The sequence below is a fragment of the Hakea prostrata genome, chromosome 8 (assembly GCF_041222555.1).
Source record: "Hakea prostrata isolate BN-2017 chromosome 8, UWA_Hpros_2, whole genome shotgun sequence".
Classification (NCBI taxonomy): domain Eukaryota; kingdom Viridiplantae; phylum Streptophyta; class Magnoliopsida; order Proteales; family Proteaceae; genus Hakea; species Hakea prostrata.
This window is the reverse complement of record NC_142607.1, coordinates 7,965,746-8,099,778: the sequence shown is the minus strand read 5'-3', so window position 1 is coordinate 8,099,778 and position 134,033 is coordinate 7,965,746. Positions and strand designations below refer to the sequence as shown.

The window sequence follows — 134,033 nt, the reverse complement described above, 5'->3', positions numbered from 1 at the left end:
AAAGCTGGCCGAGTACCTTGGGGGTATTTTGGTTACTTTTCAAGCCCCCCTTTTGAGGTTAAATATGGGTCTTGATAGAATTTTCTTGATCCAAGGGTTAGGGGTCTATATTTATCCTTCTATTTGAGTCAGTAGTTTAAGAGTTACAGTCCATTCTAGCTAGGCTTGAGTTGTTAGGATAGGGCTCCTTAATTTTAGGAACCTCATCTTAAAGTAGTTTTATTTTAGTTGAGTCCATGTTTCGTTTAAATTAGCAAGATTTTAATTTAAGTAAGAGTCTATTTAAGGTGGTAGTATCCTAAACTATAAGGGAGACCCACCCTAAGTCCAATTCCCTATTAGTTAGAGTCCAAGTTCAATAGTTAGTAGATAGTGGGATCCTTATCACTTAAGAAATCCTAAGTTGAGTCAAAGAGTCTTGTATTCAAGCTATAAATACAACAACAACAACAACAACAACAACAAGCCTTGTCCCAACTAAATGGGGTCGGCTACATGGATTCTTGCTCTCCAATCATTTCTGTTCGAGGCCATGCTAGATACAAGGCCTAAGCTATACATATCCTTTCTCACCACTTCTCCTAAGGTTATCTTAGGTTTACCCGTAGCTCTTCTAGTTCCTTCAATATGGATAATATCACTTCTCCGTACAGGGGCATTTATAGGTCTCCATTGAACATGGCCGAGCCACCTCAAACGACTTTCTCGAAGCTTATCACTTATGGGAGCAACTCCCAGTCCAACTCTAATATGATAATTTCTTATCTTATCTATCCTAGTTTTGCCACTCATCCATCTTAGCATTCTCATTTCTGCTACACTGAGTTTATCTATATGATTTTTTTTAACAGCCCAACACTCTGCACTGTATATCATAGTTGGTTAAACAACGGTCCTATAAAATTTTCCTTTAAGCTTTAATGGAATACGTCGATCACATAAGACCCCGGACGCACCTCTCCACTTCATCCACCCTATTTTAATTCTTTGGGAAACCTCATCCTCTAAATCACCTCTTTTACTTATGATTGAACCTAGGTACCTAAAACAATCACTCTGAGGAATCTCTTTATCGTCAAGTATCACCACCTCATCATCTGTCCGATTATGACCAAAGTTACAAACTAGATATTCTGTCTTCTATCTACTAAGTTTAAAGCCTTTTGATTCGAAACGATGAAATGATACCATGATCTCACCCTCAATATTATGAAGTAACTATTAGGAATAAGTTACTGAATGCAACTCATTTACTCCTTACAACTCTTTTAGACTCTATATCCACACTCCCCTCGTTGGTATATTTTCCTTGCTTGGAATCTCTTTCTTTTTGACTTTTTGGTCGTTTGGTGTCTTGTTCTTTTTGCCTTTGTGTTGTTTTTCGGTTTTTTTGTTTTTTCTGGTTTGTTGTTTTTCCTTTCTGTGTTGTCTCTTTTTGTTGTCTGTGTTTTTTTTTGTTGTTCTGGTTGTTCTTTTTCTTTGTTTCTTTTTTCGTGGTTTTTTTTTGTTTTTGTTTCTTTGTTTGGTTTTTTTTTTTCTTTGGTTTTTTTTGGTTTTTTTGTGGTTTTTTTTTTTTGTTTTCTTTGTTCTGTTTTTTTGTTTCTTTTTCTTTGGGTGTTCTTTTTTGTGCTTTGTCGTTTGTCTTTTTTCTTGGTTTTTTTTGTTTCTTTCTTCTGTGTGTTTTTTTGGTGTGTGTTGTGTTCGTGTGTTGTGTTGCTTTGTTGTTGTTTCCTTCTCCTCTTTTTTTCCTTTTTTTTGTTTTTTTTTTTCTTTGGTTGCTGGTTTTATGTTGGTGTGGATGGTTGGTTTGTGTTCGTGTGTTCTGGTTTGTTTGTCTTGCTTTGGTGTGGTTGTTCTCTTCTCTTCTTCTTTCTCTTTTTCTTGTTCTTGGTGTTTTCGTTGTGGTGTTTTCTTTTGTTTGGTGTTGGGGGTTTGTGTCTCGTGTTGCAAAAATCTGATGGTTGTGGTTCTGTTGTTGGGGGCTTGGTTTCGTTTTCTCGTGGTTGCTTCTTTGGGTTTTGGTGCAAAGAAAGAGAAAATCTGCAAAAATCTCCATGGGTTTTGCGAAGGAAAAATTCTTCAATCGAACTTAGGCTCGATGCCATGTAGAAAGAAACGATTGTAGTAGAATGGCTTATTGATCCATGATCTCAAGCCCTCTATTTATAATTAAGTGGAAAGTAGACTATTACAAGGAATAGAAGTTTACATGAATGCAAACTCTAATTTAACTCCTATACAAACTCTTATTAGACTCCTAAGAGAATCCACCAGATTCCAAAGCTACTCTCCATGATTTTAATTTGGTATTAATCCCCAATTGGGTCTCATCAATCAACACAATATCATCCGCAAAAAGCATACACCAGGGGACCTCATCTTGATTGTCTTTGGTTAATTCATCCATTACTAGTGCAAATAGATATGGACTTAAAGTTTACCCTTGATGTAGCCCAACTGTTATCTGGAATTCATTACTTTGTCCCCCGACTGTTTTAACACTAGTCACCGAACCACCATACATATCCTTAACTATATCCACATATTTACTTGCAACACTTCTTTTCTCTAGTACTGGCCAAATTAACGCTCTAGGGACTCTATCATAAGCTTTTTCTAGGTCAATAAATACCATATGAAGGTCTTTCCTACATTCTCTATACCTTTCCATAAGTCTCCTAATTAGGTAAATAGCCTCCGTTGTAGATATTCCTGGCATAAACCCAAATTAGTTCTCCGTAACTAGAGTTAAGTGTCTCAAACGGGTTTCAATTATTCTCTCCCATAATTTCATCATATGGCTCATCAATTTAATGCCTTTATAGTTATTACAACTTTGAATATCTCCTTTGTTTTTGTAGATTGGAACCACGACGCTTATCCTCCATTCATCTGGCATTTTCCCTATGCTCATAATCTTATTAAACAACTTAGTCAACTAAACTAGTCCATGGGTTCCTAAGCTCTTCCATACTTCAATTTGGATTTCATCAGGACCTTGTGTCTTGCCGAGTTTCATCCTCCTTAAAGCTTCTTTTACTTCGGACATCGAAATTCACGTGTATATAAATTCGGACATTGGTGCCTTGGTGAAAGGTTGTCATAAGTGCTTGAAGAATGCTCATTTAGTAAAATAGAGAAATAGGCTTCCCATCTTTTCTTAATGTCCTTCTCACAAACTACAACTTTACCATCTCCATTTTTAATACATCTAACATGGTCAAGATCTCTACGCTTCCTATCCCTCATCTTAGCTATCTTATAAATAGATTTTTCCCCTTCTTTTGTGCCCAACTTATTGTATAACTTTCATGCTTCTTTTCCCTTGCTTTTCTCGCAATTTTCTTAGCTTCATTTTTATCCAACATATACCTTTGAAGATCCTCAACATCCTTAGTTCTTTGCCATGTCTTAAAACTAGCTTTTTTATTCCTAATGGCAGTTTGAACCTCACTATCCCACCACCATGTCTCTCTATTAGAATGGAGCTTTCCTTTTGATTCACCTAGGACATCTTTAGCCACCTTCTTAATACACATAGCCATCTCATTCCACATTGCATTGGTATCCCCTTTAAAATCCCATTTTCCTTGTTTGACTACTTCATTAACGAAGGATTTCGAGCACTCTCCTTTCAAATTCCACCATCTTATTCTGTGATAGTTTACCTTGGACCTTTTATGTGTTCTTGGGACTAAGCACATATCCAAGGCCACAAGTCTATGTTGTGTAGTTAAGTTTTCCCCCGGTATCACCTTGCAATCCTTGCACAACAATTTATCAATCCTTCTAGTTATAAAGAAATCTATTTGGCTTCTATGCTTGTCCACTTTTGAAAGTAATTAAATGCTCATCTCTCTTTTTGAAGTAAGTATTTATAATAGATAGATCAAAAGCAATAGCAAAATCTAAAATTGAAATCCCCTCCTCATTCCTTTCTCCAAAACCATATCCTCCATGTACACTCTCATATCCTCTTTGATCTTTTTCAATATGTCCATTTAAATCACCTCTTATGATAATATTTTCTCCTTTACGAATTCCTTGCATTAATCCATCCATATTTTCCCAAAATTCTAGCTTTAGACTTTCATCTAATCCTACTTAAGGTGCATATGCACAAATTATATTTACGAACTCTTTCTCCATTACAAGCTTGATAGCAATTATCCTATCACCCACTCTTTTAACATCCACCACATCATTTTTAAAATCTTTATCCACTATTATACCCACTCCATTTTTATTTATTTTATCCCCAGTATACCAAAGTTTAAAGTCATCTAACTCTTTGGCTTTTTTACCCTTCCATCCAGTCTTTTGAATGCAAGCTACATTAATCCTTCTTCTCCTCATAACCTTCTTCTCCTCATAACATCTGTCAATTCTAAGCTCTTACTAGTTAAAGATCCTATGTTCCAAGATGCCAATCTAATCCTACGTTTATGGACTAGCTTCTTTACCCGCACTAGTCCACGATGCGGGAACCTTTGCCTTCTTATCACCGCATCCGGGCGCCAATGCGACGCGTCACTTACAGGGGACGCCCTAGCTAACCCTTACCCACTTATCACTACACCCGGGACATAGTGTAGCGCATCGCTTCTTTTGTCGGAGAACGCCCTAGCATAGCTTTTATCATATAAGGTCGAATCCATGAAAAAAGGTTTGGCTAGATTTTTTCCGGTGCTGGCTGCCGACCTGATGCACCAACCCTCCTTTACCTAGGCTTGGGACCGGCAGCAAAACACTAGCGGAGTTTATTCAGGCTATAAATAACCTTGTAATTTTGAATAAAGCAGATTGGTTGATTCAAGTTAAATAGAGGCTTCGCCGTGGGGAAGGACAACCTCACGGCTTGAGCTGGAAGGTAAATCTCAAGTTCAGTAATTCTAGCAGTATTCTCATCTTCTTCAAGGCATTCCAGCAGCATTAATTCAAGCATCTTCAAGGTTACATTGGAAGATTCCAGCAAAGCACCCACTCACAAGTAAGTCCAAGACATCACCAACTCTTTCAAGCATCTGTAGCCCCTTTTCCCAAACCCTAGAAGCCCTTCCCCTTCCCTTCTTCTTCCCCACGTCCTCAGTCATAACCCTAATAGAGAAGTCCCATTCCCAGCCCAAATTTAACCCCTTTTGCTTTTCCTTGGAGTCACCCTTGAGCCTAGAACAGAGTCATAACATTATTTTAAGCAAATCTGCCCTGTTTTCTGGAATTTGAAACTCTGCAACTCATCTTCTTCGTGAAGAAGTTGCAGAATTTCTGAGATTTCCAGAATTCTTAGGACTCAAACTCAGCCCCTAAACCTTTGGAATAGCTTCTGAAACTCCAGAACAGAGGTGTTTCAAGTTTTGCCCTCACTTACAGCCAACTCCAGCCCCTTCCCAGCCTTGACCAAAACCCTAACTCCTGTCCTACGTGGTCTAGGATTTGATTTTTCAAGTCTGAAATTTAACTCCTTTATAAATTCAGATCTGGGACTTCAATTTCAGCATACCTGGGCAGTGTTTGAACCTATAAAAACCCTAACCATAACACCTAGAAACCCTAACCAGTGCTGGTTCTTATTAAAGAGGGTCCTGGAAGTCAACATCAAATGTTTTCAAGGAAATGTCAGATGGATGCTTTGTGAGGACAATGATGGTTCCAACCTCCTTTCTCCATTTGCATAAGCAAAGGTTGGCCTCTTATAACTCCACTTAGGAGATTGTTTAAGTAACAAATAACCTGCAACTGCATCAATGACTCGAGAAAGTTTTGAATGTTATCTGACATCAGGGTTTTGTTATCCAGCAGAATTCATTCTATCTTGCATTAGCACTGAAAAATCCTTTTAAAATCCTATTACTTAAGCAATAATTACAATCTTTCTGGGGGTGCAGGAGGAAGCCGACAACCGGAATTGCCCTTCCATGTCTAGAGTTTGTTTTTCTTCTCCTCATATTAGATCTCTTCTTGTGTTTGGGATCCTGCTGAGTTATTTTATTTAATGTAAGTGGTTTTATGTTCATCTTTTGGATTGTTTGAGTAATTTCATTTGTGTTGAACTTCTTATGTTAGAATCGGGACTCTTTGTTTCAGTTTAAGATTTACATTGAGAAAAACATTAAGGTTTGCACTGAGGAACACCTTCATGGTAATGACTCGATGAAGAAAATAATTATATCCTTATTGCTAGCTTATGGAAATTAGACCATGAGAATATCTTGTCCACCGTGATTAGGAACAGGATGGGTTTACTTAAGAGGTAAATCTAGAGATCAACCACGGGTTATTGGAGTTGAGTTGTCAACAATTTGGCTATGAGTCTCTTCAGTGTTGCAAAATTCCATTCAATAAATTTTGTTTCGCTTCAACAGTGTCATTCTCATGTAGGTGTTCTCCAAGTCTAAAAGTTCATTTGGGGTTTTAGGCACTACCTTACTGAGTCTTTTGTTTAGAATAGATACTGCAGTCCTTGAGACTTACTCCATGCATTGCAGGGAGATCGAATGGAACTAGATGTCATGCTTCTAACATTATCTGTCGTAGTAATATTCTTCCTCTACGCCACAACATTTTTCTGAGGTGTGCCAGGTGCAATGTATAAAGCTACGATTCCATCTTTCTCAGGTTGGAACCCATTTGCAGCTTCACTCCTTTCCTAAGGTACGGATATCCATATCGAGTTTAATCAAGAGTGGAAGTGATAAAATATTTGCAACCACCTGTTGAAGGACAGGTACAGGCACCACACTGTTTGGATGATTTCAACGAACCTTGCACTTCCTGAGGTACTTTCTTTGTTGGTTTTAACGAATTTTCCTTCTGCACAATCAACCCATGTGAGAGCTGAGTAGAATCAAGAATCTTTAATATCTTTCCATTGGTTGAGGTTGATGGAATTGAAAGAAAGGAATGGACTATAGAGCAAGATTTGTTGCTGAAGGCATAACAAGGATGAGTGGATTGTCCTAAAGTTTGATGTGACAATTATAAAAAGGGCATAAACTCATACTCTTAACAGTGACTGCTAACTATTCCCTCCTAAGTGGAAAGGATATATAAAACAAATGGATTTGGCATCTAGGGCAAGGGGACTCACACACCCATTAAGATTGAGGAACTTGCAGGTTTCATGGTTAGAGAAATGGATTGAGAGCTCTCTTGTTGTTCCTCTGTACCCAGGCCCCAATCCCTCATATTTGATTTATTGTTCTGCTACTATGATATGCTTTAGCATTGGAATATCTTCCCCCAGGTCACCATGCTATGCAGGTATGCTCGTCTCAGCTGTATCTTTAATGCCATACTAACTTTGCATACTTCATAGTTGGCATCTGATTGTCCTATAAAGATTTATCATAAGCTTCAAAGGATATGTCAATCTACAATTTATAAAGTTAAGACTCTTTTTGTAGCGCCTCCATTTAAGTGGGCCTATAATTCCTGACTATCCATTTAAGTGGGTTAAATTTCACAGCACCCACTTTGCACTTTTTGTAAAATTGCTAAGTACCAATGGTTAACTTTTCTGTTAGTTTGAAACTAAAATGACCAATTTGCTTATAATGTGTTGGTAAATGTAATTTTTGTCTTTTATATTTGAGGATTTTAAGTTTCTATATTTACAAAAAGAAGCCTTGACTCCTACTCAATTTCAAAGGTTAGAATTTATCCCCTCTCATTTCCTCCTAACTCTGTGTTAGTTGCTTTCCCGATTCGCTTTCTCATTCTCTTGTTGTTCAATCCATTTCGAAATTTTTGTTCTTTGATTCTCAGTTATAAATTTCGCCCTTTATATTTCTGTGATTTTATTCTTGGAATGAAATTTCATTTATTTCCACCTCTACCTTTGCTTTTCCCCCCATATATAGTATTATGTGTTGAGTTGAATCCTCTTTATACTCTGGATGTTTCAGATGATCTCTTGTTTTTCAATTTAGATAATAATCTTGTGCAATTTTGATTGATATTAACATATCTTGGACAGCTCTGTAATTAGTGAAGCATTTAGCCATGAATCGAACCCATGTTTACAGGAAAATAAATTATTTGAATTTCACTTAAGGGTTTTTCATGTCAACCGATGGTCAGAATAATTGGTTATTTTAAATGTTTTCACTTTTGTATTTATCAAAAGGCCGGCACCTTCTGCAACGGACCAAAACTGGAGCTGGAGTCAGGGCTTATTTTATAAATTCAGAAGCTTAAACTCTTTAAGAGCAAATTGCATTGGCATTTCAAAATGGAGGTCTTAAAGCAATGGCATTTCACTTTATATTTGAAAAACAGAGATACTTCGAAAATTAGATCTTCATTGAACACATTAGTCTAATTTGTCATTGAAAACCGTTAAATCACTGTTTATTTTCTTTCAAAAAATATCCCAATCAAAATATGAAAGAAAAAAAAATTTCAGTATTTTAATGATTTTCAGTGACAAATTAGACTAATGTGCCTAATAAAAATTTAATTTTAAGGGGCTGTGTATTTCAAACATAAAGTGGGGTGTCACTACTTTAAGACTTTCATTTTAGGGTATCAGTGCAATTTGCTTAATCCTTAATATAGAAGAAAAAAAATTATATTTACCAAAACATCACGGGCAAAAGGGTTATTTTAGTTTCAAACTAACAGAAAAGTTAACCGAACCGTGGGTAACTTACAATTTTACAAAAAATGCAAAAGTAGGCACCGTGATTTAGTCCACTTAAATAGGCAATTAAAAATTATAAACCCATTTAAATGGGTGTTCAGCAAAAAAAAAAAAACCTTTAAAATTAACCTATCATCCAGGAGACGTAAGACTTAAAAATAAGAAAGTTCCTAGAATTGTCCCTATCGCAAAAGAGAACGCTGGGTGGTAAAGAGATGTTATCAAACGAATTGACACCCTAACAGCAAAACTAGCCTTATACTCCCTACCATTTCTTAAGTTCAAATCAAGTTCCTAATTAAGTGATGACCTACTTCAGATTTCAGACTTCCTAATTCGGATTTCAGAGTAAGAACTGAGTCAGGTTGAGGGCCCAGCAACTTCCCATGAGTGCCTTCATCAACCAAAAAGGATCCAGAAATGTACAGTGGATATCATCTTCAGTTTTAGAATTTTTGGTTGTCTAGTCACCATGGGTTCATTCACCGAGTTAGGGATACCGAGTTGTCACCCAAAAAAACTAAAGTATCTGTGTATCTCCTTGAAAGTGGGGTGGTCATTTCACACTTATGTTGAGATGTGCTGTTACAAAACAGCCAAGAAATATCGTTTGATTAGTTCATTTGGTTTGAATAATTGAATCTCAATGAATAATTAATTATGCAAACAAAAACTGGATGAAATTTTTATACCACTTGGAGTTCTTTTATACATATTTCAATTGTATTCTCAAGAAAAATATTTTATATATAATAAGGTTTTACCTCTAGTCTCAAAAATATTTCAACTTTTAACCTCAATATTATGAGACTTTGATATTTAGTTAATTTTTTTTTTTCAAATTTATTTGTCTATTAGTAATATGATATAGGAAAAGAAGGTGGAATTGTTTGCGTCAGCTATTTTGGATGTTCATTAGTAAAGCTAAAATATCATATACAATTCTAAGCTACCTATTGGTGGACTTTTTGTCTTTTTTTTTGGAATTTCTGTCTTCATAAAGGTGTAAAAGTCATTAACCATGTGAAGATATGGATATAATTCCCTAATGAAATGAAATTGATCATTCCTATTGTACATTGCATGGAAAAAACCTTTGGAACAAAAGAGAATAAATATTACTTATTAAATGCTTTGTAATTAATTTTTATCCAAATTTATTCATGGTTTGTCCATTAACATTTTATGTTAGGAAGTCAAATTAATATCAACACCAATGCCAAATAAATAGGATTTAGATATTAATGTTAATTAAACAAATTAGATATGAGATAGATTAAAGAGGTCCCACAAAAATCAACGGGGTTGGTCCAAGTGGTAAGCTCAAGGTCCGCTTAAGCAAGGTTCCGGTATCGAAACTCTTGTGGATGCAAAAAATCCCCGTTGAGAGACTCACCCACCACAACCAGGTGTGCAACCCGGGTCGAACACCGGATTAGTCAGGGTAACCCCTTAGAAACCGGGGTTGGCAAAAAAAAGAAGTCTCACAAAAGAAGGTGTGGAGAAATAAAAGTTTAAATTTAAGATCTCTTTGGTCATACTTTCTTTAAATATGAGGATACCACCGTCTCTATACTAAAAACACATCAAAAAAAGGAAAAGATATTTAGATTAGCGTAAATAAATTAAATGAAAAGTTGAATGAGGCTTCAATCATGAATTGACCCATGGTCACTAACTCTAATGTCTAATCCATGCTCTTTCTTATTTAATGGTGGCTTTATACATCATCTATGTATAAATCTTTATAACATATTAGGTGACCACCTCATGGAAATTTCCCTGGATGGATCAACTACAGGAAACTAATTAATACATAAAAATAATAGCAAAAACTAGAGGTTCATTTGTGTTAAAATGCTTCTAGTTCACCTTCAATGCTACCCTCAAAATAAATAATTTGGAATATTACTAATCCACTTGAGCTGTTTTGAAGTCAAGTCACTTGTTTGTTGGCCAAATCCATCAAACTAAATACACCAACGACCAACCTAGAACCCCACCCCACCACCACCTGAGAAAAAACAGTTGCATTTTAAAAAAACTGCCTGTTTTATCTAAAAGAAAAATACCCAAGTAGAAATATAGATAATAATAGCCTCCTTCATTTCATCATCAGCTCTTTTCTCCATTCCAAAGGAAGAGAAGCCATCAGTACCCATGGAGAAAACCTGCAAGATCATCAGGAGATCAGTTCATACCTTCCTCAAGAACTACCAGTACTTCACATCAACAGCAGCAGTTATTGTATTCCCTGCCTCTGCTTCAATTCTCCTCTCTCAATCACTTGGACCACTGTTGTTGCCTCTTTTTACAGTCATTCATGTTCGTCTTCAATCACTCTTTGATGCTGTTGGGTTCTCACCCTCATCACAGTTCATCTCCTTTCTCAATTTAAAGGTATCTCAAACCCTTTCTTCCTCAATTTTATCCATCCCTTTCACCCTCTCATTCCTTCTACTAGCAAAAGCCTCTGTAATTGATTCTCTTCGCCATCACCACCACAAGCCTTCCTTTTCTTCTTTTCTAACCCTTTATGTTCCTCTCTTCATCACCCACCTATGCAACTCCTTTCTTATCCTCTCTGCAAACGCAGCCTCCTTCTCTCTGTTTTTCCTTGTCATCAATACCCTTGATGCTTTTGGCTTCTCTTCACCTGATACCCTTCTTATGGTCTCAGTGGCTGCTGCCGTGTTCCTTTTTGTCATCCTTGCTAACACTGTAACTGTCTGCAATCTTTCCTTGGTTGTAGCAGGGATGGAGAATTGTAGTGGGTTTCTGGCAATTTGCAAGGCTTGGATGCTGATAAGAGGAAGGGCTTCAACTGCAATTTCTGTTGCTCTCCCAGTTAACCTGGGACTGGCTTTTGTAGAGGCCTTATTTCAGTTCCGGATTGTGAAAGTATATAAACATTCTGATGGGCTCAGTCCCTCAATACTGTTGGAGGGTATGTTCATTGCATATTTGTATTCCCTCTTCATTCTCCTGGAGACCATAGCTAACTGCATGCTATTCAAGAGTTTTCTGTCAAGTTCTTGTGTGGACAATGAGTGCAGATATGTTTATGCCAACGAGAGACTGAGGGATGAAGACTATATCACCATCACATACTCCAAAAACTTGCATGAACTGCCCTAATATTCAAACTGCTCCAAGGGATTCTCATTTTATTTCTTTGTTATCCTTGTGGATGTGGTTCTCAATATTAGAGGATTTTGGTTCTTTGGTTGATTTTAAATCCTGTGTAATGAATCGCATCCCTGGCGCAAAGTTTAGCCACTGAAAGGAACTCAATTACTAAAATGTACTTATGACACAATTGTAATCATGTAATGAAGTTTTCCTAACACTTGATATCACCTGTCTTAGTTTTTTCATACAGATCCAGGCTTATTAACTGAAGATTTGAATTTTCCTATTCGTGCAGCTCAAAAAAGAAACCCACTAAAGCAATTTAGTAATCGTACAACAGTCGTGTTCAATTCTAGTCTTACTAGCATAGATGGCAAACGCATACAGCAATAGAGTTCAAACAACTCAACCCATTTTCCATGAATCCAAAGCATACTGATTCATTTTCTGTCATCTCATTTCTCTTCATTGAAAGCAGTTGTGAGTGAAACAGTCAACTCCCACTGATCATTTCCAGCAGGCAGTGAGAAGAAAAGTTGATTTATTTCCCCAGACAAATTTAACACTTTGGTCATGATTATAAAGAATATCAAGCTTCATGCTACCCAACGGAACATGGCAGACCGAAAAGGCATCTTAAGTTCATTAGTCTTATAATCTTCTGCTATTTGCTTGACTTGATGAAGATGATGCATTCTATTTAACTGTCCTATCTTCATGCCTGGAGCTGATGGAGACATTACTCCAGTTTGTTGTGCTGTGGACCGTGCTGGAGGGAACCTGGTCACTATCTTCACCCCCTGATGCTTCATACCCATCACTAGAATACCTTGATGGTGGGAAGTTCTGCTGGGAAGCAGAGTGAGCAACAGGATTAGCAGTAAACCCCCGTCTCTCTTCTGCTCTCAATGAGGACACATGGAATGGGTGGTGACCTGGTGAATCTAGACTACTATCAGGAGAAGCAATAATGGGAACCAAGGTTGACATAGCTCGGCTTGCTAGAAAAGCACTCCGTGCCTCAAGCTGTAAAGGAGCTAAACTGGTGGATGTCTCTCCCATAGGATCATCACCATTGCTGCTCATATCCTCTGGTGATATCCTTGCTAGTGGTTCAAAACGAAGGTCTGCAGGCAGGTGGACCTGCTTAGTAGCTCGTCTCCGATTATCAGGCCTTTGGACCATCTGCCGACTGTTGCTTCCAAAGCTATTATCTGTTTTCAAACCTAATGGCTCTTCCCTTCTCGTTACAGGATGCAAGATTGTGGACTTCTTCCTTGCCTGTGCAGCAACCTTTGATACTTCTTCTGGATTTAATCGTGCCAATGTCCAAGGACTGATCCTTACAGTCCCCGAATTCTTTTTCCTGAATGATTCATTAGCCCTCTTCCCCGATGAGCTAACAGATGTGCCAGTCTCTGGAGGAACAACGTCAAACTGGAAGAACCAAAAGTGGCAGCATCAACCCACACAAACATATGCCTAACCAACTGGTAAAGGAATAAATAAACAATTTGAACTTCTTTAAAAAAAAAACTTCTCCTTTTACCAGATGACCTTTAGCAGAGAGCATCAGAAAACTATTACATTCTGCTGAAGAATTCCACAAAAATACCCCTCCCCAGACCCCAGAGAAGGAAAAAGAAATCTTCATGGCAAAAGTGGAACAAGCTACTAAGTTTGTTTGTTTTGTTTTCTTTCCCCCCTTGACGTCCAGCTAAAGGAAAACAAGACTCTTATGTTGGTGCTAGTGAGCTACAGGCTACCAGACTTCTAAACATTTCCTGGGCACCAATCCAACGTAAGCATCATTCTTTCGAATGTTCATAAGGTATAGATATGCAGGTACTACCATAAAAACCCTTAGACGAGGTCCACCTAATCACTAGGTCCCATACCTAACCATTGCACACAAGGCAAATAATAAGGGCTCAATCCAGTACAGTTGTCCAGGAATCCACAGTATTTGGAACTGATGTATTGATGACTTCTTCAACATATTGGTTTGGGAGAGGGTACTCTGAGCAAGCAGCATAAAGGAGCACACCAATAAGACATAACATAAAAAGAATTTTACATTTGGTGAGATGAGGAGAGAGAGAAAGAGAGAGATGATAGTGCACCCTGCCCAGCCACTGAGAGAACCTTTCCCCATTGGTTATTACCTTAAATTTGTACTGAAATTCCCACATGTAAAATGCTTTGGAGCCTACCTGATCTTCAAGAAAGAGGCGTGGAGGAGTACACCATGCACCTCGGTGAAACGTATTGAAGGAGCTTGCACTACTTAACCCAGTAAGGGAGCTTGCTAAGAGACATTTGTGGGCTCTGCTGACCACCACCTTGTTGATCTTGCTCCCTCAAGGAAATGATATAATCATAGGTGCTGATTCCCTGTGACAGAGAACAAATATATACATGCTTGAAGCACATTATTGGTGGCTTGAAAAATGATAGGAGTGGGGAGGGGGTGGAACTGACATCCATACTAGAGGTGGACAACCAACTTCACAACATGGAAAAAAGTGCATTATCCTTGGGGTGACAATATACCAATCTTACAATGGAAACTAAGTTGCAATCCTGACATAACCTTTTTGATGAGGAGAACATGAAAGATTAAAAGTTGAGCCAGTGGTAGAGTAGCAATCATAGCCAAAATGGTGCACAAAGCCTGTTGATGCAAGTTTTAACATCCATCAGTCATAGAACAATGCAATTAAAAAAAATTGGAATCAACACAGAAAAGAAATAATAAATAATTCGTTTGGGGATGAAAATGATCACCCACTCACCACCACAAGAAGAAAGGGAACCAAGGAGAAACTGCTCCCCAACTTGGAGGTGATTTCCACTGAGAATTTCTTGCGCTCAAGAAAGCAACATATCATCACAACTATTCCTATCGACCATTGTAGAATAAGCTACAAAATCAATTCCAAAGTGCACAAACCACTTTAAATGTCAATTGTTGGCCAAAATGAAAAACCAATTCAAAACAAAATTGCTTACTCTGTTTCAGGTGATTGGGATGTGTCATGTTATTCTGGGATCAGGATAGTCTCTTAAGGCCAAAAGAAGTTGGAATTGAGATTGGGTGTTGAGAAGATCAATCTCAAGGTTGTGAAGAGCACAAGGACTGAATGCACCCGAGGGATCAAATAAGGCACAGAGAAAATTTGTAGGATTCAGGTATGACATTTTCTAAGATTGTAAGGTGAAAACACAGGGGAGCATGCTTACCAAGAGAAGGGCAGTAATCATGAGGATGAAAAACTGCCGGTAATTTTTTTGGCCTACACAATTGTTGAGCCACTACAAAACCAACAATGAAGAAGTCATTAGATGTCTTTCAAGAGATTAGGAGAACTCCCAGCTAAACAATGCTTACCCTGCAGTGATGATCGAAGCGGCCAACGCACTTATCACAAACTCTACAGTGCTTGCTGTACTTGAAAACCTGTGGTACAGCTCAAGCAAGTTGATAAACATCTAATATCAAATCCACAATATAATGAAAACCAATTCAATGAGCCACCCCAGAGCCAGCACTCTGAAATAACTTGGGGCACAATATTTTGCATCCACCCAGCGTGGTGTATTTTTTAGCACAATATCACCGAATAAAGCTTAAATATCATATTTCAGACATCATGTTTTTACTTCGTCCCCTAGTTTTTTTACTTCAGGAACAAAGTATAATACAAGGACATAATTATTAACACGGCAACATGACCATGGCTAGGTGATGCCATGGGCACCCAAGGTAATTAAGGAATCTGGATTCCATGGTTTTGCCTTGATAACTATGATATGGAAACAAAGTGGTCATCTTTGTCTTCCCAGAATTGATAGGATACAAGATTTTTCGAACAATTAGAAAACTTTCCAGCTTGCAATTAGAAGTAACACTGTTACAGATAGATTATGAAACCTGAAGGAAATAGACAATTCACAACTCAGAATTAAGGGCCTGTTTCAGCATGACCCACACAGGGAGGCCTTCCCAGCTGGTCCAGTAGCTACCATTTGGCAGCTCCATTGGACCTAACTAATGGATAGGAAGACCCAAGTTTCGCTGCTCAAATACCAAATTTCATTCCCAAAGAAGTCTGCCAAGAGGAAAGATAGAGATTCAAAAGAGGACCACGGGATAGTGCAAAATACTTGTTGGATTATAATAGATAGATTAAATATAGAAGGGGGAAAAAGGGTGTTTAAAATGCATTTAAACTAACTATGATCAGGACCAAAATCCAATCTATCAAATGGTCAGAATAACCGCATCAACTGTCTAAATGTGGGACACATAGGAAGGTCTTCTGAGGCATGATCCTTAAAGATCATCTTTTTCTTCAAAATGGCCCTTCATACAAGGTCCAAGTTTAAGGCAACATTTAGGACACTGACAATAGACAATGCGAGCAGTTGAGCCATACAGGACAGATATAGGAAGACATATCCATTGAGTGCAAAAAATTGACAAGATAGTCCCTTCTAATTTTTCAGTTCTTTAGAACATATAAAAGATAAATACTTTAGTTGATCTTGTAGAATATCTACTTTGTGGTATACATAAGATGGCAAGTTTGAAACTTATATTTGTGAAAATACAGAGAAATCAATCAACAATCCTAAGATCCAAAGAACATTGTCCTCAAATTCCCCAATATAATGATATGCTACAGAGCATCCCAGTGCACAATGTTTCTGCTACTCCAGGGTCTGGGAGGGACAAATGTACAGAGATTTACCCCTGTTTTGTGGAGAAGTTGTTTCCATGTTTTGAAACCACAACCTGATGGTTGCAATCATAATTTAACCGTTTCACAGTGGCTCACCCACTAAATATTTACAAACAAAATCAGAACTTTTCAAAAAATCTAAGAATCATTGTTGGTGTCAGTGGTTCAACATACCTCCACCTCACACAAACTGCAAAAGTACATGCCATCTTCGTTTGTTTCTTGCTCAGAAAATTTTTCTTGTTGACTGCAGGAATTATACATAAAAGCACATATGCAGAACCCCAACACAACCATCCAACAGGACTCCCTATAAAACGATAATTTTGTTTCAGTTTCACCAATGGTATCCTCCCCAGTGTAATCCATGTCCATCACAGCCTCATCCAAGTGCTTCACTCCAACCATTCCACATTTATGTGATGAAGAAGTTGATTCTCCTCCAATAGCAGATTCCTTGTGCTGATTGTGCTTTCCACCATCTGCAACGTGAACATATTTCTTGGACCTGAAGACTCCAGGGTCTGCAGGATCAGCTGCCACACACCAAATGTATAGACCAAAGGCATATGTGATCTGGCAGTGTGTTTAACAACAATGAGAATAAAGGAAGGACCAGATTTGTAACTGAAATTCATTCTGGTTTTTAAAAAAAAATCTAAGAGACTAAACAGTTAACAGAAACACAATTCAGATTACCAACAACATGCAGCAACACAGTTGTACACACGTTGAAAGAGGTTATACATTACAAAACTCCAAAAATCCTCGAATTCATCAGTTCAAATCCCTATTTAAGCCATTTATTGAAAAAAATCAGGCACATAGGTCTTCTACTGAAGAAAGGACCTTCTAAACCCTTCATGAATTGGCAACCAGGTCCCAAATTAGTTTTTATTTTGGAACAGAGGTTCTATATCAGCTTTGATCCTATGTGTGAGAACAATTGTTTTCATTAAGTGTAAATCTTGAGTACACCAAAGTGTTTATAGACAGTACACAAGGGTCATAGGATACAGTACATGACAGTGTATAATATACTAGTCTAAGACTACAGGAGTTCCTCAATACTATGTAGTGCACGCTTCCCCACCATGCTAGTTCTGAGATTTTAAAAAAATAATAATAATGATAATTCCAATAATATCCATCAGGAAAGGACCTTCTCTTTTGGTTCGGTGACTAGGGATTTTGTTTGCTACTATGTGGCTATCTCCCTTACGGCCCTCAGATCACGACATGTAGCATTTTATAAATCTAACAGCTGTAATCTTACCCCACCCTTCTAATCACAACCATTGGATTTCTAAAAGGCCGTCTGTTTCAATTTGAGGGCCACACAGGAGATACCCACATTGCAGTAAACAAAGGTTCGGGTGGCCAGATACTTTTTCTTTTCAGGTGAGGGTTGGAAGCATCAGTAAGGTTAGTTTCTTGTACATTAACGTAAAATATAGAATGAACAGGTGAAAGCATTTGAAAACCAGTTTGGTTCCCAATACCAAAATTCCCAATTGGAAAAACCGAAAAGACAACCTGTAATGGAAGCAGAAAACAGATTCCCTGTCAAACAAGCAGAGCACAAGCGAGTTTAAAAGCCCACTGCATTGCCTTCCTAAGAGATGACCAAAGGTCAAATGTTAACCAGAAATCTCATACTTCAGGACATATTAACTTTTACATTTCAAATGAGCAGTTTGATTTCCAGTTGTAGAGTGTTATGCAGATTGAGAACTTTGGCAAGAAAAGAGCACCAATATAAGACATTGCCAAAACCAATCCAACAAGCTCTGGTAGTATTCTGCAGAGTCTTTTCAGTCAAATAACTACTCCAAAAATGGACAATTCCTATCCCAACAAGTTTCTCAAGTGATGGGATGAGTGTGATAACTAACTGCAGCAAAGAAACCATCATTGAAAACCGGATTGGTCTGAAACCAGTTCCTAGAAAGGTGATCACATCCAAGTTTCTCAGAAGAAATCCACAGCAAGCAACAACAAACGAACAACTGAAACAACTAGAGGCTGAAGTCACCGAGTTTAGGACAAGCCTCCAACGATGAAATCATTGAAGACTTCTTCAGTATGACCTCCATGGTCCACCTCCTCACAGACAGTCCTTTCGCTCAAGTACCCTCAGTTGAAGAACTCCCTTCTCCAAAAACACAAATTCCCAAAAGTGAACTTAAAAGTTTTCTTGGACTTTTAAGGTAGGTCCCAAGAAAAATTGAATATTTTTTTAAAATCTTTTGGCAGGATTGGAGAAGAAAACCATTATCCAATCTAAAGTTACAAGCTCGCGCAAACCTAGAGATCAATCAGGAAAACATAATAAGAAATTCGAAAAGGGCAGCTAGGAGAGAAAGAAAAAACACAAAACCATCAAGAAGGCATATTAAAAGGATCAGGCAAGACACTAACCAATCAAAAGCAGCTACGAACATTACAAGCAATGACTGATGAAAAGCCAACAGAAGGAAACATAAATAAACAACAAAATGCGGAGGGGAAAAATATGTTAATGGCTTACTAGGGCAGTGTAAATCCCCATCACAGCGTACTGAAACACCTTCCAGCCTATGAATGGAACGAAGAAAACATAAAACGCAAACCCCAGTGCCAGAAATACAGCCACTGCAACCACCTACAGAGTACAGATTTGAGTGAGGAATCAGAATCCCGGAATGAAATAAGACGGGAAAGGAAGGAAGTTAAATTAGTAAAATAAAAAGCCACTATATAAAACCAGATACCTGTAGAGGATGGTAGGGAAGCTGCCATCCATGCTTCCTCATTTCCTGCTCAAATGTTGCAGAGAATGCAAGACTGAAAAATGGTTACAAATTAAACAAAGTCAGATTGAACCCAGAGTACAGTGCAACTAACAAGGCTAGAATGAGAGATTTTGATCCCTAAAATATATTTTCTCTGCTACTTCTGCTAAGGGACAAATGAGATGAAGTATATAAGCAACCAAAAGGATTACATAGCTGGTGCATTCGCCATTCCACCCTTCTTACCGAGAGAAAGAAAGGAAGTGAATGGCAGTAACGGAAGATGAATGGGCGAGAATGCAACAGACAGTGCTTCTTCTGGTTTACTTCATCTCTCTCCTGTAAATGGAAGAAATTGAAAGATGAAAGAGAAGAAATCTGCGTAAGGCACCACGTGAACCTCTGTTGGGTCTGGCCGTCTGGGTCCTGGGGTGATAGAGACAAAACCAAGCCACCATGTTATTATTTTTTAATCCTGACTGTCAGCGGCCAGACAAACAGAAAAGGACAAGCTAGAAACAAGAAAAAAAGAGGTTTTTCTTCTTTTCGGTCGAGAAAAGGGTAAGGAGGTTGGAAGTTGGAACCTAAAACTTGGAACTTTGAGGAGTAATTATAGGCACTGGAAGAAAAAAAATCGTCTCCCCATCTCTCTCCGAGTAACTGTGAATCAAAAACCAAAGTCAAAACTTAGCTGTTTTTTTTTTTTCTTTCTTCTTTGGTAAACAGCTTTGCTTTATTTAATCAAGCAGCAAAAGCCATGGAAATGCTTAAAAACGACGAGGCCTTCCGGTAGGGGATCCACTACGACGTTAAGCTCTCTAGGAATACAAGAAAAAGAGTAAGATACAAGACACTTTTGAGGTACTGAATATAAGCTACAATAGTAGAAACATTAATACGGTTGGAGCAGGAGGTCATGGTAGTACCGACCATAGTGGCAAGAGTATTTGGCTAACATATTTAGAGAACCTAACTGAGGTAAACTCCTATCATCTATCAAGTACAGAAGAAGTTAAACTAGGTAAAGAATTCTTTATAGAGTTACTTTCCCAAAACAACTCTTCTTAGAGTCATATCCCAAATCTAACTCCGTCATCGCACACTATATAAACACCTCAGGTAAACATAAAGGGGTAAGCATTTATATTCTGGGTGATCAATTACTTGAATTCTCTATTGAGTAGTTGAGATCATATCATTGGTACTGACTTGCTCGTCAGAGATGTACCTCGACCACCCAAGGTCGAGCACATGTTTTGCAGGAACGTGACAGGGAAGGACGAGCGAGATTCCGTATCAACAGTATTTAATTTGAAGACACCTTGAAGTGGGGATAACCACATATGAGCATTACTATTTCGGACTTGGGTGGATCTCATCAATGACTCAAAATGGGCTTGGCTTGGGCTGTGTGTTGCACTTTGGACTATGCTTCCCATAATTCTCCAAATGCACTCCATGCAATTTGGGCAACTCTGTTTGAATAGGGTTGCATTCTTGCTCAACCATATATGCCAACATAGGAAAAAAAACAGACGTTGATGAACTTCCTCTTCTCCATCTTCGAAGAAAATGGAATTGATTGAATATGTTATAGCCATTCTTGTAAAGTTGATTGAGGAGATGACGGAGGAATATAGCTCCTTGGCATAAGTACAACCTAGAAGAATATAGCTCCTTAACAAAGTATCTTTTCTTGCATGGGATAACAGTTTTACCTTCCAAGTCTCGAGCTTTGATGTCACCCAATCCTTCACATAAGAGAAAGTGTTTACCTTTGATGCTCCTATCTCCGGAGGAAGGCCTAAATACTTAGTCGGCTCCTTGGTGTTAGATACTTTGAAAATCTTAGGGCCTGTTTGGTTACATGAGTCTGGAGATTTCAAATATCTAGAGATTTCAAATCTATAAATTTCAAATCTATGGAGTTATAATTTATAAAATTAGATGTTTGGTTGTGGAATGAAATCTTTGGACTCATCCTAAAAAACTATTTGATCGACATGAGTTTTGTGAATGTGCAAATGTATAGCTTTTATGAAATCTCTGGATTTCACCCCTTACCCATAAATCTCCAGATTCATGATTTTAGTGTAAAAATGTGAATCTTTAGATTTCATGAATCTAGAGATTTTTACAACCAAACGGGTATAATTCTGAGATTCATGAATCTAGAGATTTGAAATCTCTGGATTCATGTAACCAAACAGGCCCTTAGACATCCACCTTTTGAATTTTTGTTGGGTGTTAGGGCTGAATACCAAGCATGATTTCTTCTTAAGATTGACTTGTTGTCCGCTACTCTCACAGTATAGCTCCAATGCTGCCTTGAGATTCCAAATAGCCCCTAGAGGGAGTTCTATTTTTAACTTTAATACCCTTAATTAAACCTTGGCATTATGCTTCCTTCAAAACTGAACGTAGTCTTCGAGCACATAAGATGAATAAAGCAGGAGAAAGTGGATCCCTTTGCCTAATTCCTCTTGTTGGTTTGATTTCATTTGAGACATTATCATTGACCAATAATTTGTATGAGGTAGAAGATACATAATGCATAATCATATCAACCCACTACTTACAAAAGCCTAGCTTCAACAATATGATCTCTAAATATATCCATTCTACCATATAATATGTTTTTTTCATATCCAGCTTGAGTCCAAGTAACCTCTTACCTCCTTTTTTGCACCTCTTGATGTAGTGAAAAAGCTCATTGCCAAAAAGACGTTGTCTGCGATAAGCCTAGATGGTATGAAAACAGACTGTGTGGGTGATGCAATTTGATGCAAGATAAACTGGAGCCTACTAGCGATCACCTTGGATGCCACTCTGCATCCCCCTTTTTCCTACCAAGAGGAAAAAAAAAAAAAAAAAAACCAACAACAACAACAAGAAAGCCTATCTTTGCTTCCAGTGTTTCTTGTCCTGGTAGGGGTGTCAATAAAACTTTGTTTGATCTAGCCCAAACCCGTCCTAAGTCCAGTTTGACTTCAACATGATTTTTTCAACCCAAAGGACAGGCTTGGTATAAATTAATCAGCCCTGACAAAGTCGGGTCAGGTTTGGGTTTAACCTTTGGCCAACCCTACCCTGTATTAGTATAATTTAATTACAATTAAATTTAAATTGCCTTAGCAATTGAGTATTCCACTAGCCCTATTAATACTTCATATAAGAAAATGATAAAAATTAAGGTCAAAGTCAAGATAAATCAAGGCCACTCGACTCTATCAAAATTAATCAAGACCAATTTGCCTTTACCCAATCTATCAAGATAAATCAGCACAAGCTCGCCTTAGAGAAACCCTGATGGGGTTAGGTTCGGGTTAGGGATTTTAAAACCCTGATAGGGTTGGGTAGGGCTTAGATTTCAATTTTAGTCTCCAAGTTAAGATTAGGGTTCAAAGCTAGTCCAACTCGGCCCATGGACACCCCTAGTTTGGAATATATTGACTTCTTACCAAACAAAAAGTCAAAATCATAAATTCCATTACAAGTATATTTCTTGTGTGGTTTGGATTTTTTTAACTGTGCTAATGTACCATCTACAAAACAAGCAATGGGCTGGGATTGATGCTTATACTCTTGTAATATTAGTATTATAAACTGTGAATTTCTCAAAAAAAGGAAATTATACTGTGGACGTGCTTTTCATACATTAATGGCAGCCTTTATGGCTTTATGTGAATTTTGGTACTTTGCGAGATGTATACATGTCCTTCTCAATGAATTTACGATTAGTCTATGTTTAAGGATGATAAAATGTTTTTTATATCTAAAAGTGATCATCAGCAATGCCTTCACGGGCCGGGTTGGGTTGGACTTTTTTTTTCTTTTCTTCCTTTTTTTTTTTTTTTTTTTTTGTCAATTCCGGTTTTCAAGGCTTTGCTCTAACTAATTCGGTGTTTGACTCGGGTCACACACCTGACTGTGGTGGGTGAGTTTCCCAGCAGAGATTTTTTACATCCACAAGATTTTCGATACTGAAGAACTTTTTCTCTTCTATAATTAATTTACCACGGTCAATTCTTTCATCTATAAGGTACCTAATTTTTCAAGTAAGGTAGAATTGCTAACAGAAAATCCAATATTTAATGAATCATGGTGGTTTCTTTGGGTATAAACTCATGGTTGGTTAAATTTCTTATCATATGTGAGTTAATAAGCGAAATGGTTTTGGATTGGTTTGGTCCACCCGTTAGTGGCCCATTAGACCCAAAAATTAGCCAAGCCGTTGTCTAAACTGAACCATTATAATCCGTTATAATTATGCTAGCTCATTAACTATGTTAAAATGATAATTTTTTATGCTTCTACATTGATATCTCATGTCAATTTTTTTAATTATTTTACAAGATAAATAAATTGATTTGTTTGGACCTTATGCCCAAGAGGCACAGACCCAATATTCATATAATTTTTAATTTAAAATGGGCTATGGTGGTTAGGTAACAGGTTTATAATTGTTTGAATACGAATTCAAGACGAATGAATTCGTATTCAAACAATTTGTCAACTTGAATCAAATGGCACCAAACTAAAACCAAACAAAAACCATTTGTCAGGTTTTTTATTAAAATCTATATTATCTATATTAAATTTCAAAATTAGCTTTTGCATTTCTTTATTTAATTGTTTTGTTGGGGTGGTAATACGGCACCATGAGTAAAGGAGGTCCTTCATGAACTTGGTTATGAGGCTCTTCATGACATTGGTCATAGGTCTTAAAGGTCTTGATCAAAGTGATGAGGTGGGCTTATTTGAAGAGTGGAACTTACTCAAATTCTAACTATTGACATTCATTTCTCATTTCAATTTCATGATCATTCATGACATTTACCATGAGTGGGGTTAAGGTATTTGAATTAATTAAACCCAATTCATTCTAAAGAAATAAATATGAGAATTACTTCTCAAAGTAGTAGGGATGTTAGGTCAAGGAAGTTTATTCATATTAGTGGAGGACGGACAAGCCCATTGATTCTCCCCTTTGTGAGGAGGTGAGTCATTGTCATTCAATGACCCAATTCATTGCCTTAAGAATCCTAAAGGGTGTAAGGTGTGGTTCGGGACTTATATAAACTCAACACTTTCTTCTTGCATGTAGTGTGTAATAGAGACACTCTTCTCACTCACATTATTTGTTTTACAAAGTTCATTTCTTTTTTTGAGTTGTCTAAGTGTTATACTCTAGCTTTTGGCTCATTGAAGGGACTAGAAGAACGACCTCATATTCTAGTTGGAGGTTGTTTTATCTTGGAGGTGGTGGTGTAAAGAACCTTTGGTAATAAGGTGCATCAATTATCTTAAAGACAGCACTCAAGGTATGACTCAACCTCATTATTCGGTGGTTCGTTCAATTGCAACATAAACCTCTCCGAATTGGCTAAAGATCTTCATATTTCAATTGTATTGCAATCTCATTTTTTGTGTTCAGTAGAATTTGTAATACAATTACCCCAACACTACTACTTTATAAAGAACCCGTGTTTTGGACTTTTAATATTTTTAATAAAAAATCCATTAAGCTTAAACCCAAACCACTCCAAACCGAATCATTAACAACCATCCAATATGCACTTCTATCTTTTATGGGGTGGCGAGAGCTCGGAGCTGGAATGAGAGCTGGATTGCCTTGATGATCATCATTGGAAATGCTTAGTTTTAACATTAAATAGCAACGAGATTATCATCATTTTATTCATAATATTTGATTTTATTTATGTTTTAAAAAAATACAAATAAGCTATCTTTCAATTTTATCAAGTGGGAATTTCTATATCACTCCACTAAGAGTGTCAAAATTTAATCGGAACCGTTAAAATTGAATCAAACTAGCCCCTTATAGCCTGAACCGAAGCTTAAGCTATGTTTGGGCTGAACAACCTCCGCATTGGTTCGGGCTGGTCCGGGCCAGCCCATGTGTGGCCACTAGCCCGAACCGTTTGGCCCGATCTCGAACCAGCCCGTTAAACCAGTTAAAAATAAATAAATTTAATTTAATTTAAATATAAAAGACAGGAAAACTCCCAAGTATCCATTTGTTTTTCTTAATTATTTTGCTTTGGGATATGCAAACAACAAGCATGTCAAAGCCTTCACCATTTGGAAGACGAGCTTAGTAAATATTTAGCAAGTGTATTATCATTTGAAAATATTTTAATGCTTTATTTTAGTCCATTTTTACAAGTGTCAAGAAGGAGGAGTAGAATAAACAGAGACAACCCACTAAAATTCATTAAGATGTCAATTTTCTTTTGTGTGTTAGTTTTATAATTTTTACTTTGTAAAAAAAAAAATTGGTTTTGAACACCTAACACAAGAGACTTGAAGAGAACGAGAACTTAATGTTTATATGTGTTTACATGTTCTTAATAAATTCCACATATCAACATGATACTCAAAATATACCGCTATTATACCCGAACCCAAACCCAAATCCAAACCGTTAGTAAACTCAATTCTAAGCCGTTAGCCCAAACCCAAACCGCACCGGTCCAAAATCGGTCCAAAACTGTTTTCTTAATAGGCCGTGTTTGGGCTCAGTGTTTTTTAGCCCGAAATTAGCCCAACCCGAACCGTTAACACCCCTACACCCCAACATGCATTCTTTATTTGCTCTTGCTTTTCTCTTGAAAATTTCACTTTTAATTTCCCCAAAAAAAATTATTACCTCTTATTTTCCCCTTAAATTTTTTTTTTACCAATAATTCTCTAAAAAATGAATTATTACCTCTCTCTATCTCTCTAATAAATAAGCAAAGATAGAATTAGTTTTCTCACAAAAATAGGGGAAATTTTCAACTCGCCCCTGTTTATTCAGTTTATCCAGCAGAACCCCCAATACTAATAGTATTAGCCTTAATTAGTTTTTACTTGATTCAAATTCAATATTACTCTTCCATCCTAAGTTTAAAAACACAATCCATGACACATGAAACATATCGTCAAAACTTTCTGAGAATTTATGATTAAGAGAAGAAAAAGTAGTGGATGATAGAGGAACATGAGAAGAAGAGAGAGTCAGTTTTACATTTAAGGTTATTCTTGTCCATTTGAAATATTTAACTTGCTTATATAAATATTTAACTGTAATTTTCTAATAGCAGGATTGTGTTGATTTGATCAATGCGGTTAATGACCGGTGACAAACTTTCGATTTTGAATGATATTTACTATCTAAAATTTAAATTTATCAATTGTAAAGCCCAACACATTTATAGGGAAATCAATTCGTGTGTAGACATCCTATCCTGGAAGGCACTATCTTTGGTGAGCGAGATAGTCTGGCTTATTTACTCTACTTGGATTCTCTCTAAGATTGAGTTGGACTCCTCGGTTGTAGTTCGATTCTCTCTTGGTTGAAATAAGTTTGTTATCCAAAAATAAAAGGATTGTGTTTGATAATATTTGATCTAGGGGGGTTTTATTGATAAATTGAATAATTTTTATAGGGAATAGTTTATGGGTGGCGTTGAAAATTTTCCAAAAAAACCAGAAAAAGCAAGTAGTAGTATAAAATGGTAACAAGAAGTTAATCCGACGTGGAAGCTCGGTCTGATCTGTCTGTTTCCGCTAAGTATTGTGGCTTTGGCTGTTGTATCCATTACTCTAGTTGGCGCTGATTCCTCTTCTCGTTATTGTTTCCGTTTTCCACCTCCGTTGTTGCAGAAGAGAGAAGAAGATATAAGGTCGACCGATCCCTTCTGCAATAACAGCTTTCTTCTTTTTCTTCTCCTTCTCCTTATCCTTCTTCTTCAAGATATCGATGCTGAACTTCTCGGCATCTCTAATCAGGTTCGATGGTCACCTTGTATTTTGAAAATGCTAATTTTGTTTGTTTGTTTGTTTGTTTGTTTTTGCATCTCTTACTCTGAATTTTCATCTTCTTATCAATGATTTCGTTGTCAGATGTCTCAAGTAGTTTGATCACATTTCCTGCATTTTATTTTGGTCCATTTGTCTTAGCCCCTAAACCTTCCTTTCTTTGTATTTCGTTTTCTCAGATTCTTTGAACTGGTTTTTTAAAATTTGTACTCTTTGTCCACTTTGCTTTCACAGTTTTCCTTAGTTTGTTTAAGGAGCAATTGCCGTCTTTTCTTACTTCCCCTTCACATGTTTCAGTTAATTATTGGTTATTTCCAATAACCATTTATGATCTTGTAATGATGGTTCTGAAAATAAAAAGATGAATTAGTTTCCTTTAAAAAGAATAGTTACAGTTGGATTCCCCCCGTGTATCTCTTTTGAATTTCTGAAGATCCGCTGTTTCCTTGTTACCTGTTATTCTGCACTAGCAGGGGTTTTAGGTTACAGTCGCAAATTATACTTGAACCTTAAATTTCCTCCTCTCATCTAGAGGATTGACGTGCGCAGCTATGCAGGTTTATCTCTATTATATATTTCTTAGACTTCTCCCAGCGGTTTGCAGCAATGAGTATTCGGTAACGCATGCTTGCGCTTGGATTAAAAAATTGGAATGCCTACTATTTCTCTGAGATACTTCTATTGACGACGGTAATTTTATTGTTTAATTGCTTTCATAAATTATCTTCTCAACTACATCCGGGAGGTTTGCTTTCCATTTAAATTATTGATCTATGCACTATCATTTCATACAGAGCTCTAAGTTCAATCCTTAGCTCCTCGGCAGAGCACTTCTCTGGATATTATTTGTGATAATACTTGTGGGATCTGTTTCCATCTTGGTTTTATCTCTTCTTCAGTAATCTGAGCATAGATAGCTCCTCAGGATCGACGACCTTCCTGGAAGAAACTCTGTTCTCTAATCTCTAGGACAAACTGAATATAACAACCAAATATTCTTCATGAAAGAAAGAAAGAAAGAAAGAAAGAAAGAAAGAAAGAAAGAAGAAGGCAATTTTTCACCATTAGTAATGTAGTAGCACCTTACAGTAGTGAACTTAATGACTCGTCATCTTGTAGCACCACTAACACTGAATAAGCTAATGATTCATCATGCTAATTTGAATGCAAGTGCATTTGTCTGCTTTTGTACACTAGCAAGTAGCACCAAACTTTACATGGAACAAGAAAAGGGTTTCCCTAATCTTGGAAGACTTTCCAAGTGTAACTTAGACTTTCATATTTCCAGACTTTATATGTTGTTTGAACATCATCCTGGTTTGGTGAGGACTTTGATTTTATTCCCTCCTTACTCTATGGTTATGAAAACATTTTGGTTGTCGGTGGCTGCAAATGCCTTCAGCACATATGGTGAAAATAACAGTGTAGAGAGCTTGATATTGAGTGGTTCTACCTTTGACAATCAGTTAGCTCAGAAGTAAACCCACATGGATGGACATTTATAAGATTGGTCTGCCACAGATTCTTCTGGCTAATTACAAGAATTTTGTATATGGTCTCACAGATTCTTTAATTTTGGTGGTTGATTCCATGAGACTCCCCTTTCCAACTGGTGGAAAGAGAGTTATGCATCCTTCATATTTTAGGAGCAATTTAGTTATAGTCCTAAGTCCAATCTTTCATTGGCATAACTTGATCTGCTATTTGGACGATGAATTTTACACAATTGAGTCGGTTGGCACCAATAACCATCATATTTTCCACGATCTTCTTATGATTTTTTGTCCTCAACAAAATCATAGATGAGTGTGGGCTTTGGTTCAAGGTAAGGTTCCTCTATTGTGATCCAAGTGGTAAGGCTGAGTACATTATGATCATCCAAGGGCCCAGGCCTGGCAATGGTGGGAGTCAGGTGCATTGGTACACCTTTGAAGACAGAAAATTACAGCTCATTCTCATGATGTCCTTCCTAAGGCATTTTGTTTCGATGTATTTTGCAGATTGAAGGCTGCTCTGTGTTTAAATTATTTCATCCTGATATTCTTTTCAGCTAATACATGTTAGCTTCTTTTTCTTTTTCTTTTTTCCTGATTTTAAATGCTTTGTGTTGGATCTAGGGAAGTTGGCATCTCATGAAGACGATATCCCTTGTTTTAGAGACTCAGTATTCATAATGGGTGGCTGTGTATCAACACCAAGAAAAAGAATTGGACCCCGGAAGAAGTACTTTCACCGGTCCAGCAAGTGCCATGGAAAATTTTCTGCTTCTGTCCCTCAGGCAGCCAATAAAAGGGCTAGTGATGCAGGAAATCATGTGACAGATATTTCTGTCAGCGAATTTTTGCATGTGGATTTTGACAAGGGTGAAACAACTGCATGCCGAAGATCCGAGGTTTCTAATTCAAATTTCCATCTCACCCAATTACAGTGGCTCCACAGTCAAATTGATGCAACTGGTATTTGCTCTCCCATGGTGAATTTTACTTTTCATGATTCACAAATCGTTTTCTTTTTTGTGTGTTTGTTCGTATAGTCATATACATTTCTATGAAAGACTAAGTTGCACTGTCTTAAAATGTTGGATGGGTCACATTCAAACCATCTCCTGGGTTGTGGGCAAGTCCATCCATAACAAAGTTTATATAATGTTATCCATAACAATTTTGAGAAGCATGGTTGCATATCGTAGTTCCTCCTGTCTTTTGCTATTAATTTCACATCTCAAGTAGAAAAAATATATATCAAATGCTTCTAGTATTATTTACATGTTCATGGTAGATTCATCTTCTTTTCCCAGGTTCCCTCCTCTAGACACTTGAGGACTGACTTTAGAGGTATATGTGTTTGCAGTGATATGCCAGGAAGAAGCATGGTATGATTCTGTCAGTATTTTTGAATCAGACTCTGATGATGACTTCATCAGTGTGCATGGAGGAGGTAAAGCAAATCAATCTGTCTCCTTATCAACTGTACGGGAAGAGATTCTGGATACCCATCCCAGAAGACCATAAAGATATTCCACCAGTGACATTGCAAGACTTTCGTGTGGTTGGAAATAGGGACTCGTCTGTTGCTGTGGTGTAATTGAGGGACCTATGCACCCTAAAGATTGCATGTAGGACACCAAAAGAACTGAAAACTACTGCTTTGGATGATCATATTATCCTAATCACCTCATATTTTGCATTTTGTGAACTTCCGAAAAAAATATACTGGTTAGTTCACAAAAGGAATGTCTTTTGTGGTTGTGATATAGAGTTCACTGTAGTTGCTTTCTAACCAGTCGCCATACTAACACTCTTAATAGTATTGTTTAGTCTTAACATGCCTTGCTGCTCAAGAGGCGTGCATGAGACTTACTGATTTTATGAGGTACTAGGGCTTAGATTCACCGCTTCCCAACAAGATACCTGACTGTAACCTGACGAGGACAGTAGTATGTACTAATCACAAGGGGCAGGGCAGGGCCGTAGCTTAATCCACCCTATTACCATCATAGAATTTACTCACATGTTGTTGTGAAGTTCTAACTAGTTACATAAAATTCCAAAGAAAGTAGGTTCCAACCTTCTGAGTGCACGTGTTCTTAATAACAGATGTTTCTTTTCCCTCCTTTTTCTGCAGATGGTTTTCCCTCTGGAGGAAATGTAATTGGGAACACCCAGATGCTTCAGTACGAGTCTGCATCATGTTATGTTGATACAAGCTCTAAATATGAGGGATTCTATGAAAGTTATCTAAAGATAGATGGAGATAAAGCTGTGCACAAAGAGGAATGCAATGAAGCAGGTCGATTTTCAGTTGCAAATGCCCAAGGTTATGAGCTTTCTTACATGGGGATGGTTAATGACGTCTATGCAAAGAAGAACAAAGTTCTAGATGTTCCTTATGAAAGTATTGATGGTCTAAAGGAGGATAAACAAGATTCTAAAAAAAATTCTCAAGAAAGTACCTTGAAGTATTGTTTGCCTCGTTTGATTCCTGCTGTTAGTCTCAATGACAAGAATCTACCTCTTGCCAGTCCAGGTGCCCGATCTCAAAAGAGGAAGTCAACAGTTATCAGGGTCTCTTTTAAGAGGAGATCTTGTGATGGAGATGAAACAACTGAATTTTGTAAGTACTATTTATTACCAGTAAGTGCCCGAAAATAAGCGACTTTTTTTCCCCTCATTAAATGATTAACAACTGTAGGCATGACATAAAAGGACTAAAACCAAGTAATCAGTTTCCGAAGCTCTTTTTGGTTGGACTGTGACTCTGATTTCAAGTTTGGAGTTCTATGTATATGTAATTTTGGTTTTGAAATGTGCATTTGGTGTTTGCAGGTTCTTCACAGAAATTCTTATATCGTCCCAGAACAGGCCAATTGATTCCCCCTTCAACAGGAGAAAAGCCAACTCCAGGACATTGGTCTTCTGTCTCACCTTCAGTCTTTAAGCTTCGGGGAGAAAACTATTTCAGGTTTGTTACTTGGTCTGCATCATCTGATCAAATGGAAAGCATCCATAATTCCGCAACTAAATGCTGGTACTTCTGTTTTGATTTTGATCACCTGCAAATGTAATGCAGAGATAAGCTGAAATGCCCAGCTCGTAACTACAGTCCTTATACCCCATTTGGTGTAGACTTATTTATGTGCTCAAGAAAGATAGATCACATTGCCCAGCATCTTGAGCTTCCCACTGTGAAAATACATGAGAAAGTACCTGCACTCCTCATAATTAATATTCAGGTATCTTCTGATTGTCATTCAATCTGTTCTCTAATTCTATTTCATCTGCTTGGTTGCTGTGCCAATGTAACGGTAGATAAACATAGTAATCTTGTCGTACATCCTTAGGATTTTATGTCATATATCCTGGTTTCTTGTCACAGCTACCGACTTATCCAGCTGCCATGTTCCTTGGTGACAGCGATGGGGAAGGGATGAGCCTTGTGTTATATTTCAAAGTCTCAGAGAATTTTGACAAAGAAACATCACCTCACTTTAAGGATTGCATAAGGGTAATTTTCCTGTCCCTCTTGTGGTTTAATAGTAAATCTACGTCCTACTGTCCAAATCAAGCTCTCAGACTTCGAAAAGGAATTTAGCTTGTATTCTGTGGTAAATAGCCTGTGCTTGCGTAATTCATTCTGTTTGAGTTTATAGGAGTTATCATAACTCTCAGGACGATTTTAAGCATTAGTGCCTTTTAAGGCTTTGTACAGTCCTTACATGCATTTATTGCTTTCTGTTATTCTATTTGGTCTTACCTTAATTGTCATTCTTTGCAACTGATTGATAATATCTTTTATGCTCCAGAGATTTGTCGATGATGAAATGGAAAAGGTTAAAGGGTTTCCAAAGGACACAGTGGTTCCTTTCAGGGAACGACTTAAAATCTTGGCTGGTATGGTTAACCCAGAGGATCTTCACTTGAGCTCAACAGAAAAGAAGCTCATAAATGCATACAATGAAAAGCCAGTACTGTCACGTCCTCAACACAATTTCTACAGGGTAACCAATAAATGTTCTTTTCTTCCTCATTCTACTATCAAGATGATGAATTTATTTGACCAAATTGAATTAAAGGAACAAAATAAATAAAATCGGTCTTGATAATTAGATTAATGTGAATGATAAATAAGTTGCTTTTTAATCTCCATCACAAAATGCTAAGCAAATTCTCATATTTGTGTCATGAAAACTAGGGACAGAAAATACTTAATTCTAATTCATTTTTTTTGGATCCAACCAAAATAGGATAGGATTTGTTAGAAAGGTTTTATTTGTTAGAACTTGTTTATTAGTGCTCTATATGGTCTATTCATATATCGAACGGAAGTTTGTAAAACCAAAACTTTGTTGTGGTCAAGAATTGAGTTTGCTTTATTGGAGGCCAGGGCCTGGGGTTTAGTATGTATGTTACTTTGGTTGATGCTTTCCATGGTTTTAACAGATAAAATTAACCCTTATATTTGATGCAGGGTTCCAATTACTTTGAGATAGACCTGGATATACACCGCTTCAGCTACATATCAAGGAAGGGACTTGAAGCATTTAGAGAGCGCTTGAAGAATGGGGTAGTTGATCTGGGTTTAACCATTCAGGTACAGGTCCCACTTATGAAGCTAGCCCATTTTTGTGAAACTGCTTCATTATTTAAGCTGAAATGATGGTAATGTACTTATTTTCCAGTCGTTATGCATCGCTTCCTAACTTGGGTGGCTTAGATGGGTTCAAATCTAATTTGTCATTTTGGCCGTCTTTGATCTTCTGAATTCTGACACTTGCCTGTTGCTTGTTCTTTCCTAATTCCTATTGATTTTTTAAAGAATGAGTTCATTGCCCTTCATGTAACAATATCCCTAGCTTTTCCTTTTAAATTCTTAGCATATTCCAAAACTAGAAAACATATTGATTCTTTAGGCACTTAATTAGGGCTTCTGATTGTGGCTAAGAACTAACCCCAATACACTGTTACAGGCCCAGAAACAAGAGGAACTTCCGGAACAAGTCCTGTGCTGTGTGAGATTGAACAAAATTGATTTTATCAATCACGGTCAAATACCCACAATTATGACAATTAATGATGATTGATTTTGTCGGGCATTGCATTAGAAGCCAACCAGTCAGCGTTGGGAGAGAGAGGCTAAAGAAGTCCATCTATGTAAACAATTCTTCCACAGCAATCTGGCTTGAATTGAAAGGATAGGGGAAAAGGAGAAGAAAAAAAATTTATGGAAGAAATTCACTGCACAGTGAAGCTTGAAATACTGATGATTATAATCAATATGTAATCTTTTATAAAAAGAAAAAAGAGTCTTATCATGTATCTGCTTTATTATTATGATTGTGATCTCCAGCTATTAATACAAACTACTGTTAATGAATGTTATTATTATGAAGAGGAAGAACACCGGACCAATGGTACAGTGTTTCTCCACATCTTTCCTTTTTTTCTTTGTGGAAGAATATAGTGACAGGTTAAGAACAGTATTCCTTTGATCATTTCTAAATATCATAAGATGTCATAGAGAATTCTAGCCATACCTAGATTGATACATGTTGGTATATTTTGTTGACCAGAGTTTGTGTACAGACTCTGTCTAGACTCTGAGGTCTAGTTAATTTGGGGTACAAGTTTGGCCTAATGGTTAGAATTCACCTTGATGCACCTCGAGCTCGAATAGAGTTTGGGCTTTGAAGTTTTCGTTTTGAGGGTGAGTCAGGGTGCTCTTAGATTCAAGTCATGATATATAAGCACTTTCCCTCCCCCTCCAGCCCTCGCAATTGAAGAATTTTCTGTACTGTAGAGACAACGAAAAGAAATGTTATTGTCAGTAATTAGCCTTTAAAGTAATGGACAAATTCATAGAAACCAAGGCTTATAATTGACCACTACTAAGGCCAAAGAAGGGAAGAAGAATTTTGTAATCATCATTCACCTTTTTTTTGCTATGTTAAATCATATTCCACCTTTGCTTACCACCACCTCGAGGATAATTTTGATAAATTTGATAATGATATGAAATAATGGATATTTTTATTATTTTGTGGTTAGGTTCAAGGTTAGAGTCAAGATCAATGTTAATTATTTGATTTAGCCTGACTAAACATGGCAGGACCAAGGTGTTCATTGTAAGTTGCAAGTTTTAAAAATCCTAGACCAACGGAGCTCTATCGCAGGGTCCAGATCCTCTACCCATCAAATAGAGGTTTTTGAAAATGTTTACTTTCTCATACTTTTGAATCACACATTAAGAGACTTTGAGGGATATCTTTTGGAGGGAGTTACCCTGAATTCACCGGTCCACCTGAGAGTCTCTATTAGATTATGACAATAGCTGGAGAGACTTAATTGCGTAGCGGAAACCCTAATCGTGCTGAGAGGAAACCCCAAACCCCGACGCGTTTGAGGCGGAGAGACTCGCCTCTGTCGGCTCTTTGCCTCTAGTTTCTTCATCCTCTTTTTTTTTTTTTTTTTTTTTTTCGTCTTCTTCTGGTTTGAAAAACAGATCTGAAGTTTTTTTTTTGTTTCGATCTGTTTTTCTTCTTGTCGGTTTCTCTCATCACCTCTCTTCTTGTTTACTCTTACCTTTCTCTCCATCTCTTCGTCTCCCATTTCTCTCTTCTCCATCTGTATTTATTTGTTTTTCTACTCTTTCGATTTCCACAAAAAAAAAAAAAAAAAAAAAACCCTAAAAAAACCCTCAGGTTGAAGCGTGCTTTGGTGCCTCTTGTGGAAAACTCAAAATCTGAATGGGCAAGTTCTACTGTGGCGAGCTTTACAAGTACGCATTTATGGGAGTGACGGATGGCAGGTCAGAACCTTCTTCGCAATACTGGTGCTACCACCGCAACAACCAAATTTCTGCTCTTGTGGTGTGTATGTCTCCGCCTTTGTGGCGTGTCTCCTCCTCTGGGGTGTTGGTGCTTAACTGTTGATGTGTCTGTCACAGCTCTTGTTCTAAGGGTTTATTGGGCTTGACCCATTCCTTAGTTTGGATGACCCTATCTATTGCATGCATGATAGTTTGATCAATTTTCGCTCATTGGTTCGGACCAAATCTTGTGTTTTCATGCATTTATGTTTTGTAATTTTCCTTTCTTTTGTGTGTTTGTATTTTTTTAGTTTATGAATGAAATGTTTAATTTCTTACAAAAAAAAAAATCACACATTAAGAGAAGAACTCACCTCTGTTATATCTTGTAAAAATTCAGAATGTGTTACTTCTAAATCTGTGGATGAGAGATATAAGGGGAGGCATAGAATCCCTACCTTGACAGTTGACACTCGAGGCAGACGACTGAGAAAACCTGGAGGCCGATGGATCCGGATCTGCATCCCAACCCCTGGAGGCCGATGGATCCGAAAGTCCCGCCAAAAGCATCAACGGCAATATTGGGGATGCGATTGTCAATTAGAAGAAAGGATGGTGGTAAAGTCGGGCTGAGAAGTATTAGGTAGGGTTTTCATTTTTGTTGCAGAATAGGTATAAATAGAGCAAAGTCGATCGAGCAGAAGATGAGTCGCCTTAGGCCGAGCGCTTCCCCCGTGAAAGAAGGGGTGGCGTGGTATTCCACGAGGAAGGTTTTAAAAATTCGTGGCGTACGATTATCGTGCGATAGGCGAAAAGCACCAATCTGGGTCTTCAATGGTCGCTTTGCTGCTCTAGATTTGCAGGCATGGTGATTGAGTGACCCGACATTTTTCTTTTACTTCTTCTCTCTATAATAATTTCACATGCTTTCTGTTTATCTCTTTTTCGAATGATCTTATCAACGTTTCTAAGTTTCATCTTCCAGACTGTTTTCGATTGGCTAGGGTTTAATTTCTTAACCATTTTGGTGGAGCAAGTAAACTTATTTTGGGGAATCTTCTTTATTTTTCACAAGGGAAGCCATGATCTTCTTTTAAAAGAAGAGGGATTTGCGGTCATTTCTTTCGCTTATCACAATCATGTTAGGGCTTGGCTACTCATTAGCTCCAAAGGCTAGTTGCCGAAGACTTTTCTCCTTCCGTTCGTTTCCAACTTTCAACAGGTTATTAATTTTCTCAGCCCTAGACGTCCCCTGCTGGTTTTTCTGCTCGTTTCTTTTTTTTTTTTTTTTGGTTTTGTTTTTTTCCCCCTTTTCGTTTTGGGGGTTTGTGTGTTCCGGCTCTTGCCTGAGGGATTGAAACATAGATTTTTATTCGTTGCGCACCCAAGGGTCAATATTGATCCCCATACCTAGAGCCCTGGTTACAGCTCCATTTGTTTCCTATTTGGTGGAAAATAATCATGATTCGGTTAAAAAGAGTGGCAAAGCATGGTGGGCGTTGCAGCAAGGAAACTTTCTTATGATCAGTTTTGGCTAGTGTTCAACAGGTCTTGAATTAAGAATGGGTTTAGAAAGGAAGAAGATGGGTGCACTGAAGGTGAAATTTCTGTGCTTAATTTTGAAAATAGAAAGGGTTACTGTGGTCATTTTAATCCTATGGGGGTAATATGAATATATGATCATATAAAAAAATTAACCTAAATTTAAACAGTGAATGATGTACAGTCAATAATGATGTACAGTAAGATTTTGATTTTCAGGGAACTTGCCTTGTTTCTAAAAAATGTAGAGGGGGTTCATTAAGAAATTCTAAAAATAATATTGGAATGGTTACATTATCTCCTGAAGCCTGAAGGGATGAAAACCTATTACTAAAATATTTTTAAAATAATCATATTATCCTTGAAGTGATGATTCATCATTTTGGTGGGAAAGAAACAAGAGAAGATTAGTATATCAGAGCTGAGAATTTATCATTTCAAAGATCAACATCAGACTTCCATTAATTGATTGAGCATTTGATGCATACATGTAGATTTCATGATCTAAGCCATGAACCTTTCTATAAAACTTTCCACTCAAAATAAGAAGAAAAGGACTCTGTCCGAGAGTGTAGCTCTTCCACTAAAACTCAATCCCTGCACAATGACTTGACCTTGTCCCGATGAAAAATGAGAAACCCACCTCTATTAATGCGCTCTCACTCATTGGTTGCCATGCTAGTGCAGGAGCCACACTCCCGGACAGAGCCTTTCTTGCAAACTTCAACCTGCAATTTAGCAGAATCCAACAGGTCTGGTACAGCATTAGTTGAAGGTGAGGAAAACATATACACAGTTGTATATACATAGTTTTATCCAAGCAAATCATGGACTCATCATGTCCATTTTCTTCCAGCACCAACTGAGTATTATCTGAAATGCTACTGTGCTTGCAATACACCATCAAATGAAGCACCATGAGTTGCAAAATTGGAGATTTGAAGAATAAATTGAGTAGAAGAGGAACCAGAAAGTTTTAGGATGGTTATGTTACACTAATGGATAGGAAATATGAGAGACAAGGGGAGTCTGGAACTCTAGTTTTCATTAATAGCATTATAAAGATTTTGAATCATTTTTCATGGATATACACACCTACTACCTCACCTTCTACTGAAAGCTGTGAGTTCGAACATTGGTTCCCGCCACCTTCACTGCATCTTGACACTTTATGCAGCTATGATTTATCGCTTGCCCATCTCCTTAGATACCATACCCAGTGGAGGCATCATGGTCTTGACATTCTTTTTGCTACAAAAATGAGACAACAGCTTCTCGGGATATGTTTGAAGACATAATCTCAGAGCTATTTCCCTTGTTTCTTCCCTGCCACTGGAAACTAATTATCATCAGTTCACAATCCTTTTGGGGGGTTACCAATCAATACACATAATTGGCACTAACACATTTGTCAATGAAGTTGATCATGCTCAATGTTGAAGCCTAAGGTGAATCCCTTCACTGTACTGAACAAAATATCTTTGGCATGTAAGTTTCATAGACTGGGAAATAGTTGAGAACCTCTTAAAAAGAGCGGAGCAGTGGACAGAAACCCACAGGAAGTATGTTAACTGGGCAATCTAGATTATCCATCTGTGAGAATTGTAGCATAATTCTTCCATGAGACAGATGTACAGATATGCCCAGAAACCAATTTTCCTTGGCTGTTGCCAACCACTGAAGCCTTACCAAAATAGTAAAGTTCCTTTTTCGGACAAACCTCTGATACTATCAAAGTCCAAACATTAAAAAGAAGCGTAGATTTTGCAAATCAAGCCTCTGTGTCTTTGTTGCTTCATCAGAAATAAAACTGAGAGAAAATAAAGGGAGGCACCCGAATCATGGATGGGAAGTTCTTGGGCATCTACATCAATTCTACTGATTATTTGGTTATGTTGCAGCTAATCCTAGGCCCCTATGGGATTTCACCCAATGGGTCCACATCTACCTTAACGGCATCCGAAAAGCAGATGGACAGGGTCATTTTGATGCAGGTAAGTCACTGAAAGGGTTTATCTGATTGAAAATAAGCTTTGGATTGTTTTGTAATCGGCCAACTTAATGAGCCTAAAATATAGGTAGAAAATCAGAAAATAGAATTTACTCATTGTTTAGTTGGAGACCTGACTTGAGTTTGTTAGTTTCATTATTTTAATATCCTAGCAGTTAATGTTACCCAATTATCTAAAGATCATGATGCACATAAGTTTTCTTTTGTTTTCTCCATAGTAGTTTCTTTTTACCCATTTATTTCTTATTATGGATTAAAGGGAGTCTCATGAAGAAGTTAGAGACTAGGTTGTTAAGGGAGCAATTTTTACAAGGGGAGATTCCTTAGGAATCAGTTACAGGAAAAAAAAATAGGAGTCCACAAATTAGGAGTGGATCATGCATTCAGGATTATTGAATATTTTGAAGTACAAGCTTTGGCTCTTTGGCTATAGTAAGTTCATTTATCCTTGAAGTCAACAATTTGGAGGCCATACCCTCTTGAAGTGGGTTTCTTCTATCCCTTCTCTATTTTCCTTTTTTATTAACAAATTGAGTTCGTCAAAGATTATGCTCTACTTTCCCCTTTTAAGTGTTTTGAGTCTGTTTTTGAGAGATGGGATTACACCCTTGACCACAAAAATTTGATCAATAAGATTGAGAAAAAATTAAATTAAAAGAAAAAGGAAGAAAAAACATAGCTTTGTGCTTTGTTTATGAGGAGATGCCATTGATGGGAGGCAATGGGTGACGGACCAGGAGACAGTGGCATACTCGATCCAATCCTATCATTCTTTCTGCTTTCTTGTTTGTTTCTATTTCAATCAATTGAATTGTGTGATCTACTACAAGTTCTTCAATATTTGCCTGGTACTTTAAAGATCAAATCAGAACATTATTCAAGAAGAGCCTCCCGGGTTATGTCCTTCCTAACACTTTGTTGGCTTAGAAGTAGAGTAGCGCCTTCAAGGGCTGCCATTAGGAAATATGTTGTGTAGATTATATTAACTCCGATATTAAGCAGTGGATGTTTCAAATGAAATCAGTCTGCAGTAAAGTGGACCTCAAAATCAAAGTACAAATGGAACCTAGAAAAGAGCCTGAGAACTGCTTCATGGTTAAAACGAGCATATAGAAAATCAAGAACCATATAAAGAAGTTTAGTCTTACCTTTTTGGAACCAAGACCTCCTGACAGCTTTACGGATGTGGCGGTCATGCTGTTCTAAGAGTTCTTCAACTCCGTGTGTTTGAGACAACAAGGGGCCAGAGAACTCTACTCTGACAGCTCGATCCTGAATGTGCTGAAATTTCAATAAGAAAAGATTGAACATTTAAACCAGGAGTAGCAGATAAAGAGAAGCTTCTCTAACCAGTCAAAATGATTTATCATTGAACTCACCAGATTGTTTTTCTTAGTTTCCGATTCCCCCTTTGGGAAAAGTGATGCTGATAGTTCCTGAGAGAAATAGACATGAGATGCATCAAAAGAACCTGGACACTCAAACTGGCTCCACTGTTTCTGCAATGGACGCCTGGACATATCATGTGAATTTTTTACTTTAGAATCTCTGTGATTCCCATGTAAAACATTCCCATTTTCTTGCCTTCTTGGATCTAGAGTATCTTTCAGGCCCTTTGATGATTCTGATGCATTTAGAATTTGACCTTTTGAACTAGGTCTATTTTTTGATTTTGTTGCTTCTGCATTGTCCTTCCGCTTTGTTGCCCAAACAAAGCTACTTGATGCCGATGTCCCTGAGAAAGGAAGGTCACCTTGAGATGCATTCTTTATGTGGTAGGGTTCTTGCACCCTATTTGTTGATGGTCTTGATTGGTCTGTACATAATCTAGCGTCTCTAGGTAGAGGGCCAGAGAAAGGAACATCCCCTTGAGATGGATATTTTATGTGGGAAGGCTCTTTCATGGAATGAATTGGTGGCTTTGAGAGATTTGTCCACAATCTAGCATCTTTGTCTCCCTTACGAATACGTGCAAGATATTTATTATTTTCATGGGCCCCTACAGAATTTTCCTGCTGCTCCTGTGAAGAGAGAAAATAAACCAATCCATGAGAAGCAGGTTCATGGCCCCATGAGAGAATGAAATAGAAGACAATTCTAGAGACCTGTACGGGTGCCAATTTACAAACATTTGTTTCTTGCACAGCTTTGTACATTCTTGATGGTCTTCTCTTTGATTCAGAATCACGTCCTCTTCCACCAGCCTTTTTCCTGAAAAGACAACCATTGCTCAAAAAGATAGTTCAGTATTTTCTTCCTTCTTTTTTTTTTTTTTTTTTTTTTGGGGGGGGGGGGGGGGGGTTGACATATAAATTAATAAGATTGAGCAGAACCAAATGAAGTTTTTCTTGCACTCATTTACTGGGAAAGCATGTTAATGAACTTGAACTTCAACTCAAGTAATAACCTGTTCATCAATTTTCTAAGACAGTTAGTGCCTTTTTAGTCTTCTCGACATAGAAATGAACAAGCATGGAATGAACAAGCATGGTAGCTGACAGAGCAAAGGTGAAGTTTCTGGGACAATGGACCACAGGCAACTGAACTGAAACTGTCTATTTTTATTTTAGATTTAAGATAATCAATGCCAGGTACCCAGATCAACTCAGTTCATGGCTTCATGCTTGTTAACATTTTCAGCTTGGCTACAGACTCTAGTCACCTATATTCAATTCAGCAGTGTTTGTTAAGTTTTAAATGTCAAGTCTCTCAGTTTATAAAGCAAATTTGTTACTTTCAGTAATCTGGGACATCCACAAGTGAATCTAATTAGGTGAGTACGTCAGCTTTATCCATGCCAAAGACAAAGCTTGTCTCTTTGTACGCCTAGCATATTACATTTCGATTTGCTTAATTCCTGAATTCAAGGAGTCAACCTAGAGTGAATTCAGGTAAACTGATTTCTAGTTCATTGGTTAGTGTGGTAAATCGAAGGTTGGGCCATGGTGCAACCATAAGGTTGCTTCATTGTGCTGGAACCAGCCTCTGTAAAAGAAGGTATAAGGCCATGGACATTGTGACCCTTCCCAGATACAGCAGTGGTAGGAGCCTCATGCTCTGGCAATATAACGATGAGACAACATGGACAAGTATATCTCAAGATGTACACAATACATACAAACTGATATCACAGAGGAAAGTCTTCTATTTTTGCAATAGTACTAACTACCTAGTCTTGAGCTTTGACTCAAACCACTGAGAGATAGCTCGCCAATTTTTTGTCCAGTGTTCTAAGCCGCATGGATAATAATTTATTAGGATACAACTCATTACCAAAAGGGAACCACAAAGAAAGGGCATACCTACGCGCCTCCTCACGAATTTTGGCATCAATCTCTTTGTTTGGTGGGTATTTTGGCAAGCTTGATGGATCGCATGCATAAGGCTTTGTTGTGAAATACTGAGGATAGTAAAAGGCATTTGATTAGAAAGAGCCAGCTTCCTGTGGTAGTTATACCTTAAAAACAGAATCATTTCTAGAGGCTATAAGGAAGAAAGGTAGATGGTCCAAAATGGAGGGTTAGAACAGTTATACACACAATTTGCCACATAATGAATGTTGCACTTTCTGTTCGCTTGATTTAACCTCTAAGGTGGTCCAGTGGACCATTGCAAATTATATATACAACTTTAAGCATTAGTTACCTCAGATACAAGAGCAGAGGAGGCAGTACAACGTTTATATGGTTCAACAGCAAGAAGAGTTTCTATCAGATTCACAGCAGTTTTCGGGAATTCTCTCAGGGTCTCCTGGAGACAACTTTCATAAGGATGCTGGGGTTTAAATATGGTTGCATGGGGAAGTTTAGACTTCTTCCAATACTCATCAGGCGGAGAACCACAGAGCTTGAATATTTTGTGCAATTGTTCAACCTGGAGATAGGGCAAATCCTTCCATTAGAACTTCAATTAGCAAAGAAATAAAATCATAAAAGACAGACAAAAATGTTGAAAATTTTCCTTTTTCCTTCTTACATGATTAAAAGTTATCCTTTACACCACTTAAATACATATGTAGGTGTTCAGCTGGATATGCCATAATATGGCTTTATATATTTCTCATGGGTATTCCTCCTCCACTGAAGAGTAATTACACACCTTTTCAAGTAAGTAAGCTACTTCTACCCATCCAAATGCACTATAATTAGCGAAGCACTCAATGATGAGAATAAGATAATGAGCTTATACCAAGACAAAGAAAATCTTCAGAGTCAAATTCAAAATCAAATGATATTTAAAGTACCATAGAATAGTAGCATCAGATCATAAAAGAATAGTAGCGTCAGATCACAATCCATGCTCTATTACATTTTCCACTTGCAAGTTTGAACTACCGAAATTTCTTATGGTAACTAATAAGAAATAATGAAGCCTAGAAACTGTCTTATTTCCACTGATAAAAGCATTTGATTGCGTTTTATATCTGATGAGCCTTTGCCTTTGGTCCAATGGTATTCATTGTAGTAAGCCACTTTAGTGGGTCTAAAATATGAGTATGAAGTAAGGATACAGGATTTTAAACTTATTAATTTAGTGTTTATTTGGATAATTTTCCTCTATTATTCTAGTTTCCTAATTAGTGTATGTTACATTATTAATACAGGACTATTCTAGACATTTCTTGTTTTGAGTTTTGAGTTTTGAGTCTGTTTACACTCTTTTAAATAAATCTGAAAGTAGTTATGACCCCAGACATGAATTTTGAATAAAAATAAGGCTTTAAGCTCGTTTGTGTATAAATTTCAGGCAGTCTTAGTGGTTTGTTGCATTTGTGGATTCAGAACCACTTCTCACTGTGGTGTCAGAAAGGCAATCCCTTGGATTCCTGATTTATATTTCCTACATTTAATTCCAAACAACTGATCAGGTCAGAACCTTGTTTTCTTTCTTTGTTCCCTTTTTTAATCTTATTCTGGATATAATTTTCTCCATCAATACTCCATAATTTCAAACCTGATCATACATACAGTAACAGCATGACATGCTTTACCAATCGGCTATTTCAAATTTCAATCTGGTGGGTGCTTTCTTAGAATCCTACTTCAGGTTGGATTCTCAGTTTCAGCCTATTTAAAGGTCAGATTTTGTCTATTGTTTCAAACTTCAATATATGGTTTCTATTCTTATCCTTCTAAAATTAAAACTTAATTGCTGTGCAGGAAATCTAAATTCAAGAATCCTATTGTCAATAGGATAATCACTAACTACAGATCTTACAACCAGATCTCGGACAGATTTGGAAGAGTTATTCCAACCTATCGGAGTGCCCTTCAACCAGGTTTCTATCCAGAACAACACCTTCATTTGCATTTGATTATTTCCTCCTGAGTTCTGGTTCTTTACTACACAGCGGTTTCTGGATATTTTGATCTGAAACCTATCCATCAACTAAACAATGAGAATTTTTCTGTGCCAAAGTCAAGATCAAATTATTTCAATTGGCGCATTAAAGTGCGCATTATATTGATCTGAACCATATGCCAAAACCAAGGATCCATAGCTAACCATCAGATTTCCACCACATTTGTGGTTTATCTTGACAAACAAGCTGTCGATAAGACCGAGCACAAGGACAATTTCATATGAATGGAGAAGAAGCATTATGGCTCTGATTAATAAAAATAGAGATTATATTCAGAGCTACAATAATTATAGAGGCATAAAATCAATGAGTCATACGACGTACAGGAGAGGGTTATTGAAATCCACTTGAGACAAGAAACTACTATTATGGAGAAAATTTTGGTTTTATGCCAAGAAGATCCATAAAAGAAGTTACATACTTAGGATACTTGTAGAAAATTTTAGAGAATACAAGAAAGATGTACATAGGTTTTTATTGACCTAGAAAAATCTTATAAGAGTTCTTAGGGAGTAATCGGCAGTACTAAAGAAGGGAAGTGTTTCAAGTAAATATGTGGACATACTTAAAAGGCATATATGACTTCATTTGCAGCTATCATGGATGAGTTAACCAGAGACATCCAGGATGAAGTTCCTTGGTGTATGTTTTTTGCTTATGGTATTGATCTCGTGGACTAGACAATGATAGTGATTAATGTCAAATTTATGGAGACCAACATTGGAATAAAAGGTTTTAAGATAAGTAAACGAAGATTGAGTAACTTCAGCTACATTAGGATGGATATTGGATGATGACGAGATAAAATTTGATGAGAGGGAGATTTTGCAAGGTGACTATTTTAGGAATCTAGGCTTGATTTTTTTGGGTAGAAATCTAGGCTCGATCATAAAGAAAGAAAGTGACATAGAGGGTGATCTTTACCCAAAAAAACACAGGTTGGAGAAGTGGAAAGGAGTGTCTGCAGTGTTGACGTGTGCCTCTGAGGAAAATCTTTAAGATGGTCATATGAACAGCTATAATGTATGCGCAGGATGTTGGGCAGTTGAAAAGCATCACATAGATAAAACCAATGTATCAAAAATGAGGATGTTGAGATGGGTATGTGACAAAACTATAAAGGGAAAAAATAAGAAATTATCATATTTGAACTGATCAGGGAGTTGCTCCAGCCTCTAACACAAGATAAGCTTTGAGAGAGTTATTTGAGGTGGCATGGCCATGTCCAATGAAGCCCTTTGGATGCTCCAGTATAGAAGACTGATTTGGTTCAGATTGAAGAAACTGAAAGAGCCAGGGTAGACCTAAAATGACCACAGGAAAAGCAGTGAGGAAGGCAAATATAGCTTAAACGTTGTATCAAGCATGGTGTCTAATAGAGGTAGAACAGGGTTCCATATGTCTGACCCTATTTAATTAGGAAAAGGCTGAGTTGGACCCTATTTAATTGGGAGAAGGCTGAGTTGTCATATTCCTACCTATTAGAGGGACCTTTTACCAGAAAGGAATCTCTGCATGCCATTAATTTCCTCCTGAATCCCAGATCTTCACTGCAATTCTGGGTATCTATGGATTTCTGAAACCTATCCATCAACCACACAATTAAAGTTCAATGAGCCCAAATCATGACCAAAGTATTATGATAACACTTTCGAAGTAGCCATGATATAGTGGATCTAAACCATGCCGTACCTGCAACTTTGTCATGCCAAATAGAAAAAGGTTTCCATAATAAAGATGAAAAAGGAAACCAAGTGTTTCTTAAAGAAATCCTACTTTAATGGGCCAGACAGAAATCCTGTTCTAATGCAAAAGTTATATTAAAAATGTTCTTTTCATAGCATAGGAATCCAAATGTTTCTTAAAGGATTATAAGGAAGCTAGACCGAAGGCATGAAGCACAACTGGAGCAGAAGTAAGAGATCAATGTTTGAACTGAGCTTGTCTCACCTAAAATACCTAAGTCCAACCTAGTCTGGGATTTCTGGTAAATTACTTGTTTGGAACAGCTGAAAAGAATAATTTATTAACAAGTTAAGAAGATCTTCAACTCCAAGTTAATCTCTGCCTTCCATGCAATTTCCTGAATGAGCCCAATTTGCCAATAAATGATGAAATTTTGACATGTCAACAAAGTGATTTCTTGTTAACCTACCTGCTTCTTCATGGAAAAGAAATTCTCTCAAATGGGAAAATGGAGATCTGTTAGAATATGTTTACCTCAGTCCTCCCTTGAAGGATAGGCTTCCCCATGAGAAGTTCTGCAAGAACACAACCAACACTCCACTGATCCACTGATGCTCCATAATCAGTGGATCCAAGTAAGAGTTCCGGAGGGCGGTACCACAAGGTCACAACTCGGCTGGTTAGTGGTTGTCTCTGCCTTGGGCTGTATAAATTTGCAAGGCCAAAATCAGCAATCTTCACAATTCCTTCATTATTAACAAGCAAGTTAGATCCTTTGATGTCCCGATGCATAATACCACGCGAATGGCAGTGTTCCAGTCCAGACAAAACCTGGCGTATATAGCATTTCACCTATGGAATATAGACAAATCAAATTTTAATACAAACTAATAAATAATAGAGAGAAATGAGATATTAAGAAAAAAAATTAGATTATCATGTTTCAGAATATAGTATCAGTCAACCGAAAATGTCAAATAAGGTTAAGTCTTAGGGAAATTTTGATTTTGTTGACATTAAAACCACATTGGATGGTAAAGGACATCAACAAAGTATGAACTCTAATCCAAGACTGAACCATTGATTTGATGGTCGAGATCTATGAGCTTGTATAACAACTATGTGCCAGAAACACAAAAGGCTTTAGTATCTTGATCCAAAGCCACCTAACTGTTTAAGACCCAATCTTTGTATGTTTCAATAAAGCCAATGTACAGTACCAGTACAAACAAACCTGAGACTCGCTGAAGTTGATATCTGGATTAGATGACAGTCCAGCCAGATCATGTTCCATATAGTCAAATACAAGGTATATACTGCATGATAGTCGGGATGTAATCAATCCTTCCAATTTCATGATGTTTGGATGATCTAGTCTTCGAAGAATTAGTATTTCTCGTGCCATAAACCTAACACTCTCAGGCTCGAAATTGTCAAATCGCACCTTCTTCAGAGCAACCATCTTCCCAGTGTCTAGGTTACGTGCTCGGAACACACTGCTGTATGTACCTTGCCCAACCTACAAAGAAGATGTTTAAACTAGTCATATCGTATGAATGGAGACTCAATGTATATGTAAATAGGACTAATTAATCTTTCTAAACCCAAAAAAAGAAAAAAATTATGGTAAAAAATAAAAAAAAGGTTAACAGACAAAGACCAAAAGCATAATATTTATGGAACAGTGTATCTGGTATTAAAAAAAAAAAATTTGAAAAGAAAGAACAAGCCCAACTCCAATTAAATTGGGAAATTCCCTATGTAAAAGAAGAACAGCTAAGCCGAACAATAACTACATTATAGAAACATTGTAGCCTTCCGTAGTCCAATAACTACTGCACGAAGACTGGAGCTATGCAATAAGCATTTCTATCAATACCAGATGATTGCTTGGCAACAGATGAAATATTTAAGGACATTTTTACAGAAAAACTAATAAATAAACGGGTGAACCATAAGATCATGCATTACCACTTACCTGAATATCTCTACCCAAGCAGAAGCATTACCTTATCATAATTTTGTAAGAAAACAACGAAATTGAAAGGAATAAAGCAAAGTCAAGATATTCCACAAACTAAATCTCAGAAGAATGTAAACTCCATATAAATTTTTGTTATTAATAAAAACTGGAATCTACATTGAACTCAAAGCTACCTTCTCCAGCTTTTCAAAAGAATCTGCTCTGAGAGGTATCCAGCCTTTAATGGCTTCCCCAGCAACGGCACTAAGCCAAGGAGGCCACCCAGCTGCAACTTGCTCTCCCTCCACATATTTGTTCAAATTCCCCAACCTTGAGCTGATGGACAATTCCAAGCGTTTTGAGTTTACTCTCTTTAACCTTCCTAAATCGCCACCGCCATCCCTGTTGTCAACCTTCTTCTCGAATTCTGCCGCAGCTCGATTTCGCCGAGAAGGAGCCAAATTCTTAGACCCATTACCCCGCAACGATCCCGAGGATTCGATAGCAGGCGTAATCGTCACTGCCTGCTTCGAAGAAAGGCACCCCATCAAGGATGAACAGTCGGGACCATTTGATCGAATTGGATTAAACCAGAACGACCCAGATCGGGAAATGGGTCGCAGAAGAACTTCAGCTATAATTAGACGCAAACGAGAGTTGCAGAGCCCCGAAGCAGAGGCAACGGAGAAAAGGGAGAAGGAAAAGGAAAAGGGTGAAGAAAGAAGTAAAAAAAAAAAAAAAAAAAAAAAATTCAGATGAGGCTGCCAAGTGTCTATTTACTATTCTCTCTTTCTGCCTCTGTGTCTTCTCTCTCGTTAGCGAAACTTGCGGAGGAATGTAGCAGAGGAGATTTTAATGATTCGTAACAAATATGCCGAAATCAACGCCAGAGAAAGCCGTGGGGTCCGAATCCCTCCACCATTGAAAAACGGAGAGTGAGAGAGAGAAAGTGAAAATGTAGCAGGTCTGAGTTGTTTTTCCTTAATTTTTGTCAGCGAATTTCCATTAATTTGCTAAGAACAGAAGCAGTGTACAATTGTCTCTCTTTGGTTGACAATTCACAAATGGGTTTTGCTTCCTGTGTTTTATGCAGGAAAGACGATTACTCAGTTTCTGGAAAGGACAGATAGTTAGGATAAGGAAGACCAATAATGGGACCAGAGCAGACATGATCGACCGACTGAAAGTACACAGTCAAAAACAAACGAAAAACAGAAATTTGAATTCTACTGGTAATGAAACTGAAAGCAGGAAATTAGGGGAAAACATTCAAACTGTCTGCAAATTTTGTACTGTAGAAGTCTCTTATTCTAGGCATAGATTTTTCTACCAAAACCAGAAGCAACTAAAATAGATTCAATACATAATTATGATATTACTACCAAAAAAAAAATATACATAATTATGATATGATCTCTGTATATCATTCGGTTTAATATTAACTAAATTTAAACTGAATTGTCATACTAGGCATTCATAGAATGGTGATTCTTGAATCAAATCCATGGTAGTTTATAAAAAAAAATTGCAATATTTATTTCGAGGTTTTTCAATTGGAATAATTACTGTTGTCTCGTCTGTTATGGCTTAATTACTATTTTTTCTCCAATAATTTTTAAAATTGTTAATTCAATTTGAGAAATTACCTATAATTATTGTTGTCTCCTACCGTTTAGTTCGGTAATAACCATGAAACAACTTTCGAATTTGGTCGTTTCGGTTAAAAGCGAACCAAAACATAAGTCAAAATTTAAAATTACAAAATATGGCCGTATCAACTGATATATTGGCAAAATCTCATTTTTTGCGATATTTTTGCAATATTTTTGCTACTTTTAGGCGATTTCTCTCACGATTCTATAGCAAAACCTTTTGGGTCCATGGACAATCTTACCAATTATGTCCCAATGATTCAAGACTCAAAATGTAATGTGTCAAATGTGGTTATGGAGGAGAATTTAGAATAATTTTTAGAAATAATTCAAATTAGGAAGACATTTTATAGCAAAATCTTCAAAATTAATGAACAATTTTACCAATTATATTCCAGTGATTTAGACCTCAAAAGTCAATGTGTCAAATGTGATTAAGGAAGAGTATATACATGACAGAATTTATGGGAACAATTTAAATTATGAAGGGATTTTATAAAAGATTATTCAAGGTCAACGGGTAATTTTTCCAATTATATTCGAATGATTTAGGCCTCAGAAGGTAACATGTTAAATATGGATAGAAAGGAGAATTTACATGGAAGAATTTATAGAAAATAATTCAAATTTACCAAATATTGACATCAAATTAAGGTAAACACCAAATTTAGGCCCAATTTTAAAATGACAAAAATACCCCCAAAACAGGGGGTCGAAATCTGCCGAAACAAGGGCAAAATCTTGCCGAAATTTTGGCTAGATTTCGCCGGTTCGCTAAATAGTGAACAAGTGTTATCTACCGAAATTTTGTACCTTGGTAAATGACATGGTAATTTTTATTTATTTAAAAATTCTAAAATAATCTTCAAGATTTTATTTTACTTATTTATATTTTATATTAAATTACATTATTACCTTAGTAATTAAGAAAAAATTAATCCTAATTTAGTAGTTACTTATTTTTTTAGCTTTTTGCATTAACTTCTCAATTTGGTATTACTTTTTAGTTTTTATTATTTACTTTTTAATTTGATGTTCTCAATTTTAGAAAGTTCCTATCTCCATTAGATTTTCATTTGTTTGTTATCTAATTTGACGTTACTAATTTTAAGAAGTTCTTTTTATTTAATTCAAAATGATAAGAATACAAGCACAAAATTGGTACTTAATATGATTTTTTCTAAATAAAGATAGTATTGTATTTTGACTTCTTAATTCTAAAAGGACAAAATAGACATAAACATTTAAATGTAATGGTCTCTTAACATTGTTAAAATTGAGGGGGCAATAGTAATTCCAAAAAGAACAAGGTTGTTTTAGTAATTAAGGTATAATATAGGGTACAACAATAATTATCTCTTTTTAATTTGCTTCTATTTCTTTTCTTTTGTTGGGTAAGTGTTATTGCAATATTCTTGCCCAGAAAAAAGTGTTACGGCAATGTTGTCCGACCATTAGTCTAGCCGACGAATCGGTATGGATCCTCATAACTGGCTGACTCAACCCGGTTCAAGATTGATTGGACCATGAGTTGCATGATGGGTAGGCTATGACATCTAAGGTTATCAAAATAGCTTTATTTGATTTGGACAATTGAACTGCGATAAGCGATGCTGACTAGGTCATGTCTAAAGAAGGTTGATACAGTAACCTAAACCCTAAACCTTAAACCCTAATCATGAGCAAAAACATCTAGGTTTAAGGCCAAACAATGTATGCACTTCATACCCTCACATTTTCTCATTGCTCACTATGATTCTACATTTTTCAGGTGTTGTTCATTACCTGATTCTACATTTGAAGGCTCTTACAGTAAAAGAAAATCCTGAACGAACAAAGGCTTCAGGATATTCATGAGGAGCCTAGGCAATTTTGTAGCAAAAATATTGAAACTTCAATTTTATTGAAGTAACTATTTGATCCTATTTTGGATTTTATTCGTTATAAACCACATTTGAAACTACAGCTTGAGTGGTAATCCACAAAGAAACTGATTGTTCTTTCTTTGAAGTAAAATCCACAACCTGTTTTAGCTTTTCAGCCTCTACCATGGTGGCAAAAGCTATCTGAGATGCTCTTATGGCTTAAAGCTTACCAGTTTACTCACTGGTTATAGCTTTACATTGTTTGCCAGGTTTTCATACCTTTTATTGTCTGGTGTCGTTTTATTGTGATTCAAGAATTCGAATTCTTGAATCCAATTTTGAAGATGAATTCAAACTGATATTTTGGTGGACAGCCCGAATAACCTGATTTGAGAGATATCTGATGGAAGCAGAGGGTTTGATTATCTGAGTAGCATCTGCTCAGATCTGCTCACGATTACTGAAGGAAGCAATAGGATTAGGTACTTTATGAATGTTGTATAAAATGAATCATAGTGATGTTACTTATACAACAAACATAGAACACAACTAGCCTTAGCTTGTTGTGGATCTTTGTTAACATTTATCCTCAAGCTAAATAGTCATAGTTCAAAGGATTTCTTTTTCCGGAAAAAAAAGTTTTAAAGGATTTAGTGATTAGAAGTGTGGTTTGCCTTGATGGTTCAAACCCATCCTGGCTTGTCCTGATCTTGCTCAAAATTTTGAAGACCAAACTAAGAAGTCAAGGGTAGATGTGGTTACTCATTCCCAAATGGGAGACAATATAGAACATCACTTCTGAATTCCCATGTACAAAAGAATGTACAGAAGAAGAAAGTTGCAAAAGATACCTACAATGTATATAATCAAATCATCACTCGTTGAATACAACAATGCATAACAACTAGTTTACATGCTGAAATAATCAGGCATCCAATCAAGGCTTCCCACCAGCTTTCAGTTGATTCTTACCCTCATCACATCCTCTGCTTCTCCTTTTGATGTACAGAAACCTGAGAATGACCTGAAGTTCCCTACACAAAATCCCAAAAGAAACTTTCAATGACCCCCACCTGCTAGACTGTAAGTAAATTTTCTCTGCCCATTCTGTGCTATACTTCTGGTCTTGTTAAAAGATTCAAAAAGAAGTATTTTGCTACTCTTATAACCGTAGAACTGCTACAGGCTTTTGTTCATTGTTTCCAATATCTGCTCTAAGCAAGGAATGTTTCTCAGCTACTCCAGTTGGCGGTCTCAACTGCGGCAAGTTACTATTGGTTGTGTTGTGACTGCTGCTTTTAGCTGCTGGAACATTGTGATTATGTTTTCCTTCGTATGTCGTTATGACAGCTTTTGGATCAGTTGAAGCCCTCTCCACATGCTTACGGACATTACATCCTGCATTTGTACATTTATAGTAACTCCTGGAGAGAACAATATATGTATCAGGAATGTGCGCTGCCAATTCTCATTTAGTGTTATATTGTAATTTTAAACTCAACACACCACCACAAGATCAGTAAGAAATGAATAGAAAACATGCTTACCAATAAATAACATTCAATGAAGTGAAAACTACTAACTTAAACAAAGTATAGGCAGAAGCAATAATAGTTTCATGGCAAAACCCAAAAAGGCCAGGTATAACTTCTTAAAGATAATCATCTCAGGTAATTCAGGCAACAAAGGGTCTCTTTTTGAGCATACAACAGTACAGTCACAGTAAACTGACATCCCATCACAAACTAGTTTCTCTGTAAGAGAGAAGTTTCAAATTCAAAAACGTTACTCATTTTGGAAACCTTTCAGATGACCAATTAATTACAAAAATCAACTCAGACTCACAAAAGCTTGCTTTTCTTGAAAGGTACAGAATATCCTTTCAAATGGCCATCAAGCAAAGCCAGCAAGTTTTGGCCCCAGAAAAATCAGCCTAAGGTAGTAAATAGAATAATCTCCACAGTGAATCCAAGTTTCTGAAATAAGACAAAGAAAACTCAGACTAAGAACATAACCTAAAGTTAAGTACCCAAAATTAATTCGAATTTGTTGATTAAGTATGAAAAAAAAGAAACATTCATCTGATTGAAGATTCAATAAGATTTGGCATGATTTAATGACCACCACCAATATGGCATGGTAAAAATTAGCCAATGCTTGGGGGGGGGGGTCTCTGCTTGTGTTGAAGCCCTTCGGCAGCAGGGTCACCCTTTCTTATGGAAGTATTATAAAAAAAGGGCGTACCCAGTGCCGAAGCTCCCACACTGTGGGGTCTGGGGAAGGGACTTTCTAGGCAGCCTTACCCCTGCTTTTTGCAGAGAGGCTGATTCGAAACCGCGACCTCTAGCGCACAATGGAGAGACTCCACCATTGCACCAGGCCCGCCCTTCTCTTATGGAAGTATTATAAGATAACTAAATAACAAACTTGAAAGATCAGTACAGAAACCACTGGCATTTAATGGACATAAAGTAACTGACAACCCAACTCCACTCACTAAGGCCTAAGCCATATCCTAATTTGGGGTTTCCCAAACAAATCATTATCCCCCATACAAACAATCAAAATGGGGTGTTTTCAAAAGCCAAGCTATAAAATTTGTGTAATGCTTTTTCAAAATTGAGGACTGCCAACCTGACATGTCCACCATCTTTTGTCCTGGCTCAAGACCAGCAGGGCAAAAGCGTTAGCAGATTTTGTGATGGCTATAATAAAAATCTGATAAGCAGAGAGTTCTCCAGACATATGTTTCAAGAGAAGCTATCATCTTCAACTTAGATACTGAAAAGAACCCTAAAAGAATTGAACAGCTTCAACATTACTGTTCAACAATCAGCCTTAAGGAACCAACTATGTCCTTCCAGTTCCCACACAAAAGAGAAGAAGAGTCCCTCACATAAATTCCAAAGAACTCAATGAAAAAGAAAACTGGAAGTGCTAAATAATAACTGAGACAACCTTTCAGGCTATTTAATCAAACACCCTAATTTTCTAGCATGGAGCGCCAATAAAAAAAAATAAAACACATTTCAAGCAGAACTTTACAAACTGTGAGATAAAAGCTCTGTCCTTCACAAAACTGAGTGATAAATGCACTTTCTGTGCACCCCATGTTTACTTAGTCATTATTTACAACCTAAAGTAGAGATATATGGTACCACATTATACCATTGTAATCATTCAAGTGCAACTCATTTTGGCCAAATTAATACTCTCTAGAAATTAATTGACATTCAAATTTTCTTCCCCCTTAGGGTTTCCAGATCTCTAATCATGGTCTACCTCTGTTGTATAAGGAATATAAAGGAACCAAGAGGAAGCCACCCCCACAAAAAAAAAAAAAAAAAAAAAAAAAAAAAGAAGAAGAAAAAGAAGAGAGGAACACTTCCCACCTGCTCACATAAATAGAAGATAGGAGAAATCTGGAAATTTTCCTTTTAACCCCAATTATGATTTATAAAATTTAAAGTGAAATATAAAGGTCCCCATCTAGAGATTTTGTTGAAGTTGTGATCCATGTTGGCACTTTTACTGTCTATCTAAAGCTATTGACTTAATGGTTTGTATCAATTTACTCTTCATATTGCAGGCCTTGCTTGGTTTATATCACACACACACAAAAAAAAAAAAAAAAAACTGTGTCCTTTCTAGTCAAATAATTTAACTGTAATGCTTGCTTATTGCAAACAACCAATTTGAAAAAACAAAATCTTTACCATGGTCAATGGCGGTTTGTTAATTTTCTGGGAACAGGATATTATAATTTAACACTTGCAGTCTCTTCCATTTCTATTTTGAATCATAGAGAGAATATAAGCCATAAGGAAACAAATTCTTCAATCCATTTGAAAGATATCATTACTGAAAATAAAGACTTGACAAGATATAGAATAGGCCAAATTTTAGTATATAATATGGCAGAAACAAATTCCTACTTCCCATAGTTATCCAGAAAGAGACAAGATTACAACCTCGGGTGAGGATTCCCCTTGACCACTTTCTGGCCATACTTTCGCCACCGATAGCCATCATCCAAAAGATCTACTTCACTGGTTGTCTGCACAATAATCCTAGGTTCTGAAACTGTCCTCTGTGAAGAAGGCGGCTCTGAAACCCGTACCTCTGTGTGCCTAACCAAAAATAACAAGGTTTTGTTAGAATGCAATAAAACTACAGCGTTTGAAGTACACAAAGTGTCTTCAAAATAAAATTTACCGTCTCTTAGGATCAGGTTCAATCTCATCCCCTTCATCAGCTCTTGTCTCAGCATCACCCGTTTCTTCCCCATCACTTGAGACACATTGCTCTTGTGTGGCTTGGCTAGATTCCTGATCTCTTTTAGAGAGTGAAGAAGTTCGTAAAGTCTCATTTGATCTGCTTAAACCCCCGGATTGAAACTGAGAACCAACTTCAGGATTGCCCTGAAAGGGTAAGTTTCCATTTTGATTTCCACTTTCTTTCCCCCGCTTGTTGGATTGAGGTCGCTGATGGTTGTGCTGGCCCTTGTAGATAATCTCAGTTACTTGGCCATCAAGAGATCGCTCCACCTTTTTCTTAACAGGACAATTGGGGGAAGTACATTTATAGTAACTCCGAGGATATTCACTGCCCTTCACTTGCTTCTGCCCATATTTCCGCCAATTATAGCCATCATCAGCAGGCTTATCAACAGTAACAGGTTGGGATATCTGATCAGAATGAGACAGGTCTGATGATTCCATTATGTTGCTGTTGGCATCTGAAGACAAAGGTGCACGCTCATGTGTAGTTGCATTGGAAGGAAAGGAAGAATGCTGTGCCATTGAAGCTGCAGGAGCTGCTGATTGAGAAGATGCATATTCAACTTGCGCATCTGAGATTGGGATTGAGCAGCCTGAGCTGTGACGTGCGCCAAGGCCTGTTGGTGGGAGATTCCAAATGGCCCCTAAAGACCAAAAAAACAAAAAACAAATAAATTCCTGATACCATTTTCAAGCTTTGGTTTCTGCAATTTACTGTGGTACTATAAAATGGTGAATAATGAACATACCCATGTAAATAAATATTGGAGATAAGTAATTATTAATAATTCTTTTTGACAAGTAATAATCATTAAATAACTGATACAGCATTCAATATTTGGTCCATTTACAGATTCAGAAATGAAGGCCCAAGTAATCACAGTGGAGCCCCAAATTATACCTTTTTTATGCTACATGAACAGGATATAACCTTTAAAATTCCCAATTACACAAGCATCAGACAAGATACAACAACACACATATCACGAATTACAGGGTATATTCAAGAAATAGCCGCTTACAGAATGCTAATAACATCTACTATCTAGTTGAATCTCACTGCAGTACAATTTGAGAAATGACAGAGCTCCAGACATAAATGAATGGAGGTTACCATGAGAAAGTCTCCAGTTCAAAGTTCAAACAAAGCAGATTCCATAGAAGATTCAGAGCCTGCCTGAACTGTCAAGCATCAATCAATTTTCCATCTAACATGTCACATGGGACCTATAGTTCGATATAATTAAAGTCCAATCCCAAACAAAATCATTCGAAGAGTTTTATCTTTAATCAAAGCCGTTAACCCCCTCCAAAAGTATATATGCGACTTCTAATTCAAAACATCAAAGCAATAGCAATGAAATCTCTTTCCCTATGGGACAGGAAAGCTAACAGAGTCGAACCCAGAATAGTAGAAACAGAGATAACAAATGGGTAGCACTTTAAAACTTTCAGTTATTACCTGAACAGGAGAGAAGAACCTAGGTGAATCAAGCAAGCAAGCTGGGCTTAAACCAGGTGGAACCGTAAAAAAAGGCGATGGAGCCAGCAGCATACTTAAAGGATTACTCTGCTTAAGTCGAGAATCTCTTTCAGCTCCCTCACCCATCTCCCTTTCCTTGGAAGAAGAATTCTCCGTCAACAAGGTCGGTCGGAACCCAGTAACCGCCACCGGAGAACCCATAGCCCCAGCTAAAAGCTGAGAAAACGACCGAACATCCGACTCAGGATCATTATCAGAGAAGAAATTAGAGACAAGCGTCATAGGACCTGGGCTAACACCAGCTCCTCCAAGGAAGAGATTCTCAAAGGTAGAACGTGGTGGAAGGGCAATCGTTGGACGACGCGGCGCAGTTGTTCCCGAAGTTCCTTCCTTTTGAGCCATTTCTGATGATTGTCTGCTTGTCTTAATTCCTATACCGCCATGGGTTTTTCTACTGACCCAGAAATGCTTTTTTCCCCTCTTTCTTGTTCTCTCTAAAGACTTGTAGAAAAAGAAAATCTTCCTGGGTTTTCCCTCTCTGGTCTTTTTCTCTTCTTCGTTTGCTTCTGCAGATCTGGAAATAAGTGACAGCACAAAAAAGTCCACGACTCCAAAGCCTCCAAGGCGCGTAAAATACCAAACTGCTAATAATAAATTTTTTTGTTGAATTTTATATAATTTTTGGTTAAAAATGACAAATCTTAAATAAATTTCATTTTCAAATTAAAACTCAAATGAAATGCAACCACGATCAGAGATTCAGAGATAATCCCACACAAAGTCTTTCATTGACTCTCACTGCCTCTCCAAATGACCAGATGAAAATAGTTTTACGTGATGGATGGATCTATAGTCTATTCATCCTTGCCTGCTTAGAAGTTAGAACTTTTAAATGATTTCATCATGGCAAGAAGTGGGTTTGCTTATTAAGGACAAACAACAGCTATTGATTGATTTGGGTAACGTTTGGATTGTACAGATGAACCTGAATATGGTCCCATCATTGGAGAAGGTAGGAGCATATTAATGGTGCACCCACTTTGGAGATAATCTCACAATGAATTCCAATCTTGTATGGGGTCCTTGAATGGAGGTTCGTGTGGAAAAGACAAATCAAGACTTATCATCTCATAATAGAATCAAGTTGAAGTTTTGGAGCCCCCACCAAATTGGATTGATATTTCAATATCATGCACAGAGAGGTTTAAAGGATTCAATTACAAGGAATTCGATTTCTCTAGCTTGATGGGTAAAAAGATTACATTTTTTTTTTTTTTTTTTAATTTTTTTACTATACATTAGGAAAAAGACCCATTGACTGAATTTGTTAAGTATAACTCATGCTTTACATTGTGTTGTCGACAGACACGAGAGTCCCGCTCTCGGGTGATAGCCGAGACTTGGCTTTACTCCTTTTCGTCTTTTTTTCTTGTTTTATTAAAAGGCTTCCAACCGTAGCAAGGCTATTCTTAATTCCAATTTTCACAAACAACACTAGGATGAACTGAAAAAATGAAACAACATATCAAAAGATTCCTATTAAACCTTAGCTCATGTAGAATAAAGAGTGAAAAATCAACAGCTGGCCATAGGAAGAATGGGGTGAGCGGGAAGGGGTCCAAAGAGGTTGCCTTTGCAGGGGTGTGGGGGCAGTGCCTCCGGAGTTTGTAGAGGATCCATGTTTCTTGAGGCCTCGAAGTCTCTTTACAGTTTAAGCTTAGACACATGAATAGCTATGGCTTTGAATTTCTAAGTACATATACATATATTCTCTTATAATAGAACATCTGTAATAGTTGCTTGAGAATAATATAGTAAAACCCTAATGCTGGCGGAGATAGTTTTACATTGACGAGAACTCATTTACAATGGATTGAGAGCCTTGGTTCTCAAATTATTGTGTGCAAAAACCCTTGGCATTTGTTTGGCCACGTTTTGGATATTCTTGTGCTTCTCAAAGCTAGCAAATGCTTCTCATGCTTGAGTTTTCTTTCCACTTGTCCTCCCTTGATTGCTATTTCAATCATTTTGTGAACACAAGGATAATGCTAGACTTACTCCAGGAAAAAGTAAAAACGACCATGCTTTTGCACATGATATTCTTAAAAAGACCAGTTTCCTTTTGGGGAGTTTAAAATAGATATTTATGTTGGCAAGTGAAGATAGATTTGAACCATTCATAGAACATGGTTTTCATATTCTAAAGTCATGAACCTTATGCCGTACAGGGTAGATCCTATACCCTAGCCCTCAAGGAAGCTGTTGTCCCCTTCTATACCCATGTGGGGTTTTCACGTTCTTAGTGTGGGGAGAATCTTTAAAGATGGAAGCAAAGTGAGGTGACATTAAAGGGGTGACAAGTAATATTGGATTTTAAAAAAAATTTGTCCACGTCACCTCTCACATCTTTTGAGTTATCTAATTTATAAATTTTAGATCTCTTTGTCGGAAAAAAAAATATTAGTGACATCCCTCATTATCATTATTAAGAAATCAAAGTTAAATGTTGATATAAGTAAATTAAACTTTTCAAGAAAATAATAATACATTTGAATAAAAATTAAAGAAAAATCTTTACTTGGCTCATTGCACTTTTCTCTTGCCTTTTCCTGATTTCTATCCTTGCATGAATTCTTTTTGTTATTTTTTCCCCTTAGAATGTGAAAGTAATATTGAAAATAGACAATAATAACAAATTAAGACTTAATGGTGTTAAATAAGGAATTTGATTGACAAACTTGAAAAGTGGGGTTGAATTTCACTGTTGTGCATTTTGCTGCCAACGGTTGACAGACGACAGCCCATTTTGGTTTTCAAAGCCTTCAAAATTGACGGTTGAGATAAAAAATTGAAATGAACGGTTGAGATTTGATCGTCGGCAGCACATGTTGCGCATTAAATGCATAACATTCACTTTTACTCGTGAAAGTTGACATTAATATCAGGGGTAAGTCAGGAGCTCGCATAGAAAATTTCCCAATTTAAAAATATCAATGAAGAGAGTGAAGTGGAAGTCTGGATTTGGAAAGGGTTTTTTTCTTGTGGTAAATTGGATTTGTAAAGGATGATGTATAGGATTCACAAACCCTTTCTAGGGTTCATAAGTCTGTAGGTGTTCACCGGCAGTAGCCGGTGACAATAGACAAACGACAGCTGACCCCACGCGCTGATACTCCACGCGCCGAGGCCCCACGGCGGCGTTCTTATAATGAGTTTAGTTGTCGTGGAGGCTTGATGATGATCTTCCAGAACGCCAACCCAACCCAACCCAACCCAACCTTCCTTCCACTTCACCCACTGCATACATTTCTTCTTATCTGCATTTGGTATTCAAAATATTATAAAATTAGTGTTTTGGGCCTTTGGTTGATGACTACTTGTTTCGTGCAGCGCACCTAGCCAACTTTCCAAAATGAAAGAAAAATTAAAATAAGTATAAACTAAAGCGAGGGTTTTGACTTTGAGCTTCAAATGGCGTGTGCTGAACAGGACCCAATAGAAAATAAATAAATCCATTTTAAGTTTTGACAGGGAAAGCTAGAAAGGTGAAGGAGAATACATAATTCAATCCCAGTTTTTTGTTATTCTATCTTATGTTCTTGCATCTGAAGATTCTGCGCCTAGACTTTCAGTTCTGCACGATTTCTAGAAGCTGTGTTTTTCTTCTTTTACCTTTATTTATGAATATCATATGATGAGATGATTTTTGGGCTATCAACAAGAAACATTTTTGTCATTTTCTCTACTTCTTTAATATTAATTTGTAAAGGATATATTCTTTACTATATTAGGATATAAGTGATAAGATGATAAGATGATGTCTCTCAAAATCACTTAATTGATACAATTACTTCAAATCTTACTTTGAAAACTTACATGTCATTAATCTATGTTGCGTGAGGACAACAAACTGAGCCGGATCCTCCATTGATACACAATGAAACAAATTTAATCCTACCCACACCACCCATCTCCTCTAAGCCTTCCTGGCCTTCACCCAAAACTGACTGAGGCAGAAACTCTTCCCAGGCTAGGAGGCCAGCCCAATCCAGGAGCAATGGCTCGGTTTGGGTCAACTAAAACAAAGAAGATCATGTTTACTCAACAACTGCCTCTGGGTTTGTGAGGTCTCGATACAGTACATTCTCAGACCTCAAGAACATGGACCTGAACATCAACAAACACAATTAAATCCACAACACAATCATTAAAACATTATTGTCACCCAAACAAGAGATATGCTGAATGAACCTCCTATTACTTTTTGAGGCTTTGGGAGAGCAATAAAATGGTTGATCCCCTCAAAATTAAGGTGCTGGTATCAATAATATACTGCAGTTGTGGATCCAATTTAATGTACAACACAAGATACCAGATGGAATATCAGAGGAGCCATGGAAGCAATGATGATGAAGAAACTTGTCTAGGCTCTTTTGAAGTCACCAGACTCTGTAATTCAGCCTTCAGTGCTACAAAGTCTCATCTTATGGAAGTTTGCAAGCAGCAATGTTACGGTCTTTTGACTTGAACTGACCAAGCATTTCAGCAACGGATCTGCAACGGCACTGGTTCCCTGGTCGAACCACATCTCCATAGACAGCCATCTCAATAACATCAAGCTCCTTGTCTACAATATTGTGAGTCATTGAATCAGTAACTCAATATAGTCAAATCAACAAAAATGAAGCAAACAAGTTATTCACTGAATCTGGGAAGTCCAACAGAATTGGCAACAGAACAAAATTCAATAAAGCAGAAAATCTGACATTATGTTCAGGCCTCGCAGTCAAACCAACCAAATGATATCACTGTCAATCTAGGCTTTGCAGTCAAACAAACCAAATGATATCACCGTCAATTTAGGCCTCGCAGTCAAACAAACCAAATGAAATCACCGTCAATCTAGGCCTCACCTGGTGAATGGTGACCCTCAAAAGCACAAGCCATACATAACATCAAGTTCACATTCACTCCACATAAGCATAATCCTAAAGATTGAAGGAGAACAACTTAATCTGATGCAACATATTCCAAATCCAATTGCCATGGGCCACAAGATCAACAATTTACTCATTCTGAGTTGCAACTTTTGTAAATGTATTTAAACCAGAGGGAAAGCTATCTTGGAGATCTGGATAGACTACTGCTGAAGTTAGAATTACTTATAAATGGATAAGAATAATGATAAAATGAGAAACCAAGGACGCTCAACTTGTAAAATAAAAGAAGAGGGGCTTCTGCTACCTTTGATTACAATAGGAAACAAATGGAAGTTTGATGATAGCTTATGGCCAAAAGAAATCCCATGTACGAGTTCCAATAGAATTAGATTTCAGGAGTTTTCCTTCTCCCAATCCTACTGAAGCTGACCCATACGACGACGACATGTTTCATAATCAGCAGAACAAAGTGAGCAAAATTTTTGAAACCAAGTACTGCGGAGGTCTCAGAAACAGATTTGATTGTTGATGTAATAGTTTTCACAATCCACACTAGTACCAATCACAAGATGTTACAGGGAAGGTTGCCCTAAGCTAAATAGCATCACATCAAATGAATCATGAACAACCAGGGATAGAGAGATGGATTAAATTCTGTCTGTCCCATTGGCTTGGTAGTAGCAGCAAAAAAAGATGAGCAAAGAAGAAAGAGATTCAGAAATGTTCACTCAAAAGGAGGGGAATCAAATGATAGACATTGCAATAAAAGAGGGAAAGCAGGTCAGCACACTCGCAGCTCACTGAGATGAGAGAGAAGGGGAGCTCATATGGCCAGCAGCCACCTTTAAATCCAAAAAACTCAATTCTCTCCAGTCTGCTACTCTGCTGATGAAGACGTCGAAGATCCTGAGATTTCTGCTCCTGCGATCGCTGCTGCTGCTCCTCCTGGAGCTTCAGACTGGTCCTTTGAGGTATTTGGTACTCACCCCATTGAATACATGTTGTTATCTTTCCCAAATGGTGATATATCAGCATTGAACCCCCAAAACCTTTGCTGCCCAGAGACCTCTGCAAGCTCCCAAACCCTCATCCGAAAACCCTTAACCCACCTTCACACGCTACCTCAAATCCAATTTTACCCACTCCCTCTCTCCTCCAGCTGGAACCCAACACAAGTATCCCTAACAGACATCAACTTCCCAACTCATTTAGCAAGCACTTAACGTCCTCCCTCCCAGGGCCCAAGGTGCCAATAAGAAGCCATTTCCCCTCCACTTGGGCCTTCGGCTATCCTTATGTCAGGGCCCACATGTTTCAATAGCTTGAAATCTCAGCCCATTACCCCTAAATGCAACTTATCCTCTCTGTCCTTGGTCCATTCTAAAAGCAAGGCTCCTAGCCCACCACAACCCTTAAACCACTCGGCCCAATCTGGGTTTATCTCCTTGACCCACCACTCCACAGAACCTACAACTCCCAATTCAGTTTCATCTATTGACCCAAACATCTTTGAAATCCCCATCCCCATGGGACTCCCCCTTGTGTGAGACTACTTCTCCCTGCCTGCCCCAACAAAATGCCCCTATTGACCCCAATATTAGTTGCTAGTTGCTGCCCCCCCCCTTTTCTAATTTATTATGTCTGAATTTACTGTTTGGAATGTTAGAGGCCTTAATTCTATTACAAAACAAGGGGATGTTAGGAAATTCCTTATGGACTCTAAAGCTCCCCTTTGTGCTCTCCTTGAGACTCATGTCCAATTTGAAAATTCCCATCGAATTGCCCAATCCTTAGCCCCCTCTTGGTCTTTCCTCTCCAATTATTCCCATTGCCCAAATGGCCAATCTGGGTTCTTTGGGATCCTTCTGCCTTCAATATCTCTCTTATTGATTCTTCCCCCCCCCCCCCCCCCCCAATTCATGCATCTCTTGATCTCCCCTTCCAATGCCTCTACCAATTTCTTTCTCACTATTGTCTATGGTTTTAATAGGGCCTCTGAGCATGCCCCTTTGTGGGACTCCCTTCATTCTATCTCCTCCTCTTGTGAAAAGGCCAACCCTGGGGTGGGGGGGGGGGTGGGGGACTTTAATATTGTCTGCTATTCCCATGAGAGAGTTGGTGGATTCTCCCCTAGTCCTATTGCAATTGAGGACTCCAATTCCTATATCGATGACTCTAGTCTCATTGATCTTCATTGGTCAGGCCACCTTCTTTTGTGGCACATCCGTCGTATTGGTGAGGCTAGAATTGCCTCAAAACTCGACTGATTCCTTGTCAATCACTCTTGGCTCTCTCTCTCTTTTCGGTCTCCCATGTCTCTTTCTCTCCTGCTAGCCTCTCTGATCACTCTCCCTGCCTTATCCATCTTTCCTCCCTTCTTCCTTCAGCCCTAAGCCCTTCAAGTTCTTTGATATATGGGCCTCAAACCCCTCCTTCCACTCCACTGTCAAAGAAGCTTGGAAGAAGTTTGTCCATTGCCATTCCCTTCCTCTCATTGTGTTTGCTAGTCGGCTTAGGAACACTAAGGAAGTTCTCTATCTCTGGAACTCTTCCACTTTCGGGAACATTTCCTCTAGGGTCTCTGAAAGCTGCTCAAACCTCCTAAAAATCCAAGCCCTTCTCCAAAATGATCCCCTCAATCCTTTGTTTGCGGAAAGTGAAAAGGGCCTTTCCTCTGAGCTCTCTTCTCTAATCTTTCTTGAAGAAAGTTTCTTCCGCCAAAAAGCTAGAATCAAATGGCTCCAGCTTGGGGACTCCAACACCGCTTTCTTTCACCGGTCCCTTAAAGCTCGCCATAATCACAATTCCATTCATGTTCTTCTCTCTAGTAATGGCACTTGGATCTCTAACCCATCTAGAATCAAAGCTGAAGTTGTTTCTTACTTCTCTAATCTTCACCCTCCCTTCTTCTCTCCTGATTCGGCCCCCTCTCCCTCCTAGTCTCATCAATAAATTCATCGACCCCAATCTCTCACCCCTGTCTATGCTATCCCTTCCCATGAAGAGATCCTTCAGGCCATTCATTCCCATAAATCCAACCATGCTCCTGGCCCAGCTCTTCTCTAGTGCCGGGATCTTATTGAGGATGATCTTGATCTTGTTCGTGTTGTTTGTAGTTTCTTCCTTAATCCTTCCTAGCTCTCTTCTATCAACCAAACTTTTTTGTCTCATTCCCAAAAAGGTTGGCGCCTCCTCCCTTTCCGATTTCCGTCCCATCTCCCTTTGTAACCTCCTCTACAAGTTCATCTCCAAAATCCTTGTGTATTGGATACAAAAATTTGTGCCAACCAAACTACTTTGATCTCGAGTCCGAGTATTATGGATAATATTCTTCTCTGTGCAGAAATTGTTAGGGGGTTTGAGAGATTTTCTCACTCCCCTGTTGCTCTCCTCAAAGTTGATCTCCACAAACCTTTCAACTCATTCCGCAGGGATTTTATAAGTGATGTTCTTTCTACCATGAGGTTCCCTCCTTCCTTCATTCACTCCATTAAATTATGTACCTCCTCTCCTTTGTTCTCCATTATCACTAATGGCTCCCTGATTGGTTTCTTCCCCTCTCGTGTAGGAATTCGTCAAGGTTATCCCCTCTCCCCTTATCTCCTCTCTGGCTCTAGAGGTTCTCTCCCGCCTCCTCCAATCCAAGATGGATCAGCTCCTGATTTCTCCCATTCCCAAATGCAAATCCCTCAATCTCACCCATCTCGCCTTTGCTGATGACCTCATGATTTTCTCCAAAGCTAATCATAGCTCCATCTCCTCCATCATTTTTGCCTTTTCCTTCTTCGAGTCCATCTCTAGTCTTAAGGTCAATCTTGACAAATCTACTATTTTCCTTTTTGGGGTGTTTGAGCCTTTGTGCTCTAATCTCCTAAATCTCTTTGGGTTCAAGCCTGGATCCTTCCTTGTTGTCTACCTTGGTCTTCCTCTTATCCCTGGTAAGCTCTCTCGCCATCATTGTTCCCCCATGTTGGATCACATTCGTAAGAGTCTTCACTTGTGGAAAAGCCGGCTTCTCTCCTTCGCTGGTATGGGTGGAGCTCATTCATTTGTCCTCCAATCCTCCTACCTTTATTGGTGTGGCATTTTCCCGATGCCTAAGTCTATCTTGTCAACAATGGAATCTCTCTTCTATGCCTTTCTTTAGAAGGGCCAAGAATTCTAGCGATTCCTTCACCCCATCAGTTGGTCTACCATCTGTCGGCCTAAATCTAAGGGGGGCCTAGGAATTCGACGGATCCAAGAGGTCAATTCCGTTGTTTTGCTCATTCTCATCTAGAAAATTGTTTCTAAACAAGATTCCATTTGGGTCAATTGGATCTACTCTTACCTTCTCAAATTTGACTCTCTTTGGATTGTCCCTATCCCTTCTAACCCTTCCTGAATTTGGATGAAACTTCTTCTCCTCCAACCTTGAGCCATCCTTACCATTACCACCCAAATTTCTTCCAATTCCTCTACTTCCTTCTGGCTAGATCCATGCATCCGATGGGCATTCTCCTTACCCTCTCCCCCCGTCTATGAAACCCGCATTCCCAAATCTACCAATCTCTCAGCTTTCATCACTAATGGTTCCTGGGACCCTCTTCCCCAACATAGTCTCACACAAATTTGGAACTCTCTCCCTCCTATTCTTATCCTCCTCCCATGATACACTAGTTTGGCTCCCTTCCACCACCAAATCCTTCACCATGTCTTTTGCTTGGAACCTGTTTTGCTCCCCTTCCCCCTTGCCACCCCCCTGGTTTGGTTCAAATGTCACATTCCCCGTCACTCCCTTGTCCTTTGGAGAGCCCTAAACTTAGCTCTTCCCACTTGGGCTTTCCTTATCACCCGCCACATCCCTGCAAACCCCAACTGTATCCTTTGTTGGAATGGTACTAAGGACATCGAGCATTTGTTCTTTTCTGGTCCTTTCTCTAGTTCTCTCTGGAGGAAAGACCTTGCTTCCATTTGGCCCCACTGTTGTCACTCATTTGGGTTTGATTGTGACTGGTCTTGGATATTGAGTAACTTTTCAGGTACCTCTATTTGTGACTGGATTGGGAGGCTTGTCTTTAGTGCCATGGTTCACCATCCATGGTGGGAGTGTAATCTCAGGCATTGGGACTTCCAAATCCTGCTCTTTTAACTCGATTTGGAATGCTATTTACTTTGATGTATCCTCTAGGATTATATCTATTCCCCATCTCCCGGTTGTTGATTCCCCAATGAGCAGGCTCATTGTTGTTTCTTGGGGGCTCAACTCCCAATTCCATCCTTTCTCTGATCTTCCCTAGTTTGGATCTCTCTTGTAGTTCGGTGTTTCATTGCTTTTAATTTAATTATTTATTCATCCAAAAAAAAAATGGAGCATGTTAAAAACTACCAAAAAAAAGAACTCAACGAGAAGCTATCTTTTGCATTAGAATCGCTAAACAAAATACCAAAAAAAGTAATAATAACAATAAAAAATAAAAAATAAATTTACTCCAAATAACAAAATGTCACTATCAGCCTTTCCTGGATCAAAACCCCAGGTTAGACCAGCTTAGTTAGGGTTTTCACTAGCTCTGACTACAATAGGAAACTTGTACATGGAAAATATTCTTGCAGCACCAGACTTATAACTCACAAACCTTGTGAGTTGTCTAAACTGGCCAAAGAACAGCACAACTTTGTTGCTACTATTGCTGTCAATACGACTGCCTTCACTGGGCGGTAGGCTCATGCTATGCATCAAGACCCTGCTGCTCTTCCGCAGCAAGATGTATCAAAGAAATTAACCAATTAAAAGGTTGGGACACAAAGCAAGAACAAGCCTGTATCCCTTGCACATGAAGCATTAAGAATAACCTTTGATGCCAAAAGGTCTGTCAGAAGAATCAGAACCACAACCTCTAGATGGAAAATTAGAGAGGTATCCTGTGAAGATGAAACCCCTAACCCATGGTTTGCTGAAGGACTTCTCTGGTGGAAGGGGTTGCTTGCTTCTACTATCACCCTTCAGAGAAAGTACCAAGGAAGCTCTTCCTATAGTAAGGCCTCTTCATATTCTCTTCCACCACTTTGATATGACACCTGTACGCAATCCCACAGTTGTCAATGCAATGCCATGTAGGCATCCAGCTGGTTTTCTCTCTTGCTTTGCTTTCTGGAATCACCTTGGTTGTCTATTCAACACCTTATTGCCTTGATTTCTCCCACCATGACAGTTATGCATTGTCATTTGTCATAGGAAGCCAATTAGAAGTCAATGCAAGATGCGAACCACTCCATCGTTGTACCACCAAGATCTCTTTGTCGCACTCCAAATCAGACTGCAAGACTCAGGAGTAAAGTTCTGCCACATGTTCTTCAATGGCCATGCTATCCTACCTTAGCTTAGCAAGTATAAGGTGGCCATGCTTTTTTATAATTGCTCAACATATTTGTCAACACATAGCCTAGGTGGCACACGTAGGCAGACTCCTTGCTGACAGAATTGGCATCACCTTGTAGTTTAACCATTTCCAGAGCCTTGGTTCACCTAGGCGCTGGATAACTATGGTTGTAGGCAACAATTATCTGTTCATGGACTGTCACACTTCATCCCAAATTTCTACCAATCCAATGCCTTGAATCTGATTCTACTATTGATGCTTAATCCACCAGACATGAGCCAGGCCCCTTTAGCTTCTGCAAATGAAATTGTCTTTGGCCTCAGTCAACCCGTCCCATCAAAATAATGTCTCCAAGCTCTCAATCCAGTCCAAGTATTTCTCTGGATTAATATTCCCGTAGAAATCAAAGATATCATAAAGAGAATCATTAAAAGGACACCCAGCCCATATTTGGTAATGGTGGAGAAACATGAGATAAGCCTCATAGGAAAGAATTGTTATAATCCTCAAATTGAATGAGACTTGTTAGAAAGACTACCAAGAAATGACAAATAGAGACCAAACCAAGTCAAAGATGACACATTGATTCAATGTGGTTCAGGCACCAATGCAATGTGCTATGTTCATGGGTGAAGCTGAAGAGGTTTTCAATATGGAAAGGAAAAAGATTACAATGGAGATCTCTCAGAAGCACCCACGATAGGCATAATAAACTTTGGGAGCTAGTTGTAAACTGTAGATTTTCTATCTCTTTGGGTTGGAAACCCATTGGTCCATTCAGCAATTAAAGGTCTAAATGCATGGTTGGTTTCAATTTATATCATAAGGTGTGAACCAAAATTAACCCATTTATCTAAAGTTAGAGATCTAGAAACATTTAATAAAAACTTAATAAGTTTTGACAATTATGGTCTCTAATAGGTTTTAACCACTTGTATGAATCAAAGCATATAAAAAAGGGTGAACCCAGTTCCAAAGGCTCCTGCACGAGCAAAGTCTGGTGAGGTAGTTTCCTAAGCAGCCTGACTGCAGCAAATTTTGCTGAACTGCTGAGAGGCTGTTTTGGTATCTTGACCTCAGGCTAAAGTATACTAACAAATCCAAATGATCAAGACCACATCAAAATCTGCATAACAATTTCCACTATTTTTATTGTAATTAGAGCAATAAAATGAGAGAAAGACTTTTTTGTTTAACCAAAAAGGCTAAATCAAACATATTAAATAGTCACAAATTTGTCCATTAGATATATTGGGCAAATTTTTTGCAACAGCCACTCCCTTTAAGACTGTTGACACCTTGTACAGTGCAATATAGGCCATGTCAATCAGCCTCTAAATGAAGCAATCCTAACAAGCCCTTCTAGTTATTGCACATGCTTACTAGGATGTCCTGATAGACTCATGTTAGTCAACAATGACAAGATCATAAGAGTATTTCTCAAACACTAAAAATTTGATGAAAAACAAAGAGTAGTGAGAATTTGAACGGAAGTGCGAGAATAAGAAAGAGTATATAACACCATTTTTCTGGTAAATAATATATAACACTTCTAATAAGGATTCAAGCTGCAAAAGTTTACATCATGGCCATAGACAAGTTTAAATATATTATATCTGATCCTCCTGCTTTTAATGATAATGTATGTATTGAGCGGACAAAGGAGAATGCTACTACTCTCATATGGTTGTGGAATAGCATGAAGCCTGATATTGCTGCCAACATCATGTTCCATACCACTGCTAAAGAAGTTTGAGATGATCTCGAGGATACATACTCTCAAGGGAAGGACATCAATCATGTTTGAGACCTATATAAGATAAGTCATGTGACCAAATGATGTATGGTGTATGGTGTTGGGCAGTTAGAAAATCATCATGCAACTGAACTCAATGTAGCAAAGGATGTTGAGTGGTCGAGTGGCAAAAACTAGGAAGGATAAAGAAAGGAATGATTATATTCTAGCTGATCTAGGAGTAACTCTAATATTGACAAGCTACAAGAAAGTCATATGAGGTGGCATAACCATGGTTAGTGGATGCCTTTGGATGCTCCGGTATAGAGGAATGGATTAATTCAGACAGATGAAACTAAAAGAACCAAGTGCAGACCTAATCTGACCTTTGGAGAAGTGATGAGTAAAGACATGCATAACTTGGCAATATAAAGTACAGCCTCAAACAGAACAAACTAGGGGGCAATGATCCATGAAGCCAACCCCATTTTGTTGGGATAAGGCTGAGCTGTTATCGCAGTTGGACAGAAGGAAAGCAAGGGGTACCAAGGATCCTTGTCCACGTCATAAGAATATCATTGGTCAACAGGGGCATCAATGCCTTTTTGACAAGCAATTGTGAGTTTCCCAATCCATCTTCTAATGATTCTAAGTTGATGAGTAGAGTGTATAGTTTGCACTAGCCAAGAGGAAAAGTAAACCTGGAAACTATTTTGCCGAAAATAAATAAAAATAAACAAACTAGGTTACCAGTAAATTTTGAAACCTCCAGTTCAGGAAATTTAGCCATATTATATTGTACTCCACATGTTTCCCAAAAGAGAGATGCCCAGATTTTTTTTTTCTTTTTTCCTTCATTTTAGTCGATCCCTTTCAAATTCCTCAGTCTAGTTCAATTAAAAGATGTAAATGAAAAATTTTCCCTCAAGCATCACTTGATCAAGCCGATGAAATACAAACAGCTAAGCTATTTAATGGTGAAGAGAAACAATTTCAGAACTTCCTAAGCCAGTTGAAAATGAAGATGCATCATCAACTGACTCCCCCCCACCCATCTATAACAGTATTCGAAGGTATGGACGACAAGTTAAAACAACATAAATAACAATGAAAAGAAGAAAGAAAGAAGAAAAAAACTATAAAGTCCATCATGTGAATTCATCTGGGAATGAGTCTCCGTCCCTTTTCCTAGGCAGGAATTTTTGTATTTTAAGAAGCATCCATACCTGTAAACTTCAAATCACAAGAGAAACCCTCCAGTTCAGTTTTCTCCACCCAGCCCTTATCTGACTTAAACCGGTTCACTCTGGTTTGAAGAATTTGACAGTTCTCAAGCGTAGATTCTCCACCTGCATAGAACAAATTCAATGAGAAATATACGAACAACCCTATACCCAGGAAACAAAAAAAAAAAAACACTTTTGAATTTTCAGAACATGCTCCAGAAGAAGATCAAGAATGAACAGTAAATGGAAAACCCAGAAGAAACAGAGACACCCAGAGGATTTACCTTTTGAATAGGGTACGATATGATCATATTCGAAACAGAGACACCCATGGCAATTGCCGAAGCGCTTGCAGACTACGTTACCTGCGGCATCTCTACGCCAGCGGTCCGGGTGACGTCCAGGAACAACATCAGCTTTAGCCCAACACAAGTCCTTCGTTTTGTTATCAAAGAACCTCGGCCTCTCCTCTTTGTTATTGTTGCTACTGGAACGAGAATTGTCCGGCGAAGCACTCATTTCTCCTCCTCTGTACAAGCATTACATGCTTCTTCTTCTCAATGCTGCTGCGTCTATAAACCCTTCTCTTACAGCTGCTGCAGCAAAGAGAAGAAGACAGAGTTTGTGAGTTGTGCTCTACTTTCCTTTCTTTTACTGTAAATTTTCTGTAGGCTATGTTTGCTTGATGAGAAAACGAGGTAGAAAAATATAGGGTTTATTGATGAATCGGACCAGTTAGTAATTGGATCTATCGGTTCGATTTTTTGGGTCAAATCTGGTTTAAGTTTAGGTTCATGCCATCACGTGGCACTCCCGTCCAGGTGCAGCCCATTTACTACTGTTCCTAGTCGTCGGCGTCATCTTAAATCGTTGATAAATAAATTTCTTAAAATTCTAACCGTTTATTCGGCGGCATCCGACGGTTCACATTGATTCGGACGCAACAGTTTTCTAAGGAGAGTTTAATAAAAACCCTAAATCCGGAATCCTGGAGATTGACGAACTGAGCGAGGAGAGAGATGCAAACTTCTCCATAAGTAGACTATTATAAATCTAATCTTCACTCCTCTTCTTCGCCTGCAAAACCTTTCACTTCTGCGTTTCTAAATTCTCAACTCCCAAGCTCAGCCATGTCGGACGAAGAGCACCATTTCGAGTCAAAGGCTGATGCCGGAGCTTCCAAGACTTATCCTCAGCAGGCTGGAACCATCCGCAAGAACGGTTACATTGTAATCAAAGGAAGACCTTGCAAGGTTAATTATTGATCTGTTTCCTCTATCACAAATTGCTTTTTGTCTGTATGTTTTTTCTAAGATGAATATAGATCTACCGGTCCAGAGATATCCTGGTGCCATTTTTTCATTTTCATTAGAGTTTCGCATGTATTGTCTTTAGTTCAAAGTTTCAGGGTTTAATCTCTCCATCATGTATGTCATTTTTTTTGTTGATTTTAGATTTTATATTGCAATCTGTTGCAGAATTATGTATTATCTTTCTTCAATTATAGATGATTTATTTGATATTTTTCTCCTATGCGATGATTCTGGTTCATTTGCAACTTTGCATGTCTTGGATTATCTACGTTGTTTCTTCTCGGCTTTTCTGCTTCGTTTCGCTGATCTGTATCAGGAAAAGCAACTGGAAATTGATGAAGTTCATGTGTTTTATGATTTCCTGGTTATTCATCTAGCATATCTATTTTGCAAATGTTTCCGAAGAATTATTTTTCCCCTGTAGTTCAGAAGAAACTATTATTTTCCCCCTGTTGTTTGGATGTTTCTCTATCGAGTGATAATATGAAGCATACTGTATAAGTCGATGCTGCATTCGTTTATTTTATTATTATTTTCTTTTTGGCGTTATTAAAACGCCAGCATATTCTGCTCTTAAAGGACAGCATCTTTTTCTTTTTTGTTGGAGAGGGAGGGGGTTGCTTTTTCAATTTGTGATGTTTTTCTATCTTCATCCAGAGTGGTGCAATATTCTCTTTCTGGCACTTTTTATTTGGTCCTTAGCTTTTGTGGTATATTCCTTTCTGATTTTGACTCAGGATTAAGTTTGGGTGAGGCGGTTTTCCTCTACTGTTGAAATCTGAACCCCGGTCTAATTTTTCACTGCTTGCGATTATATGTTCTCATTGATTTTAAAATGGACTTTTAATCTGGATCCTCTACGGCATGTAAATGATGGCTGGGTGAGTCCGTGAGTGGCACACATCAAGTACAGAACCAGCCATTTGAGCTGGAGAGGATCTGAGTTCTCCGAATAAGGGGATTTATTGGGGAAATTTTCTGGTTAGAAATGGACCATCAATTTCCTTGTAGATGTGTGTCATGTGTTGCAACATCATCATATGGTTGAAATCCATTTATTAGTCCCATCAATCAATTCTTTGATGTGATTGATAAATGGATTTCAACCATTTGATGTGATGTTGGGAGTGGCATACATCTACAAGGAAATGGATGGTCCATTTCTGACAAGGAAATGGACCTGATTTTGGTCCGATTTATTGGTGGGTTAATGATGTTTGAAGAAATTATATTACATTGTTTTTTGTGAGAGAGTTATATTATATTATATGAGCCTGACGCTATGTTTTGCCACTGCTTGTTGAAAAATTATTTGAGCTTGTTATATAAGCTCATTACTACTACACCTGAATGGAGTGCTTAATAGTTGTATTGCATGTTTAAGCTCCTGTTTGATGCTTATGCTGTATTTTCTTTCTGCAGGTTGTTGAGGTTTCAACTTCCAAGACTGGCAAGCATGGTCATGCCAAGTGTCACTTTGTTGGAATTGATATCTTCAATGGTAAAAAGCTTGAAGATATTGTGCCCTCCTCCCATAACTGTGATGTATGGAATGCACCCTTGTATCACAAAATTTCCAAATAAGCATATATTATGCCATATATGCTGGTTTTACTTCATCTCGGAACACTAATCAATGATTTTTTTATTCTATGTAGGTTCCCCATGTTACTCGTACTGATTACCAGCTGATTGATATATCTGAGGATGGATTTGTATGTTTGGTTTCCTATTGAGTTTTTTCATTTCTTCAGTTCTTCCATATCATTTGAATCCTTTTCTGATTACTTAAATGTAATAGGTGAGTCTTTTGACTGAAAATGGTAACACCAAGGATGACCTGAAGCTCCCAACTGATGATAGCCTGCTCACCCAGGTGAGTTTGTATTAATGTATTTTCCCCTGTTGATTGTCTTTTACTTTTTTTATTGATATTTTGTAACTGCTTTTTGTTTTCTTAGTTCCATCTCGGGGTGGGTTGGGTTTTTTTCTTTGGGTGGTTTTGGGTTTTTTTTTTTTTTTGGGGGGGGGGGGAGTTTGTTTGGGTTGGTGAACATTGGCAACCCCAAAATCAACTTTTGTATATTGGTGGTACACCATTTAGTTTATGTTTGGCCTTGGATAATCTGTGGAAGTTTATGCTGTCTTATCATTAGTTTTTCATATCTGTCATATACAGGCATGACAGACTAATGACAATGTAACTGCATTTTAGTTTTTGGGAAGGCAATTCTCATTCCTTTTCATGGTTAGTTGGTAGGTTGGGTCAAGTTGTTGAGGGAGGAAGATTCTTCAATTGCTGAATCTATGGGATGAAGCAGACGATCTGAATAAGGCAGCCCCTCACTAAGTAAGACAGCTTGGTTGGTTGATGCTGCTTGCTTGTGGGCTGTCCTAAGATGAGACCCTTCAAAATTAATGATAGAAGGAGAGTTTTTTTTTTTTCTTTTTCCCCTTCTTCTTTTGGGGGGGGGGGCAGTGGGGGCACAGTCAGTAGAGAACCTTGTCAAATGCTGCACTTTCAGCTTGTTCAGTGAGTTCACTGCTGTTGGAGAACCCTGTCCAATCTGGCCCAGATAGACTTTGCACCTTCTTGGTTATCACACCAAATTCATTCTTCCCCAGTGAAGCTACTATCCACTAGTCAAAAATTTTCAGTGTGTTGTAAGGACTGGTCCTGTAAGGATCCATCCTACTGTTTACCTACTCTCTATCTGTCTCTGTCCAATCAAAGATGTCCATATCAGCTCGGCACAGTCAGCAGAGAACCTTGTCAAATGCTGCACTTTCAGCTTGTTCAGTTAGTTCACTCCTGATGAAGCACCCTGTCCAATCTGGGCGAGATAGACTTCACACCTTCTTGGTTATCCCAAGTTTATTCTTCCTCAGTGAAGCTACTATCCACTACCCCAAAATTTTCAGTGTGTTGTAAAGACTAGTCCCGTAAAGATCCATCACTGGTTACCTACTCTCTCTTTGTCTCTGTCCCTGTCCCTGTCCCTGTCCAATCAAAGACGTCCATATCAGCTCTGCCAAAAAATCTCGAATCTTGTTAGTCTTTTCTTGGCTGCTGGATGATTCAGTATATAAGAGCTAACGGCAAGACTTCACTCTATTTTGTTAAATGAGGTGGTCTCCACTTTTCTTAAAATTTGTGCACTGGTCAGGGGAGATTGGTTATGCACAAATGGATTGCGTCCCAGCTTTCTTAAATATTTGTGCCTTCATTCCATTGTGATTGACCTGAAAGTGAAATAATATATGAAGTCAGAACAGTTGGGGTATGGTATGGGGCAGAGATGGATTGAGCTCTTCTCCAGCATCCCTGCATACATCCCAATGGCTAGAGATCCATACTGCACACAAGCACACAGTCCAGTGCACAGTGTGGCTCTCCAGCCATTGGAATTGCACTGCTCACCATCCCTCACTGGAAAGGAGCTGAATGCAGAATATGGCCTGTGTTTTTGTGAAGTAGTTTGTTGTTGATGCGTCAAGAGTACTACTTCACCGGTCCTAGTATGGCTTTAGCTTTTTGGATTTAATTACTGTAGGTATGTATCCTGCAGTTGCATGCATCTTGTTTTCTTTCTTTATTGGTTGTTAAAGTGTCCAGAAACTTTCTTAGTACTCTTTCTGCAAAAGTCAAAACAACTAATGGTAATGGTAGCTCTGTGAGCAGTCTGTATCTGCTACCCTGGGGAGTGGGGGTAACAGATTCTAGCCAACCATTGCCTCATGTATCTGCTACTCTTGATTGATTCTCATATTGCTGTTCTATATCCTTGGTACAGATCAAAGATGGGTTTGCGGATGGGAAAGATCTGGTTGTGAGTGTAATGAATTCCATGGGAGAGGAGCAGATCTGTGCCCTGAAGGACATTGGCCCGAAGTAGCTTTTATCCTGCAACCAGAATCCAATTTATCTAAAGATTTTTGTAAGAGCTTTGTGTGTGTGCCATTTCAGATATGGTAAGACATCAGTAATGTTATTGGGATGGGTTAAACATCAGGGGTTTCTGATCAATCAACAGATACATAGTTTCAGTGAGTGCCCATGTTTCTGTGGCCATTCACTTAATATCCCCGTTTTCAGTCTCCTGGATTTTTCAATTCAATTGCTGTACTGCTTTACTGCCTTGTTTTATTTGGTGTAAAGGGTTGCTAGTGCAAGACTAGACTGTATATTCACCAACAGTAGTTGTTTCTTGTGCTAAGTTTTCATCCGGATTGATTCTCTGAAGATATTATTTCTTTTGGTTAGTCATGTCAGGTGAAGGGGGTCATCTGGTTACTGATACGTCAGTCGTAGCTAATAAAGGGTAAAAACGAAAAGAGGTGGAAGGGTGGGTGGGTGGGTGGGGACGTGGTTGGTGTGGGGTTTGTTGATGTTTGTTTTTTTTTTTTTTTTTTATGGGAAGAAATCTATGTTACCGTCTAATAAGTGACAGACGTATAGATTTGGTTGCTGCCCCTATTGTTAAAGTTGGGTTGCCACCAGCTTTGTTAGTCTGTGTGGGTCATGGGCTTTTGAACCCAAAAAAAGAAAAGGTCATAGACTTTACCTAATCCCTTGTTATCCATCTCTTGGCATTATCCTCTTTTTATCACTCTCAGTTGCCTATTAAGTCAAACAACCATTACAAAATGAAGATCGAATGATCTTTAGAATTTGATATTTAGTCATTTCTTATTGTTCTTCTTTCTCTTTTTAGTTGTCTGTACGCTGCTGCCTTTCCACAAATTTTTTGCGTCCCCCCTTCCTTCATTCGTGCTGCTTTTCCTCAAATTATTTATTGGGTCTCGTCTTCTTCCTTAGGTTTCTTTAGTCACGGAGGTGTTCTTTCAATCTACGTTCATTAAAGGGCGGAAAGAAAGCGAGGTCTTTCTCTTCCTCCCTCGTGGAATGACTATCTTGTTTCATCACTCCATGAAGAACAAATTTTATGTCTTTGTTGATGTTGTCATACATGTTCCCATCTGCTCCTATCCTAATGTATGGGTCATGTTCTTAGACGAAAAATCAGTTCCGTAAAGATCATACTGATGGAGGCAACACTTATGGAAATCTATTTTAAGATGTCACATGTCCATGATTTCGACATTATGATGTAGAAGATGGGAATGTCATCACTGTTAGAAGCGAGGGTTTGTCTCTCTCCTTCTCTAGCGAAGCTGTTCGTCTGTTTCCTCAGCTTGCATCCCCATCCCTTTGGTTCTCACTAAGCAAAGTGGGTAGAGGCTACTTATTTCTGCTTAATTTCTCCCTGAGAGAAAATAAGTGTACATAAGAAAATGGTATTTGAAACCACCAGCATAAACAGACTGATTGAAATTGTCTAAGGCTGTATGGAAGGGGGATCATTTAGAGGCAGGTTAAATTGGGACTGTTAAATTAAGCATGGTTTTGATTTTGTGACCATTTAATTGAATGGTTTGGTTACAATTTGTATCCTGAAGTATCCAAGTCTAAATGAAACTTGCCGATTTAACTCTTTAATTCCTTGAATCCCTTAGGTTGTGGTTGGTTCCTCAATTCTTTGGAGTCGTATTCGTTAAAAAAATCATGATTCTGACAAGTGAATTTGTCTGAAAAATTATTTGGTAATCCTGATTCTGATTAGTTGAAAATTTGTTTGAATAAAAATAATTTTCTTCAATCTCCAACTAACTTGTTCTAAAGTGCAAGAATTGTGCAATCCTCAATCTCTAACTAACTTGTTCTAAATCACAAGAATTGTGCAACAGTGCATCTGGGTTTACATCTATTTTTCATGGGAGTCTTTCAACTTATGATCTTTCAACTTTATCCATTTTTTTACAAATACGTTTACCTAAGCCACTCTCTAAAAATGCTCTCAAGTTTAGAAAGGACAGTTTACTTGAAGGCCAACAATGCTTGAATTGCACCCTCTGTAATTTCCATGGATCATCTGAATGATAGGTTGTTGCAATGGACTCGTATGATGGGGTTCACTTATCATCTTCGTCTTGGGGCACATACTACATTGGTCTTTCTGTGAGGTTTAAGAAAACCCACATCAGATAATTGGCTTTGATCGCAAAAGCAATAAACTGTTGTCAATACGTTTTGCATACCTTCCACTTTTGAGAAGAAAATAGATTTATATAGTAAGAGGAGCAGCAATCCCACCTCTGATAAAATTTCATTTACCTCCTCATTCACACAAGAGAATTTAAGTTCTACAATGCTACCATAAAGAACGATGTCATCCCATCCTCTCAAAGTGCAGTGCAAAAACTGAAGATCAATTCAACACCAAGCTAATTCTCAGCAAAAATGTCGTTTGGAAAAAAATCAATCACTCAAACTCGAGAACATTTAATATTTTTAACGAATGCAATAATGTCTAATTGGGAACCAAGTTTCTCCTTTACAGCCTTGATCCTCAATTTGCCTTGATCCTCAATTTGGTTAACTGTTTCCTCCTCTTCTATTTTTCTCCAGAGCTCCTGAAACCAAGAAAATCATTCCAATGATTATGAAACAAATTTGTACCCCCCCCCCCATCCCCATGACCTGCAAGTTTCAACCACTCCTCATGAAGAAGGGCCATAAGTGAGTGAGAAAGTTGTAGTTGTAATGACATCCAAAACCATCCAGGTGGAGAAAGAATTGAAGTGAGTTTGGAGAAATCCACCCAATTAACCAGCAGGTCCAATCAATATTGAGCCAATTAAAAGACATTCAAATTGGTTTGGAGCGACAGAGACAACCATCACCCAGCTCCTTTTTCTTCATAACATCGAGAACCCTTGTCAAGATATAACATTCTATTTGCGACTGCAAAATTAAAACCCAGACAGACACTGTGTAATATGGCAAAGCTCATCTAATGCTATTCCAATAATAGAGGGTCAATCTCAGACCAAATAAGGACGACAGGAAATGCTCCACAAATATCACATGACCAGTTGGAAACCATGGATTGTTATTTTGGCTAGCTCAAACTCTTTCAAATAAGAAAGCTAAAGCTGACTAGAACAAAATTGTTTGGGGCAGCACATGAATGGTGGAGAACCTATGAAAGGAACCTCAATTTAGGCTGGAGACCACCCCACATAGGAGATGAAAGAAGGTTTGAATGAAAAAAACATACCTAAGCGTATCAAAAGAAAGCTCTCAACTCAACTAGTGAACCATGAAGCTGAAGAGAACTTGGAGCAGCCATATATAAAGTTCAATTTGCGAATTAGATCATATCACCAATACTATTAGAGCACATTTTTGCACCATCAAAGGTAGAACCAAACAATACATGAAGAAAAAGAGTTTGAAGTTGAGAAAGAAGGTATTGTTCTTAAAGCTTTAAATGCAGAAGATCAACAGGTAGAAGTATCTATGAAGGACTCTCCTTTGAAGAAGTCAAAGTTAAAGAGCTGAAACAGTGAAACATAAGGCATTGGCTTGCATCTCTAATTACAAAGAAAAAGCTACAATTTCAGGACTCTATGAATGTGAAAATTCATAGTTGACATAGGTTTAGAGGATAAGCACACAGAAATTGTTATACCACTGAACATAGTGTGGTGTTTTCAAATGTATAAGCAGGCACAGAAGTTGGAAAGGGGTGTGCAAAGTGAAGTTGGACAACACCCTTGTTTATGGACATAAACTAAACTAAATCATAAATAAACCAACCAAGAAAAGAATTCCCGATTCTACATTCAATATTCAGTTTGCTACAGCCATTATGAATCAAATGAATTGTTCAACTGACTGAATGCTAGGATAACCAGGTTCAGTGCCATTGAGGCTTAAGGAATTCATGTGTAACCTTAAATGCTATTATATCTTCGACAAAATGGAAAAATGAAATAACTTTACATTCATGCAACCAGTCATTCAAGCATTAAAGGGAAGAAAATCATTATCAAGAACCACCCCTGCTATAGCAATTACCATGATCGAGACTATGGCCAGGCCGAGGACACTTCAGTGGAGTTTCTTAGCAGGCTTGCTCCCCCTTGAGACAAAGGTTAAGCCAATCGTAATTAGGGGTGTAAATGGATAACCGAAATCCGCTTCCGAATTCGCATCCGCATCCGTTTAGAGGTATCCGAATCCGTCCGATTACTATTAGGATGCGGATATGGTATACCCCTTTATATCCGGTTATTATCCGTCCGATAAAATTATCCGATTAAGTTACTTATTTGGATTTGTTTTTATTATTTTATATATTTTTTACTTGAAATATGTGAGTATTTTCCTAGATTTTTTAATAAAATAACTACTAAAGTTGTTAAATTCTTAAATTTGAAACTTAACACTTACAAATAAAGTGGTAAAGATGTTACTAGGTAGACGAAAACTTGTATTCAATCTATATTCATTGCCATTTAGAATAATTTATTCAAGAAAATAACTATCCGATTATCATCCGAATCCGGCTGAATAAGTCCGAAATCCGATAGGATATTATCCGAATCCGTCCGAATATAATAGGATGCGGATATGGTATTACCACTATCCGATCCGAATCCGATCCGTTTACACCCCTAATCGTAATATAGTGCAATTGGCTGAGATTGTTGTCTCAACAAAATGGAGGGCTGCTCATTGGACTGTGTGATGGTTCCCATCCCGTCAGAGGTAAGGGGCTCTAGGAAACCTAGTCCCGAGAATTCTAGAAGTAGAATCATGCATTTTGCTTCAGTCATGTGCATTTAATGTGCAAGACTGTTCAACAGACTGTTAAATCAATATCTGATCAAGATTTCAACCGAGATTTCAATCTCAACCATTGATTTTCAACTACGGAGACCAAGATTTCGGTCAAAATCTTGATTTGAATACCGATAATCTCGTTGAACGTGTCATGCACATTAAATGTGCAGGACACAAGCAAAGTCCATAGAACCATACCTTGGCATACCTCACCTTTGACATGCTATACTCTACAAAGATCATGTTCTATGTGGCTGGATTAGCAGATGAGCTTGCCCCATGAATAAACATCTACTTAGATAAGAAGCTTAGACTCTCGATACTTACTCTTCTCTTACCATCTGAGCACTCCATGGCTCATCTCATCCCCTTTATTATGGGTCGGTTTTGTTTTTTGTGTCTAAAGTTCATCAAGCCCAGCTTATGTGCACCTTGATTACATCCTCAAAGGGAGCTTTGTTTTTCGTAAGGGTCAAACTCATGACCTCTCCACTAAGAAGTATGGATCTTATCACTCTACTAACCCTGTATTGACATAACTTATGCATTGTAGATGGCCAAGTGATCTCTGGACCGTCCCCTTTGGTGTTGTGTTTTGCAACTCGATTTGGTATAGAAAATGGTTTGGTCCGGTTCAGTCGAGAGGGCAGATTTGATGTCCACGAAATTCGAAAACCAGGCTTCTGGTCACGTGCAGTCTGAGTCGGTCAACGTTTTTTGAGATGGAAGAAGATTACTAGGTTTTACTCATTTGTTATTCTTTTACCCTAAAAAAAAAACAATTATTAGAGGGTGGACCGGTGGAATGTTCTTCGTGTAAATCCGGTGCCTCACAACGCGTGCTTCTTCTGAGTTCTGATCGGTCCAACGTGAGAGTGGTCGACGAATCGAAGAGGTTTCGGGTGTTAAGGTTCCCTGAAGAGTGGAGACACTGTAAAACGCCGAAGTGTTGAATGGGGAGATGGAGAGTTTCGTCTCTCCTTAAACACGCAATAACCCGTTCCCAACCCATCGCTCACCCACCCTGCTCTCTCCCTATAGCTGTTCCATTGCTTCCTGTTTCGAGAACAGGTTTCCAATCATTCGTCAGTAGATTCGGCTCTGCAGTTCCATCTCCAAATCCTGTTTATGAAGGTGAATTTCTCAGTGGGAATGTTGATTTCGGCCATAGATTCGCTGCGGAACCCAAGCAAGAGGAAGAGGAGGCGAAAATTCTTGTCAAAGCTTATTTCCTCTGTACAAGGTATACATACAGATCCTGTTCTTTTCTGGGTTCCCTGTTTTCATTTTTTATCTACCTTCCAAGCAAATAGTTCTAGTTCTTCTCCTTAAGCGTCTTCAATAAACCTTCATCTGAGAGATTTCATACCATCCCTGAATATCACCTCAACCTCCATCGAGTGACTGGAGCCGTTAGTTCTCCAACCTGTCCGACGATTTATCTGATTCTTATCTTAGTTGTAATAAATGGGCCTTGATACTTAATGTAGGACTGATTTGAAAGCTTCAGAGAGTCCCCGAAACAAGGACCTTAAAACGGGCAGGTTGTAATAAAGCTGAGGAAAAATGGTACAAAGAAGTTTCAGAACCACAATATTAGCAGCTAAGGGGTTGGAACTGAACAGTTCATATGAATATGGTCCTGAGATAAAAGGTATAGATTAAAAGCTGAGATTTCTGTGTAATCAGGCAGGGTCAAATCATTCCTGCCAATTTCATAAACAGGTCAAAAACTTGCAGGAACCGATCTCAAGGGGCAGTTTGAGGGAGAAAAGTGATATCAGCAGATCCACTGGTCCAATGGACCTCAAACTTTGATCTAGTGGTCCTCTCACAGGGGGTGAAACTCGATCAGATTAGGAAGAGGAGTGGCGTGGGGTGCAAACTGATGGTGGGATTTCGCTGGGGACTGAGGTCATGGAATTAGTAACTAACCAGAAGCTGAGGTTCAAATTTATAACAGCAACGATCTAGTGTTGAAGACAATCTCTTATCAGCTTTAGTGCAGTTTAAGGTGAGGAGCATAAGTTGATATCAGCCTGAGGTTTCCAACCATGAGCAGTCAACTGTACTGAACATCAGTACCTTTCTCCTTAAAATCACCTATTAGGGAATCTCCATGGGAAAGCAAGCAAGCATGCATACATCAGTGCAGGTTGAGGATAAACCAGTGGCTGTATTGTGTTCCCTTAGGTTTCTGTTAAAGGTTTATTGGAAGAAGCTGCAAGGGCCCAAAATTAGAAGGTCCCTTGATAGGAAGTTTTCAGTTGGTTCTCTTTTGCTTGAGGACGAGACACAATCAGTTGCTAAAGCAATGTGAACTAACTTTTGAGAATTATTAACAAGAAGTGGAAAACAAAAGTAACTACCATCAGCTAGACCAACTGGGCTGGAACACTACTTAATTTGAACCAAATATTTCATACATGGGCATAAGAAATTAAACAAACAAATCAAGCCAAAGCGAAAAGTGTGGCTGCCCCAGCAGCAGCCTTTTTGTTCTTCTTCTTTCTTGAATACGCATTCAGTTCTATATCACTTTTCCATGTTTCATGTACTACACAAACACCCCTTCCAAATGGATCTGAGGCCTGTGGGACAAGGGTTAAACTCATGTTTGCTAGTAAAGAATTAGACACAAACCTATCCTATTCAGAGTTGTCATGATGCCCAAGTTGAGCACAATATTATAGCTGTTTTTGCATATTGCACTCATTTGTTTTCATGTCCCAGTCTTGGTCACCATGTTACAGTATATTTCTTTCGTCATCTGGGTAAGGGCACCTTGAAACATTAGTTAGTTGGTTTGTCATGGGTATCAAGATGCACCTTCTCTCTTAGGCATCACTGGCCAATTCCTTGATAATTCCTACTTGAGGAAATTGTTTCACCTTCTACACCTTCCCATTTTTTTCCTCTAGGATAAGCATTCTATGAATAATGATTGCTTTTCTCCTATTCTTTTCTTCTATCTATTTATTTATTATTATTTTTTTGTTTTGATTTGATTTTTTAGGGGGAGGGGAGATGTGTGTGTCTTCGTGTATCTTCGATACTGGATCTCCCCCTCCATTCTTATCCCTCTATGTTTTTCTCTTTTGGATCCTCTTTATTTGCTTTCTCAAATTCATGGTTTTGGCAGTATCGATTTGAAGAGGATCCAGACTGAGAATCCAAGCAATGTTGTTCCAGCTTCTTCTCGTTCATCAAATTATATTGCTCTTCGATATTGCAATTTCCCCTCAGAAGTTAATGTAAGCAGATATGGAGATAAACCCCCTTGTTTTTACCTATTTTTTTTGCTTAGCTAAATTGGTTCTAATTTTTATTGTACCGTGATGAAAGAATTAGTTCTTTTTTTTTTTTTTCTTTTGGGGTGGGGGGGGGGGGGGGGGAGAGGGTGTGTGGAGAGGCATAAAAATACACAAAGTTGGTGTTGTCTCTCCACCCTCTGTTCTGATACTTAACCTGGATTATGCCTAGTGGATACAAAGTTGTGGGATGACCATGAGATCAGCTAGGCTATTAGGAGCAGAATGTTGGGCAAGGTGGAAAAAATGACTATATGATTAATGGAGTGAAGAATGGAATGAGAATTAGTCTGGTGAAGAACTGCGAGGATAAGTTGAAAATGTGGATTCATGCAAGGAAGCTCAAGGTTATTCACATTTCATAACCATTGACAAAATAAGAGGGTGTTTGGTCATAGAGAATGCTTGATCTTGTTCAACTTGAGTACTTGGTGGCTTCTCTTATTTCAGTCATTAATTTAACGGAATACTTGAGAGGATAGGCTGGAAAGCAATGATGATTCGCTTATTGGAAAAATTAAATAAAAGAAAAACAGAATTATAATTCAAGGATAATTTTGTGATGATACCTTTGTTGGGACTTAGATAGCCTTTCATCAGTTTCTATTGATAAACTGATCACACAGCCTAACCATATGAGAATTTGAAGCAAATTTTCAATTTTAACTTCTCTGTGGGGCAGTTTTATATCTCATCATTTCTTGGCTTATGCTTTTTTATGCTTTCTGACCCAGAATAATGTCTTGCCTTTCCTTCTTTCATCAGTATCTTCTTATGTGCTGAGCAACTCTGACCAGTTGGTTGGTATGTTAAAGAGAGTGGATGTTATGTATCATTATAAGAGCAGGCCAGGAAACAACCACTAATAAAGAAAAACTGATGGGTGGACTGGTGTGTTAGCCCAGTGAGGTGTTCATACCCCAAATTTAACTACTGGTTGATTGTTATCCTCTGTCCTGCTCTGTGAAATCTTTCTAGATTAGTAACCTTGGTTTTTAGGAGCCAATTTACTATCCTTAGTACTACAGTTGAAATCGTCCACTTGGTCTGGCCTTTGGGTCATGCCATATCCATTATTTATTCCAGTGATCCATGTATTTAAAACGTGTTGACTATATGTATATTTAACTACATATATGGTTGATGTCATTTTGATATTGAGACCTTTTTGGTATTAGGGAGCTGAAATTGTAAACTATGGGAGTTGTTGCTGTTACATGGTAGTGTACCAATATGGATCCGTTGTCTTATTTAACGTTGCGGATGATGAAGTGGAGAGTTATCTGGAAATTGTTAAAAGACATGCATTTGGGTTGCTTCCAGAGATGAGAAGGGATGGTAAGTGCCTACTTTAATTTGTTAGATCATAATAATAATGTTCATTTCACTTGATTCATAAGTCACGACTAATGGATCTGTAAATTGGTTGCTGCTTTCAGCTTTTACCTAATTTTTTTTTCTTACCAATTTTTTATTTTCACCTCCATTGCATTTTAACAGATTATGCTGTAAAGGAGAAGCCACTGTTGGTGGAGGATATGCAAGGAGGACCAGACTATATTGTTCTTAAAAATCTGGATATTGATGGGATACGCATTATTGGGAGCGTGCTCGGCCAAAGTGTTGCTCTTGATTATTTTGTTTCACAGGTGTTCCTTTTTTGTTTGAAATGCCCAAAATCCACACACACACACATACACACATAGATATAAAATACCAGGTGATATGTTTTGATCCTATTCATGGGGATTCCATAAATATCCCATTCCAAAAATAGGAAGTTTGAAACAATTAGGACTTATTTGGAAATTGGATGTAGTTACTAATTCATGATCTGGCATGTTTGGAATGAAAACTTTGTTCTTGATTCTACGGGAATCTTTATGGAAGTGATTCATTTGCTTCTCTTCCCCCGCCAACTGGAAGTTGCAATCCAGGAACACAACCTCGGAACTGCCGAGAACCCCTGACCAATCTTCCTCAGTGCTCTTTTGGGTGAGGAAGAAAGAGCAGAACACATGTGCCTGTTTAATGCGGAAATGCCCGGACTTGATCCGTTTATATATGTACATACACATGCACACACATATATATTGTATGGGCAGTGTGCCTGGCCTATGCTTAAATCTGTTCCACCCTCCCTGGATATTATCCTAGCCATCCTGTATGATGCCATGTACTTCATCCCCATTGGTGCTGCTTTCTAGTGTTCATGCATCATATGGGCTTGTGCCCATGATGCCCATCCCTTTCCTTTACCCTATATGATAGTTGAAGGTATTTTGGAGTACACTTTGTTTAATGGGGTTATCCATTTTTAACTAATTGTTCTTGACACAGATTGATGATATGGTAGAAGAATTCACAGATATAAATCGTGGTCTGGAGAAGAACGGTACATTCACCATGCACAGGAAAAAGCTCTTTCAACTTGTCGGGAAGGCAAATTCAAATATAGCTGATGTGATTCTCAGAGTTGGTCTTTTTGAAAGGTATACCGTCTATTATTCGATATGAAAGTTTCTGTTGAGTCCCTGAATATTTTTTTGGCTTCCAATTCATCTGTAGAATCTTTCTCCCTGCAAAGTTATAGGGTATGGATCAAAGAAGGCCCTCTAATATGACTGTCCTAACCATTTTATGATGATTGAGTTGACGTTATGAGCTCCATAATTGAATCAATTTGGTTGAACCCCAAGCTGGGAACAATTATTTTGCTTGGTGGTGTTGTAAGTTTTTCCTCACTCAAAAGTGTGTTGTAACTATTAGTGCTCTGTGAAATTCCCTTGAATCTGTAGGATTGTATAGGTTACCCAAGAGGTGTGAGTGAATTGGGTAATGTGGACCACAGTTGTAGCCCTGAGGTAAAGGCATTGAAATAGCCTCCTGGCAAAAATGTTTGGGGGTAAAACTGCGTAGGTGCACGGGACTTTGCTTTTGTGGAAGCCTTTTTCTCCGGGTTTGCTTTTTTTGGAATGTTGGCCCTTACGTCAAAATTCCCAACAAATGTAAATAAACACACAACTCAATTAAGAAGGAGATAGAGGAATAGACATTGCAGAAACCAAATTTCTAGTTGTTTATTAGGGCCTTAATACCATCTGTTGTCAACTCTTCAATCTCCTTTCTTGGAATCCACTAACACACTCTTCTTGCTGGCTAGGAGAAACAGCCTCCACACTCTTTGCCAGGTAAGAGAAGTGCCTTCACAATGATAGTTTCCTGGGATCTATCAACACTTATAATGATCATCCTGTGAGCAATACACACACTAAGTTGGGGACTCACTTCCGCTTTACACAATAAATGAATAAGGTGATAAGTCAAATGGCTAAGCAACCAAAACACAAGGTTGCTCTTTGAAGGCAGATATACAAGATGAAGATCAATCAATCAGTCCCCAGTGGTTGAATGCCCCTGATGCATATGTGATCATCAAGTTTTAGCTAAATAGGGAGTTTAAGTTTGAGTTCTTAGTTCAACAAGAGTTTCTCCATCAATCCTGTTGTCTTTCTTTGGAATCTCAGCATTCCTCTTTTTATTGAAGCTACCAGAATACAAGCTTTTGAAGGCAGATATACAAGATGGAGCTCAATCAATCAGTCTTTGTTGTGGAAACGTGTTTTTCAGACATGTAAAGTTTCAGACCTAAAAGGATTTCCCCTACCATCAACCCTGAAGTACAGAAGCCGCAGCAACAACAACAACAACAAAAAATCTTATCCCAATTCTCAACTAAATGGGGTCAGCTACATGGATCATTGCCTTCCAATCAGTTCTACCATCAGCCTGAAGTTTTTGCTGAAATTTCATCCTACAGCTAAATTTCTGGTTATATTACTCTCTATTAACAGAATCAGTTGGATGTTATCATGTAGATTGTGTTTGACCTCCTCTTGGATTCAACCAGTTGTTCTGGCCAGCCACTGCATCGTCTGCATAGTGAGTGTCCTCAATAACTAGCAGTACATGTATTGGTCGGCCAGTGCATGCTCATTAGTGGATCATCTCAATCAACTGCCAGTCATACCTTTGTTGTTTTACCAATATTAACTCATATTAGTAACTCACCCCATAAAAATAAAAATAAAAAGAAAAAAAAAAAAAAAAAAAAAAAAGAAACTCATATTAGTAATATCACTTTGTTGTATCTATAAGTTGATTCAAATGACAAGGGGCTAAGTAGAGGTTCATGATGAATATCAATAATTAAGTACATTTTGATTTAATTAATGTATATTATAAACCTGCAATCTTAGGGATTCAAATTTAGGTCTTTAGGTGATTAGATGAACTTGAGCATTTGTATTTGTACACCTTAGGATCATTTATTTATAGTCACAATATAAAAACTTATTCCAAGGATATATTTAGGCAAACTTGGAATATTTTTGAGTCCTGGCTCGTCTTGCTTGATTCACATGATGGCTTGCTGTGTTTTTCAAGTTTGTGCTTCACCAGTCCATGACAAAGTTTCTTGAGCAGCTTGATATCTCTGCTTGGATGCATGGACACACTTCTCAAAATGTGGAACCTGGTTACTCATTACACCATTTGGAAGGGCAAATAGCTTTTTCCATGAATATATTGTGAGAACCCAAACACATATACCATTAACATTGTGGATTGTTCTCTCAGAAATCATTACCTCAACAGAATCTTATGTATATATATATATATATATATATGTACTCCTATCTAACTTGTGCTGGGGAAGAGATTTGATCTGCCTTGTGATAGGGAAGAGAACTGTTTCAATTTGACATGTGAACTAAATAAAGACTTGTGCGATGGTGTGGTGACCAGTGTAAGAACCATTGAAGTCATTATAGTGAACTCCAAATTATAGTTGGTTCACATCAAGGATCAGCTTCAAGCCCCTATTTTTTTATGCTTGTCATGGATGAGTTATGCAAAACATCCAAGATGATGTTACTTGGTGCATGCATTTTGCTGATATCATTGTTTTTCTGGATAATATCACAGCATTCTTGCCAAATTGGAGTTATGGATTTCAACCTTGGAATCAAAAGGTTTTAAGATAAGTGGAATGAAGGAGGAGTATATGGTGGGTAATTTAGTATTCTTGGAATAGATGATGAGAGGTTGAAGTTGATGAGATGGGTAAAGTGATAATCACATTTGTAAGTTCAATTTCATGCTCCGGGGGGAATGCTTAAGCTGAAAATAAAACATCTTCCTCTGTTAGGATAGGTTTTTAAATCCTCTCCTAACCTTTCCTGAACTCTTTAACACTTTCCCAAAGGAGGAGATTAGACAGCAGAAGCTACATCTAGGATCAATTATCAGCATAGTTGTTTAAGTTGCCCAAGCATTTTTCCCCCTTAAGCTATATCTAGGGCATCCAAACACCAATTTTCATACTTTCTTTGTTGGCCTCACCTTGGTTTTCTTATCCTCTCAGTCTCCTTGATTTGCTTAGATGCCATGGCAACCAACAACAACAATAAGCCTTGTCCCAACTAAATGGGGTTGGCTACATGGATTCTTGCCCTCCAATCAGTTATGTTCGAGGTCATGCTAGATACGAGGCCAATCTTACATTCCTTTCTCACCCTTCTCCTAAGGTTATCTTGGTCTACCCGTGCTCTTCTAGTTCCTTCAATATGGAATATTCTTTCTCGCGGGGCATTATGTTCCGTTGCTGGCCGTGCCCCTCACGCTTTCTGGCTTCACTTTGGGAGCAACTCCCAACCAACTCTATTGTCATTTCTTATCTTTCCTCCTGTTTTGCCACTCATTCTCTTGCATCCTCTTTCTGCTGTTTTCTTTGTTCTTTTTACGCGCCTTTGCACGTACATCAATTAGGAAGGTGTCATAAAAGATGTTTTACAGTAGTTAAAAGTACAACGGATGAAGTGGACAGTTGCATCTAGAGTTTTATGTGATTGATAGATTCATTAAAAACTTAAAAGGTAAAAAATATAGTGAAGTCAAAAGATTGACTTCGATGTCTAGCATGGAGTGTTGGGTAGTTAAGAACTGTCATATAGATAAGCTAAGAGTAACAGAGATGGATGGGTGGCAAAACCAGGAAAGGATAAAATAAAGAGTAACCATGTTAGATCTGACTTGGGAATAGCCCTGGTTCAAGATAATTTATAAGAAAGTCATGTGAGGTGGCATCAGAATGTTCAATGGAGCCTTGGCATGCTTCATTTTGGAGGAGTGACTTCGGTTCAACTTGAAGGTACTAAAAGAACCAGTGGCAGGTTTAAAATATTCACAGGAGTTAGGAGAAGTGGTGAGGAAAGACATGAATGGTCTAAGACTTGTTTCAAGCATGCTGTTGAATAAAGCTGATTTGAGGGCAAGGCCATCCATGCAACTGACAACAGTTTGTTTCTTTTTACTTTTATTACTAATATATTGTCTTCCGAGGATCCTTGTAGTCGACCCCACCATGGCTTGAGATCTTGGTCTTGACAAGGATCTCAGTCCCTCAAAAAACTTTAGATCTTATGAGATCCTGGCCAAGATATGGTAAAAATCCCCAATCAACTCGACCCAACTTGAGGGCCCATCTTGATGGGCAGTAGGCCTTAATCTGAGCTGAAATTTGGTTTTTTGCCTACTTTAGGCCTTCTAAACACAGTGGTGGCCTTAGATTTGAGAGAAAACTAGTGTATATTTAAGTTCCAACTCAATCCTTACTTTGAAACCGATATGCTGAAGGACTGACTGAATTTTTTCAGAACTCACTGCATGCATGGTATATACCTGTCTGTTTCTGTTAGATTCTTAGTTAACATTATCCATTGACCTTTGATGAAAGCAACCATATCTATCTCACTCTAGGTTGAGCAAACCACACACCCCCCTCCCCCACCCACCCAACCCCCCCCACACACACACCCCCCACAAAAAAAAAAAACCACCTACACAAACACCTACACCAAATAAGAGAAGGATTTAAGTACAGTAAGTTTTCAAGCATTTCCTTCTTACCTTTTTCCAATATCCGGTGGAGATAATGTGTTAATTTGCAGTTGGTTCTCTTGATATTCAGGTCAGAAATTGCTTGGAGGGATGCAAAGTATGCTCAAATATTGGAGTATCTCAGGGAGGAGTATGAAGTTGCACAACGTTTTGGGAACCTTAATTTTAAATTGAAGTTTGTTGAGGTATTATTTTTCCTTACTCTCTTTTCCTTTTCTAATCAGTGTTTAATTCGGTCCAGCCTGATCACCAGCTTGGTTTTGGCTCTAGAGGCCTAAATTCCTGTTGATGAATATAATGTATGATCCAGCCTTTTAAGTTGGGTTGTATATTGGATTAATGTTGTTTCGGAGACCCAGAGTGAGTTTTATTTTTAATTTTCTGAGAAGTTGGTCAAATAGTTGAAAAAGTAGCATGTAAATGTTATTCTTATTTGAGAATAATAGTAAAACAGCAAGAAGTAAAAATTGTGTTTATGAGTATGGCGTTTTGTGCTGACTATAAAACTTCTATAATCATTGTCTCAAATTATCCTTTATGATACCTGTTTGGTTTTTATTTTGCAGCACAATATTCATTTTCTTCAGGAAGTTCTTCAGAACAGAAGATCAGATCTCTTGGAGTGGTGTATAATTATCCTGTTGAGTATTGAGAATATAATATCAGTGTATGAAATTGTCCACGAATCAGTTGCTGTCCCTCTTTGATCAACCAAAGGGAATTTTGTTTGCAGCCAAATAAATTCGACTGTCAAAATGCCTACAGCAGATTCTGAAATGCAGTTCCCCATTGTACAACTTGTTTATTTGCCTTACCTATTTGCAGAGGCATTGCTGATATTTTATTGCATGATCTCTCTTCCTTCCCCAGCCCCAGAAGTTAAAAAGATAGTTTCAGACTTGGTTTTATTGCATGTCTCTCTGCCTTCCCCAACCCCAAAAGTTAAAAAGATAGTTTCAGACTTGGTTTTATTGCATGTCTCTCTTCCTTCCCCAACCCCAGAAGTTAAAAAGATAGTTTCAGACTTGGTTTTATTGCATGTCTCTCTTCCTTCCCCAACCCCAAAAGTTAAAAAGATAGTTTCAGACTTGGTTTTATTGCATGTCTCTCTTCCTTCCCCAACCCTAGAAGTTAAAAAGATAGTCTCAGATTTGGTTTCTTCAATTAAAAAGAGCCATTGGTATAACTTAATGAAATTCCTGAGAGTGGCTACTAGTGGAATTTGATGGGGGATCATCTTGAATTTGGGAACTGATATTAAACAAATCCACTTCTGGGGTTCAGAAATCCATTTAGTTCATCCAATGCTGCCTCAGAGAAATGTATATTTAAGGACCTGATCAATTGGATTGGATCTTATTTCACCATGGGTACCATAGATCTTTTTCTTACTCTCTTCTCCCATTCTTCGAGAGATATCTTTGCCTGTAGAAATGCCTTCGGTGGACTACATATTTTGTGCATAAGATATTATCCCTAGTAGACTCAGTGAAGCAGCCAACAGTATGTAAACCACCTTTTTAATTAGGGCTGCGACAGGGTCAAGCTTTCCCAAATCTGATCTCAACCCTAATTCCATATTATTGCCCTATGGTTATAAAAAATAAGGCAATGGTGGTAGGGCAGGGTGGGAGAGACTGGGCCAGAGGAATTACTTAGACCTGAATTGTTCTTAACCCTGACCCTGACTCAGCTGAGCCACTCTAGGGTTAGAATTTTGAGTTTAGATCCTGGGATTTGAAGTTCAAGGCTAACCTTGCACCCTTAAATTTTCATCGCAACTCTTTTCTGATCTTGCAAACTTCAGTCTCTCTTCCGGTTAGAACACATCTAAAGAAAGTTTACTTGACTATGATAGTTCGATTCAAACGTTGATACTACTGAAACTGCACTTGTTTGCCTATTTTTATTATCTCTTGACCTGCTACGATCCAACAATTGATCCCAAAAGAAAACCTTCCTCAGATCTTTTTATTCCAGCTCAATGCAATAGTTTTAACTTCTGTAATTGTGAATGCAAAGTGTTTGAACAGTGGTTTCCAAGGATATTCTGTCACTTGCACATGTTTTGAGTTAATTTATTGGGTAGAAGGGGACCACCAGACCATGTAACTAATTAAAGATTACCAATAAATACATATTAGATGGGCATTTAAGTTTCAACCCAGCTAAGTTCCGTGATGTGTGCTTGGAATTGTTGCTTTGGCCCCACAAAACTAATAGATTTTCTTTTCCAGCAAATGGTTGTTTTACCATCCTACCTAATTTGTTTATATATACATTTGTTGAAAAAAATAAGAATTTTCCTCCTGTCCCCATCTCCCATCTTGTTTCTTTCTTTATATTGTCTTAAGTTTAAAGCCCACATAGCAAAGAGTACAAACACTAAGGCTGGGAAAGGTTTCCCTTACATTCTAGGTTTTAAGTATCAGTGTCTGTCTATGCATGCATTCACGTGACAGATCTCTTTCTGGTCCCTGCATCACATTGTCTTTCTCTATGTATGCATGCTTCCATCTTAATGTGTTTGAACTTGTGTGTGATCTTTAGATTGTGACAAGTATGATTTTTTTATTAATCCACTGATTATGCTTACAAAGACAGAGATCAGTCATTGAATCTCTAAAACACTACGTATTAATCTGAGAACCACATCATTGTAACATGTTAAAGTTCCTTCCCAACCACCTCTCTAGCTTTTTTTCCCCTTTCTTCAATAAAGTCAAATTATATTAAGAAAAAAGAGAACTAATGTACAAAATTGATGGAAAATTAAGCAAATTATATTGGCCATTCACTGCTGAATAAACCAAATATTCTGTGAATACCTTTGTCTTGAATACCTTTGTCTCTCCAGAACAGTGGACAAAAAAGAATTATTATATATACCACCAGAGGGAGTCAAACTCATGAATCTTTTGCAAAGAGAATATGGTCATTGCCAACTAAGCCGACCCTTTTATAATTAGTGTAAAACTTCTATTTAATTGAATTCAAATTGATGATTATAAAGTATTCCACTGTTCTACTGCAAATCACAACTTGTCCAAAGAAAAGAATTCACAAAAAGGCACATTGGGCAAGCCAGCAAGAAGCTGATTATTATGAGTGATCCCTTTTTTAAATCTATCTTTTCCCCACGCTCACATGGTTTTGGTCCTTGCAGACAATAGGACCCATGAATTCCGCCCTCCAATCAGACGACAACAAAATCTGATACGGAGAATTAGTTGTTAAGATTTGAACCGAAAAATCCATTCTAGTCCACAATCATTCAAACAACCCACCCGATTTTGGAAATCAAAGATCTGTATTTGAAATTTTTTGATCCCAGAACAAGGAAAAATCACACACCATTTTCTTCAAGAACCGCCATGGATTCCGGCGGACAACCACAAATTTTCATCCAAAGGAAGGAAAAAAATAAAAATGAAACAACTACTACAACTACCAGAAACGAAGGAAAGAATCCCAAACCGCAGCAATGGCGAACACAGCTGGTAAAACGATGTAGCCTCTGTAGGTGCCAAAGGAAGAAGGAGATCCGCTCTTTACATCCTGGGGAGTCGAAGATGGAGGAGGTGGAGGGTTTTCAACAAGCATAGACACCTTCATGCCACTAAAGCAGAAACCTTTGCCACTAATGAAGTAGTAATGCTTTGTCACGTTGAGGGGAACTACATCTCTTCCTGCTCCCGTTGTCCAGTTATGGATTGGATGAGTTTCTATGCATTGATCGTAACCTGTCTTGTTCACTTCCAACACGTTCATCTGGTTCCTATCATACACAAAAACTGCAACACAAACACATAATTTTAGTCCTATTGAACCAGGAAGAACTTCCGAGTCACATTCAAGAGTCCATTAGGATCGAGAATCGAGAAATTCCTTTATTGAGAAGAGGTTCCTGAGATATTATACTTAGAAATGGATAAAACAAAACTGAGTGTGGATCACCTGAAAGGCTGAAAAGAGAGAAGTTGAGTTTTACTTTTCAGAATAGAAAAGTGCAAATCACAGGCCCGACCAAACTATGAAGATCTGAGCTGTTTTGCAGTAACAGAAAGGAAAAGATGATGGAAAAAACCAGAACGCTCTGGAATCGACAGAACCAGAAATAATAAAATACTAAGTAACGAACGAACAGTTGTTTGACTACTTTAAGCCTTTAAGTTTACTTAAATCAGATCTAAAATGCTGAATTTAAGGAAGGATTAGCATTCTGCTTTAGACAAAAATGTGTATAGCTCAATAAAAATTAAATCTAACGACCCTTCTTTTTCGTGATAACCAGGAATCGATCAGAAGTGTGTCGAAGACTCGAGAAAAGCAGTTCAACTACCTAAGACCTACGAAACCGTACTACAGTGTGAAGATCAAAGATCTGGTTTATTTCCTGCAAACACAGAGAAATGCTGTGTGGAAAACAGATTCAATAGAAATGAGATTTACGGGAAGTAATGAGAAGTAAGCATTCAAGGAAAGGCAAAATCTCAAACACAGGGTAAGTCCGTAAGTGTGAAAAATGGAATAAAGCACAGAGGATTCAGTAGCAGAAATCGAAGTAACCTAGATTCGAAAGAACTGAAAACAGAAGTTGCAGTGAGAAGCAGAATACAGAGGAATGTTAAAAGAAAGAAAAATAGCGAGATCTACTTAGTGATGGCGAGAAAAATAAAAAAATAGTAAAAAACAGAGCATAGGAAGTAGATCTGTGTATGAAGATGTATAAACACAAAGAGTGAAAGCTAAAGGAGAGCGTAAATAGGAGAAGTGAGCTTACAGAGCCAATCGCCGAGGTAGAAGTGTTTGCCTTTAGCCCAAATGGTGTAGTTGAGATTGGTAGTCCATCCCATCTTATCTCCTACGGTGATTTTCACGGCAGAAACTTCCGAAATCATCATCAACAGCACGGCCACTGTTAGCATCAGAACCACCCTTGGCGGTGCAATGCTTCTTCTTCCAATCTCCATTTTTTGCTCTGCAATCTCACTCCCACCACTCACCCTTTCTCCTGTTCTCTAACAAAATCTCTTCTCTAGGTTTTCAAAAGCAAAATTTGAGCAGCTCTCGCTCTCGTATCAGGAAAGCTTCCGTTGTTTATATTGAAATGAGATGATTAGTTTATTCTTTTTTTGCGGTAAAAGGTTTAGAAGAAATGATAATTTTCCACTCCACCGTGGTGGCACGAGGGACCTCTCGGCCTCTCACATGTGATGATGTCAAGGCATGGGTCCCAGACATTCCATGTGGGACATCCTCTCTATCTATCGTCCGATTTGAAATAGATAGATCATCGTGGAAGATAGCTGGATGTAGATTCTAAATTCAATAAACCCTGGAAGTCAACCAAATGGAATCTAATGGGTAGGATTGTGGTTCCCGTAATTGATTCGTGCTTGTGCATGCATAGGATCCAAACTTCCCAAGCTAGTCCAGGCCCAGACGGTTTGCCCCTCTGTGCTGCCAAAAGTTCTGGAAGATTACTAAAGCCCAAGTGGTAGACGGTATTAACAAATATTTTGTATCGTTTGTCTCTTCAAATGGTGGGCAAAGGAGATTGTTTATCGAGGACTATCTCTCCTCGAGGCATTTGTCAAGGTGATCCTCTCTATCCTTTTATATTCATCATATGTTCACAGGTACTAAGTATCTTGATCAAGCACCAACAAGAGTCACAATCAATCAAGGGTATCAGTGATATGCCATGCACCACTCATCACACACCTCTTGTTCGCTGACGATTGTGTGCTCTTTTCTCAGGTGAAGACCAATCAATTCATGGCAATGGAGGATTGTCTAGACCTATACTGTGAGGCAAGTAGACAAGCAATCCATCTAAAGAAGTCACTCCTCACATTTAGTCCAAATACCCCAAGAAGATTTAAAGGATGGCTATCTAGACTTATCAAGGTATCATATGGATCCCGCTCCATAAATTATCTTGGTCTTCCATCAGAAATGTGTGTATCAAAAAAAGGTGGTGTTTAATGAGCTCTCAAGCAAAACTTGTGGAAGAATTCATGGGTGGAAGAACAAATTACTTTCAACGTAAAGAAAAGCTACACTTGTGAAATTGGATGCAAGCTCAATGGAAATATATGTCGGCATCCATTTTTCTCTTCTTGTTGCAAATCATGATACAGTTAGAAAGGCTATGAGTAATTTTATATGGTGTCAAAAGGAGGATAAAATGAAGATTCATTGGGTGTCATGGACAAAGATGTGTAGCTCAAAGGAGAATGGGGCATCAGGCTTCAGGATCCAATTCTACACAACCAGGCTCTTCTTGCAAGGCTGTGTGGAGATTGTGGGCTGAGCCAAAATCTTTTTGGGCCAAGTTCTACAAAGCTATATACTTTCCAAATTCAAGTGTTTTAGAAGCTGATTCAGTTCGAGCCCATCATGGGGTTCTTAAGGAAGGACTTTGGCAAGTTGGTACAGGTGAGGAGATTGATACTTGGGTTCCATAACTGGTTATCATCAAAGCTTTAGTACAAGGTGGAAGGTGAAAACTCAGTTGGATGACCATTAAGTAGAGTGGCTGATTTGATAAATCCTTAGACCCGACTGTGGAGAAGGAGCTTGTAGAGAGGTGGTTCACACCTTTGGATGTTGTTGCAATACTCAAGATTCAAATACCAATCTATCCAATAGCAGATAGACAGTTATGAGACCTACAAAAAATGGATTATTCTCTACCAAAATGGCCTACCATATGCTAATAAATCACCATGATGCTCAAGCAAATATGCAACTTCTTCTTCAAGATCTGACCAATGGGAGACAATACACAAAAGAATCCCAAAAAGGATTTGGAAATGTAACACATATCCTAAAATTCAGAATTTCTTATGGCGGGTATGTTCAAATGTAGTGGCTACAACCAAAGGTTTGAGGAAGAGAGGTGTGTGGGTGGACCCTGGATGTAGCGGATGTGGTGCTCCACTAGAAACTAGCTTACATGTTTTGTTTGAATGCCTGTATGCTCATGCATCCTAGTTCGGATGCTTTATCAAGTTTCTATTGAGGTCTTTGCAGGATGTTTCATGGCTGTAATCCTACAGAATTGGGAAAACTTTCAATTTGAAAGTAAAGAGAGGGGGAAGGAAGTGCTGTGTAAAATCTCTATTATTTGTTGGTTGTTTTGGATCAAGAACGAGCTTCTCTTCACTAAAAAAGACATTGAGCACGTAGCACTGGTTGGGAGAATAGAGGATGCAGTTGGGGAGTTTCATTTGGTGTTAGAGGACAGTAGGAGGTGGGAGTCACAAGGAAGTTGAAACACAACAGCAACCTCCATTGCCATATTTGAGGGTCATGTTTATTTCTTGCTCTCTTCTTCTTCTTCTTCTTCAATGCTTCTTTTGGAGGGTACTCAAGGAGGAATTGGATTTGCAATTAGGAAGTATTCGGGAGAGCTAGTTGCAATGATGTCGATTTCAGCTTTTATGAAAGATAGCCTCTACAGTGGAAAAAGGGGAAGCTCTGGCTTTGTTGGAAGGATTGAGATGGACTCGCGAGGTAGGGTTTGAATTTATCCTAACTCAAACTGACTGTCTGGGCTTATTGGAATATTTCAGTGGCATGGCTAAGCAATGTCCTTGTATTATGGCCCCTATTGTGGAGGATCTTAAACATGCAATAGCCTAGTGAAGTTTTTTCAATGTATCTAGGGAAAGGAACACTATAGCCCATTCACTAACTAGGTTGACCATATCCCTTCAAGGCAGGACACCTTGGCCCTCTACCACTCCTTGGGTTTTGGATCTTTGTAACCAGATTCCCTTGGCTTTTGCCTTCCAATTGAGAAAAATAAATAAATAAATAAAAATAGACTTCCCAAATTATAATTGAGATCCCCTGTGTCCAGGCACAATCCTTCCAAGTTTCTAGCCATTGGATGCCTTGCCCATGGTACTAAAGAACCAACCCTGGTACCATGGGCAAGGCATCCAGTAGTTGAACACTCTGCCTAAACGCAAAGAATTTGGATCCCCCAAGCTAAGGACACATCGTCATTTTTTATAACCAAAATACTAGCAACATATTCACTTAAAAGATTATTCCAATACCAAATTGCCACCTCATACTTCTCTTCAAGATTGGGTAAGTTGAAGGAAATTAAAAGGGAACAGGAACATTATTTTGCCATAAAAGTGATGGTGTGACCTTTTTGTTTTTTAATTTTTTTATTATACCGTAAGAGAGGCAAATGCAAAATGTCATTTTCCCCCCTTTTTATATGAGTTGAATCAAACATCAGGGGTCAAAATGGAAATTTAAACCACCAAAGGCTGCCTCAGTACATGTTTGTTCTTCACAGCCTCTGTTTGGGGTATATAGATGCCAGTTTAGTTGATTATGGATAATAAAAGCACAACCAATATTCTAATACATTGTTCTTCTTGGGAAGAGCATCCTTAACCACCCCCCACCCCTCCCAGAGCTTGTAAGTACAGTGAAACATGTTCAAAACAAAATGTTTGTTTTGGTCTGTCAACATAGATGGTGATGGTAGTTATAGAGGTAAGGGAAGATGCTACCATGCTATCCTAAGATTTTCTAGTACCACCATACATGATTCAACTTTAGCAAGAATGTATAGGAAGAAGAGAGAACCCACTGAGCATAAGCAGAACCTCAATATGTTTAACAATGAAAGCAACAATGGTTCAAAACAGAGCATCTTTGGTTAAGTATTTAGATAACATGGCAAAGGTTATAACTTAATAGTAGCCTCATTGATGTGGTTCCTTCACACCGAAATTCCAACCAGACCTGATGAAGTTCAGAATTCTGGAAACACAGTATTGAAATGGCCTTCATATAACTATTGATGTAAGAATTGGGGAAATTGCCCACTAATCTTTAGCATAAAGAATCAATATCTAACACTAATGTTTACAAGTATAAATATGAACTAATGAACAACATATTAATGTAGGATGTGAAAGTACTGAAAATAGTAAAAGCCATTATTATCACAATGATGGTGATGGTATTTTGATAATATTCTCAAAACTCTTCCACTTTAATGGCCTCACGAGGCATTTCATATGCATCTTTTGATCTTGATTTCTTCACACCAGCTGTGAACCAAACTTTATCTGACTTGTAGCTCTCGATGGCCACGTTGGTAACTTTAACCCATACCAGGACCTTGGTCTTCATGCCTTCTATACCACTGAGCTTTCCCCTCGTTAACACTCCTTTGACACGAGTAGCATATCTTACAACAGAAGAATCCCTAAAGCTGATCTCACACGTAGAAGGTAGGTACACAATCAACTTAGCCTTTGCCGCATCAAACTCATAACAAATAATATTTTGGGGAAACAAGCCAGGAGGTAGGTTGTACTCTCGAAGGAGATCTGGAAGGGCCTTCTGTGGCTTGCCTAATTTTTTAAGAAAGAAAAGAAAAATAGATGCGTAAGCTTCCTGCATAACGCTTCATAAAAAATTCGCAATGCTATAATACATGTGAATAAAGAAAATAAATGTAAACATTGTACATGAATGGATATACATGAAGAAGCATCGGAGAGTACAAACAATTATTTGCAAAATCACCTATTTGTAGCTACAAGACAACTACTTGATTGGGACAAGTAGATGAAGAAACACATAAATGAACACTCGGTCTGAAATATCCTCCACAGAGTTGTAAAACACATTTGACCACTATTCACTGATATTCTGCAGTATTGCTATTACATTTAGGAAAAGATTGAGCATTTGGAAGGATCGACTATAAAAAAAGAAGGGAGATCTTACATTTTAGATTAAGTTGCTTTGAATCATCATCATAAGAGAAACCAAGTGTTCTCCAGGTTAAGTGAATCATAAAAATATGGACAAGTCAACTAACCTCAAAACAACATCCAAATGCATGTACACACACATGTACATGCAAGCACCCGCACAGAAAATGAGGGGCACCAACATCACTCTTCCTATTCCTGGTCAATACTTCACTTCAAACTCCATAATTTTTTTGTTTTTGTTTTTGTTTTTGGAATTCATATAATTTATTTTCAATCATCATTGGGTACAACAGCCTCAGCAGGGTTTTAAGTAATGAGGCATCGTATCAGATTGGTTGATATTTATTGTGTTTTGGTAGGTACCAATATGTACTAATCCTCAGAAAAGGTTTGTACCAACCGGTATAGGTAAAACATACTTGATATGACTGTTTAAAACCTGGATAACACAATTGAAGGCCTTGAAAACTTGTTTTCCCTTTGAAGTGAATTGGTGAATTTTAGCATAAGAAAAAGTGAACCTAATCTTCACCATTTCAACAAAGATTGGGACTTTCAGTGCTCAAATCATGGATCAGACAAGATTGAGGAAAAGGTGGTAATTTTGCATTTCTCTTTTGTGTGCATGTGTTATGTAATATCTTCTTCTTCTTCTTTGTTTTGTTTTGTGTTTTTCTCTTAGGTGGAACATCACTAGATTAGGTAGAATGCATCTCTAATCCTGGCATTAAGATGGTATTTATTTACATACTGCATAATGACCTGCTTTATCCTTATATACTGTCTTTCATACGTATTATAAGTGCATCCATGCATTTCTTGATCACCAACTGCTCCTCCTCCTACTACTACTACTATTACTAATAACAACAACAACCACAACCCAGTATGCCTACTAAATGCGATTGGCTATGTGGATCCTTGGCCTCCAATCAGTTCTATTCAAGGTCATACTTGATACAAGGCCTAAGCCATGCATGTCTTTCATTCATAGAATATACCTGGTAGCATGTGGTGTGTAGCTCCTGCCCCTAGACACAGGAACATATCCTCAGGGATTTACATATTCCATGAGAATGCAGCAGTCATTTTGCATAGCCTTGTGCCTAGCTGCAGGAGCCATGTGCTGCACACAACCAGGTAATGTTGTTTTCTCCTAAAATTAAATAGAAAATAAGCTTGAGAAGAGTAATTCAGGTCATCAATATATATGTTAAGTATTATCATTACCTTGAGTTCATTTAAACAAAAGAAACTGATAAAAGGAAATTGGTTCAAACCTTTTAGTTTGTTGAAGATCCATTTAGTCTTCTCTTCAACAGTATTGGATAGAGACTGCAATAATGAACCACATTCAATATGTGAAGAAATGACTCTTAAGGAGGGAGGGAAAAAACTTGCAGAAGCAAACGTATCTAAACAACACCAGGTGAGCACCAAATTTTCACCACAATTAATATGTCTGGTTTCATCATTAAAATTAAGAATGACTATGCATCAGATGACCAAAATGTTGCAATAATATACATTATCTAGTTACTCCATGAATTCAAACAGAGGCTAAAATTTCCATTCTCTGAGACTACTGCACTGCCCAAACCCATCAGGATACTTCAACATGGTTTCCTAATTATATACTAAGTCTTAACTTTTATTTTGTTGTGGCTACCTGATGAAAAATGTCTAGTGTACTTGCGTACTGTATCTGGATCTAATTACCATACTGCTATGGATTATCCAAAAAAAGGCAAAAACTATCTCTATGAAGACTTTATTAATCATACCTTCATAGTTCTTCCTCCTTTTGCTAGTTCAGTAAACGAGATGGAAGGAAATTCTAAGACTTGCCTGTGGAGGGACCCATACCTTCAAAATTTTAAATTACTCATCTAACAGCATAGAAACTTACACATAAGTGGCTACTTGTGAAGGTAATGTGTATTAGGTTTTGTATTTTTATTAGAACAGGAATACAGTTTCTTTTCTTCTCGCCAGGACTTCTTCTTTCACCTTTATCTTATCTAATAGTTTCTAATATTGTAGTATTAACCATACATTTTTTTTCAGCAAAAAGCATCAAAATCATATTGAAGAATCTTTATAAATACACAATAACAAATTCAATGTTTAGATTTTGAACAACATGCCAGTCACTCTATTAGATGCCATACAATTTAGAAATAGACAAAGGAGTAATAGAACTTCCAGTGACCCATGAGTGCTATGAAACAATAAAATGCATGTAAGAACATTGTTAAGCCAGTACATTTTTCCTGCAGGTTGGTAGGTTGCAGTCAAAGTTTAAGTCCAGATGTGTAGTGTGGATTCACAAAGTAATAGTTTGGCCTTTGATGTTGCTGTTACATCTTCTTTCAATATTGATGTTTAGTTAATTTTTAGATAATTCAAACAAGTTTTAAATATTTTCCTAACCTGGATGGTTCTCATTGGAAATAAAATGTGAAAAATCTGAAGTTTGAATTGTAACTAAAAAACACAATCATCACCCACATTAGATCACCATGATTTTTATACTAATTTGCTTTCTCTTAATCCTAAATTCTGGCCAAACATATTACTAGAATTTCCCTGAAAGTCTCACATAATCCCCTTTAACCTTTAGATTCCTGAAGCCTACACCTTTACCCTCTATATAAGATTCTTCTTTGAAAGTCAAGGAACCAATAAGCTTCCATCTAAAGGATTTTAGTGGAGACTGCAGGACAAATCCAACATCAGCAACAACTTAATTTTAATAGAAAACAGAGGAGAAATTTATTCTCATGAGTCTTACAGATACTAATACCACAGTATTTAACAAGAATAATGGCTTCCAAAAACTGATCAGTTATTCTTGGCTGAAATGACCTTTCTACTGTACATGATTCTTTTCCATCCTGATACCAAGAACAATTTACACAGAACACTTTCAAACTCCTTGGAAAGTTGAATCCAAGGCCTCCTCCTGAGATCAGTAAATTTCCCCGGCTTACCCCTCCTATTCATGGTTGACTCTCTTCAAAGGAATTCCAATCTGTTAGTCATCACCACCAGAAATGAAAAGAGGGAGATGGTAGGACTAAGGTTCCTAAGTCCTCCAATGAAATGGATAAACATTGATCATCTAGTTGATTGTTAAGCTTTATTTACTTTCAGAGAATCTTGCAAACAAAAGTTAAAGCTTGAAACAAGTATAGAGTAAACTTATTGAAACAGCTGTATCAAGACAGAAGCAATTAAAGAAGTAAAGTATTACCTTAAAAATCACCCATTTAATGGAAGTTAGATTAGGCTAAATCTAGGGCAACTATAGAAAGAAAAAGAAAAAGAAAAGGTTTGAAAACATCAGAAAGAAGGAGAACAAAGATATAATCAAACAATGCACTTATAATCCATCTTAACGCTGTTCATTACCACCGATTCAGTAAGCTATTTGGACTAGAATGGAAGTTATCAGCATCCGATGACCAGATCATGACCAATGGAATACAAAAACACTAGATCAAATTGGAACTATCGGAAAGACAGAAACCGATCTTTTTAAAACCTGGTAGTTCTGGAGAATCAAGATAAGATTGAGACAATTCCCATATGCGTAGTTTACCAAAGAACGGCATTCTTGAAACGAAGTCCAAGATTCAAAATTATAGCAGGAATCAGAGGTAGAAATTACTAACTACTGACAAACAAGCACGCAAAAAGAAGACAGACGCATTACTCACAGTGATCTCTTCAGTAATGCTGGAGATCTCTTCCTTGGCTTTCTTGGTGATCCAAAAGCTCCCAGATTTGAAGCTTCCCACTGTCGTTAGAGCTTTCTCCATTACTCTCTTGGGTCTCTTTCTCCGATCCCAACAGTTTCCTGTGAGAGATAACAGAGTGTAGCTCTACAACACGCAATTTCACGGAAGCCCAAGAGTCCTTGAATTTTTATCCTCACCCTCACCTCTCTGCGTCTCACTCATACCATTCACACATTCACCACAGACACACTTAGTGTAGTTCTTGATGTTAACAGGCCACCGAAACTGGGAAGAACTGATATGGCGCCCGAAATTTGTTTGTTTGTTTGTAATTTTCTTGGGGAAAATTTTCAAGCCACCCCCACACTTATTCTTTAAAATTAATGCAATCCTTTGAATTACTCAATTTATCAATTAGATCCACTATATAAGTAAGTAATAAGTTAAAGAAATCAAAATTAAGGAGTTGTTATAAAATACAAAAGATATATTAAATACAAAAAAGAAAAACAAGATCAATTCAACCCTTCTATTGAGTTAGCCATTATATATTTATAATGGAAGTTATGGAATTAGTATATTCTCTGATATGGTAATATCAAAGTCTACAAAAAAAATACAATATATGATTTTCACACACAATAAGATGATTTTTTTTTTTTTTTTGGGTTACCCACACCAAAGTGGTGAGGGGAAAATTTATTAATCGGAAGGCAAAGCCAAGGGAACAGAATTACATAAAGACTGAGCCAAGGAGGCGGAATTGGGCCAGATAGTCGTGCCATCCAACGACTTGGCCCTCCAGGCTAGGTGGTCAACAACTAAGTTGTTCCACCTAGAAACATAAACAAATGAGCATTGCAGAAAGCAGTGCCCAAACTCCAGAATATCGTGTATCAGTGGTACAATATTCACCGGTGGAGGTGGTGGAGGATCCCCATTAAGTAGTCGGACAAGCTCAGAATAGTCAGACTCAAAAATTGCCGAGTCCACTCCTTCACCAAAAGTATATAGAACAGCCGTACGCATCGTCCGAGCCTCAGCCATGAGGGCCGAAGAAGCTATACTCGGTGTAGAGAGTGCAATACTAGGTGTTCCCAGGTGATCCCTCATGACAAAACCTAACCCAAAAACGCCAGTATGCTTGTCATATGCGGCATCCACGTTGATCTTATAGACTTGCGGTGGGGGTGGAGTCCAAGACACAATAAACGATCTTGATATGGAATAATAGATTGCAACTCAATATAGAGGTGCAGATGGAAATAGAATGCCATCGTAGATGGTGTCTTCACTAATATTGCACCGAGGTAGTTGAGATCTTCAATTAGAGGTATAATCACAATAAGATGATCTTGATATGGAATGATAGATTGCCACCCAATATAGAAGGTGTATAGAATGGAAATATTGACTGCCAATATTGTATAATAAGATAGCTGTGATCTTCACTAATATTGCATCCTGAGGTAGTTGAGATCTTCAATTAGAAGTATAATCAATTTAAGGGTGATAGATATCCACAATCAATATTATTTATAATAGGAGTAAATATAATGTATTGTATATCATTATGTATTGTCAATACAGGGTGGGTAGAGTGATAAGATTCATACTTCTCAATGGAGAGGTCATGGCTTTGACCCTTGCAGACGACAAAGCTTTCTCTGAAGATGTAATTGAGGTGCACGCAAGCTAGCCACTTGTTTTCGTTTTCCTCCATTGTCTACAACCATTATTCTTCTTCTATTCTTTTTTTATTTTTTCGTAAGATTTTTTTTCCATCTTTGCATTTTTGAATTTTTTTTTTCTTTTTAATTTCAATTTATAGTAAAGCGTTAGCTGTAAGGAGACGAGCAGCGTGGGCCACGACCCACGAGCCCCTGCAACGTTCGATAGCCGCTCTCGTTTGAACATGAAAAGATTCCCATTTGTCTTGCGAGTTCCTCGCTGTTAATACAACAAAGCTTTGTTTGGATGCGTTGGCATATCAAAGTCAGCTTTATGACTCAAATGTTGAAATCGACTTCAGGCGAACCTGTGGATTTTTCCCTTGTCTTGATTTATCAAAGTTTAAATTCAACGTTTTGTAAAAGACTGTTAAGAGTACCAGTTGCTATTTCAAATTTAAATTACTAATTTGGTTGTTGAAGTTCGAAACAATTTTTATCCTTTATCATTTTCTCAGCATTCGAATTCAAATTTAAATTACTGAATCGGTCGCTGAGGAGTCTATGTGCAACTGGTACTCTAACAAAGACTAAAACATATATACAATGTCTTTTAGAAGAGGATTGAGACTCATCCGGTCCTGTTGAAGAAAATTAAAATTTTGTCTTTGTTTTTTTTGAAACAAGGGATTTTTATATGTTGGAAGGAGTATTACATGATATACCATAAGGTAGAATCGAACCCATAACCTTTCACTGAGACATGGTGGTCCTACTACCCGAGCAATCGGTGATGGTGAAAATACTTGTTTATCTTGTCCAATTCCCTTCAAGTTTCAAACTTTGAACTAACTAGCCTTGTCCTACAATTAGCATCATTCAGCTACATCAAACTCCAACCGAGCCCTTTCCATGAGATTTTAGTTCATTTTTCCAACCGTAATTAGGGTCCAAACATTTTGGAGCGGCCATTTTCCCGGCAAGTTCATGATCAAGCCAAATTTTTTTGTCTAAACCCTACTTGAGCTTAGGATAAGTCATGGCGGATTTTAACCATCAGGGTCTGACTTGCACTCCTTATTTAAACTAAAAATACAAAATATTTCCTAACAATTGTCTTACCATATTCTAACTACTAGGATTTGTAACATTCAAGGGAGGGCAAGGGTTGGGCACGAAGATAACAAATGAACCAGAATGAAAAGTAGACCAAATAAACCAAAACAAATTGAATGTAACAAGTAAATTAAATCCATGTTTACATGTATAAATCAAATAAATTAACTAACAAGCTTAAGGAGTTTTTGAGATCATCATAGGCTTTAGGAAGTTCGAAGAAATAGAAAAAGAATTTGGGTAAATTATGCTTCTTACAAACAAAGAATTTCGATTTCTAAATTTTTTATAGAAAACCTTCAAAGTATTCCAACCACTTTATTCTCACAAAATTTGTGCTTGCCAGCCCATACTTTAATCACGTTCGGTCTTGGCAGTTGGGCTCCCATCATTATTCATGACCTGATCCAGCCTTCCAATTTTCAAAAAAGCTCCCCAACAGAACTATTTGTGCAGAGACATCCTCCACTTTTCCTCTGTTTTCTCCTCCTTTTTCTAAATGTTATCAGCATCAGACACAAGAAATGAAAAGCATTTGTTCTGGAAGCCAGACTTCCATCAGCCGTTTATAGATGAATAACCCCACAAAACGTCTCTACCATGGAGCCTCAGTAGCCTGGTGGCCAAATTTCTGGAGAGAATCCCAATTTGACCAATTGAGAGTGTTTGGCTTTAACTTAGTATTCTGAACTTCATTTCCACATTGTTCAAAAAAATTGGAGAGAGAAGCAGTTGTCAGCACAACTATCAAAGCCTGCTGTCCTTGTACATCAGCCTAGATCCCTTGTGTTCATTGGGTACCATTGGAACAGAGCACAGTGCTTCATGATCTATCAGTGATGGTAAATTATCTCATCAATACTTTTATTTCTTTCCTTCAGCCAAGAGTACTGAAAAACTATTTTATCCAGGATCACATTCACATGCATCCTCCATCAAAACTAGGTCCACCCCACTTTGTCACCTCACCTCAAATATCTCATTGAAATGCGGATTGTAGCCTCTCATTTTTGTTTGGACTGCTTTCCAAAGAAAATGCACTGGTGAAGTTACCAAAAATCCTTACAAGAGCACATTCCGTCCCTAAAATGGTGAAATCGAATTCGGTCTCTGACAATTATTTCCCTGCTGACAATTTTAGATATTAGTTTTGTTGCAGAATGACAATCTTTACATACTCTCAGGTTCTTGACAATTCTTAAAGTTGTTCCTGGGGCTGTGCTAATAAGTCCAAATGCAATGGCAAGCTTCTCACTGTGAACATTGAGAGCATTCTCTTTCTCTTCCTCGCAGATATCATGCAACACTGAGTCTGTCTCTGGTACGTATCCTGCAAGCTTCAATTGCATTGCCAGTTCATCCAACTTCTCATATATCTCAATTGAGCAAGGGTGAGATCTATCTCCAATCAAAAATTCATGAATGGAACTCTCAACCTCAATAGAACTTGATCCTGGAGTTTTCTGTACCCTCCTTCCTTTCATCTTTTGGCGCACTTCTTCAACATCGTCCCAAAGACCTCTTGCTGCATAAACATTAGACAGGAGGACATAATTGCCTGCATTTCCTGGCTCCAATTCAAGGAGGCGAATCACTGCATGTTCTGCAAGCTCCAAATTCCCATGAGTTCGACAGGCACCAAGTAAGGCACCCCAGATACCAGCATCTGGTGGGATGGGCATATTTTTTATCAGTTCATGAGCCTCAACTAAGCAGCCTCCACGACCAAGGAGATCAACCATGCAACCATAATGCTCAACCTGGTGAAACAAAAGAATAATTTGAAGCTAGTTATCATTAAATTACCTGGAAATGTAAGGATAGATGATCAGATAAGACTCATACAGCAACCCGTACTTTAGGACTGGGTAACAACAGTGTATTCAACCTCCAAAATCTTGGTAAAAAGTTAAAAGCAGCATACAATTGAGTTGATCATGTTGGGGAAAGTTCCAACATTACAGTTATAGAAGACATCAGATTTTCTTCAGTGATTCATTATTATTGTCATAAATTTAAAAAAGTAGATGAATTTTTTTTTCAAACGTGGAGAATTTCAAGCTAGTGAAAGGGACATACAGTTCTTGGAAAGCATAAATATCTTCAAGAGCTTAAAATTTTGAAAATTTTCAGACAAGGAACCAAACAATTCGTAAGAAAGAGAGGAAAAGAGACAAGTTAAAAAAATGCAGTGAGCAACCATGAACTTGGCCTTCTGCACCCCATATGTAAGTTTGAGTCAAGCGTTATTTCAAGCTGACAATCTAATAGCTTTCAGTTACCCTTTATTTCTTTGGTAAAATTGAGAGATCCTGGGAAAACCAAATATATTTAAGCCATATATTAAATCAGCAGAAAGATAAGCAAAATAAAGAATACAACAACAATCATAACCTTATCTCCAACTCAACAGAGTCGGCTACATGGATCCTCAAGGGTTAAATAAAAGAGATGACAAATAACATCAGTAAATTTAAGCGCAATGAAGATAAGGAGGAGACAAAGTCAAAATAGCATTCCAAAAACATCTCTTTACAGTTAGGTCACTAAGAGCATTGCTGGTAAAAATGTAGAGTGATGGGAGTTGGGATTGATAACGGAGGTTAAGAGATACTAGGGCTTAATGGGTTGGTTTTGTGAGATAAAGAATGTTTCATATAATATCTTAAAAGTTAATTTTCAGAGCACAGGAAAGCAAGGGATGATCTTAAAATCAAACAGCAACAACAACAATATAAGATGCAAAAATAAAAAGGAAACCTTAGGTGTGATCCGATGCTTTTCCACCATTTGTTTGAAATACTTCTGCCCTTCACTAATTAATCCAGCATGTTTACAAGCAGATAATATGGCAATATAAGTAATGTCATTAGGTTCTACACCTGCCCTTTCCATACTCTCAAACAGCAAAACTGCATCCTCACCACATCCATGCATAGCGAAGCCAGCAATCATTGAGTTCCAAGAAACCACAGTCCTTTCTACCATTGCATTAAACACCTTATGGGCATCTTGCAAGCTACCTCCCTTTGAGTACATATCAATCAAGCAATTACTTAAGTAAACATCCAACTTGATTTTCTTCCTCTCTATATATCGGTGCACCCATTTCCCAATCTCAATTGCACCTGCCTGTGCACAAGCAGACATAACACTAAGAAGTGTTACTTCATTTGGTGGGAAATTTTCTGACTGCATCCTCCTAAAAAGCCTCAATGCTTCCAAAGCTTGCCCATTGTGTGCATAACCTGAAACCACTGTGTTCCAACTAACCACATTCCTCTCTGGCATCTGATCAAAAAGCTCCCTACCCCTAGTCACGTTTTCTCTCCTGAAACACCCTGCAATCATGCTATTCCAAGTAACGACATCTCTTACAGTCATTCCTTCGAACAAATAGAATGCATTCTCAAGACACCCAGACTTGGAGTACATATCAATCAACGAATTCCGAATGTAGGGATCAAACTCGAACCCAGTCCTAATAATCTCACCATGGATGACTGGGCCTATTGGCGGGGTTCTGGGAAGGACAGAACAAGCCTTAAGAAGGAAAGGGAAAGTAAAATTATCTGGTGGAATACGAGCTTTTTTCATCTGGGTATATGTACAAAGGGTTTGAAATGGGAGGTTGTTCTGGGAAAGGGTTCTGATGAAGGTATTCCATAAACCAACAGTTGGGTTAGTGATGTGGTGAAAGATAAGACAGGCATGGCTGATTGAAGATGGGGAGGAGCAGAGGTTCAATAGTCTGGTGGCAATGAAGTTGTTTTGGTGAAGTCCGAGGGTGAAGATTCGAGCATGGATTTGAAGGATGTGATGGAAGCTGGTAGAGATGGATAGAAGAGAGAAAATGTCTTCTTCTATGGCTCTATACCTGGAGTTGACAAATGGAGAATGACAAAGAGGAGGCATCAAAGAGAAAGAGCAGTAAAAAGCGGTTAGGACGAAATTGAATTTTGAAAAGCCGTTGGTTCGTTGATGGGTATTTTGAACGACCAATTCTACTTATCAGAGGCACAAGACAACCGCGCTAAGAATGACAAGCCAAACACTGCACATTTCTACTGTCTTTTGTCTTTTGTGTTTTTTTTTATTTATTTATTTATTTTTTATTTTTTAGAGCAGAAACGCTTAAATTTCAAATCATGCGGATAGTCCATACCCTAACTTGATTTAAACTTCAAATCATGTCGTGTAGTTCATTTATTTGTTGGAGCTCCGACGTATCATGTCAGTGTAGAGTCCGGATCAGTGACCCGACGAGGGCACAAAAGTGCTCCCGCCTCCGACCCAACATCCCGGACTATTTTGGAAATAAATAAATAAATATTTTCGCCCCGGTTGTGGTCGGGCGCGGGATCCGGACGCATTTGGTCGGGGCCGGCACCCAAATGATCCGATCGTCGGGTAAACGACCGGTCACCACTTTCAAAAACGACATCGAGATCAAACAACCTCGTGAGCTTGACCATATGTAGCACCCAAGCAATTTCACAATCCACTAGTTTTAAACCCACTTTAAAATTTAGTATTTATCACGAAAAGAATTCGCTTTCCTTGAAAAGGCGAATTTTTTTCATATCAAAATATTACTTCTAGGATTGTAAATGGACTGGATTCAAATCGGATAGTAGTAATACCATACCCGCATCCTATTATATTTGAAAGAATTCGGATAATAACATATTAGTTTTTGGACGGATTTAACCGGTTTTGGATGATAATCGGATAGTTATTTTCTTAAGTAGATTCTTCTAAATGGGCATGAATACATATTGAATATAAGTTTTCAACTACCTGTTTACATCTTTACCATTTTATTTGTGAGGGTCGAACACCGGATTACCATTTTATTTGTGAGGGTCCACCGGATTAGTCACGGCAAAGCCTTGGAAACCGGGATTGGCAAACCAAAAAAAAATATATATATATATATATATATATATATATATATATATATATATATATATATATATATATATATATATATATATATATATATATATATATATATATATATATATATATATATATATATATAGTCACATATTACAGATAAAAAATTTATAAAAATAAGAAAAATAAATCTAAATAAGTAACTTAACCGGATAATTTTATGAGACGGATAATAATTGATAAGAAAACAGTATATCATATCCGCATCCTATTAGTAATGGGATTCGTACACCTCTAAACGAATGTGAATACGAATTCAGAAGCGGATTTCAATTATCCGCTTACACCCCTATTTACTTCCACCCAAAAAGTCAAATTTATTTTTTTAAAATCCTTATGTCATTCATTTTTTTGTAATGAAAACGTTTTTTTTTTTTTTAATCCAGCGTAACCATACATGATTTCTGTAGCCCTATAAAATATCTCCCTGTTTTTCATGTTTCTACTAATAATCTTCCTCCAAGGTATGAAGCTACAAACCAAACAGTGTCGTGAACCTTCCCTAAATATGAAGAATTAATGTATAGATTCATACATTCCTAAAGAGACATCCTCAAAATGAATTTTGATAAAAAAAAACACACCGTTCCTTGAGATATGAATAGGACATGCCTCGATGTCTTGAGAGAAAAAATTTGAAATCCTATTTAGTATTTACTATGCCAAGATACAAAAAGGGTAGTATCTTATTTAAATTGCCATCAAATCCAATCTATCATTGTTCTTTTTTTGTATTTGAAAATACCCAATCTATGATTGACTATCTTACAAACAATGAAATTATCAACATTGGCATCACAACATAAGGCAGCTATTTAAGAGTTTGTTTCTCTCAGTCCAACCTTCTTAACAAGTACTGAATCTGAACTTCCTTTGTCAATGGCATGATCCATTCTCCATACAGATCTGCAACTAAACTAGGGTTGATTTTGAACAATGAATCATCTCCAATGTCTCCACTGAGAGACACCTCCCGCCCATATGTCTTGGCTTTGATCTCAACTCTCTTCATGATCGTGGTTTCCACTTCCTCAAAGGTTAGCAAAGCCATCAATTTATCTCTATCCTGCAACACCAAACAGCATCACTAGAATGAGTATAAGTGTAACAAACCTATTTTCATCAGAGTGCACTGAAGAATTCTCAGAAAAATAACAAAGATGAACCGCATAACACCAAGGACAGAGAAAATACCTGTGCTTTAATGGCAGCGTCATAGACGGTAGTGGAAGCTTTGTACTTCGCCTCTGCTACAAATTTGCCATAATGAATTCGTTTTGAGAGTGCCTGCAACCACAATTAGGAGAAAAGATAACCAACTCGAGGTGAAGAGACATGAAGCAAAATTCTAACAGAACACAATGATAGGAAGTAATTTGTGCTACCACTAATTAGAAGTTCCACCAGTTTTTGTCATGGGGAAGATTAACAATGCTTCAATCATTTAATCAATTTTAACAGACTCCACCTAAATCAAATGATGGATTTATTAAGATCACATGACAATATATCTAAAATGGCAATTCATGGGAACACAGAATAAAAGCTAACAGTGCACTGCAGAGAGGTGTTATTCACTTTGTTGCCTCCAATATCCTTCTGAATCATAATAGTTGTTTCAGAAAAACAAAAGTTTCTTTTCCTACAATCAAAATCTCAAGGTATCATTTGGTTGCAAGGCATATGAAAGGAAGGGAAGTGAGATTCTTTTAAGCCTAAAAGGAAGGTTTTCCATTCAAAGTGACTGTATTTTGTACAAGCTACTAAAAAAACATACTGTACCTAGAAATGATACATTTTAAATGTAATTTTTATTTACTTGAAAAAATAATCAAAGGGAGTTGGATGTGAAGTACAGTGAAATTTGACAACCAAATATGCAATTATTTAGGGTTAGTCATATGGTCAGATGGTCTTGTCCCAAAAAGAAAAAGTCACATAGAGAAATGATCAGAAAATTTCCTCTTAAATATCACAATTTCACTTCTCTTACCTTCAATTCCCCGAGCAATCATAATTCCTCTTGCAAACAAATGAAGACATATGAAAAGAGAAAAAGAAGAAAGTAGAGCGCCACCTGCAGACACGTTGTGTCACAAACAGCAGTTGATCCCCAATGACCATCACTGCCTTCTGTAACCAATCTTGGAAGAAGATCTTTAAAATACATGTCCCAAATGTCCTTGTTTATGTTGATAGAATCAGTAATGGGATGCAAAACCTGATTGGAAAATTAAAGATCAGATCCAGTCACAAAAACATGCAGCCAAGACAAGAAAATAACATTAGTATTTGATTACTAATTTGGTCTCCTATTAGTATTGAAAACAAAACTGTTGGTAAATGGTTCAGTTATCTTTGTTTCAAGGCCTACAAACTAGAGCTTTGATAAGGACTCACACTAGTTTCAAGTCAGATTGAACAGACAAATGACTACCCACTGGACATTGTTAGTTTTTTAATTGATCCAACTATCAACTAAATCAACTCTAAATCCATTCCTAGAAAATCACACTTCTGAACAATCTTGAATCAAATTCAGATGTACTCATTGGCTACATCAGTTGCAAAAGAAAACCCAGTAAATAAATAAATGACTTCTCATTTCCCTCTTCCACTTTTCCAGTTTAATCATCTGCATCTGATCAAAACATTAGGAAAGAAGAATAAAGGTCCATGTCAATTCCAAGTTATATAAAAAGTACTTTAACCACTGAAGAAGAATCAACAAAGAAGTAAATTCATTGGAGTTGGTTTGACCATCAACCAAGTTTCAAACTTAACAGCAAAAACTAAAAAATTACCCGTGGATATTGCAGAGGTGGCAACATTGGCTCTGGTAAGTCTGCTGGAAAGAAGGGATGTTCATCTGGGCTTTTGTATCTGCCAACCTAAATTTTATCAGGTAAAAAAAAAAGAAAATCTGTAGTTAGCATCAACCTCTTTCAATTTCTTACATTAGTTCTATGTTAGGGTTAAGTTTTTACCGCTGCATGAAGCCTTTCAGTTTCCCTAAGCATGTATTCAACCAATGAACCTTTGAATCCATCAATGGAGAATGCATTCTCATCATATGTATCAGCATTGTAACAATACTGAGCTCTCTCCATAAGGCCAAATATTATGCTATCTTCTTGTCGAAACAGAGAATGTCTTATGCTATCCAGGGTTAAGGTTTTGCTCCCATCCACTCTTTTCTTACTCTCCAATCTATACACAAAGTAAAGAATAATATTAAAATGAGCTTTCTAGGATGATGTTACATGAATTAATTGTTCTGTACATACCGCATCCAAACACATACAAATTTTTAACCATGTAAAGCTAGCACTCAAAACATGCCAGTACATAAAATCTTTTGGTTGATATCTTTGTAATGTTTCTATACACATGCTACTTAATCCACTTGTCTGCTTCTCTTAAACCTTTTAAAAATGCTTGTGATGCAGTTGCATTTGCCTGTCTGGACCAACATGACAAATTTTAGTGGCCCAAACAAAAGACTGGTCCTAAACTGAATTAGATGTTTGACATGTTATGGTAAGAGAGTCCAGATTTGAGAATTGAATGTTGAAAGTAGAAGTTGTAAGCTTATGCGAGGGAGGGAGGGGGATGCACATGCATCTTCTCCCTCCTCTCTTCAACCCCCACCAATAAAGAATAATAATAACCAAAAATAAATAAATAAACAAACTCTGTAACTCTGGTTGGATGGTATGGTAACATATGTTGTACTGCTCTCGATCTTTACTTTATGCATTAGTATATATGTTAAATTGATGTTGGGCATGGAGATTCATGTACAAGTTCAGTTGGTAAGCATGAGCATGGAGAATTCTAATTTATTCTTTTGACAACATCTTAGATACGTAAATGAATACACTTCTAGGCCACCAATTCATTTATCTCTTTATAACGGTTCTAACAGCTGATATCCGAGCACTAGGTTGGAAATAAATTAACCTCATTCAATTGAGTTAAATTCTTGAACAGTATTAAACCGATCTACTAGCTTGCCCCAAGCAAGATGTAGGACTCCACGACTGGCTATTTATGCTTTGACATAATAGAAAATTCATCAAATTCTTTTTATCATCCAAGCTTTCCGGTCCTTAGCATGCAATTTCCACAGTTCAAACGAAAAACAGTGCACATTGATCTCCAACATGAGAAGAAAGCAGCAAACGATAACATAAAGAAGCCAAATTATCTACAACAATAGGATATGAAGATTTCAAGTTCAAATTTCAACCTATTCCTACTACTACTGAATCACTAAAAGTTCAAAATGATAATAAAGCAGCAAACGATAATACAAAGAACGCAAATTATTTTCAACTAACGCCGACTACTAATGAACCACTAGAACTTCAAAATAGATAAGAAAATCGTCATCACAAGCCTACTATTTCAAAAAACAGATCGAAACACCAAAAATAGAAATATAAAGGAAGCATCGGCTGAACAACAATGGCGAAAACAAGAGAAAACGGTGACAGATTCCATACCTATCAAAAGATACAGGAGATGCAGAAGATACAACAGATAGACTACATTTTCTCGGTGACCATGATCGGGCACGTCCGTTGTCGAAATTCAACCAAATCTGACTGACGGAAAGGATGTTCGGCGACGAATATTTGAAAAAACGAGGAGTTGAAACGGCAGGAGCCGCTGATTTTAGGAGCTTCAACTCCATCTTTTCTTTTTTTTTATGTTTGTGAGGTCCGATCTGAAACAGAGACGAGAATCGGAGTTACGCCAGTAACAAAAAAACAGAGAGAAAATAAAAGAAATGAAAGATGGAAATCCATATAAATGCCAAGCGAAAGAAAGCGAGAGTCACCTACTCTCCCACCAACACGTGCTGTCAATTTTGTTGGTGGAGAAGAAAAATTGCAGTAGGTATGGGCCATGTGAGTTCGTGGAAGAAGCAATTTCTCACGATGGTAGGTAGACAGACCCTAGGCCTTGTTTGGTTGCCGAGAAAAACCTTTTTCTTTTTCTCTTTTTCCTTTTTTAACTTGAGAAGAGAAACACGCAACATTATGGTGAAAACTGAAATCCTCTCCAAACTCGTTGCTCATCTTTTTTTTTGGTATGTGAGTAATTCATTCATTCATAGTGAGGACCGTGGAGGAGCCGAGGAGACAAGGAAGCATAAGTCCTGAATCCAAAACAGAGGAGCAATGCCAAAACGTCATACACGGGATAGATGTGGCAATCCGAGCAAGAGCATCAGCTACACAATTGATGCCTCTTGGAATGTAATCAAAAGAAACATTTAACAGTGAGTTCCCCAGTCTTCTAATGTATGTGATCAATACAAATAGATCAGAGGAGATCGACTTCTCTGGATCTATAATGTATTGAATTACAGATTTGCAATCGCTTTCCACGTTCAACTTCTCTGGATCTATAATGTATTGAATTACAGATTTGCAATCGCTTTCCACTTTCAACTTCTCTGGATCTATAATGTATTGAATTACAGATTTGCAATCGCTTTTCACGTTCAGGTGTTTATAGCCTTCACCAATCTCGTTGCTCATCTCAGTCTTAAATAGAATGTGAACGGAATTTGATTCTTCTATCCCGAAATTTTTTTAGACATATTTAGGAGAAGGAATCACCTCTGAATACTAATAAAATAGATCTCATAAATATATAGACAAGGAGAATACCGATCAGATTGAACTCCCTGAATATATGGTGATGGATAAGGATAAGCTTTTCATTTTGACTATATCCTCAAAGGGATAACTGTTACTTATAATATTATAATTTAAATATAAGATTGAATTTCACCCCGAGATGATTAACTCTTGACCTCCTACTTAAAGATAATTGATATTTTTATCAATTGAACAACCTCTAATGGTTCATTAAGAGGCATATTTGTTAAGGCTAGAAAATGGAGACGATCTGCATGCTTCTAATAGGTAATAACTTCACACCTAAAAAAAGGGGTTGGGATCCTCTGACCATTGAATAGAGGATTGTGCTCATGTCATACTTTACTATGCATTTATGAAGAAGGCCACCACCTTTAAGGATTGTTAAAATAGACCATAAATGCTTAGAGGCAATGTTTAAAGTATCCCACGATACCATACAATACTAGTCGATACATCTCTTTATTTGACTCAGTCAATACGATACATCTCGATACATCTCTCCATTAAATTACATTAAAATACATTAGCTAGAGCGATACAATACTCGATACAAGATGATACGTCTCTTAAAATCACTTGACCGATATGATGCTCGATACCGATATTTTAAACTTTGCTCAGAGGTAATCCTCCTCTTAAATGTGTTGGAGAGATATGTTAAAAAGTTGGGGAGTTTTTTCTCTTTCCGATTCATTGGGCACCATATTGGAGTGAGGTGGATGGCTTTACATCATAGAGTCTCACCAGGGGTCCGACCTTTTTATAATTTTATTAACTTTATTAGGTTTCATGCGTGGAAACACCCCTACCACCCATTTCTTGATCATTCATCTATAAGTGTATTATTTTAATATTTTTTTTAACACATTTGGAAGAAGAGCTATCTTTAAACACTAATAATTTAATTTTAGAAATTGTACTTTTGGTGATTGAGAATCTCAACAACCGTGTTTTGAATTTTTTTTCCTTTTTCCAAAAGTGATTCGAAACATAGGCAGCTCCATGCTGCACAATGAAGCCAAATACAAGTGGGCTTGTACTTCAATATCGTGCAATTAATGCGTAACACCAAGCTGCCTAGGATTCAGAGGGCTTGTACTTCAGTATTGTGCAATTAATGCGTAACACTAAGCTGCCTAGGATTCAGATCCACTTTTGGTGATCGAGATTGAATCTCGACCACCCATTTTGAAATTTTCTTTTAAACCTTTTGAACTACACCACTAAAACCCTCAAAAAAAAAAAAAAAAAAAAACCTAAAACAAGTGGAGAATATTCAATCTCGACCACCAAAAGTAATAGGCAGATCAGTGTTACGCAATAATTGCGCTACATTGAAGCCAAACGCGAATGGTAGGCAGCTCAGTGCCACGAAGTGTTCTTTTGGAGGGTCTTAAACAACGGAATTTTAGTTAAACAGTAGAAGTGAAAAATGGTCTAATTCAAACGGATTGGGTAACTAATGTAAAAATCATATTGAGACTATTTGCCATTTATTTCTGTCTTATCATTTTTCAAAACACATCCAGGCTGTGGGCCCTCTGGGTCTAAGAACTGAAGATCTTAATGCTGAGTCACTGATTGACCTTGGAATTAAAATCTTCTTTAAGCTCAGATGCGATACAAATTGGATTTATTGGTTCTTTTCTTCTTAGCTTTATCATTTTATTATTTATGAAAGCCACGAATGAGGCCGCGTTTCCAATGCGCTCGTTGCAGGACTTAACCCAACACCTTATGGCATGAGCTAACGACAACCATGCACCCAGTGGCGGAGCCACATTGGGGGGGGGGGCCACGCCCCTGGATTTTTAAAAATTTGATTGTTCTATAATTTTTCCGTACTTCTCTCCCTTCACATGTGAAATACCACTATTTGGCCCCTTTTAAAATTAAAAATAAAAGTTTAAGATAAAAATGATGGGTATAAATGACATTCTTAATCATTATCTAGTAATCATTAAACCCTTAGTTTTAACGAATAAAAAAAATAAATTCTAATTAAAAGTACGAATCCACCATGAATTTCTCCCAATTTATTCTCTCATATTTTCATTCATATTTATTCTCTCATAAATTTCATCTTCTATTCTTTATTTTTTTTTTCTTTTTTATCTCACATGTCTCACAAAACATTAGAGTAGTTAGTAGACATTGAAATTTTCATAAATCTTCTCCACAATTATCATGTATTCACTCACTCTCTCTCTCACTAAGGATTTTTCTAGTATTATTTTCAAAAAACATAATTGATAAAATTTTGATTCCACTAATAGCAATTTAAATCTCCTTAAAATTCAGCCATTGATTTTATCAAATCTAATCATAATTATTATTCATTTATTATTATTTTTTTAATCCCTAAACTTTCTCTTAAAATTTCAATTCCTATTGATATAAATTTAGAATTTCAGCCATCAATTTACGTTAACGATCATTTAATTTTATTTAAAATCCTAAACTTTCTTCACTAAGCATTACTTTAATTTTTTGTTGTGTTTAGAATTTCAGCCATTAATAATCATAATCATTGAATTATTTTTTTACTTAATTTATGGAAATTGACTGTTTCCTCATATTTAGTTAATAGACTTCAAATTTATCTTTTTCCTACAATTTCTCCAACAATTTCTTTCTCACCTTTTTTCTTGATGATTTTTTAAAGTTTTTCTCCCACAATTTTAGCCCCCACAGTCTTCACGTTCAAATATAATAAAATAATTCAAGAGTGGGACCCACAATGGGTCCTACCTTGAGCCACATAATATGTATGGTGAAAAGACATTAGTGCTTGTCCAATGGAGAGATAATCCAGGCTCATCATTCAGCCCCCAATATTCAATCCGAGCTCCGCCCCCGCATGCACCACCCGTGTCTACGTTCTTGAAGGCAACAAGAGGATTTACAGTGCATGTCAAGCCCTGTGATAAGGTTATTCGCTTTGTATCGAATTAAACCACATGTTCCATTGCTTGTGAAAGACCTTGAACACTATCTTATTTCTTATTTTGGAATCTTAGACAATAGCCCAAGCTGAGGAAGATTCTCGATCAAATTCTGGGAATCTTCATTATAAAGAGCTCGTCTTAGATTTTTTTGAATTCAAAAATGCACCTTAATTGATGCAGGAAGAAGAGATCAAGGGAACGAAAGTGGAAATGGAATATAGCGATTGGGAATGAAGGAAAGTGTTTCTTTCGGGTTGAGGGCACAAGGCTCATTTTAGAATGCATCGAAGTAGTTCTTGAAGACTTTGTAGTAGCTGAAAATCTAGTTTAGAGTTAGGGATATTGTAGGGGTGTCAACGGTGAGGTTTGGAGCAGTTTCGGGCTGAAAAACACCTAGCCCAAACACGGCCCATTAGTAAAATAACGGTTTCGGGCCGGTTTCGGTTTGGTGCGGTTTGGGTTCGAGCTAACTAACGGTTTAGGTTAACAGTTTAGACTCGGGTTGACTAACTCTTGACTAACTGTTTATGGTATGTAAGAAAAAGAACAAGAAGAAACAATTGAGTATCCTACAACAAAAACGAAAATTATATGAAAAGCAAAGTTGCTATTGGTCAATTTCCATTAAAAAAAACCCACCCATTTTATAGAAATCAAGAACCTAGATATTAAGTAGTAAAATGACTATTTGATCTTTGAATTCATGCTTAATTTTTTTTAATTGTCTATTCCAACTACCTAATGGTAATATAACAATTCAAATATTATTTAATGTAAAATTACAAAACGGGTTATAAAGGGTTGCGGTTCGGTTTCGGGTTGGTGCGGGCTCCACCACCCTCAGCCCAATTACGGCCCATTAAGGTTTGGTTTGGGCCGGTTTGGGCTATAACGGGCCGGTGCGGGTCTATTTTAATGATTTGGGCTACAAATTGACACTCCTAGGATATTGTGTCAAGAAATTTGGGCAAAGTGTACTGAACTTTTGGATTTAATTCCATGGCCAAGGGACAGACCTTGACCACTGGAGCTAACCCTTTTTTGTTGTTTATCCTTAAATATATCTTAGGTGTTAGACCAGGTTCCATGGCCAAGTGGCTTGAACCTCTTTCTTTTTATTTTTTATTTTTTTTGCAATAAAGAAAATATATTAAACTTAAAACTTATCAATCATACAAAGAACACCAGGGTTGTTCAAGAGGTTAGAGGCAGGTTTATTAATAGTGTTGGTAGTAGTAGCATTAGTTGTCATATTAAAAAAAAGTTTCCAGGAGTGTTGGGGACTTAAAGTTACAAAAGAAGGCATTAAAATTTTAAAAGTGTAGAATTGATGTCTACCAAAACCGGAATTAAATTGACAGGCCACTGCTTCTTTGGTGGGGATGTAGGAAAAAGGATTGTCTCTTCATCATGGAGCCGTGTTGAATTTGAGTTATTTCAGATTTAGAGGATTGTCTATCTTTCTTAATCGCCCACAGCAAAGCATCCAATGTACTATTTTTTTCCAAACTTCATGCCTTAGAATAGGTGAGCTTGCCATCATCCATAAGTCTCACTCTCCAACATGCTAATCTTAGAGATTCATTATATATCACTGCACATAATAAAGTAAAAGAGTGAATAACATATGTAGATGAAGAGTTATGGCAATTTGTATTGTTTAGGTTGTGCGAGTGGTTGTTTTGGTAGTTATCAAAGCGGCAGGTGTTATGTTTAGCTCCATGAGCCACTTATTCATACTTGTTATTATCTTAATAGGATTGTTTTAAGTTTTTATTATTACATTATTTCTTTCAACCCATATAAAATAACATGTAATTACAAAACACAGGGAAAAACCATTGGTTTTTGTGCTTGTCTAGTTGGAAATCAACTAGGAAGCCATTGCAAAGATGCAAAATTGTTTCTTGGGCTAGGTGTTCCATTAGCAGTTCAAGGGATCCCGCCACCTAGATTCTCCTAGTCCATTCGCAAGAAATGAAAACATGGTAGAGAGTCTATCTTATTTCCATGTAGTTCACAAAGATTGTGCATCTCCGTCCATTAAGATAAAGCAGATCTAACTAGTAGCCCTGCATTCAAGAGGCTAAAAGAAAGATTTCAGTTTGAGATGTAAAGGTAATTTTTAGAACATTTTCCACCATTGCGTGAACTCATTGGACACTATAGGATGTTTTTGTGTCAGTAGAGACTTGGCTGCCAACTTAGCAAAGAATTCACCATTTTAGGAATATGTGAGATCTAGATATCATTTGAAAGACATAGATTAAAATAATATAAAGGGAAATTTGAGAGATATTCCTTGTTCACAGATAAGTACTTAGACATTTGGGCAACAATAGTATCATGTGACTGAATGTTAACGAGATGTACTTCTCAATCACACTTAGTGCTTCAAGAGCCAAGGATCATACCAGAAAGAAGAATCAACTCCATTCCCAACCTACCAATGAACCGTATTTTTCAAATCCAAAAGGATACTGCATACATTTTGCCAAGGCCATGAACCACTTCTACGCAAAACCTTAGGATTGAAGATATTGGAGTTGGGGAAATATTTAGCCCCTTTAGAATGGAGGCCCAAAGGGAGGTAGGATCAGAAAGGAGCTTCTAATCTTGTTTCAGAAGTAGGGCTTTATTGATATCTTCAATTTTTTCAAACCCCAATGCCACCAAATGTTTCAATTTGCAACATCTATCACAAGAAATTAAAGATAGTTGTCTTTTCTTACCAAGGTTTCCCAACCAAAATCTATGAGAGAGAGAGAGAGAGAGAGAGACAATCTGCTTGAATGTTGGAAATTTCCAAAACATTTTCCACTGTTGCATGAACTCATTGGGCACTATAGGATGCTTCTATGTCAGTAGAGCCCTGATTGCCGACTTAGCAAAGAATTTACCATTGTTAAAAATATGTGAAATCTAGATATCATTTGAAAGAGTGAGATTAAAATAAGATAAAGGGAAATTTGAGAGATTAAAGTTTGAGAGATACTCCATATTCAAAGATTACTTCGACATTTTGGCAATAGTATTATCATGTGACCGAATGTTAGAGAAAGGGTAGTTCTCAATCACGTCCCTAGACCTATCTTCGACAGATTTTTGGGATGATCTTAAGCCTAAATCATGTTACTAGATCACCAGACAAGCCTCTCCAATCACAAGAAACAAAAGTACCAAACACAACATGGATATGGAATTTAATAACTCTCTTTGAAAGTAATGGCTAGTAAAGTAGATATGAGACCTATTCTCCTAGCGATTAGATTGGAAACGAAGGAAAATAATAAATCCCCATCTCCAATCATCTTCCAGCAAAGATTTGTGAGAAAACTACTCTCTAAAGATAAGAGAATTATTAAAATAAGAGAGTAGCTAGCTTACTTTCTTCTAGGATTCAAAAGTCAACAAAGTCTCTGTAAGATTCTTCATGAAATGAGGACTTCCTTCTCCAACACGTGTTTTCTGACGTTATAGTCATCCCCAAAAGTCTACAACATTAAAGCAATGTCAAAAAATAGGATTAGGGGGTTTAAATAGGGTGTTAGGGGGGCAAAATAGACATTTTTGGCCGTACCTTCCAATCAACCACCTTAAGCAACCGCCCTTAGTACTTTTTAGTACTTAGGAGCTTTGCACTTCCGGTTGATCCCAAACACTGCTGCAAGCTTAAACATCATGTAGGAGGCTTTTACCTTGCTCATTAACAACCTCCAACCTTGACTCTCTTGCATTAGATATCCATATGCCTAAACCATCTAGGTTATGACTGGATCTTCTTCCAATTCCCAATAAAGTAGGTTCTTCACCAACTTCGTCTCGATCCATGGGCTCTGGGGCTGAAACACGGGCTTCAATTCTGATGGCCTACAATTTCTTCCAACTAGATGTTTGGGTACTCGGACTTGCAAATTCAGATCTCAGGCTAGAATTATGGGGGTTATTACAGCTGGGTAGGGGGAATCATCTTGTGCGTGAGTAGGTAAAAGAGGAAGAGAGGTTGCATCCATGCATGCTGCACCAAAAAACCGCAAACAAAACATTATATAGAAGCCGACTGATACGGTCAAGGGGGCCAAACAAAGCCAAGACGAAAATCAAAAGAAGATGTAAGAGACAAAAGGAGAAGTGGGTTGGCGAGTAGGAAAACACCATAAATTAATGCACTAAGAGTTAAGAACGTATATCATTTCACAGAGGCAATTTGATTTTTAAAGAAGAGAGGTAAAAGCTATAAATACACTATAGCTCAAAAAGTGAGAAGAAAGCTTGGTTGAAAAGACAACCTTGGTTGAGAAGAAAGCGCAACGTTGCCATCTTTGGGACCCTTGATAAACGATCCAAATTATGCTTCCTTACATCTAACAGATAGTGAAAGCACCGACATCCTTCCTCCTAGTGGGGGCTAGTCAGAGGTAGTTAATAACTCTATGAAATAGAGTTAATTCTAGTAATTTTATACTTGAGATAGTTTAATTTAAAAGTGATTTATCTTTGTTTTAGTGTTAGTACTCAATAAATTGTAGCTTCTATGACTTTTAGTGTTTGAAATCTTGTAAAGTTTTCTTTATGTCATTTATTCATAAATTTCCCTTGAATTAATTGATGGAACTGATTAGTCATCTTTTTCTTGGCATTGTAGGAGAAGAATTATAGTGGATGCAGAAATGAAATGAGGCATAGAAGTTTTGCAATGAGGCATAGAAGATGAACAAAAATCAAGTCTACTCAGTTTGCTGTAGCATTGCGGTAGTATCATTTTTCCAAATTAGACACACCTGATATTATCTAGTAAAATCACTAAAAATGGCTAACTGATAGATATTTTTCTTGTCACTACATGAACGATCTTAGCCGTTGATCTCAAAAAAGAAGGTTTTAATCCTGCAATCCATTTTTACCCTATCACTTAGGGAAAATTTGAGGGTAATAGAGAGGCGAAGGAGCCACCAAAAGAAAGGAGGAAGGTCACTATTGAGTTTTATATTTTCTATATCTTTCTGTTCTAGTTGAACTCTTTAATGGTTGTGTTTATTTCTCTTCATTTGAATTTTAATATGAACTAATTTCTTATTACAAACTACATTAAGCCCAAGCCCAAGCCAAACCAAATGGACCTTAATAGGAGCCAACCCAAGTTTATTTGTCAAATGGACCCCAACCACCTAAAGTCTAAACCCACAAACATAACCCATTGCCAAAGGTGACATACCATTTTCAACCCCAAACCCTATTTTGTTATCCTTCCGTCCAACTACAACACAATGTTATCCTAGTTTTGAAACAACTTTGATGTTGCCACTACACTCTCACATAAATAGAATCACTTGCAGCTAAGTATCTCAAATCCTTTGTCTTTTTTTTTTCTTCTTTTTTTTTGATTACATCCTCAGTTGACCGTTGTAGATGTTTCTTGCATTTGCTTTAACAATTAGTTTGGGGTTCTGGTATGAGAGTAATCATTTCTACATGTTGCATTATTTTAGAGCTCGAAGACACCTGCTCAGTTTAAGTTTGGGGGGAACTGTGGATTTTGTTGTGTGCTCAATTCAAGTCTGTGGGATGTTGTGTTTTTTCTATAAAGTCTCAATGGTTTGGTGTATTTTATTTGTTTGAAAATGTTGTTCGATGTCTTTATTTGTGATTATCTAGTCATTTTTAGGCTCTTTGTTTTAGCCTTTGTTTGCTACAGCAAGGTCACTTTTATGTATAGAGTGAATGTCTAGGTCTATGGTTATCTCCCCCCCCCCCCCCCCCCCCCCAAAAAAAAAGTGTAGTCTATCTGGTTGTGTAATATGGATGGCAATCAGTTGATACGAATGTCAATGCTTCTTAATCTACTTTTGGTGGGATGTTTTAGCACAACTTGCTATAATAATCTGATGTCTTCATTTATTCATATTTGTGACATTTTATTATTGAGCACCAAGTGATGCTTCCGAGTCTTGGAGAACCTGAGAAGATTGGATCAATGTGAGAGTCTAGAATTTTAGAATTGGTTGGATGGAAACTTTGAGACTGACATATTAGGGGTTCCAATTTGGTTAACTTGTTCAAAAAATTATGTGCATTGTGTATATTGGCAAAGTTTGACCTCTTGAAAAAGAAAAAATAAAGCTCTGTTGTTTTGGGCTGCCTAGTAACAAGAAATACGCATGTGATCCATGTTTACATTTGCGTCAAACAATAGCTCGGAATAAAAGCATGCATGTGTACTGTTGTTTGTGATCTTGTTGAGTAACCGGTACCTTCATCACAAATGTCGATATTCGCATAAAAAGGCAGAAATGACATCAAAAGTAGTTTGATTAAAATAAAAACAAAAATAAAAAAGAAAGAAAGTTCATAGAGATAAAGTTTGGGGGTCAAACACTCAAAATATTGAAAAACGAATTTTGGGGTATAGAAGGATATGGGTCCCTAATTAGTGGAGAGTGATGACTAGATTTTATATCTACTAATTAATTGATTTTATTTCTATAATTTTGGTTTTTTTTTTTTCTAGCAAATTTTAATTGAGATTATTATTTGTGCCTGTAGGAAATCAACTAAATATGCAGGGTATTATTGAGAAATTATGCAAAAAGAATCTTAAAGAACCAAGCTAGATTTTATTTTACTCAAAAAGGAAAGTCTCTAGAGGCTTCCTCAAGTCAAAAATGTGGAGAGAAGGATTCCTTGCATACTCTAGGGTTTTATTTCCTACTTGGGACTAGATTAAAAAAAAGGAAGAGGGAAAATTTCCGTTTTTGAGTGTACTTGTCCAGTTTTGATCAAGTGCTTCATCGGATGGTCATCCTATGTCTGATCAAGCTGATTTTTGGACAAGAGCTTCATAACTTCTTACTCTTCAAATCCATGTGTACGATTGTGCATTTTAGCTCTCGAAATCAATCCAATTTGTACGCCAAATGCTTACTTGGTTGAGTCAAATTAGAAAATTAGAATGGTACCAAATTGAGTAAAAAGAAGAACAACAATTGCTTGAGGACGTTTTGGAGGAGGGTAGTGGACAAATTTTGGAGACGTTGGTTGGCTTTGAAAACTTTGGAGCTTGGGAATAAGTTTTTCTTCATTTTCTTTCAATGTTTTTGAACTCTTCTGTGATGTTTTTAATTTTTAGAATGAACTGGTTTAATTTTTCTAGGGATTAGATGTAGCCTATCTTTGAACTTCTACTCTTGAATTAACTAGTATAATTTTGAATAGTGTTTTATTTGATTGAATTTTTACTTTTGTTCTTCATGCTTTTGATTATTTTTTTTTTGGGTAAGATAATGCTTTTGATTAATTGGCCACTGGTCAACTGATTCGTTAATCATCATGTACCCATAGGGGATTTATGTGTTTAGTTCATTAGTGTAAATGCCATTAATTACATGTAGGATAGAAACACATATACATAGTTTGTGTAATTGTTACATGGGAAATCCATAGAATTTAATGATCGTTTAGTTGTTTTAACCCACATAGAAATATGGTGGGTTAGCAATTGAGTGAATTTCTGTTGGTATTCGAGAGAGACTAGTAGATAGGGAAGGGAATCGACTATCAATCAAGAAAAAGAAAAAAATATTTTAGATTATATAGATGGATTAAAGGGTGGGAACGATTAGTTATGGTGAAATCTGACCTCTAGGTCTTTAGCTATTGATAGAAAAATATTTAAATTTAAATTTGCAATATGGTCTAAAATAATTCTCTTCCTTATTATTTGTTCGAACAAAATTGGTATAATTAATTTGGTACTTACTATACAGTCTTCGAGAAAACGATTCTTTAATCATTATATTACTTGTTATGGCAGCATACACTTACCTTGTTATTTTTTACATCAGAGAGGTAATCATTTGATCAACTTATGATATCAATGAACTAAGTTTGGACTAGGACAATCTGGTGCGAAATCCTTAACTCTCACACACACACACACTTGAGGGCAACCTTATGAGTAAATTTATGACATCTAAGTGTTATTGACAAGCAATATTGGAATTAAACATTAGAGGAAGATTGAGAGGCAACTTCTATGTAACTTCTATTATGTTGCATGACTAAGCTAGGTTGTTGTCTTTTCTTTTCTTTTGGTCTCTTAGTATTATCCTTTGCTTTTTAATTTTTTGCTTTCCTTTTATCGCTCGAGGTCGAGAAATATCTTAAGTTTGGGGGTATGATAACTAATTCTATTGATTTTAACTAATTGATTTTATAGTTTGGGGGTGTGATAACTGATTTAAGAGTGATTTCTCTTTGTTTTAGTGTTAATACTCAATAAATTGTGGTTTAGTGAATCTTAGTGTTTTAAATCTTGTAAAGGTTTTTTATGTCATTTATGCAATAAATTTTCTTTGAATTAATGGATGGAATTGACTAGTCCTCTTTTTTTTTTTTTTTTGGCATTGTAAGAGAAGAATAATAATGGATGCAAAAATGACATAAGGTATAGGAGAGGAACAAAGAATAAGTCTAGAGATGCTACAACATTGCGGTAGCATGATTTTTCCAGCTTGGACACATGTAGTATTATCTAGTGAAATTACTAAAAAAGGCAAGCTGATCAAATATTTTTCTTGTCACTACATGAAGGATCTTAGCCATTGATCTTAGAAGAGACGGTTCTAATCCTAGGATCCATTTTTACCCTATCATTTTGGGAAAGTTTGGGGTAATAGAGAAGCGAAGGACCCACCAAAAGAAAGGAAGAAGAACTAAACACACAGAGATGAGTTCGGCCTTTAGGAGTAGTTGTTGGAGATATAGAGTTGGAGCATTGTGGAAGCATATTTTAAGTTCTATAGTTGGAGCATTGTGGAAGCATACTTTTAGTTCTCTATTGGGTTTTATATTTTGTATTTCTTCCTGTTCTAGTTAAACTCTTTATTGGCTGCATTTATTTCTATGTATTTGGATTTTAATATGAACTAATTTCTTATTCTGCTGGAATAATATATAAAGTACCGGAACCTGTGATTATTCAGTTTGCTATAGTTCTACTATAACACAATTTATCAACGTATCCAACATGCATGTTTTTGAGTAATTTCATTTATCGATTGACTATTCTTGAGTGAAAGTTGTGGTTTTAATTAACTGAAACTAGATCAATGTTGAATAACGTAAGTTAGTTTGATTTTATGTGGGTTTAACTAATTAGTGGGTAGGGTAGAGATACTCACATGCCTCATATCACCACTATTTGAACCCACATGTAATTCGCATCTTCAATTCAATTCCCTATAGAAATATGATGGTTTTGAACTAGGATGTTAATGCATTAGTGGATCAGAAGATACATGTGTCTAATGTTGTTCCAGGTTCTCTAACAAGCCTTGTGCTGCACCAAATTTAAGGGAGAAAAATTTTTATTCCCAACATTCATTCCATTTATTATAGTTATTTCCATCGTATTCTTCTATCCTTCGTTTTATTAGTTCATTAATCAAAGCAATTTTGTCATTCTTGTTTAAATTATTATCTTTTTTACATTGAGGTTCAAGGATAATAGTTTCGTGAGATCAATACTCTACTTATTCTTTACTACTTGATTGTGACACGTGCATTTGCGTAGCATTTTTAGATACAAGCAAACAGTAGTAAGGAAAGAGAAAAGCAAAAAACAAAAAGGTCAAGAAAGAGAATGGAAAGATGGGGGCTTCTCATACCTAGTGTAGTAGCTTGTACTTAATTATCCGAAGGACGGCATGTCCTTGGGATAGTGACTTGGTTCCTCTTTCTTTAATTTAAATTTTTTTCCATTAAAAAAGAAGAAAAAGAAGAAGAAGAGTTGTGAATTGAAGATGATGTTATCCACTACTTGATCTTAACTCATGGAACCATACATGTTCTCTAGGGGTGTCAACGGTTCGGGTTGGGCCGGTTTCGGGCTGAAAAGCACTAAGCCCAAACACGGCCCATTAAGAAAATAACGGTTTTGGGCCGGTGCGGTTTGGGTTCGGGCTGGCTAACGGTTTGGGCTAACGGTTTTGAATTGGGTTTACTAACGGTTTTGGTTCGGGTTTACTAGCAATATGTTTTGAGTACTTTATTGATGTGTGGAATTTATCAAGAGCATTAAACACATATAAGCATTAAGTTCTCTTCAAATCTCTTGTGTTGAGTGTTCAAAACCAAAAACTCTTTTTCTACAAAGAAGTAAAAATTATAGAACTAATATACAAAAGAAATCTAGCATCTTGATGAATTTTAGTGGGTTGTATTTGCCTATTCTCTTTTCCCTTCTTAACACTTGTAAAAATGGATCAAAATAAAACATTAAAAGATTTTCAAATGATAATACATTTGCTAAATATTTACTAAACCCATCTTCCAAATGGCGAAGGCTTTGAATATTCTAAAGCAAAATAATTAAGAAAACAAATAGAAACTTGGGGGTTTTCTTGGCTTTTACATTTAGATTTATTTTATTTTATTTATTTATAACGGGTTTAACGGGTTGGTTCAGGTTCGGGCTGGTTTCGGACCAAACGGTTCGGGCTAGTGGGCCGCACACGGGCTAGCCCGGCCCAGCCCGAACCGTTGCGGGCTGAGGTTGTTCAGCCCAAACACAGCCCATTAAGCTTCGGTGCGGGCTGGTTTGGGCTATAACGGGCCGGTTTGGTCTGTTTTTAACAATTCGGGTTAGGTTTTGACACCCCTAATGTTCTCCTACAAGGTAACCAAATTTAGAAGTTAGGACCCAAATTTGGTATGTAATTAAGGTACATGATAACCTAATTGCTAGTCAAATGTGACTTCCATAAAAAATGTTATTGGCGGCATAAAGTTGGTAGTATTGAAGCTACCTAAATTTATGGATATTTGTGAATGTACTTCTAGTACATTGGGCGGCATAAAGTTCAGGAAGATCATTGGTTCAATCCTCCATTTCCTCCACACCTTTTCATTCCCCTATCGGGTCTATCTCATCCCCCTTGGGCCTGTGGGCCCTCTGTTCCTATCTATGATTGGCATAAAAAATGGCCAAAAAAAAGGATTTCTAGATATTCTAATTTAACTACAAGTTCATTAGGAAATTTATCCCAACAACATGTTTGGTGAAAATCTTACCTAACAACTCGCAATCAAGAATCAAGATAGTTGTTGAATATAGATCAACCTAATGCTTGGTCACGGTACCAGTTTTAATGGATAGGGGCATCTCTTTACTGTACTTCGGGTCACTTCTAAATTCCTCTTGAGATCTAATTTTTGTGTGTTTTTTACTCAATCATTTTGATAAATTTGATGCCTATCCTAATCTTATACAATATGTGGTAATTTATTTTTCCAAATTATTCCATTTATTCTCTTACCTAGTCCTTTATTTTCCTTTGGCTCTCTTGGTTTGAACGATTTCAATCCTCGATTCTTTTATAGATTCTGATAATTTTTGTTTCCATTCATTTACACTCTTCCCTATCACATTTGGCTGTTGCTTTGATATTTATTATTTCTTAAATTTTCCACTACTAGTCCTTTACGTGTTACCTCGGCTTATGGGGAGTTCTCACTCTTCTTTTAAATTGTTCCATTTTTCTTTCCTCTAACCATATTTGCATGGACTGAGGAGACCGATGTGAACATATGAAGAGAATTTTTTACTTGAAAAATCATATGAGCTTGAAATTCAATAAAAAGCAATACAAGATAATCATCGATTCATAAGCATTTGGGTGGGTGCAAGTTTTTTCGATTATCGGCCTTGAACCACCCGAAATTTCTTTCCATGCTTCGGTACTAGATTCCTCTTGAGATCTAATTTTTGAGCCTGGATCCTCTAGGCGGTCGAAGATTAGACATTTACACTACGCTTATACTTTTCCACTATATATAGTTTGGGGGGTTCACCCGGGCCAACCTCTAAACACCGGCAGGATGTGAACATATGGGGAATTTTTGACTGAAAAATCATATGAGCTTGCAATTCAATAAAAGGCAAGCAAGATACTTGGGATTACATTGGGGTGCAGTTTGGCGCCTTGAACTACCGACCAGCCCAACTTGGCTTAGGCTCAAGATTTTGGGTTAGGGCCATGATCCTACACCCATCTTGTCCCTGATTTTTTGCCATGATCCTAACCCTGATTTTATCCCTAATTTTAACCCTGATCCTAACTTTGATTATTTGCCCTAATCCTAACCCTAATTTTGGCAATAATCTTGACGCTAATTTTGTTGTTGATCTTGATCCTAATTCCATCTTTTATTTTTACCTTGATTTTCATATTAACATTGATATAAGCCTTAATTTTGACATTGAGTCATTTTGATCATAATATACTATGAGCTCATTTTTTGTGAGGTTCGACCTTCGACTTGAGTCATTTTTAGTTTCTAAAAACAT

General features: G+C 37.5%; 11 protein-coding genes, 1 long non-coding RNA gene and 1 pseudogene across 19 annotated transcripts; 5 read left to right on the top strand and 8 right to left on the bottom strand.

The window, feature by feature from the left end:
- Positions 1 to 10,726: 10,726 nt before the first annotated feature.
- On the top strand, positions 10,727 to 11,779 carry LOC149006630 (uncharacterized). The gene has a single exon (XM_089165577.1). It carries the CDS (start codon positions 10,802 to 10,804, stop codon positions 11,777 to 11,779), a length of 978 nt encoding a protein of 325 aa, XP_089021703.1. The 5' UTR covers positions 10,727 to 10,801.
- Positions 11,780 to 11,971: 192 nt separating this feature from the next.
- Positions 11,972 to 19,683, bottom strand: LOC149006629 (putative protein S-acyltransferase 22; annotated as a pseudogene). Its single transcript, XR_016175055.1, has 10 exons — positions 19,539 to 19,683; positions 19,272 to 19,344; positions 19,049 to 19,162; positions 16,693 to 17,094; positions 15,165 to 15,233; positions 15,017 to 15,088; positions 14,569 to 14,697; positions 14,367 to 14,447; positions 13,987 to 14,167; positions 11,972 to 13,210 (listed from the first exon to the last, which is right to left on the bottom strand). The product of XR_016175055.1 is annotated as a putative protein S-acyltransferase 22 (transcript).
- A 7,201-nt stretch (positions 19,684 to 26,884) lies between these two features.
- Positions 26,885 to 34,202, top strand: LOC149006628 (uncharacterized). 3 transcript variants are annotated; one of them, XM_089166734.1, is made up of 11 exons: positions 26,886 to 27,089; positions 27,677 to 27,809; positions 29,237 to 29,575; positions 29,970 to 30,056; positions 30,744 to 31,232; positions 31,445 to 31,580; positions 31,689 to 31,851; positions 31,995 to 32,123; positions 32,422 to 32,616; positions 33,087 to 33,209; positions 33,586 to 34,202. In XM_089166734.1, the coding sequence occupies exons 3-11, from the start codon at positions 29,293 to 29,295 to the stop codon at positions 33,697 to 33,699; spliced, it is 1,719 nt and encodes a 572-aa protein (XP_089022860.1). In that variant the 5' UTR covers positions 26,886 to 27,089; positions 27,677 to 27,809; positions 29,237 to 29,292; the 3' UTR covers positions 33,700 to 34,202. The 3 variants fall into 3 exon arrangements, with proteins under 3 accessions (XP_089022862.1, XP_089022860.1, XP_089022861.1); XM_089166735.1 differs by having other exon boundaries at positions 27,669 to 27,809; XM_089166736.1 differs by lacking the exon at positions 27,677 to 27,809 and having other exon boundaries at positions 26,885 to 27,089.
- Positions 34,203 to 37,278: 3,076 nt separating this feature from the next.
- IBS1 (Protein kinase superfamily protein) lies at positions 37,279 to 49,327 on the bottom strand. Of its 3 annotated transcripts, none has more exons than XR_016174959.1 (10): positions 48,182 to 49,327; positions 47,259 to 47,543; positions 46,559 to 46,876; positions 42,622 to 42,849; positions 42,279 to 42,376; positions 41,082 to 41,187; positions 40,356 to 40,997; positions 40,125 to 40,257; positions 38,073 to 38,297; positions 37,279 to 37,719 (listed from the first exon to the last, which is right to left on the bottom strand). XR_016174959.1 is itself a non-coding variant. In XM_089164720.1 (9 exons), the coding sequence occupies exons 1-9, from the start codon at positions 48,533 to 48,535 to the stop codon at positions 38,272 to 38,274; spliced, it is 2,190 nt and encodes a 729-aa protein (XP_089020846.1). In that variant the 5' UTR covers positions 48,536 to 49,327; the 3' UTR covers positions 37,279 to 38,271. The 3 variants fall into 3 exon arrangements, 1 of the variants encoding a protein (XP_089020846.1); XR_016174958.1 differs by having other exon boundaries at positions 37,279 to 37,693; XM_089164720.1 differs by having other exon boundaries at positions 37,279 to 38,297.
- On the top strand, positions 38,576 to 49,165 carry LOC149006627 (uncharacterized). 2 transcript variants are annotated; one of them, XR_016174961.1, is made up of 5 exons: positions 38,576 to 38,959; positions 43,723 to 43,843; positions 43,952 to 44,052; positions 44,136 to 44,254; positions 49,081 to 49,165. It is a non-coding gene; the product is annotated as an uncharacterized LOC149006627 (long non-coding RNA). The 2 variants fall into 2 exon arrangements; XR_016174960.1 differs by having other exon boundaries at positions 43,946 to 44,052.
- A 2,817-nt stretch (positions 49,328 to 52,144) lies between the features above and the next one.
- On the bottom strand, positions 52,145 to 58,050 carry LOC149006625 (putative WRKY transcription factor 3). The gene is given in 5 exon segments (XM_089166237.1): positions 52,145 to 52,928; positions 55,476 to 55,634; positions 55,720 to 56,353; positions 56,356 to 56,428; positions 57,247 to 58,050. Coding segments are annotated over 5 exon segments (1,551 nt in total). The 5' UTR covers positions 57,670 to 58,050; the 3' UTR covers positions 52,145 to 52,666.
- A 2,950-nt stretch (positions 58,051 to 61,000) lies between these two features.
- Positions 61,001 to 72,179, bottom strand: LOC149006624 (HNH endonuclease domain-containing protein). Its single transcript, XM_089166791.1, has 3 exons — positions 71,815 to 72,179; positions 71,531 to 71,653; positions 61,001 to 61,894 (listed from the first exon to the last, which is right to left on the bottom strand). Exons 1-3 carry the CDS (start codon positions 72,047 to 72,049, stop codon positions 61,752 to 61,754), a joined length of 501 nt encoding a protein of 166 aa, XP_089022917.1. The 5' UTR covers positions 72,050 to 72,179; the 3' UTR covers positions 61,001 to 61,751.
- A 365-nt stretch (positions 72,180 to 72,544) lies between these two features.
- Positions 72,545 to 77,052, top strand: LOC149006623 (eukaryotic translation initiation factor 5A-2). The gene is made up of 5 exons (XM_089166227.1): positions 72,545 to 72,783; positions 74,266 to 74,388; positions 74,502 to 74,558; positions 74,645 to 74,719; positions 76,638 to 77,052. The coding sequence occupies exons 1-5, from the start codon at positions 72,661 to 72,663 to the stop codon at positions 76,737 to 76,739; spliced, it is 480 nt and encodes a 159-aa protein (XP_089022353.1). The 5' UTR covers positions 72,545 to 72,660; the 3' UTR covers positions 76,740 to 77,052.
- A 5,273-nt stretch (positions 77,053 to 82,325) lies between these two features.
- Positions 82,326 to 93,318, top strand: RRG (sporulation protein (DUF155)). Its single transcript, XM_089165057.1, has 7 exons — positions 82,326 to 82,778; positions 84,678 to 84,789; positions 86,025 to 86,184; positions 86,347 to 86,495; positions 87,187 to 87,338; positions 91,877 to 91,991; positions 92,373 to 93,318. Exons 1-7 carry the CDS (start codon positions 82,489 to 82,491, stop codon positions 92,511 to 92,513), a joined length of 1,119 nt encoding a protein of 372 aa, XP_089021183.1. The 5' UTR covers positions 82,326 to 82,488; the 3' UTR covers positions 92,514 to 93,318.
- A 117-nt stretch (positions 93,319 to 93,435) lies between these two features.
- Positions 93,436 to 96,907, bottom strand: LOC149006621 (early nodulin-like protein 17). The gene is made up of 2 exons (XM_089165058.1): positions 96,590 to 96,907; positions 93,436 to 95,600 (listed from the first exon to the last, which is right to left on the bottom strand). The coding sequence occupies exons 1-2, from the start codon at positions 96,777 to 96,779 to the stop codon at positions 95,254 to 95,256; spliced, it is 537 nt and encodes a 178-aa protein (XP_089021184.1). The 5' UTR covers positions 96,780 to 96,907; the 3' UTR covers positions 93,436 to 95,253.
- A 3,361-nt stretch (positions 96,908 to 100,268) lies between these two features.
- LOC149006620 (uncharacterized protein At5g01610-like) lies at positions 100,269 to 105,596 on the bottom strand. Its single transcript, XM_089166777.1, has 3 exons — positions 105,296 to 105,596; positions 102,854 to 102,908; positions 100,269 to 101,204 (listed from the first exon to the last, which is right to left on the bottom strand). Exons 1-3 carry the CDS (start codon positions 105,395 to 105,397, stop codon positions 100,825 to 100,827), a joined length of 537 nt encoding a protein of 178 aa, XP_089022903.1. The 5' UTR covers positions 105,398 to 105,596; the 3' UTR covers positions 100,269 to 100,824.
- A 2,721-nt stretch (positions 105,597 to 108,317) lies between these two features.
- Positions 108,318 to 112,120, bottom strand: LOC149006619 (pentatricopeptide repeat-containing protein At3g62890-like). The gene is made up of 2 exons (XM_089165929.1): positions 110,863 to 112,120; positions 108,318 to 109,862 (listed from the first exon to the last, which is right to left on the bottom strand). The coding sequence occupies exons 1-2, from the start codon at positions 112,015 to 112,017 to the stop codon at positions 109,152 to 109,154; spliced, it is 1,866 nt and encodes a 621-aa protein (XP_089022055.1). The 5' UTR covers positions 112,018 to 112,120; the 3' UTR covers positions 108,318 to 109,151.
- Positions 112,121 to 113,630: 1,510 nt separating this feature from the next.
- Positions 113,631 to 117,926, bottom strand: LOC149006618 (chorismate mutase 1, chloroplastic-like). 2 transcript variants are annotated; one of them, XM_089166562.1, is made up of 7 exons: positions 117,908 to 117,926; positions 117,570 to 117,793; positions 116,049 to 116,271; positions 115,866 to 115,952; positions 115,139 to 115,282; positions 114,256 to 114,348; positions 113,631 to 114,127 (listed from the first exon to the last, which is right to left on the bottom strand). In XM_089166562.1, the coding sequence occupies exons 2-7, from the start codon at positions 117,758 to 117,760 to the stop codon at positions 113,894 to 113,896; spliced, it is 972 nt and encodes a 323-aa protein (XP_089022688.1). In that variant the 5' UTR covers positions 117,761 to 117,793; positions 117,908 to 117,926; the 3' UTR covers positions 113,631 to 113,893. The 2 variants fall into 2 exon arrangements, with proteins under 2 accessions (XP_089022688.1, XP_089022687.1); XM_089166561.1 differs by lacking the exon at positions 117,908 to 117,926 and having other exon boundaries at positions 117,570 to 117,846.
- Between the last annotated feature and the right edge of the window lie 16,107 nt (positions 117,927 to 134,033).

What these genes read in the sequence shown, in the direction of transcription:
- LOC149006630 (XM_089165577.1), top strand. Translation starts at nt 10,802, where the DNA reads ATGGAGAAAACCTGCAAGATCATCAGGAGATCAGTTCATACCTTCCTC.
- LOC149006628 (XM_089166736.1), top strand. Translation starts at nt 29,293, where the DNA reads ATGGGTGGCTGTGTATCAACACCAAGAAAAAGAATTGGACCCCGGAAG. An exon ending in CATCAGTGTGCATGGAGGAG is followed by an intron (nt 30,057 to 30,743) that starts GTAAAGCAAATC and finishes CTTTTTCTGCAG; the next exon opens with ATGGTTTTCCCTCTGGAGGA. An exon ending in TCCTCATAATTAATATTCAG is followed by an intron (nt 31,852 to 31,994) that starts GTATCTTCTGAT and finishes TTCTTGTCACAG; the next exon opens with CTACCGACTTATCCAGCTGC.
- IBS1 (XM_089164720.1), bottom strand. Translation starts at nt 48,535, where the DNA reads ATGGGGTGCCTTTCTTCGAAGCAGGCAGTGACGATTACGCCTGCTATC. An exon ending in TCCTTCAAGGGAGGACTGAG is followed by an intron (nt 42,850 to 46,558) that starts GTAAACATATTC and finishes CCCTATCTCCAG; the next exon opens with GTTGAACAATTGCACAAAAT. An exon ending in GAGGTCTTGGTTCCAAAAAG is followed by an intron (nt 38,298 to 40,124) that starts GTAAGACTAAAC and finishes ATTAGTTTCCAG; the next exon opens with TGGCAGGGAAGAAACAAGGG.
- LOC149006624 (XM_089166791.1), bottom strand. Translation starts at nt 72,049, where the DNA reads ATGAGTGCTTCGCCGGACAATTCTCGTTCCAGTAGCAACAATAACAAA. An exon ending in TATCGTACCCTATTCAAAAG is followed by an intron (nt 71,654 to 71,814) that starts GTAAATCCTCTG and finishes TGTTCTATGCAG; the next exon opens with GTGGAGAATCTACGCTTGAG. An exon ending in TTGTGATTTGAAGTTTACAG is followed by an intron (nt 61,895 to 71,530) that starts GTATGGATGCTT and finishes ACAATATTGTAG; the next exon opens with ACAAGGAGCTTGATGTTATT.
- LOC149006623 (XM_089166227.1), top strand. Translation starts at nt 72,661, where the DNA reads ATGTCGGACGAAGAGCACCATTTCGAGTCAAAGGCTGATGCCGGAGCT. An exon ending in ATATATCTGAGGATGGATTT is followed by an intron (nt 74,559 to 74,644) that starts GTATGTTTGGTT and finishes TAAATGTAATAG; the next exon opens with GTGAGTCTTTTGACTGAAAA. An exon ending in ATGATAGCCTGCTCACCCAG is followed by an intron (nt 74,720 to 76,637) that starts GTGAGTTTGTAT and finishes TCCTTGGTACAG; the next exon opens with ATCAAAGATGGGTTTGCGGA.
- RRG (XM_089165057.1), top strand. Translation starts at nt 82,489, where the DNA reads ATGGGGAGATGGAGAGTTTCGTCTCTCCTTAAACACGCAATAACCCGT. An exon ending in GCTTATTTCCTCTGTACAAG is followed by an intron (nt 82,779 to 84,677) that starts GTATACATACAG and finishes TGGTTTTGGCAG; the next exon opens with TATCGATTTGAAGAGGATCC. An exon ending in TCCAGAGATGAGAAGGGATG is followed by an intron (nt 86,185 to 86,346) that starts GTAAGTGCCTAC and finishes GCATTTTAACAG; the next exon opens with ATTATGCTGTAAAGGAGAAG.
- LOC149006621 (XM_089165058.1), bottom strand. Translation starts at nt 96,779, where the DNA reads ATGGAGATTGGAAGAAGAAGCATTGCACCGCCAAGGGTGGTTCTGATG. An exon ending in CTACCTCGGCGATTGGCTCT is followed by an intron (nt 95,601 to 96,589) that starts GTAAGCTCACTT and finishes TTTGTGTTGCAG; the next exon opens with TTTTTGTGTATGATAGGAAC.
- LOC149006620 (XM_089166777.1), bottom strand. Translation starts at nt 105,397, where the DNA reads ATGGAGAAAGCTCTAACGACAGTGGGAAGCTTCAAATCTGGGAGCTTT. An exon ending in GCATTACTGAAGAGATCACT is followed by an intron (nt 102,909 to 105,295) that starts GTGAGTAATGCG and finishes TCATTATTGCAG; the next exon opens with TCTCTATCCAATACTGTTGA. An exon ending in GATCTTCAACAAACTAAAAG is followed by an intron (nt 101,205 to 102,853) that starts GTTTGAACCAAT and finishes TTAAAAAATTAG; the next exon opens with GCAAGCCACAGAAGGCCCTT.
- LOC149006619 (XM_089165929.1), bottom strand. Translation starts at nt 112,017, where the DNA reads ATGCCTCCTCTTTGTCATTCTCCATTTGTCAACTCCAGGTATAGAGCC. An exon ending in AGCATCGGATCACACCTAAG is followed by an intron (nt 109,863 to 110,862) that starts GTTTCCTTTTTA and finishes TTGTTTCACCAG; the next exon opens with GTTGAGCATTATGGTTGCAT.
- LOC149006618 (XM_089166562.1), bottom strand. Translation starts at nt 117,760, where the DNA reads ATGGAGTTGAAGCTCCTAAAATCAGCGGCTCCTGCCGTTTCAACTCCT. An exon ending in CTGAAAGGCTTCATGCAGCG is followed by an intron (nt 115,953 to 116,048) that starts GTAAAAACTTAA and finishes GATAAAATTTAG; the next exon opens with GTTGGCAGATACAAAAGCCC. An exon ending in CACCTCTGCAATATCCACGG is followed by an intron (nt 115,283 to 115,865) that starts GTAATTTTTTAG and finishes TTTTCCAATCAG; the next exon opens with GTTTTGCATCCCATTACTGA.